The following is a 144,179-nucleotide window of genomic DNA, read 5'->3' as shown; positions in this document are numbered from 1 at the left end:
CCATCTTTCAGATGTAGAAAGACGCCCAACAACCTTCATTTGCGCCGCACAAGTCCTTTTTAGTGCTGTGATTTTTTTCCGTCAGCGTATACTGAAAGCAGGGGAGAGATAGCTGGTCCATGCCGTAACTCTGCGTTTGTCATTCTTGGCGCCGCATACCATTTTGCCGCTCTCAGTGCCAGGGAACTATGGGGAAATAAGTGGTTAAATTTACTTACGAACCTAATGGGATTCTTCTGCCTCCGCATTTTGGCATCCAGCTTCGATAAGATGACGCTACCACACGCGTTGTTTATGTCACTAAAAACAGTTGTGATACACTACTGGCCATTAAAATTGCTACACCACGAAGATTACGTGCTACGGAAGCCAAATTTAACCGACAGGAAGAAGAAGCCGTGATATGCAAATGATTAGCTTTTCAGAGCATTCACACAAGGTTGGCGCCGGTGGCGACACCTACAATGTGCTGACATGATGAAAGTTTCCAACCGATTTCTCATACACACACAGCAGTTCACCGGCGTTGCCTGGTGAAACGTTGTTGTGATGGCTCGTGCGAGGAGAAATGCGTACCATCACGTTTCCGACTTTGATCAAGGTCGGATTGCAGCCTATCGCGATTGCGGTTTATCGTATCGCGACATTGCTGCTTGCGTTGGTCGAGATCCAATGACTGTTAGCAGAATATGGAATCGGTGTGTTCAGGAGGGTAATACAGAACGGCGTGCTGGATCCCAACTGCCTCGTATCACTAGCAGTCGAGATGACAGGCATCTTATCCGCATGGCTGTAACGGATCGTGCAGCAACGTCTCGATCCTTGAGTCAACACATGGGGACGTTTGCAAGACGACAACCATCTGCACGAACAGTTCGACGACGTTTGGAGCACCATGGACTATCAACTAGGAGACCATGGCTGCGGTTACCCTTGACGCTGCATCACAGACAGGAGTACTCAACGACGAACCTGGGCGCACGAATGGCAAAACGTCATTTTTTCGGATGAATCCAGGTTCTGTTTACAGCATCATGATGGTTGCATCCCTGTTTGGCGACATCGCTGTGAACGCACATTGGAAGCGTGTATTCGTCATCGCTATACTGGCATATCACCGTGCGTGATGGTATGGGGTGCCATTGGTTACACGTCTCGGTCACCTCTTGTTCACATTGACGGCACTTTGAAGAGTGGACGTTACATTTCAGATGTGTTACGACCCGTGGCTCTACCCTTCATTCGATCCCTGCGAAACCCTACACTTCAGCAGGATAATGAACGACCGCATGTTGTAGGTCCTGTAAGGGCCTGTCTGGATACAGAAAATGTTCGACTGCTGCCCTGACCAGCACATTCTTCAGATCTCTCACCAATTGGAAACATCTGGTCAATGGTGGCCGAGCAACTGGCTCGTGACAATACGCCAGTCACTACTCTTGATGAACTGTGGTATCGTGTTGAAGCTGCAAGGGCAGCTGTACCTGTACACGCCATCCAAGCTCTGTTTGACTCAATGCTCAGTCGTATCAAGGCAGTTATTACGGCCAGAGGTGGTTGTTCAGGGTACTGATTTCTCAGGATCTCTGCACCCAAACTGCGTGAAAATATAATCACATGTCAGTTCTAGTATAATATATTTGTCCAAAGAATACCCGTTTATCACATGCATTTCTTCCTGGTGTAGCAATTTTAATGGCCAGTAGTGTATACAGGGTGTTACAAAAAGGTACGGCCAAACTTTCAGGAAACATTCCTCAAACACAAAGAAAGAAAAGATGTTCTGTGGACATGTGTCCGGAAACGCTTAATTTCCATGTTAGAGCTCATTTTAGTTTCGTCAGTGGAGCACGTTATAATGATTTCATACGAGATACTCCATCTGTGCTGCTAGAACATGTGCCTTTACAAGCACGACACAACACGTGGTTCATGCACGATGTAGCTCCTGGACATATCAGTCGAAGTGTTCGTACGCTTCTCAACAACAGATTCGGTGACCGATGGATTGGTAGAGGCGGACCAATTCCATGGCCTCCACGCTCTCCTGACCTCAACGCTCTTGACTTTCATTTATGGCGGCATTTGAAAGCTCTTGTCTACGCAACCCCGGTACCAAATGTAGAGACTCTTCGTGCTCGTATTGTGGACGGCTGTGATACAGTACGCCATTCTCCAGGGCGGCATCAGCACTTCAGGGATTCCATGCGATGGAGGGTGGATGCATGTATCCCCGCTAACGGAGGACATTTTGAACATTTCCTGTAACAAAGTGTTTGAAGTCACGATGGTACGTTCTGTTGCTGTGTGTTTCCATTCAGTGATTAATGTGATTTGAAGAGAAGTAATAAAATGAGCTCTAACATGGAAAGTAAGCGTTTCGGGACACATGTCCACATAACATATTTTCTTTCTTTGCGTGTGAGGAATGTTTCCTGAAAGTTTGGCCGTACCTTTTTGTAACATCTTGTATAGTGCTTGCTGAGTGATCAAGGAAAGTCATCGACATTCTGAGATGAAGAATGGGGAGAGGGAGGGAGCGAGGTGCCAAATGATTTGTCGCTTGTGTGGAAGAAAGCCCTGGAACCGGCCGTGGTTGTTTACTTGCAGCACTGGTGGCGGCTGGGCTGGTGCGGTCCCACAATCCACTCCGGCGCTCCGGCCGGCTGATGTGATGCCGCGTCCCGGGCGCGCGAGCACGTCGCAGGCTCGGATAGCGGGGCCGCGACGCACCGCCCACCCTCCATCCAATTACCAGGCTCTGGCCTCTGGCCTCTGCCAGGGTGGCTGCCCCTCCTAACCTCACGCAGAAATTTAATTTCGCCCCTGCGAACGACGAGTCGTGAAATGTCGCTGAGGGCAGGAGACTTATTCCACAGTGCTATATCGCGCCAGGCGTCAAATAAATCAGCAGAAGGAGCTATTACTTAAGTACGATTGTGACACGTAGGCGTGAATGCAGGATGATATTAATGACTTATGTCTAATTAATTTTAACGTCAAAAAGTGAGATCTTAAGTGCCGTGTAATATTCACTCAATAGATTTTCCGCTTCAGTTATGGAAGCAAATATCTCTCGCACGGGAATCATACAAAGAATCTGGTAAGAAAGTGATTGGAGCTGCACCCTTTTGAGCACTTGTATGAATCACAGTGCACTACTGATAATACTAGTTCCTCTACAGAGTTCGTTGGTTGGGTTGCTTCAAACGACCGCACTTTTCATGCAGCCTGTTCTACCGTTGTGGTCTAGAGGAAAAAAAAATCCACCCACCGCGAAGGAATTATCCGATTAGGACGATGATTGGGAAATGTGGCGTACATTCACAGACAAACAAAATGATTAAAATTTAAGAAAAAACTCAATGATTTACTCAAGACAAAGAGATTCACACACTGAGCAGTTCAATAACACGTCAGTCCACCACTGCTCCTTATGCGGTCAGTTATTCGACTTGACATTGGTTGATAGATGTGTTGGATGTCCTCCTGAGGGATTCCGCGTCATGAAGGGCAACAAAAGAAGACGTAGAATATCGTCGACGTAACGCTGTGCTGCAAGTGTGCGTCAGATGATAACTATGCGGGTCCTGCTATGAAATTGTAAGGTGGCTCCAATTTCGCACCTTACAAGAACTCATCCACATACTTTACCGTGATCTACAAACACAATTAGGTATCATGTGAAAGGTTGTACATTTTATATATGAATATATAAAGGAGACTGACATTGTCACGTACGTCTTGTAAATAATTGCTAACGCTTATTGCATGAAAGGTGACGGAGTGTCTTTATTATAAAAACGGCGTAATGAATGATTGCCTATACTGGTAGAGTTTGGAACGCCAGTGGAGATGAAACGGCGGGCAGAACTCAAGCTCTGGGTGGAAGGCCCGCACAGGTGTTGGTCCTGCTTAAACACAGGAAGTAGCTAGACAGACGTCGTGGCACCTGAAGTCTTGAGCACAGTAAGGTGACGGCCGGCCGCTTTTGTAGTAGGGGCCAGAAGAATAACCGGATAAAACTTCTGAACGCTGAAAATCTTGCACGCAGGTGAGAGGAACGAAGAAGCGGCACCTCGGAAACCACGCAGGCTGGGTTATTTCCAAGGATTTTTACTCAGAAGCGTACCATTATACGAGTATGGGTTTTTCCTCGCAAGCTTTACGCGCCGGACGACAAAAGACTAAAATATGGTTGGTCGGCGATCGGAAGAATCTGCAGAGAGGGCGAATATTCCGTGGTTTCGGGAACTGGACTGGGCGGTTTTTTAGGTTAGATAGCCTCGGGCAAGTGCAGAAAGGGCAACAGCCTCAAAGGGTGCGGGGCAAAGTCAGGACATACGGGGACCAAGCAGTAATCGGTATTGTAATAGTAAACTGTCGAAGCTGCATTGGTAAAGTACCGGAACTTCAAGCGCTGATAGAAAGCACCGAAGCTGAAATCGTTATAGGTACAGAAAGCTGGCTGAAGCCAGAGATAAATTCTGCCGAAATTTTTACAAAGGCGCAGACGGTGTTTAGAAAGGATAGATTGCATGCAACTGGTGGTGGCGTGTTTGTCGCTGTTAGTAGTAGTTTATCCTGTAGTGAAGTAGAAGTGGATGGTTCCTGTGAATTATTATGGGTGGAGGTTACACTCAACAACCGAGCTAGGTTAATAATTGGCTCCTTTTACCGACCTCCCGACTCAGCAGCATTAGTGGCAGAACAACTGAGAGAAAATTTGGAATACATTTCACATAAATTGTATCAGTATCTTATAGTCTTAGGTGGAGATTTCAATTTACCAGATATAGACTGGGACACTCAGATGTTTAGGACGGGTGGTAGGGACAGAGCATCGAGTGACATTATACTGAGTGCACTATCCGAAAATTACCTCGAGCAATTAAACAGAGAAAATATAAATGACCTAGTAGATAGTGTCGGAAGTTCCATGCGGCTTTTCGCGGATGATGCTGTAGTATACAGAGAAGTTGCAGCATTAGAAAATTGTAGCGAAATGCAGGAAGATCTGCAGCGGATAGGCACTTGGTGCAGGGAGTGGCAACTAACCCTTAACATAGACAAATGTAATGTATTGCTAATACATAGAAAGAAGGATCCTTTATTGTATGATTATATGATAGCGGAACAAACACTGGTAGCAGTTACTTCTGTAAAATATGTGGGAGTATGCGTGCGGAACGATTTGAAGTGGAATGATCATATAAAATTAATTGTTGGTAAGGCGGGTACCAGGTTGAGATTCATTGGGAGAGTCCTTAGAAAATGTAGGCCATCAACAAAGGAGGTGGCTTACAAAACACTCGTTCGACCTATACTTGAGTATTGCTTATCAGTATGGGATCCGTACCAGATCGGGTTGACGGAGGAGATAGAGAAGATCCAAAGAAGAGCGGCGTGTTTCGTCACAGGGTTATTTGGTAAGCGTGATAGCGTAACGGAGATGTTTAGCAAACTCAAGTGGCAGACTCTGCAAGAGAGGCGCTCTGCATCGCGGTGTAGCTTGCTCGCCAGGTTTCGAGAGGGTGCGTTTCTGGATGAGGTATCGAATATATTGCTTCCCCGCACTTATACCTCCCTAGGAGATCACGAATGTAAAATTAGAGAGATTCGAGCGCGCACGGAGGCTTTCAGTCAGTCGCTCTTCCCGCGAACCATACGCGACTGGAACAGAAAAGGGAGGTAATGACAGTGGCACGTAAAGTGCCCTCTGCCACACACCGTTGGGTGGCTTGCGGAGTATAAATGTAGATGTAGATGTAGAACATGACTCGTTTTCGGAATTACGTGGGTGGGGAGCCGAGCGTTGCTGGGAAACCAGCGATGGAGAGACGAGGTCTTCCGTTGTGAGCGCCCGTGTGTGACGGTCGCTCGATATCAGTTTTTTTGGTATTGACGGACTTGCTGTGTTTTCTCTCAGGAAAGTTTATAGTTAGAACAGTTAGGCACTGTACTGTAGTGAACCTATACGATTGTGGACTTCACCTCTGCGTTGGAAGTCGTTGTTGAGTACGCAGCGTTTAGTGATTGAGAGCACCTCCTCTGCCCACACATACGTTGAGGCGTTATCTGGACTCCATTCTTGTGGCTGAGAGTTCTCGTTTCTCGTCTGTAGAACACAGAGAGGAGAAGACAGTACTAGATCATACTAGTCATAGGACCGCCTTCTGCCGTCCTAGTGTTTGAAAGAGTTTATTTGTGCTTGGAGTTCTTCCATCGTCGCAGACGTGTACGAGAACCATAATTTCGACGGCCCGGACGCAGTACACACGGTGATATCGCAAATTGCTTCAGCTTATTAGGGCTATAAAAGCTAAACAGCTGTTGACCACGTTAATTCATTTCCACTGAGGTTCCACACCACCGTAGATCATCTTTGAAAGTAGTGTCTTCTGGTGTTTGGTACGTAGATGATTTCAGTCGTTTCGCGTTATTGATAGTGGACCGCGCACTCATAATAAGGGGCAGAGTGGGGCAGTTGGCTAGATATTTTACTTAGGAAATGTAAACTTTGTAATATAGAGGTTTCTTTAAATCTACAATAAATATATAAGCAGGAACAACGTTTATCATTTAGTAGGATTAGTTGCCTTCATTATTCATTTATGTTTAGATTGTAATTTATACAATTAAGTGGTACAAATGGCTCTGAGCGCTATGGGACTTAACATCTATGGTCATCAGTCCCCTAGAACATAGAACTACTTAAACCTAACTAACCTAAGGACGTCACACAACACCCAGTCATCACGAGGCAGAGAAAATCCCTGACCCCGCCGGGAATCGAACCCGGGAACGCGGGCGTGGGAAGCAAGAACGCTACCGCACGACCACGAGCTGCGGACTATACAATTAAGAGATCCTAAGGTCTGCTTCAGGGGATAGTCAGACAGGGACAAATCTTCATTTTAGTGTTTATCATTTTCCGTTGCGCACATTCGTTTTACACACGCCTGGAGTAGCATCTTGGAAAAAAATGGCTATCTAGACCATCGCTCCTCGCTTTTTGGAGCATATCGCGGAACTCAGTCACGTTCGCCCCACCGCTGTCATAAGGGTCTACAGACACGTTATCGTTGCTCATCAGGACTCAGCTCGAAGCGTGTTTCATCACGGAAAGCAGTTCTACTCCAGTCAACGAGATGTCTGGAAACGTACCAGTCAGCGGTGGGATATTAACCTGACTGTCAGCCACCATAAGGCGAGACAACCAGCAGTGATGGTCTGAAGTACCATTACATTTCATAGCAGGACCCCTTTGAGGTACTCTTATGCCAAAGTGGTACGTCGACGACGTTCTTCGCTCCATTTTGTTACCCTTCATCGCAATCCACTTTGGGCTTGTATTTTACCAAGATATTGCTCGCCCGCACACCTTTGTTGCCCTTCATGACAAGCCATCCTGGGTTCGCATTTCAGCAAGATATGCTCGCCCGCACACGGCAAGAGTTCCTACTGCTTGTGTTCGTGCTTTCCAAAACCTACCTTGATCAGCAAGATCTCCGGATCTCTCCCCCATTTGAGAATGTATGTAGCCTTATGGGCAAGGCCCTACAACAAGCCGGAGATTCTGACGATCTAACGCACCAGTTGGACAGAATTTGGCACGATATGAATCAGGAAGGCGTTCAACAACACTGTCAATCAATGCCAAGGCGAACCACTGCTTGCATGAGGGCGAGAAGTGGACCAAAGTGTTACTGAATTGCTCAATTCAATTTGTGAAGTTCTTTCTCTTGAGTAAGTCATCCATTTTTTTTTTTTTTGTAGCTCTAGTGGTTTTTTTGTCTGCATATGTACATCACATATACCATCCCATTCGGATAATTCCTTCATGGAGCGTAGTCTTTATGTTTGTTTTTCTCGGAGTGTATTGAACATGTCAGGATGGTATCGGCCGCTCAGGTGGGCATCAGGGCGTTTTTCCTGCTCGTAAAACGATAAGTGCCAGGATTCAGGGAAAAATGGGTTTTATACCCAAGAACTGCCACTAAGGGGTATAATATTCACGAGAACTGGCTACAACCGAGTAGTGAACGGCACATGGTACTGGAAGAGCATTCCGCCATCAACAGGAAAGACTGGTGGACACGTCCAGACTGTAAGGAAGGTGACAGGCAAGAGAGCGACCCGCTGTTGTGGCTGCTATCTCGCTGACCCTCTTGTGTACCTCTCCTGACGGTATCCGGTGCTCCCATTGGCGTGTTTGTGGCATGGCGTCTCTCATTCACCAATACCGTGGTGCCGTCCCTAGCTCAGCGTAATAGAGTGGGAGCCGGCCACAAGTAGTGCGGAGTAGGTTACGCAACAGTTCACTCCACTGCCTGAGGCTAAATTAAAATGATGGAAGCAGAATACAATAAAAACTTTTGCCATTATTAGCCGTTTCCATATACAGTATTTAAACGATTGTTAGCTACATTTATTAACAACAGCGAGTGGTACAGAATCGATGATCAATGCAGTAAAGATGATCTTTGGGAACAAATGCTATATGTTTCTTGTCTTTATTGAAAAAACTGGCGTGTTTTTCTTTCTCTTGAAAATCGATCATCTGCTGTCTAGACTGCAGAGGCCAATGTAGACTAACTATCTGGCTCTAGACCGATGATTGCCGGTTTGTTGTCGTATTCCTGTTGAAAATCTGTGTTAGTATCTGTCACGTTGCTCGTCGTCCATAGACGAGCGCCGCCTTAGTCCGTGATGCAGTAGTGCCTCTGACAGCCACCGTTTTCGGCCGCTTTGCTGCGTTACTTCGCTCCACCAGCTGTCTTCGTCCTGCGAGACGTCGTTCCCTCATTGACGGTCATGATCGCCACAATGATGATGATTTTGGTTTGTGGGGCGCTGAACGGCATGCTTATCAGTGCCCATTCCTCCACTTTCCAGTCTCGCCATTTTCTGAGCGATGATGAAATGATAAGAACAACAAAAACACCCAGCCCCTGCACGGACAAAACCCCAAAACCCAGCCGGAAATCGAACCCGGGGTCCCGTGATCCAAGGGCAGCAACACTAAACACTATACGATGAACTGCGGACTATTGCCACGAGAGCCCACTGTTACTGTTCATCATAATTTGCCTGTCTCTCCATATGTCCGTCAATAGTCGTACTGGTCGGCACTACCATCTCGACATACGACCTCCAACCGTTCTCCCACTATCCATTACGTAATTCAAATTCCTCTCTCCGCCAAAACCACAACACCAACTGCCGTAACATGCAGTTCCTCCAGAGTCCATAATGAATAGCAACTTTTTCAAGTGTTCCTTCCACCCGTGTCAGATTGTCTGATGCATGAGCATCACACTCAACATCGAGAGCATTAGGAGTAAACATCCAGCATGTACACTGTAATCGCCATCATACGTCGAAACTGAATCACGTTTCTATCTACTGCAACAACTTTAGCATGATTTTTTTTTTCGAGTCATCATTTTTCTGACTGTTTGATGCATACGGCCCACCACGAATTCCTCTCCTGTGTCAACTTCTTCATCTGAGAGTAGCATTTGTAACCAACGTCCTGAATAATTTACTGGATCTACACTCCTGAAAATGGAAAAAAGAACACATTGACACCGGTGTGTCAGACCCACCGTACTTGCTCCGGACACTGCGAGAGGGCTGTACAAGCAATGATCACACGCACGGCACAGTGGACACACCAGGAACCGCGGTGTTGGCCGTCGAATGGCGCTAGCTGCGCAGCATTTGTGCACCGCCGCCGTCAGTGTCAGCTAGTTTGCCGTGGCATACGGAGCTTCATCGCAGTCTTTAACACTGGTAGCATGCCGCGACAGCGTGGACGCGAACCGTATGTGCAGTTGACGGACTTTGAGCGAGGGCGTATAGTGGGCATGCGGGAGGCCGGGTGGACGTACCGCCGAATTGCTCAACACGTGGGGCGTGAGGTCTACACAGTACATCGATGTTGTCGCCAGTGGTCGGCGGAAGGTGCACGTGCCCGTCGACCTGGGACCGGACCGCAGCGACGCACGGATGCACGCCAAGACCGTAGGATCCTACGCAGTGCCGTAGGGGACCGCACCGCCACTTCCCAGCAAATTAGGGACACTGTTGCTCCTGGGGTATCGGCGAGGACCATTCGCAACCGTCTCCATGAAGCTGGGCTACGGTCCCGCACACCGTTAGGCCGTCTTCCGCTCACGCCCCAACATCGTGCAGACCGCCTCCAGTGGTGTCGCGACAGGCGTGAATGGAGGGACGAATGGAGACGTGTCGTCTTCAGCGATGAGAGTCGCTTCTGCCTTCGTGCCAATGATGGTCGTATGCGTGTTTGGCACCGTGCAGGTGAGCGCCACAATCAGGACTGCATACGACCGAGGCACACAGGGCCAACACCCGGCATCATGGTGTGGGGAGCGATCTCCTACACTGGCCGTACACCACTGGTGATCGTCGAGGGGACACTGAATAGTGCACGGTACATCCAAACCGTCATCGAACCCATCGTTCTACCATTCCTAGACCGGCAAGGGAACTTGCTGTTCCAACAGGACAATGCACGTCCGCATGTATCCCGTGCCACCCAACGTGCTCTAGAAGGTCTAAGTCAACTACCCTGGCCAGCAAGATCTCCGGATCTGTCCCCCATTGAGCATGTTTGGGACTGGATGGAGCGTCGTCTCACGCAGTCTGCACGTCCAGCACGAACGCTGGTCCAACTGAGGCGCCAGGTGGAAATGGCATGGCAAGCCGTTCCACAGGACTACATCCAGCATCTCTACGATCGTCTCCATGGGAGAATAGCAGCCTGCATTGCTGCGAAAGGTGGATATACACTGTACTAGTGCCGACATTGTGCATGCTCTGTTGCCTGTGTCTATGTGCCTGTGGTTCTGTCAGTGTGATCATGTGATGTATCTCACCCCAGGAATGTGTCAATAAAGTTTCTCCTTCCTGGGACAATGAATTCACGGTGTTCTTATTTCAGTTTCCAGGAGTGTATTCCAATCCCTCGGCCGCGCGGTTAGAGGCGCCGCGTCGTGGACTAAGCGGCTCCTAGCGTCGGAGGTTCGAGTCCTCCCTCGGGCATGAGTGTGTGCTGTTCTTAGCATAAGCTAGTTTAACTCAGTTTAAGTAGTGTGTAAGTCTAGAGACCGATGACCTGTGCAGTTTGGTCCCTTAGGAATTCACACACATTTGGACATTTGAACCTCTCACCACGGACAACACAGTGGCCGACGGCCTTCATTTAATGACCGAGAGCAGCGGCGTTTGCGTGGAGTTGTCAAGCAACGCTGCGTGACATGAACTCAGGAACCAGTGTGGAACCTACGACGAGTGTAACTGTTAGGACAGTGCGGCGGAACAAGGCCTCAATGGGCTATGGCAGAGCTGACCGACGCGAGTGCCTTTGCTAACAGCACGACAGTGCCTGCCGAGCCTCTTCTGGGCTCATGAACACATCGGTTGGACACTTCACGACTGGTAAAGCATGACCTGATCAGATGAGTCCAAATTTCAGATGGTGAGAGGTGATGGCGTGGTTCGAGAGCGGTGCAAACCCCCTGGACCCAGGTTGTGAACAAGGCACTGTGCAAGCTGATGGTGGCTTCTTACTGATGTGGGCTGTGCTTACATGAAATGGGCTCGCTCCTCTGGTCCAAATGAACCGATCATTGACTGGAATCGGTTATGATCGGCTACTTGGAGACCATCTGCAGCCATTCAGCGACTTCACATTCTCAAGCAATAATGAACGGGGCGCCATGTCACCGGTCCACAGTTGTTTGCGGTTGGTCTGAAGAACATTCTGGACAATTTGAGCGAATTTTCTGACCAACAAGATAGCTCGTCATAAATCACATCGAAAATTTGTGGGACACAATCGAGAGGGAAAGTTAGTATGTTCATTCTGATCTGTATTCATACACCCTTCATCATCTAAACTATCACTGATTTCATTTTCGTCATCAGATTCGAGCAGGAAAGCAACTTTTAGACAGTGGAGCAGATTATCACTAGACGTTTCAGCCACTTCGTTTTTCGACTAATTTCCTACACAATGCACATCGTGTGGACACTCAGGCACTTTAGCTGTATCACTTTGAACGATTTCAGCGTTAACTTCATACTTAGTATAATCGTCATATACTTCGATAACCTTCAATTCATTTTCTTCCTTGCTATCATTCTCAGACAATCGTGCGAAATTCCTACCTAACCTTTCTTCATCAGAACCACAAAACACCTTTCCATCAACAATAATTTCACCTCCACTGCTTATAATGTCATGTTTACTAACATCCTCCTTTACATCACTTTCACCTATTATTGATTGTGCACACTGTAGGGAAGCAGCATACTCACGCCTTATAAAATTCACATCAGTCTTTCCATTGTGTGCCAGCCTAGTCCGCTGTAACTAGCGCTGACGTCATAAATGTTGTGCAATACTTTAAAAATCAAGTAAATAACCTGAAACGTTTCTATCATGTCAGTAATAATACTAAATCAATGTTGTTGTTGTTGTTGTGGTCTTCAGTCCTGAGACTGGTTTGATGCAGCTCTCCATGCTACTCTATCCTGTGCAAGCTTTTTCATCTCCCAGTACCTACTGCAACCTACATCCTTCTGAATCTGCTTAGTGTATTCATCTCTTGGTCTCCCTCTACGATTTTTACCCTCCATGCTGCCCTCCAATACTAAATTGGTGATCCCTTGATGCCTCAGAACATGTCCTACCAACCGATCCCTTCTTCTGGTCAAGTTGTGCCACAAACTTCTCTTCTCCCCAATCCTATTCAATACTTCCTCATTAGTTATGTGATCTACCCATCTAATCTTCAGCATTCTTCTGTAGCACCACATTTCGAAAGCTTCTATTCTCTTCTTGTCCAAACTATTTATCGTCCATGTTTCACTTCCACACATGGCTACACTCCATACGAATACTTTCAGAAATGACTTCCTGACACTTAAATCTATACTGGATGTTAACAAATTTCTCTTCTTCAGAAACGCTTTCCTTGCCATTGCCAGCCTACATTTTATATCCTCTCTACTTCGACCATCATCAGTTATTTTGCTCCCCAAATAGCAAAACTCCTTTACTACTTTAAGTGCCTCATTTGCTAATCTAATTCCCTCAGCATCACCCGACTTAATTAGACTACATTCCATTATCCTTGTTTTGCTTTTGTTGATGTTCATCTTATATCCTCGTTTCAAGACACTGTCCATTCCATTCAACTGCTCTTCCAAGTCCTTTGCTGTCTCTGACAGAATTACAATGTCATCGGCGAACCTCAACCTTATAAAATTCACATCAGTCTTTCCATTGTGTGCCAGCCTAGTCCGCTGTAACTAGCGCTGACGTCATAAATGTTGTGCAATACTTTAAAAATCAAGTAAATAACCTGAAACGTTTCTATCATGTCAGGAATAATACTAAATCAATATGTGTTGGATATTAGTTCAATAAATATTACCATTTTCGAAATTTGGACGTTTTTCTGTAAAAAGTCATTGGCGCAACAGAAAAGAGCTAGAAACTTAAAAATTTATATTTAGATTACTTTTTCACAATAATTTAGTAGAAACAGTATTCTGGATGTCACAAATTAAAATTTTAGTTGAAATTCATGATTTTCTGGTTTTTGTCTTAAAAATTAAGGAAGCAAGATAGATTAAGTAGGCGAATAAATAAAGCTAGGATGTTTAAATTTAAGTAGAAGGGAGATCCGCTATAATCATAAAGATGTGAGAAGTTTCAACAGAACAACTATAAAACTATAGCTATAGCGTATCTCCAAAGAGCAAGTTCAGAGCTTGTCTACTGCGTGTAGTGTAATTAAATTAATTCCCTCGCCCAAAATATTTAACTTGGCCACGTCAGACGTTTATTATGATTACTTACCTGTGTGCTGATTGCACATTTAAATTGAGAGCTTCATCGGCCATCAGCAAGAGAAGCGATGATTTATTCAGTAACTTAAAGTGGTGCATTACTAGCCAGTGGCTAGTCGGGAGAACGGATTTGATCAGGCGTTCCCTTAGCCGGCCGCTCCGCGGCTTTATATATAAGAACGCTGCGCGAGGAAGAAAGGCCCCAGTTGCCGGCCGCGGTGGTCTCGCGGTTCTACGCGCGCAGTCCGGAACCGCGCGACTGCTACGGTCGCAGGTTCGAATCCTGCCTCGGGCATGGATGTGTGTGATGTCCTTAGGTTAGTTAGGTTTAAGTAGTTCTAAGTTCTAGGGGACTGATGACCACAGCTGTTAAGTCCCATAGTGCTCAAAGCCATTTGAACCATTTGAAGGCCCCAGTTCTCTCCAGACGCTGATTAGCACACTACGTGTGCCGGAAGTCGCGTCGCGTCGGTATCATAGCTATAAACAGCCTCGGATGCCGTAATAAGTTACTCGGGATACGCGTAACCATGAAATCGTTTTCGAGTGAAGTGTTAATTCTGGGATGACTTTAATGATCCATCTTCAGTTTGCGTATGTCGTATTTTCACGTGGCGCCGCGGGACAGACATTCTACCATTATTTAGCGTAGTGTTTGATGAACATTATCATCAAATTATGGCGAGCATTCACTTAAACATTTAATTTGAACAGTTATAGTTGCATCAGCGCATTAGACTCTGAACTGCTCTGGTAGTTGGATTGTGTGGATTCTTTTTGGTCTGTGACTTTCAGAATATAGTGAACATTTTAGAGAGAATGGTTTTTGATTATGAATCCCAGACAATCTCCTAATTCGTCAGAGCTATAAGCTGTAGCTATAAATGTATTTCTCAGATGAAGTGGGCACTAGGAATTCTAATTACAGGCTTCACGTTTTGCTAATCACTTTCTGGTTGCCAATATTGTAGTTAGAGAGCCAGTGTTGAGAACGGCAAACAGCATTAAATAAATAATAGGAACATTTTGATAACAATAATTCCATCCGCCGCCCCACAACACGTCTTCTGCGTGGCATATTCTACCTTCCTCTCCTCTTTACTCATCATAACCTCCCCCACATCTACGTCTTTTATCTCATATACATCAATAACAGTATAAATATTCTCCTTTTCATTCGCCTTTTCTGGCTCTCTTTCATGCTTTAATTATGCCTTTTCGCACGATACCGATATTGAATTATCCTTATCATATGACATATTAATTTTATTTTCTGTTTTACATTCGTCTATTACAAAATCTTGCACCGGCGACACTTTCGCGTAATGGACAGCTAAAGATGCAGCATGTAGGAGACTTCCGACCACTTGTTGAAATCGAGGTGCTGCACAGCACCGGCCAAAAAGAGCTCCAACACTATGTTAGGGGGAATCCCATGAATTTTCTCACTTCGGAGTTGTTTACCACATTAATGGGCTTGAGAACTGTAGGCTTGATGTTCTGTTCATTACTACACAGCCAAGCCATTTACTAAAGCGTTCGCAATGAGACCTCGTGGCAAATAAGACAAAGATAAACGAATGTGAACAAGTACGCGTTGTGTGTGGTCTAGATATTAGGACAGAATGAAGGATTTACTATTCTTCCTTTACTCTGCGTAACTGATGCTTTCCAAATATAAGTTGTTGTAACGATAAAGAGTAGCAGACTAACAGACATTACATTTACAACAGCGAAAAAAAAATTTTTTCAATAAAGATTCATATTTAACAGGTTCGACATTAACAGGCACAACAATGAAGAACATAATAGTAAGAGAACTGGCTCATGTACCTACATGTATAAGTTGTCTGACGTTGACAGTTGCATCAGAATATTCTTGATGATTTGATGATGGCAGTAAACCGAAACCGATAATAGTGAATTGTGTTGCAGTGTGCGATCAAGACTCATTTATAGACTTCAGAGCTCTGATGAAGACTGGGCCTGTAGCCTTAGTGAAATCGTTGAATGATGTCATTCCACTTAAAGTCGTAACCATATTGTTTAATGCGACTGCAAATTCGGCATACGGTCATTGTCAACTGCTCTGAAATGAGCCGGTCACCAAATAAAATACAAGCTGGTTAAAAATTAACAAACCGCTAAAAACTGAAAATTCGAAGCTACGTACGTCGGGTATTGGACTGGTAGTACATAATATTTTAACACTAAAGCGGAATGGCGTCATTAAAAAATTGTTGCCTTCCATTAATATTAAGGGTCTGGCGATTGCATTATAGTAAAAGGCTACATTTTAATTAATAATGTATTACTAAAAGCACGTTAAAACGTTTACTACATCACGAATATTCATTACTGATAAATTTCAGTCTCAGAGACAAATTTAGTCAGAAAAAATGCAAGCGAAAATATGCATCTGTACTTTTTTCAGACGTAACCAAATCTGGCGGAAAGTATTTATTTCTGTTTACGAAGTCACCCATATTTTATCCTCCTTACAAACTCAATTCAGTCAAGTAATTATAATTAGTGCTTCCATACCAAAGGTACTAGCTGTTTTGGAGATACTCCATCTGTAACTATAATGCAGTTATCTGTATTTGGGTCTGGGCAGGCAACAATAACGTTACTAAAAAGCTTGTTTCGCTCATAATTGATGACATAGACGTTTGTAATTTTTACTGCATTACTTCAGATCCGTCACACTCCATTCAAACACCGGTCGTACGTAAAGTATAAGTAAAATTCAGTTGAATATGAATTTGCCAAATAAGTGTAATTTACGGTAACGGAATTATGGATACGACAACTTTGATAAGTAAAATCTACACACACACAAAAGAAGAACAATTAAGAAATAAGATAAAGAAAGGAGAAGAAAAGAGGAGAAACGTCCGACTTTTATATAGTGGGTGCCTTGATAAACATATTGAATATTGCTCTTCCCAATGACAGATTACACGTTTCAGTCTAGTTTCTAATTTGGCGACTGCCAGTCTTCCATCGTCCCCAGCTTTCTGTGGTTCGAGTTGACTGATCAGGTAGGTTCCATCACTTCCCACAACTTAGAGTGATACGCGAAAACATTATGACCGTCTGCTTAACGGTATACTGATGTGCCTGTGGAACACCATACAACAGTGATTTTGCCGGCCACGGGTTCAAAAAGTACGTAGTAGTTTTGGGGAGGTATGTGACACCATATGGCTGTGCACAGGTCACTGTGCGTAGGATTCAAAGATTTTCGTGTAGTTTGAAAGTTTTCTCTTGTGACAAACTTTCCTTCATAACTGCTATATTTAAAATCATATATAGTGTAAGTGAAATGTATTACAGTACGGGTTGACAATGCTGACATACAAAAGCAGTAGTTATTGTTATTGGCCACCTCTGTCTTTCTCCTTTACTTTCTTGTAGCTGGTAATACACGTGTTTTTAGGTATTTTTTGGAGGGTTGTGCGTTTTCAAATGTGGGCAGCGTTTTACCAGGTGAAGTTACGTATTTTAATGCGATTGCTGCTGCTGCTCTCATCTATTACTTTCCCCTCCTTGGGGAAGTGTGAGGGGGAGTTTGTAGCCTTTCGGCTTTTACTCCCCTGTGTGCATGCGTGTGTGATTATTTCTGTACTTTTTGGTGTCTGTGAAATGTGATGATTGTTCTGTGTGTGTCTGGTACTTGCCTGAGGTTTGGCGAGATAATTGTAGTAATTTGGGTAGGAGCAGGATTTGGGAATGGATATTGGGATTTTCTCTTCGACTTAGTCGTCGAAGATTGTCATGGGGCGATTGTGTTTATCGCGGGACATGTCACACCGACCTAGGGAGTGGATGAGGGCGTTTCCCGACCTGCAAGAACCTTCATAGGAGGCCCTTGCCAGGTCTTGAAAACGCTGTCTCAGGAGTGGGATTTCAGCAGCGGTGTGCAAATCGTCAATGGGTAATCCAAGGGGTAGGTGCAGTACCCTCCTGAGGGCGCGGTTCTGCAGCCTCTGGAGTTTGTCCAGGTGCTGCTTCACCGCGTATTTAATGTGGTATGTGCCAGCCAGTGTATATTGTGGCGTCCGCCATTAGATTCCGAGCGCCGACCAATCATATGCAAGGTGTTGGTGCAACGCAAACTGTGGAGTTTATTTTTCATAAGCTATTGGCTTCTCGTTCCATCAGCTGCTGTTTCATGATTCTGCCGCAATTTCAACTGAATTAGAATCTCAGTGAGATGGATATTTATGAAGTCTGCTGTATTTTGACGAATGAAATGGTTGGTTCAAATGGCTCTGAGCACTATGCGACTTAACGTCTGAGGTCATCAGTCGCCTAGAACTTAGAACTACTTAAACCTAACTAACCTAAGGACATCACACACATCCATGCCCGAGGCAGGATTCGAACCTGCGACCGTAGCGGCCGCTCGGGTCCAGACTGTAGCGCCTAGAACCGCACGGCCACTCCGGCCGGCGCCGAATGAAATAGATTTTAAAGAAGCAATTAGGGAATTTACATGTTACTTAAAACTCGTCACTGATACCGGTTTTGTGAAGAAAAATCAAGGTGATGATAAGTCTGGAAAAAATAAATTGCTACTTCTCTTAGGATTTCAGTGTGTTTTTAAAAACGAATGGTACGCATTGGAACTGGGCAACATATTTTATTTTTGTATCTTAATAATAACTTGTGAAATATGAAAACAACTAACAGTACATTGAATGCCATCTTTTCTTTCCTGTCCCTATACAGAATGGAACCTTGTTCATTTACACCACAAAAATCTTCTCGTTCGTGAAGGATATTGGTAACCTGTTTACACCTTGATGGGATGTTGTCACAGTTTTGCAAATTTCAGTTTTTCATATTTCTCAGATCACTGAAATACAGAAACAAACCTCTTTGGCCAGTTTTAATCCACACTATTCGCTATTAAAAAAAAACTGGGGTATAGAATTCCATTAAAAATTCAACAGAATTAGCGATTGTTTCCAAACTTCTTATTCGCTTTATGTTTATTCACGTTGCCACGTTCAAAGCTGCTTCTTTCGCCAAAACACAGCGAAATTTATAAATATTCATCTCACTAACACTATAAAGCAGTTGAAATTACGAAGGATCATAAAATAGCAACTGATAGAAAACAAGTCAATATTTAATGAAAATGACTATTCTAGGTATAAAAATAGACTGTACTTCCTTCGCATCTATCGTGCCAAACCTACATCAATTCTCGTTCCACCACCTGTCGATGGCGCTTGAATATATTATTCTATTGAAAAAGTCTGTAGCCTCTTGAATGTGGCGCTAGATATAGACGTTTCGCATCTTAATTACATGGCTAAATACATCTGCAGCCAAACGCTTACTCTGCAATTCACAATTAAGTGCCTGACAGAGAGTTCATAGAACCACCTCCAAGCTATTCCTCTAATGTTCCACTCTCTAACAGTGCCCGGGGAAAAATGGATACTTAAATCTTTCTATGCGAGCTGTGAATTTCTTATTTTATTTTGATGACCATTCCTCCCTATGTAGGTGGGCACCAAGAAAATATTTTCAGAATCCAAGGAGAAAATGATTGAAATTTCATGAGCAGATCCTGCCGCAACGAAAAATACATTTGTTTTGATGATTGCCATCCCAATTGACGTATCATATCTGTGGCGCTCTTCTCCTTGCCTGCTATCGTTTCCCAAAATATTGTTTCGTTATCTGAAGCCACTTACCAAGTACGAGGAATTTTTTTAATATTTCATTCTAGCATTTTCGGTGGGGCGCGACATCGGGACGAAGGGCGTTGCACTCGATCATTTTCTCGACAGTGGTGGGAGACAGCAATATTTTTCAAAGTTAAAAAAAAATTCAGTGTGTTAACTACATTACGTACTCATTTCATTTCTCATAGATTCATTTATCTGCTTTGTGACACACTGCCTATAATTTCGTAAATCGTCATATTTATTGTGATATTTCAGAATTTCTGAAAGTTTTATGCGAAAAATACAGGACACTATGAATCTGCGTTTGGTCCATGTTAGGTCATATCTAAAACGCGCTGTATGTATATGGCCTTGGCTCGTTGCTGTTTTGCTACCGCTTAAGCCATTACGGAGGCGCGGCTTGACGGTGAAGCAATCAGGTCAGCGTAGCCAGACAGGTCTCTGGTCTTCTGCTGTATCATTAACATTATAGCTCTGACTTTCCAGTTGGGGCCTGCATGGGGCCTAACTCTTTGGCCATTACCCCGAGGCCTGGACGGCTATACCTGTGCATCGCCATATTATGCTTGTGTAAGACCTCTTTGCTCGCCAGGGCTTCTTGTATTTGCCCGTAGGTGACGCATTTACCTTAATTTAGACGTGCCAAGTAAATCAGTTGCAGGGCAACGGTCGTCAATCGGCCGCGAGCCCTGATTTACAGAGTGGGAAGCGTCCGACCTACGCAATGTGTGATGAAGCGTGTACGTGCAACACCATCTCACTTACTCAAGGTTTCATCGCCCTTCAACCATTTTCGACACATGCTGCATAAGTACTTTATGAGATTCAGCGGTTATTTTGATGCGCTGTATTAACACTTTAACCTAGACAACAATTCCTTATTAGCAACACAACCTTCGCATTTCGGTGTTCTGCTCTTTTCAAAGGATGAGATGTAGTATACATGAGAAACTAATAGACAAAATATAACAAGTACATTGTGAACAAGCAAACGACGTACTATGTGGACATAGGAGAACTAATACCTACCGGACAAAGTTAGACAGAATCTCGTCAACGTTACTCTCGCGAAGCATAAGTGCAAAATGACTGAAATACACAACAGACTGCAATAAGAAAGCAGTTCCGCCAGTTGACTATTCTCGTATAACACAAATATAGGACACATTTTTGCGCTATAATAATAATAATTTATTTTTAAAAATCTAAACACATTATCTTATAAATTACATTCCATGTCTTTAAAGAAGAGAAGGGTGCTTGAGACTTTACGCTACCTGTACTATTTTTGTGTGCATTAAATAATGTTGGCGCTGACGTCCAATGATCTCTGTGCTTGTGATGAATACTCAAAATTTCAAAAGCTACAAGCATGAATATTATTTTTTTGAAACTTTTGTAGCAGGAATGCACAAAATTACACATGTAATGTATTGTCTGATCCACTATTATATCCTTATTTTTATTTTACTATTATTCACTCAGTAACAGTATTACATGGTTGCTTTCAGTTCTGTTGTGTACTGTGGTCCTTACCATTACATACTAGGATTAGTAACACACTGAGCAGTCGGAGCGCTATGTTCCTGACAGACAGCTACAACCTATCGTTTGGTTGGTTCAAATGGCTCTGAGCACTATGGGACTCAACATCTGTGGTCATCAGTCCCCTAGAACTTAGAACTACTTAAACCTAACTAACCTAAGGACATCACAAACATCCATGCCGCAGGCAGGATTCCAACCTGCAACCGTAGCGGTCACGCGCTTCCAGACTGAAGCGCCCAGAACCGCACGGCCACACCTGCCGGCTATCGTTTGGTACCCGCGCACACTATTACCTAATGACTGCTTCTAAACTGTGCAAATCACGCGATTTTCTGGCATAAACTTTCTCTTTCAAATATCACCAGAGGAAAAACTCCAGTGGCATCAAGTGTGGAATTTTCGGTGACTACTGGAAAGCCACTGTCCGGCCATTCTCGCGAAATCAACGCAAAATGGGGAGAACTTCCCAGGTTAAAACACAGCAATGAACAAAAGTTTGTAGCATAAGCACATACGTCTGCGCATTCATTGTTTCACGAAGAATGTGAGGACGAAAAAGAGCTGAAACTTCTTTATTTAAGTGTGTGAAACTGCACTTAAATTGCAGAATGACTGAAAGGATAAAACTTCTACGTTATTTGATTCTGAAACAGCTGAGTAAAACTGTACGCACAGATCCTACTTTCTCTTTATTTTTTCTTATCATGTCAACACTGACCGACAATATTCTAGCGCAACGCAATCTGACATCTCAAAAAAGTTACAACCTGACTTCAAATGATTAATTTAAATGAATGGGCCTAAATAAGAAGCAATCCTGACAAGAACCTATATATGTCATTAAGCACTTACCTGACACAAAAATTCATTAAGCGAATGTGACATCCAGTACAGCGATATATAATCATGAATAATTTTCAATCTCCAAGTCGTATACTTCCAGATCGTTAGCCTACGCTAACACTTCAGACCTCTACCGTCCATCCACTTCTCACATTTAACATCCATCACTGCTGGCTGTTCACTTCCAACTGCCCAACAGTTCTTCCATCACTGCTGGCGACTAACTTCCAGCTGCCCAACACTACTGCCGATTAACTTCCAACAACCAGTCCAACCAGCCACAGAGTCTCTTACAAAGAAAGTGCAGTCAGGGATCCAACACAAAGCGCAACACAGCGCTGTCAACACAGAAGCAGCCCACTTACAGAGTATCATCATGAATATCACACCACACAAGAAGGACGTCACTACAATTCTTCAATTCTTCAATCATCTTTATGAAAGAACACACATGGAATACGGCTTACTCAGGATATCTGGTTCTTCTTCTACCCATTGTAATGTGGATTCAGTAAACTTCATCCAAGTGTCACAGTCTTCTGGTGACAATGTTTAGACAAAGTGTCTTAGACGATCTCCTTCATTATCCGTTTGACCGAACCATATGATAAACCAGTTTCCCTCTGATATTGTCTCAGAGACGTCGTGGGGTTTCGCGCAAACGACGCAGTAGCCCTGGCTTTAGCCTCTTCAGAATCAACTGTCTTTGGGTTCCATGCACCCCTTTGGTGAATAACCGAACCTACACGCAACAAATTCGCATGCAGTCTGTTTATTGTTTTCACGACCTGAGTCGCAAGTCTTCCTCTTTCCAGTCTCCACCATCGTTGCACAATTGCAAAAGTGGTTCAAATGCTCTGAGCACTATGGGACTTAACATCTGAGGTCAGTCCCCTAGAACTTAGAACTACTTAAACCTAGCTAACCTAAGGACACCACACACATCCATGCCCGAGGCAGGATTCGAAACTGCGACCGCAGCGGTCGCCGGTTCCAGACTGAAGCGCCTAGAACCGTTCGCCCACACCGGCCGGCCGAACAATTGCAGGCGACTGTCATACTTTCATCCTAATTGAATTCTGAGCTCGGTCAGAAGTGTGTAGCCTCTGCGCCATCTTCATTATGCTCGATCTTCGTTGAATTCGTAGTTAGAGCTGCGAAAAACAACGAATATGTAACAATTACATGAAGGCACAGAAAAGAGCATAATATAATGGTAGAATGATTTATCTTACATAGTTTGTGTCAGAATAACAGCAAAATAAATAGTAGTATATTATATGGGTTTATAATAATGGATAATCCTCTATAATACATACAGCTGTATGTATGGTTGGAAATAATGGATGTTGTGTAACAAAAAGGAACATAATGCACTTTTATTCTGATACATTGCACGTCGGTACATCACAAAAGTGGCTTACTATCCAGAGCCCAACTTCAGCACAATCTGAGTATGAGAAACGTGAATATACGACAAATGTGAAAACCAAAAACGTAAACATACTTCTTAATTAAATAGTGTTTTACACACTAAAAAAACAGCAGTCAGCCGAGATTAGGCTACGTTTCAAGTAAAACGATACTACTACTCGTAAAACCAACTAAAACAACTGATAAATTTAAAAATAAGAGTAAGAGAATTATACATGAAATGTTGAAGGAGCATTACAGAATCTTTATTGTTGACATAAAAGGCATAAAAATTGAAAATATAAACATAAAGATGAAAGACAACTAACCAGTAATAAGTGGAGACAGCGAGACGAGTGGTGACAATATTGTACCAACTAATGCAAGTAAGTAGTGATGAAGCACAAGCTTTCTATGTTTTCAAATATGCATAAACATAGGGATGCATATATCTTGCCTACAAAGAGCGACTAGTGGCTTAAGTTAGCACCCAGTCATCGAACTCATGGCTAGCTGCAGTAGTTATGAAGCACAAGCTTTCTATGTTTTCAAATATGTATAAACATAGGGATGCATATATCTTGCCTACAAAGAGCGACCAGTGGCTTAAGTTAGCACCCAGTCATCGAACTCATGGCTAGCTGCAGTTGTTATCGTTACGCAGGCAAAACGTTACAAAGTTAATTTCTACAGATTTTAATCATTTACAACTATAATTTGTTCTCTGTCTTTGACAAGCGAAGCAATATATGGAAATGCCATGTGGCTTGGGCCTCCCGTCGGGTAGACCGTTCGCCTGGTGCAACTCTTTCAAGTTGACGCCACTTCGGCGACTTGCGAGTCGATGGGGATGAAGTGATTATGATAAGGACAACACATTACCCAGTCCCTGAGCGGAGAAAATCTCCGACCCAGCCGGGAATCGAACCCGGGCCGTGAGGTATGACATTCGGTCGCGCTGACCACTCAGCTACCAGGGGCGGACGATGCAACGTAGACTTTGGTTTAGGAGCAGCCTTAAAACTGTGGACTAAGGTAGCTGTTATGCACAGAAAGTGTCACATTGAAGCTCTCTAACACTAGAAAGCTGAAACGCCTCAGATTTTTATGTTGATAAAGAATTGTGGTCAAGACCAAAGCGTTATCATAGTTCTACCCTTTTCCATAGACTCCAACGACAGTAGCACGCGAACAGACGACCAACGTCGCCGTTTCCGCGGTGCTCGTTCCCAAGCGGCACTAGCTAACAACCTGCCATTACTCAAAGTCATTTTTTTCAGTGGATATCCCCGTTTGCAGCCTATATCACCGTCAGGATGACTCCCCGTTTCTCTCTGATCCGCTCATATACCTTCCTTACCGCATCACGCGTCTCGAAGGCCATCAGTTTGCTTCGAATCTCGCGGTGATCAGTGGTCATAACACAACGACAAAAAAGTGAAGCACCCAGAAGACATGATCAGAGGTCAATGTAACTTCCTACACGTACACACCATCGATAGATATGTAAATGATTAGAATTGCAATTTTCTGTAACAAGGTGAACAGCCACTACAGTGGATTATGTATTCGTGTTTGGTTAGCTAAGATATACGTGGCGTGCGTGCAGCATCAGACGTGAATGATAACTTGAAGGACACGGAGATGCCACATACTCGTGTGAGACAGCATTATTAGCATCTGAAAGAGTTAGAAAGGGTCTCATTATGGGTCTCTTGGCTAGGTGGTCGAATTATGCAATGTCAGGAATTTCTGGACATTTGGATGTGTTAGTGGTCTGGTGTTGGATTGAATTGGAATGTAAGACTAGGCTTACTCGTCGTCAAGGTTCTGTTCGAACACGCCTGATTACCATAATCGCTGTATTGTGCACCAAGCACATAGCAACACCTACATACCTGCACCTGCCGTCCGAGAACAGCTAATGCACTTCTTGGATGATGTTTGACTGATGGGGCACTCAACTGCGCGGTCAACAGCTCTTGTACAAAGTCCCAATTTTTTCACAGTACAATTTTTAACACAGTCTAATCTAGCCACTGTCACAAATGATGATGACGATGATGAAATAATGATGACAACTTAAACACCCAGTCCCTGGGCAGAGAAAATCCCCAAACCGGATGGGAATCGAACCAGGGACTCCATGATCCAGAGGTATAATGGACTCTTCGGAATATCTTGTCATCCTGCACTAGACAGTACAATTGATTGCGTTTGGAGAGATGCCATTGCGGGAAAGCATGGTCTGCTGACAAGTGGCGTCGCATTCTGTTCATCAATGAATTGCGATTCTGCACCACCCCAGACGACAGTCATGAGCGACTATGGTGAAGACCTAGGGCGATTTCCCATTCTTCCAGAGCTTTGAAGAGGTTACTCTGGGTGACATTGTGTGGGGACCCATGAAAAGCCTGGTAAATGAGGGAACTTCGATGGCACAGCAGTACATCACATCTCATGTGTTATCTCTCATGGAACAGTAAGTAGGCTGTTTAGGTTTTTATATTCGTAACGACATGTAGCGCTCTATATGAAAATCACTGACTGTGCTGTGTGCAGTCTGAGGCTGGTCGGCATTGTTGCGATATTCGCCATTGTAGTGTTGGGCAGTTTGCTGTTAACAGCGCGTAGCGTTGCGCAGTTGTAGGTGAGCCGCCAGCAGTGGTGGATGTGGGGAGATAAATGGCGGAGTTTTGAGAGCTGATGATCTGGACGTGTGTCCATCAGATTCAGTAAATTTTTAAGACTGGATGCCATGAACTGCTATATATATTAGGACTTTTGAACACTATTAAGGTAAATACATTGTTTGTTCTTTATCAAAATCTTTCATTTGGTAACTATGCCTATCAGTAGTTAGTGCCTTCAGTAGTTTGAATCTTTTATTTAGCTGGCAGTAGTGGCGCTCGCTGTATTGCAGTAGTTCGAGTAACGAAGATTTTTGTGAGGTAAGTGATTTGTGAAAGGTATAGGTTAATGTTAGCCAGGGCCAATCTTTTGTAGGGATTATTGAAAGTCAGATTGTGTTGCGCTAAAAATATTGTGTGTCGGTTTAAGCACAGTCATGAATAATTTTCCTAAGGGGACGTTTCACGTGGCATAATTTTTCAACAGGACAACGCTTATCCACGCTTGACACGTGACTCTATGAACTATCTGCAATGCTGAGGTACTCCCGTTTCCAGAGAAATCTCCAGATCTGTCCCCATTAGAATGAGTGTGGACCAGCGTGGACATCAACTCTGTTCCAGTGTCAGTATCCACCTTATCAAAGACCGGTTACACAGATGTGAGCCAGCTTGTCTCAACCAAGGATTCAACCGCTTTATGACTCCCTTACCAGCAGAATCACAGCATGCATCAGGACCATAGGTATGCAACATCATACTGATACGTGGGCTCATACTGCCAGGATCTTCGTAAATTTGACATCATTTTGTAGCCATGAAATAACATAATATACCCTCTCAAGTTGATATGTTTTATTTAGTTTCCTCCTCCACTTCTGGGTACTTCTCATTTTGGATAGGCAGTGTATTTTCGCTCATCGTTGTATATTAGTTAGATATATTTGTTGTGCTCCAGTATAATGTTGTCGTGGTCCAGTTTGTGTTCCAGACGTCCATCATTACTGGAAATGTCAGTCTTACAACACTGTGTCACCATTACCTCAAATTGGAATACTCCCTCGCCTAAGAAATGGCTTACAGCCCTTAATGTTGTAATTAGTGGATGAGTTCTCTTACCCTCAAGGTCTTTGCTATAGCCGGCCAGTGTGGCCGAGCGGTTCTAGGTGCTTCTGTTCGAATCCTGCCTCGGGCATGGATGTGTGTGATGACCTTAGTATAGTTAAGGTTTAAGTAGTTCTAAGTTCTAGGGGACTGATGACCTCAGATGTTAAGTCTCATAGTTCTCAGAGCCATTTGAACCATTTGGAATGAAGTGTGGCATTCAGCCGTAATCGTTCCTGTATCGGGTGGAGCGCAAGGGAAAGAAGGATACCACCGAGCTGGCCTTGGCTGCAAGTTCCTGGTGCATATTTCACTGTTGGTTTGCCGGAATTTCAGCTACACAACTGGATTATGCTAAATCAGATGAGACCTGATTCATTAAACCAAAGCCAATGGTTTTGATTCGTTGAAGATCTATTCCAATGTAATGTACTTGACCCTGTTTTGGCGAACTAAAACGGAAGCAACAGTGTTAGAGGCCATCACAGGGTGATGAAGCTGCCCCTACCTATGGGTTTTATGCAAACTTCAACGCCTTCAAATACCACGTGCAAGATTTTCATATTCTCTCCCTCGTTACGTGCAGACTGTTAGTCCTACACAAAAAATAACAGAAACTTTTTGTAGGAAATTTTGTGTAGTTAAATTTTATGCTGGGAAACGGCTTTCGGTAGAGGTCGTGGTTTTCGAATTATTCAAGAAAAATGTACAAAAATAGCCTTCAGAAGAGTCTTTCTTAAATAACTTGAAAACCGTGGCCTCCAACCTAAACGTATCCAACACAAAATTTAACTACATTAAATTTTGCACAAAAAGGTCTTGTTCATTTTCTCTGTGGGCAGCTAGCGAGAAAATATGAAAATTTCATATGTGGTTTTGCAGACGATGCGAGATGTTTACATGCCATAGGCAGAGGTAGAAGAATCATCCTTTGTGAGCGGATTTTCATCTGGTGAGGACAAATTGTAATCGGTTACGTCTCCAGAAGCTTGTCAGTTTGAAGGCCTGTCATCAAATCTTGGTTTTGCCATCACACGAACTTCTCGTTGTGTACACGAATTGGTAATATATGCCCCATTGTGTGCAGAGTATTACGTTGCCTGTAATTATATTCGGCACGAATTTCATTTCCATGGGCCACTGACTGGCTGTGTTCTCCGTTTCTATAATTACATATGTGGCACGTCTATAACTCTGCTCTCTTTGGTTATAGTAAAGTGGACGATTAGCGCGTATTTCTTTCGAAGTTTCTAAGCCAAATGGGCACCTATAAGAGGCTGACCTTGACTGACGTGTTGAAACAGCGGACTTACTACACAGAAGATCACTGTAATTGTTTTGTTCCTTTTAGTCACTGATGTTTTCATTCTATCTGATAATCCCACAGATTGTGAAAAATAAGGTGGTTGTACCTCTAATTTCTAATTTGAAGGGTTTTTTAAACTATATTAAATATTCTTGAAGACTACCTTCGTAACTGTGGTAACTTTTATTGAAGTTTGTGTATCTTGAGTGTGGTAAATATTCGGTAAAGTTTGCCTCTCTCAAGTGCGTTAACTTTACTTCAAGAATGTTTATTTTAACCTGTGTTAAATATACAGAAACACTATTTCTTCTAAACTGTCCCAAATACTCTTTGTTAATATGTCTGGGAATAAAAGAACAATTGATTGAATTTGATATTTCGTGGCCTGTCCCTGCCGCTCGCTGCTCCATCCATTGCTAACACTTTAATTTTCATCTAACCATGCAGTGATTTTAAACAGTGAACCTATCGAATAGCCGCCCTTGACTTTGCAACTGAGTTAAGATCTTGAATACCTTTAACTACTGAGAGGAATCTGTAGTGTTTGCCAGCTACACTTTACGAGCATGTGCATAGATACGTGGCGGAACTGGTCTTTCATATTCCTACATAGTTGTTACTGTGAGCCTTAGAAGCGGAAATCCTGCTGTTGAAACAGAAACTGCAGTAATAATAACACTAATAATAACGTCTTCTGACGAGGCCCTCCCGTCGGTTAGACCGCTCACCTGCTCAAGTCTTTCGATTTGACGCCACTTCGGCGACTTGCGCGTCGATGGGGATGAAATGGTGACGATTAGGACAACACAACAACCAGTCCCGGAGCGCAGAAAATCTCCGACCCAGCCGGGAATCGAACCCAGGCCCTTAGGATTGACAGTTTGTCGCGTAGACCACTCAGCTACCCGGGGCGGACAGGAACTGCAGTGCTAAAAGTAGAGTACTCAAGTCCCAGCACGTGATACCGTCTGTAAATTACTACATCCATAGGACCATCAGAAGTACGGTCGGTGCAAGGGTAACTGGAGTGTGGACCACCGTACTCGCAAGATTCGACAAACCTCCCATTGTACACGGCTTCCTGGTGAAAATGTGTGCCATATTTTACAGCAGCGATGACCCGCTTGCGCTCGTTGGCGAGCAGCGGGGTCAGGCAGAAAAGAAGGGGATGGACAGCTTCAGTCGCCACACAGAAATTTTTTTTCTCACAAGCATGCCCTGCCATGCACGGGCGCCCCGGCCGTGTTACCAGCAGCACAGACTGGAGACGCAACCGAGAGCTGCTTTGAAGTCTCTCATTATCCCAGCAATGCCGACGGGCCTCAACACGAGGACTCGTCTCTCTCGAGCCGACAGCTCCTCCTGAAAGAGGTTTCTCTTCAAAAAGATGAAGCAAAACAGGGACACGGAAGCGGTGGCTTCGTAGCAGCTCTCGTTGATTTTAGTCGACAACCATGTTTTGTGCGTGAAAATAGGACAGTTTCAAGATTTCGTCCTTCTTGTTCGTTTGTTTATAATTTGCCAGCCGTAGTGGACTAACTTAAATTGAATTCGGGAAAGAAATTGGAGCAATGTTGCGTTTAATCAGGTAATTAGAGCTCATACAGAGGTTAACTGAAAATCATTTCTTCTACACGCCATTCGCAAACGAAACAGACAGGGGGGAAAAATACAGTGACACGAGATGTGCGCTCAACTACTCCCTAAGTTCGAGTGCGGATTATTAGATGTGGATATAGATTTAAGAAAAGTAACTATCCGGAAAAATCTGACGAATTCTAAACGAACACCGCAATATAATCGTTTGCTGCCCACCTAAACAAATAGAAGAACAGGAGTTACTTGGTGGTGGTGGTGGTGGTGGTGGTGAAGGACGACACGGACTACCGAAATGTGTTGTGTATCGGATCACGTGTCAGTGTGTTATCGCGTGTATTAGGGCAGAGAGTGTGCACTGTTGAAGATCGCTACCGCGAACATCAAAAGCAGCTTCGACTACTACAGCCAAACAAATCCCAGCGTTGTCTGTCATAGGCACTACACGGTGAGGACTCCAGCCATCGAGTGTCTTTGGTACGGGCTTAAAAATACTGGCACTGTGCGCTGAAAGAATCGTCCGAGATCCGATAGAAGCTTAACGTCACCACTCACGACAGGTGATACAACTTTAGTAAGACCAACAACAACAACAGCGGAATGTGTTACCCAATGAAGCAAGAGTGGTTATTTACTAATGCAGGTTGAATAAAACAAAAAGTAACTGTGTCAATGATTGGAACCATGATCTTGAATTCCTGGAGCAATTGGTGTTGTCAGTCAGAACCTATACTGAGTTATGGAAGCGAAGCAACACAATCGACTGGAAGTCTTTGCCCTTCCGATGGGCGTGAGGTTTCTACTCCCTCACTCGGAAAGTTTCACTAATATCTCATCGGTGACCTTGCAACTTCACAGTAGCGCTGTGCCGTTATCACTTACCTCTTCGCTGCCGGACTCATCAGGAGCCATTCAGCCTCAAATTTCGAGGGTGAACACGGCAATGCACGAGTACCAAACCCGCCTCTATGCAAACGTTTATTCTGTTATGTCACTGATCTTCTGCAGGCGCTTGAGTACACACATCGATGGAAACGCCTCGTCTTGATCTTCATCTTGTCATAGCTCATAGTAATGTTGATTCACCTGATGGTATGGTGAAAACTTGCTAATCTGCTATTCTTACTGAATTGTTTTGACTGCTACTGACTCTTTGCTCGAATCATCTTGTATTCTGATATTCGCTTGAGTAGTCTATTTGCTGCTGCCACTTTCCCTCAGTGGGGACTGTGCCACATACAGCCTCGGATGTCATGTCCATTCTCCCTTATAATTCAATATATTAATCACATTCGAACATACCTGTCAATCCACAGCAGCATGTCTGTGTCAAATATTGTTAATTCCTCACGACTAGACAGGATATGGCCACTGTCCTATCAAAAAATGTGTCATACCTTTGGTGTCGTTTATATAATTTACTTGGAGTCTTTCCCATTTTCTCTGTAAAAATTCCGTGCACCTGTGTTTCTCGCATCCTAGTAAAATTGCCGTTTGAGAAACATCCTTTCATTTAACTGTTTGTTATCAATGTTGCTCTGGCCAGTAAAGTCTTGTACCTTTGCTAGATATTAATAATCTGACTTGGCTGCTCCTGGTATGGTCTGCATTGGTGCCAAGTCTACCCAAGGTCAAATTGAAGGTCACTTCCACCTTCACCCCACTCCCTCTCCGTTCTAGGCTAATTGGGTAATTCAAAAAGATGGGAAATTCAACGGGACGTTGTCCTACGACGCTGATACAGCCTGCCAAATTGATCTAAAATGGCGGATGTAGTTTATAATCATTATTAATGACAGTCACTTCCAACCATACCTTTCCTATGTTATTACTATAATTTATCACACAATTATTAAGATTTATGACCCATAAATAAGTGTTTTCCCGTCAGAATTGATGTTCCTGTTGCGAAGTTAAAAAAAATGGAAAAATTCAAATGCTTACCTTTAAAATGGCATTAAATTAAGAAAATATCCACTGGTTTTAAAAACAGTGTTTTACACTCACCACAATCAGACATGAAGCAGGGACTTTTAAATTTTGTGAGTCACATACCCTATCAGCACTCATGGTCTATACACGCATTTGATATTTTTCTCAATCTTTTATACTTCTACATGCAGTAGAACTGTGATTCTACATTTATGTACAATCAAAATGCCAATGTGATAAGGTTTAAGGATTCACATTTCGATCTACACTCATGTCCTATATACACACAACCGATAATACGATCAGAAGTACTAAATCTAAGAAGTATAGCCGCTGTAAGACACCTGTGCCATCTACATGGTGGATCTGAAAAGTTCAGTGAATGGTCTCAGAAAACAAACGAAACAAGATACTTTTACTGGCCTTCAAAGCAATCACAATTAGCAACGACACACTTCTGATATCGGTTGTAATGCTGTTGCAAACTGTCAGTGAATGCTTCTCGAGGAATGTCTTGCAACATTGTGGTCATGTGCAGCATGTGCAAAGTGGAAGCTTTTCAGGGCTAATTTAAGGAAGGAAACCAAACAAAGCCATTTATCATTAAATATGGAGAATAAGAAAGGTGTTGAAGAAAAGTCACTTTGTATTGACTAAGAAAGTCGAGCACTCAGACATTGCGGATATGCTGAAAAGAGTCAAAGCAGTAGACCTCATCTCTTTTCATTCTGTGGTACATCATTAAGCAAACTAGGCACATATTTGTATAGAAATTATAGTCTGTCTGATATATAAATTAATTACATTTCAAATTAAATTCAATCGAAATGAGGATACTGTCGAAAAGCACGATTATTACCAGTCGCAGTATAACAGCAGTGATTGGGTGCATAATTTCGTTTTTGTTCTATCTCAACACATGTAGACATTCGATTGCATGTACTAGGTATGGGCTAAGGCAATTTTTGACAACCGCACAGCAACCAGGGTAGTTCCACAGCCCGCTGGTTTAAGAGATAAGGAAAGCGTCGGCCTCTGGGGAGGGGGGGGGGGGGGTGACGTCGACACCCGGGTAGGGGAGGACGGATGCTGGAGATCGCCCGTCATTGTGCTCTACCCGCTTCTTGGAGAGACATTATCAGCCAGGTGCACTCAGTAAAATTTTTGTGCTAAGGACGTCTGTGAATCGTTTCCCTGGTGGAAGGAGGATTTTGTAAATAATACAGAGAGTTTTCTGAGCCATTCATAAGAGAAAACTTTGTAGGGGACATACTCGCTTCTGAAGAGACAGGGGGATTCCTGTAAATGACAGCCACAAAATTCAGCTGCCTTCTTGGAATCTAGCCCAACGTTTCTTTTTCTTTTCTATTTTTATGTTTACACACTACAAAACAGAGCGTTAAAGACACCAAAAGCAAGACATTTGGATTTGCTGGAGTATCACGACTTAAAATATTTAGACGTATGTCTCTGTAAGAGAAGTCTCAATGTACTTGATTGAGAGGATAGAATTTTTCCCATGGTGGTGGGAATAGAGCTGAGACGCCCTGCTTAACCCGCAGGACTGGACCGGTAGTTTTAAGTTGTGGAAAGGGGCCAAAATAAGCAGCTGTCAGTTACACTCTCACATACAACCTTTTATTTAATCAAATATTACAAAAGCGGAGAAAAATTAAAAAAAGAACAGCTTTACTTTTGGAACTTAATTAGCAGCTGAAAGCGCGGTACAATCTGATGCCTTAAGGGCAAGACCACTTAAAGTTAAAAACGGCTGAAGGCCAATAACTTAAAGCTCAAATAAAATCAGAAATTGGAAAGGCAAAGCCTTATCTTAAAACAGTTCCTTAATTAAGCAGCTGGCCGTGGTGGCCGTGCGGTTCTAGGCACTTCAATCCAGAACCGCGGGACTGCTACGGTCGCAGGATCGAATCCTGCCTTGGGCATGGATGTGTGTGATGCCCTTGGGTTAGTTAGGTTTAAGTAGTTCTAAGTTCTAGGGGACTGATGACCTAATATGTTAAGTCCCATAGTGCTCAGAGCCATTTGAACCATTTTCTTAATTAGGCTGAAGGCCCAAAGAATCTGACACTGTAAGAGGAAACAACTTAAATTCAAAATTGGCTGAAGGCCCAACACTTAAGGCTCAATAACATTAATTTTAAAAATGAAAAAGGTTTTACATAAAACAGTTCTTAAATCAGGCTGAAGGCCTAAACCATCTAACAGCTTCAGAGCAGAACAACTTTAATTCAAAATCGGTTGAAGGCCCCAAGAATCTGACACTTTAACTGCAAAACAACTTAATTCAAAATCGGCTGAGGGTCCAACACTGAAGACTCAATAACATTAATTTTTAAAATGCCAAACGCCTTACGTAAAACTGTTCTTAAATTAGGCTGAAGGGCAAAACAGCCTTAATCTAAAACTCGGCTAGAAGTCATACAAGTACAAACAACAGGAACAAACAAGGAAAGGCAGTACACCCAAGGGCGCTCAGAAGTTTCCGACGGTTGACTTGGAATTCAAACACTAACGCTCGCTTAGGTGAGACAGGCAGTCGGCCCAACTGTTGTCGATCCGACGACAACCCAACCGACAGACAGTCAATGGATCCACCGACAAGATAACTGCCAGCGGGGTCGAGCAAAGTACGCGCCGCAGAGATTTCCTCGCTGCTCCACGCCAACCGACCAACTGCCCAGACCCGGAATCGCTGAAAGGACGAAGTATACGTCGGCCGATGAGACTACCAGTCGAACGACCAACCAACGATCGTCCCGCTCCTATCTCCCTCCGTCGAACAGTTCATGTGTGTCGCCAGCGGTCGGCGAGTACTGGCTGTGCCGGCGCCCCACCGGCGCTCCCTCCCCCGACTTCACTCCTGCTGCGTCCCGACTGCACTCCTGGCCTCTCCCGACTGAATCAAACACACGACGACCCATAAATACTGTCCGTCACTCCGGCGATGGTACGGCAGTAAACTTATCGATATGCGCTGCTGCTGTCGGGAAAGTAAGGCACGAAGCTAGTGACGCCAGTAAATGGAATAAGAAAACGAGGCAGCAGTAATTGACGATGACAAACAGTAAATGGCCTGAACACGAGCCGCGCACGGCTCAACAGCAGCGTCTTCTTAATTTTGACGGTGTTGGGACACACATGTTAATTGCTTTATCGGCGATTGCGGCTTGAAATGCGGGGAACGTCCACGAACTGATCCACGCAGTTCCTTTTCGACACTTCGGATTCTACTACGAGTAGGATGACTTCAGGATCAGCTTGCACTGTTACTTCATGGATTTGTTGTCGGTAGAGACAATTTGTTTCCCGCACACAGTCGGAACGATCTTCGGTCATAATGCTCCAGGCCGAGACTTTTTCCAGCAGACTACTCGACAGTTCAGCGACGGCTTGCACGCAGGCACATGTAGCGAGCCATCGGCAGCTCCCGCAGCCAGTACACTCATACTTCACCGATGGACGGAACCGGTGGTATAGGTCGGGGTGAATTTAACAACACTGAATAAGTTCGAGTTATGCTCCATCTAGCCACTGGGGCTGGCACAGTTGCACATCTTCATTTATGCTTCATTGTTTCACGGGCGTCACGTCGGATAATGTCGTGGAAGCCGCACAGTGTTTCGACGAGACAGCTGCCCGTAATCTACAGGTGCTTACTGACGCTTTACTGAAATAGCTCGCCCGTACATGAGTTGATTCGCTAGAAAAGCGCAGGCGCTTTTTTTCCTTTATTGTTATTTTAATAGCTGAACAATCAGGTAGACTGCCAGCGGCATGCTACGCCGCTCTTCAGCCATAGTGTTGACAATAACAGAACATAGAATGGAGAATCAGAATGAACATAGTAACGGGCAAAAAAATAGTGGTCAGATACACAAAAAACACGGAGCCGTTCACACTCGACGATAACGACACTGAAAACACGTTGACACGGCGCACATAACACTGATGAATCCGACGGCACAAGTGAATGTAGAAGCGTGATGGCGGACATTAAAAACAAAAAACGACGTCACACACACGAGACACTGATGGCGATGACCTCCGGTGCGTGAATGTCCACGTTGCGTGTGCGAGTCCGGGGACCTGCCAAGAGGGGAAGAAGGGGGGGGAGAACAAAGATGCCAATGGCTGAGGAGACAGGGGAGGGGAGGCCCGGGGGAGGAGCGGAGAGAAAGGGAGGAGGGAGGGAGGTGCCCAAAGGAACAGACACAGGAAGAGGGAGGGAGGATCAAAGTTGGTAGGAGGGATATATGGAGGGGAGGAGGACATCATCAGGGAGGGGGAGCTGTCGGAAGCCACCTTGGGAGAGGGTAAGGAGGGTGGAGAGATGGATACCGTGTGGGACGTGGGAATACAGGCGCGGCAGTGGGCGGGGGCGGGAGAGGATGGGCGAGACAAGCGGGTGAGGAGGATCGAGTTTGCGGGAGGTGTACGGGATCCGTATCCTTTCAAGGAAAAGGAGGAGGTGCGCAGGCGCCAAAGGGTGAGGCTATAACATCATCATAGACGAATCATAGAGCACGGCGACAGCCAGTGCCCCCTGCCAGTCAAACAGGCCATAGGCTTCTCATTCGCGACGCGGGGAAAGCGCGGCGGCAAATAGCAGCCCAGCATGCGTCCAGGGAGAGTGTTGGTGCTCAGTGTATGATCCTTTCGTCCGCTTTCACATATTATCACTGCATCATTAAAGAAACAGGCGAAATTCGTATAATTAACGACCTGCTTAATAGAGACACGGGATTTCAACTCAGCAAGTCATGGGAATCAGCACTGGCGATACGAGGCATCGTCGGAAGCGGACGAATCTGAGTCACCACAGACGAAGAATCAAAGTCTGGACACTTAAACTGGGCGCCAACACTCTGCCCGCGCGCTCACTGGGCCGCTATTTGCGCCCATGCTTTTCCCGCGTCGCGAATGAGAAGACCGTGGCCCGTTTGTCCTACAGGAGGAACTGGATGTCGACGTGCTCTATGATTCGTCCATGATGACGTTGTAGCCTCAACCCTTGGTACCTGCGCTCTTCTAGGGAGTCAGCTAATAAATTGGCAAGGCATTGTAGCAACACGTCAGGAAGCACCTGTAGGTGACCAGCACTGTCTCGTAGAAATACCGTGCAGCTCCCACATCATCCGACACGACACCAGTGAACCAATGAAGCAGTTACTCCGTCGGATACATCTCAAAAAGCACATCTTCACTTATATCCCAAGCGTGAATCCAATCAGTGCTGTTGTGTGATGGATTTGAGTCCGTTAAAATTGAGTAAGTTAATGAGCATCATGTGCTTCCCTGAACTTTGTCAAACATAAGTCACATTAATTTTATCCTTATTCTGACTTCATTATTATTTTTGTTACATATGGAGTAACTTTTACTGATATAACTGACAATCCTTTTAACGAAATCAAATTGTGATAGCAAACTCAGGAATTTATCGTGATTTTGAATTTCATTTCATAGTTAGTCATCCCTGTCCTCAATTAAGGAAACTGCATGGTTACTCCCACCGGTTTATCCACTGCTGGGCCGAAAATTTGCGCTTATTACATTTAATTAGCGTGGTTCCTTGACTGACAGATCTGGACAGATCACTACCTAGCATCATTTTTCCATCTCTTTAATAGTGCGGGATATTTCGCAATCTCACAATGTGGGGCATTGTGCTTCGATCATTCCACAATTTTTTGACAGTTTCTAAAGGTTTTGCACCAACATCATATGTGTGTGGTCTAGCTACTGGTGACTACTATGAAGGCCTGTAAAGGTATTTTGCTAGTAACTCCTGCTTCCTTTTTTCCTAGACCATTCACCAAACTTTACAGACGCACCTTGTATATGCCAGTATTACGTTAAAAACGTGGTATTCGTTGCACAAAAGACATTGGTTAGTAATGTATGGCCCAAAAAATTTAAAAAAATGCTGGGATATCCAAAAATACATGATAGTTTCACTGTTAAAACAACCACTGCTGCATAATCGTCATAGTGGACACAATCTGGTGTAAGAATGTTTGGAATTCCAGTACCACTCTGCCTACACACACACACACACACACACACAAACATACACACACACACACACACACACGCACAAAACCCTACAACATATATAAAGTGCGCTAATGTCACAGATCATATGGACTATAGATCACTTGCAAGTCATAGCTAAGTTACACTGATAGCCGAAGTTCCTTCTTTAGGGGGGGAAGTTGATGAAACTGACCAAAAATATCAACTCTCGATTTATTTTTTATTTGTTAGTACAACTCATGGACAATAATTTCCCGAAATTTCAATGTTGAAATCGCATCCGAAGTACCTGAAAATTAATTTAAAGTGTGACACGGCCTCACTGCCACGCCCACGTTTTGAAGCAGCAGTTCAATACCAGCGCAGTGAACAACGATTCTGTGTATTACTTTCAACTAAACGTGTGTGGGATACATCTAGAAGGACGTGACATATACCCTTTAGTTTTATAGATCGTCTTTGGCCGATCCTGCATTTCTCAAAAAGTGTGTTCAGGCCAAAACACAAAATCCAAAGGAGTCTCTAAATTCACTCATATGGAAACGATGCCCTAAAAATACATTTGCATCTGCTACAGTTGTCAGAACTGCAACTTATGATGCAGTTATTATATTTAATTATGGGAACGTCGGGAGGATGAAGGCATTAGAAAGAATGGGCTTCAAGACAGAAAATTTTACTCACGACATACTGAGAAAAATAGATTTACAGCGCGTCTCTGCAGCTGAAAAGTCAGTTGAAGACCTGGTAAAGGAAAGAAGACAGACAAGAAGACACCAGAAGAGAAGCCTTGAAGGAAAAGACGACCCAGAGTACAAATGGGGTGCCTTCGGAAGAAGTGACGTAAAGAAAAAAGTCAGGTTGAACTTTAAATTGCGTTTTCTGAAAAGTTCGTTTTTTATAGTTTATGTACCTTTTCCTCAGATTCTATCAATGCTAGAATTATCAGATTTTGTACACATATTTCTGTAAACCTAATAAACGTAGTCTCAAGAGCAAATTTTGAAATTGTGATTTCAGGTGAGATATGGGGCAAAGTGTTTGGAATTTTGCATGAATTTAAAATTGTAATTGTGGAATTATAATTTAAAAAATATGAAAATTCTCCTACTTGACCTATTCCAAAAACTTCAAGAGAGAAGCTTACAACATATAAAGAGATAAACAGAGAAATTTTTGTAGAAATCCCTTGAATACTTTCTGAGAAAAAGGATCATACATTACTTTTTGAAATTAAAACTTCAAATTTCATTCAAAAAAAAGTTGAATATATATAATCAAAGGATTTTATATGTAAATGTGTTACTTTCATGTAAAGTTGGGTACAAAGTCGGTGGATTTGGCGCATTTTTGAAATAGTGTGTGTTTTTTGTCAACATCATCCCTTAACAATAACCACTGATGTATTTTATCCAGTTACAGCTAACTGCCAGGTGTGGTAGGAAGGAATGGACCAACGACAATGTCTTTGTTCATAACGATCGCTGCAGCCAGCAAGCACAAATCCTGCACGCTACAGCCGCTACCGCTGACAATATTTTAACTGGTGCCAGGCTGCTGGCCTTGAGTAACAAGGGCCCTAAGTGCATTCGCAGACACATGACGCCGTGCCATGCTTCTCCGCTCCAGGACGGGCAGCTGTGAATCGTCACTGAGCTTCACCCTCTGCAGAGAGCTTCCACCCTCACGTGCGTCCAGATGTGTATACAGAGAGCTCCGTCCAGCATACCCCTAGCAGATGGCAATGCAGTGCAGAGAGATAATTCAGGAAGACTGTCAAACCACAAAACTTATTGTAACAGTGTGCATGTACTGTGAAAAGTGATGAACTCTATACTAAACACACTTTATTAAAGTGTAGAAATGTGCTGTCATCTTCCTCTTATACACTGTAGCACAATCTTATTTGGCCGCATGTCCTACACAATCTATCTGACCCAGAGAGTATTTAAGTTAATGTGTAATTCATCTGTCATCGCCATGTAGTCTATATTTAAGGAGAATGGTTGATTGCAGAAGAAAGTTATTTTATGAACAAGTCCATTACATTTATCTCGCTCTGAAGATGGACAAAATCTCGTCATTTAAGGATTTGTAGGCTAGAGCCCCAGGCAGCTTGCACACAGGATTTGTGATGGTATTCCTGCTACACACAGAGATCGACCTGCGAGTTGTTTTGATATCAAATGTTTGCAGTTTCTGGGCTGGTTCCTCATCTCTGCGTTATAAATGGTGTTCTACGCATTTTAAGTGTTTTGCCATTGATTAGATGACTCCCATAACTATGCAACATCGTGATACTGTTAGCTAAACAGCCATCTCAACCTCCAACGCATCCCTCCCTATGTAGACTGACATCACAGCAAGGGGAATAAACCAATCAATACTACGCTGATTCCTTAGGGAAATACACAACCAATTTACCTCGCCACCCATAGCTAATTAATACCTACATTTCCCATACTGTTTACAACAGACAGCATTGCACATCCCAGTTATTCCCAGTCAGCGCAAGGACTGTAACACCCACGTACCTCATTAGATTTGTGGTGCTGAGTACAACAATTATTTAACCTCTGCCCATGCTTCTTCTGTGTAGAAAGTAATTTATAAACATTGCTTTCACATCGTCACTAGCTGTCTGTATATATTGTTTCTTCATGACAGTTGTTTTCTCTATACACTTCAATGTACGTCGGTGAACGTGCTCCCCTATTAGCTGCTGGTAGTGTACTGTGATATAGACATTATACACAAATTATATTCTCAAGACGTTCCAAAGATCTACTAGCGAATATTAATATTGGGTGTGTTCTATGCTTGAAACACAGACTGTACCCTGCTCCAACGCAGCTGCACCATATGCAATTATTCTACATCCACATTCAAACACCTACGCTGCGAACGGCTGTATAGTACATGGTGGAACGTATATCATAAAAATACTGCACATTTTATCTTTGCTATTCTGTTCTCAAGTACTGAAGGAGGTAAAGTTGATTGTATATGTGCCACTGTACGTGTCCTAATCGCCCTGATCTTATCATTGTTCTCTCCTGGACTTGCGCTTTGGCATATCATTTTGTTAAATATGTATATTCTACAACTGGAGCATATTAACATTAACCATTCTACTCTAACAGTCCAATGAGTGTTCACAATCTCATTGTTGTTTCCTTGGAAACAGAAGTCGTTGTTTGAAGTAGGTGGTCACTCCTATCGATCTTGTTCAAAATCCCAATAAAATCTTGCATTACATCCAGGTCCATAACATAATAGTAGCCTACATGGAGTTACCACACTATCCCAGGTAGCTCATCTAATAGCACATAAATTTTAACATCAGCCATTTCCACTTTACATAGTACATGAAAAGGATTTTTGTATTTCCTCAAAGTGATTTCTAAAGCTTCTTTGACAATTTTTTTCCGAGTAAACCTCTAGCTCACATCATCTACATCTACATCTATACTCCGCGAGCCACCTTACGGTGTGTGGCGGAGGGTACTTATTGTACCACTATCTGATCCCCCCTTCCCTGCTCCATTCACGAATTGTGCGTGGGAAGAACGACTGCTTGTAAGTCTCCGTATTTGCTCTAATTTCTCGGATCTTTTCGTTGTGATCATTACGCGAGATATATGTGGGCGGTAGTAATATGTTGCCCATCTCTTCCCGGAATGTGCTCTCTCGTAATTTCGATAATAAACCTCTCCGTATTGCGTAACGCCTTTCATGAAGTGTCCGCCACTGGAGCTTGTTCAGCATCTCCGTAACGCTCTCGCGCTGACTAAATGTCCCCATGACGAATCGCGCTGCTTTTCGCTGGATCATGTCTATCTCTTCTATTAATCCAACCTGGTAAGGGTCCCATACTGATGAGCAATACTCAAGAATCGGACGAACAAGCGTTTTGTAAGCTACTTCTTTCGTCGATGAGTCACATTTTCTTAGAATTCTTCCTATGAATCTCAACCTGGCGCCTGCTTTTCCCACTATTTGTTTTATGTGATCATTCCACTTCAGATCGCTCCGGATAGTAACTCCTAAGTATTTTACGGTCGTTACCGCTCCCAATGATTCACCACCTATGGCATAATCGTACTGGAATGGATTTCTGCCCCTATGTATGCGCATTATATTACATTTATCTACGTTTAGGGAAAGCTGCCAGCTGTCGCACCATGCATTAATCCTCTGCAGGTCCTCCTGGAGTACGTACGAGTCTTCTGATGTTGCTACTTTCTTGTAGACAACCGTGTCATCTGCAAATAGCCTCACGGAGCTACCGATGTTGTCAACTAAGTCATTTATGTATATTGTAAACAATAAAGGTCCTATCACGCTTCCCTGCGGTACTCCCGAAATTACCTCTACATCTGCAGATTTTGAACCGTTAAGAATGACATGTTGTGTTCTTTCTTCTAGGAAATCCTGAATCCAATCACAAACCTGGTCCGATATTCCGTAAGCTCGTATTTTTTTCACTAAACGTAAGTGCGGAACCGTATCAAATGCCTTCCTGAAGTCCAGGAATACGGCATCAATCTGCTCGCCAGTGTCTACGGCACTGTGAATTTCTTGGGCAAATAGGGCGAGCTGAGTTTCACATGATCTCTGTTTGCGGAATCCATGTTGGTTATGATGAAGGAGATTTGTATTATCTAAGAACGTCATAATACGAGAACACAAAACATGTTCCATTATTCTACAACAGATTGACGTAAGCGAAATAGGCCTATAATTATTCGCATCTGATTTATGACCCTTCTTGAAAATGGAAACGACCTGCGCTTTCTTCCAGTCGCTAGGTACTTTACGTTCTTCCAGCGAACTACGATAAATTGCTGATAGAAAGGGGGCAAGTTCTTTAGCATAATCACTGTAGAATCTTAAGGGTATCTCGTCTGGTCCGGATGCTTTTCCGCTACTAAGTGATAGCAGTTGTTTTTCAATTCCGATATCGTTTATTTCAATATTTTCCATTTTGGCGTCCGTGCGACGGCTGAAGTCAGGGACCGTGTTACGATTTTCCGCAGTGAAACAGTTTCGGAACACTGAATTCAGTATTTCTGCCTTTCTTCGGTCGTCCTCTGTTTCGGTGCCATCGTGGTCAACGAGTGACTGAATAGGGGATTTAGATCCGCTTACCGATTTTACATATGACCAAAACTTTTTAGGGTTCTTGTTTAGATTGTTTGCCAATGTTTTATGTTCGAATTCGTTGACTGCTTCTCTCATTGCTCTCTTTACGCTCTTTTTCGCTTCGTTCAGCTTTTCCTTATCAGCTATGATTCGACTACTCTTAAACCTATGATGAAGCTTTCTTTGTTTCCGTAGTACCTTTCGTACATGATTGTTATACCACGGTGGATCTTTCCCCTCGCTTTGGACCTTAGTCGGTACGAACTTATCTAAGGCGTACTGGACGATGTTTCTGAATTTTTTCCATTTTTGTTCCACATCCTCTTCCTCAGAAATGAACGTTTGATGGTGGTCACTCAGATATTCTGCGATTTGTGCCCTATCACTCTTGTTAAGCAAATATATTTTCCTTCCTTTCTTGGAATTTCTTATTACACTTGTAGTCATTGATGCAACCACTGACTTATGATCACTGATACCCTCTTCTACATTCACGGAGTCGAAAAGTTCCGGTCTATTTGTTGCTATGAGGTCTAAAACGTTAGCTTCACGAGTTGGTTCTCTAACTATCTGCTCGAAGTAATTCTCGGACAAGGCAGTCAGGATAATGTCACAAGAGTCTCTGTCCCTGGCTCCAGTTCTGATTGTGTGACTATCCCATTCTATACCTGGTAGATTGAAGTCTCCCCCTATTACAATAGTATGATCACGAAACTTCTTCACGACGTTCTGCAAGTTCTCTCTGAGGCGCTCAACTACTACGGTTGCTGATGCAGGTGGTCTATAGAAGCATCCGACTATCATATCTGACCCACCTTTGATACTTAACTTAACCCAGATTATTTCACATTCGCATTCGCTAATAACTTCACTGGATATTATTGAATTCTTTACTGCTATAAATACTCCTCCACCATTGGCGTTTATCCTATCCTTGCGGTATACATTCCATTCTGTGTCTAGGATTTCGTTACTGTTCACTTCCGGTTTTAACCAACTTTCCGTTCCTAATACTATATGCGCACTATTTCCTTCAATAAGAGATACTAATTCAGGAACCTTGCCCTGGATACTCCTGCAGTTTACCAATATTACGTTAACTTTTCCTGTTTTTGGTCTCTGAGGACGGACGTTCTTTATCAACGATGATAATGTCCTCTCTGGTAAGCCGTCAGGTATTTTATCGTTTCGCCCAAGGGCGGGTCCCTCTAACCGAAAAAACCCCCGTGTGCACGCCACACGTACTCTGCTACCCTAGTAGCTGCTTCCGGTGTGTAGTGCACGCCTGACCTGTCTAGGGGGGCCCTACAGTTCTCCACCCAATAACGGAGGTCGATGAATTTGCAACTATTATAGTCGCAGAGTCGTCTGAGCCTCTGGTTTAGACCCTCCACACGGCTCCAAACCAGAGGACCGCGATCGACTCTGGGCACTATGCTGCAGATATTAAGCTCAGCTTGCACTCCGCGTGCGATGCTGGTTGTCTTGTTGTAAACATTTAGGAGCCATTGTAGTTTCGCCTTGAAGCCATGTCTCATACAGAATTTAACCTCAAGATAATTCTTATATGCGCCACACATTTTCTTCTTTAACACTGCAGACAATTTTCTCTAATTATTCATGGCAGTCAACTTGATTATTGACTTTAACAACTAGAGTGTAGTCACAAAATAGCTCTGTATTGTGCATCAGGGCGTTTCAGCTCTTCAGTCTAAGGAGCGTAACATTTTCGGTGTAATTTATGTTAACAATGTCAATAGCAGCGCTGTTTAGATTCTCCAATGATAACCACAAACCAAACCGTTTGTTAGTTGGACCTCTCTTTCTCCCTAATAGATTGGGGATGTTGAGGTATTTATAGGAGGCCTTGTTGAAACCTTCCACTACCACAGAATACCGACCAGTTGCGGCTATCAAGGCTTCTTTTATAATCTAAAAATACAAGATGGCAGCAGATTTCACTCATGAGGCAGAATTTTTGCTAACAAGTCAGAATTTTTGCTGATCATTTGGAATTTTTGCTGAGGAGTAAGATTTTTTTCTAATGAAACAGTGTTTTTCTAATGAGGCTGAATTTTTGCTGAGTAGGCAGAATTTTTTCTACTTATTGGAGAAGTCACTGTCTCGTGTCAGCTGCTGGGGTGTGGGGCTGTCAGCTACTGGTGGTAGAGCTTTCCCACAGTAACTGACACCCACAGTTGCTGGCACCGCTAGTAGCTAGAAAAGTTCTAGATGTGATAGTGTTACAGTGTAGGGGTGTTTTTCATGGTTAGGACATGATCCTCTTATTTCACTTAAGGAAACGCTAAATATTAAACAATTTTACAGTAGTGTGTACTGTTTACAGCAGAGGAGCAGTCTGGAGAAGATTACTGTATCAATAAGACAATACAGCCTGTCATAAAGCAGCATCTGTGAGATAATGGTTTGTGAACAGTAACATCCTTGAAATGTACTGTCCTGACCAAAGTCCTGACCTGAACCTGATGGAACATCTTTGAGATGTGTTAGAACTTAGACCTCACTCTAGACTTCAGAATTCAATACCATTACTTTCTCTAATTGTAGTTGTTCAGGAAGAATGGGCTGCCATTCCTCAACAGACGTTCAGACACCTCACTGACAGTCTTCCTAGCACAGTTCAAGCCATCAAAATGCAAAAGAGTGGATGCACCTAGTATTAATTTTACAGTGTTCATGTTTTTGCTATGGCAATTTGTTGCAGCTTTTGCTGTAACGTTGGGACAATGATGAACGTATGAAACAATGCTTATCTGTAATCATGAGGGGCTTGATAAAGAAACCAAATCACATGAAGGGAGGCTTTGATCGTTGCTGCAGTTTTACGATGATACTCAAAAGACTCAATTAACGTTGACTGTGAGAACGTTCCACTGAAGGTCCTCAAAATGTGTGTTTTGGAAATTGTTCATATAATTGCAGTACCTGGAAGCATAACAGAGTGTAGTGTCCAAGGCAGCACCCAGCTAGATAACTGTCTTATCACAGAGGAGACTGGCAACATCTGACGAGTGTTGAGACATGCCTGTTTGCATTATCTTGTGACCCTTAAGGAGCGGTAGTTAAATAAATTTTTACTGCAGATTTGTTGCCAGACACAGAACAGAGATGCAGAGAGAAGTATTTGAATGTTTGGAATACACATGTCTGTTTCCTGTTGGTTTGAAATGCAAAGATAAAATACGTACATCTAAAACTAAGTTTTCTTCACTAAGCGTGTCTCAGACCTTCACTCCTCCAAGCTCACGTTCCTTGTGAGAGCGGGAATCCCAAATATGATACTGTGTCAACAAGATGGGATGTGCCAATTAGAGCTTACTACCTTCTGTCTTTGCCTGTCAAAACTTCTGAGTCAGCAAAGTAGTGTGTTATGAAAGCTAGAAGACTCACTACAACTAGCTTTGTCACAGTTTCTGCACTGTTAGATATGACACTTTTGTCGTAGACGCCCGCATCGTTCATCACCTCCTTCTTCTTGCATGCAAAATGTAAGTTCAACGTATCGTGTATAATACTGTTACTAACAGAATCTGTATGTTTTTTCTTATTAATTATTTCTTTAGTAAACAGGGACATAAAGAGAGTTCTGGGACAGTTTTAATTTATACAAGATTGCGGAACCTCCCCACACCTCCCACTCACTCTCTATGAAAGCCAGCCCATAGTGGATTCCCTTCTCCCTTCCTCTCTGGGAAATCGCCAGCCCTCCTAAACTCTGTCCTCTGGAGGATCAAACCTGCGTGCCGGGTCCGGCCTCGAACCGAGAGCTATGTTTTTGAAATTTGGAAGGTAAAAAAAGATGTTCTGGCGGAATTTTTATATCAAATTAATTGAGTAATTAATTAAATTGATCAATGAATTACACCTCCCCATTCTTCCACACCTGGAAAAATGGCGGAAAATTCCAAATCGGTAGGCAATTCAAGTTTTCAAGGTAAATTTAAATGCTAATTACATTGCATCGCAAAAGACAATAATAATAATAATAATAATAATTAGTAATATATTCATTACTTATAAAAGTTCAATTTGCATATTACTCCTATGGAAGTATGTATGGAACGTTCTTTATTTTATCAAAATTGGAATATTGTTGCAGTCCAACTATGACATCACAATCCAAGATAGGCGACGCAAAATACTGCCACAGTCTAATTCCGCTTCTCCTTTGGCAGTAAATTCAAAAATTATCATAAAATTTCTAAATCAGTGGGGAAAAAGGAAATATTTTCCTGTTCCTGTTGAAATTGACAGTCGGGGAGAGGTACTTGCCATTGATCGACCGCTAGACAGTGGTTCTAGCCAGTCTCATTTTTTTGGGGAAGTCAGTCTTGTGACTGGTTTCATGCGCCTGCCACAAGTTCCTCTCCTGTGCCAGTCTCTACATCTCGGAGTAGCACTTCCAATCTACGTCCTGAATTATTTGCTGAATGTATTAGATTCTCTGTCTTTCTCGACTGTTTTTCCCTCTACAACTCCCTCTAGTAACTTGAAAGTTATTCCCTGACGTCTTAATAAATGTTATATCATCCTGACGCTTCTTCTCGTCTGTCTCTTCCATATATTCCTTTCCTCTCCGATTCGGATCAGAATCTCCTCATGCCTTACCTTATCAGTCCAGATAAGTTTCAACCTTCATCTGTAAAACCACATTTCAAATGCTTCGATTCTCTTCTGTTCCTGTTTTCCCACAGTCGATGTTTCACTGCCATACAATTCTGTGCTCCAGACGTAAATTCTCAGAAATTTCTTCTTTAAATTGAGGCCTGTGTTTGATACTAGTAGACTTCTCTTGGCCAGGAATGCATTTTTGTCAGTACTATTCTGCTTCTTTTTGTTCTTATTGCTCCGTCTGTTATGATTTATTTTGCTGCCTAGTCAGCACAGTTCCACAATTTCATCTACTTCGTGATCACCAATCCTGACGTTAAGTTTCTCTGTTCTCATTTCCGCTGCATCTGGTCAGTTTCGTCTTTCTTAGATTTACTCTCAGCACATTTTCAGTACTGATTAGACTCTTTATTTCATTCAGCTAATCCTGTAATTCTTCTTCATGTTCACCGAGCTTAGCAATGTTTTCAGCAAATCTTATCATTGATATCCTTTTACCTTGAATTTTAATTCCACTCTTGAACCTTTCTTTTATTTCCATCATTCATTCTTCGGTCACTACATTGAACACTAGAGGCGAGAGACTATACTCCTGCCTTACACTCTTTTTAATCCTAGAACTTCATTCTTTTTCGTCCAGTCTTATTATTCCCACTTGGCTATTGTAGATGTTGTTTATTAGCCGTCTCTCCCTGTAGATCACCCATATTTTCCTTAAAATTTCTAACATCTTGCAAAATTGACACTGTCTAACGATCTCTCCTGATCGACAAATCCTAAGAAAATGCCTTGATTTTTCTTTAGTCTTACTTCGATTATCAACCGCCAAGTCAGAATTGCCTCTCTGGTGTTTTTACCTTTCCTAAAGCCATAGTGATCGTCATCTAATTTCACCGAAAGTTGTTTCGACTTTCCTACACGCTGAGTCAGTCCTTTCGACAATCATTTCTCTTTCGATTCCTTCACATTTTTCATGCACCCATTTCACCCATTTCTCCTTAGCTCCCCTGCACTTCTTTTATTTCAATCCTGAACGACTTGTACTTTGTATTCCTGAATTCCCCCGAACAATTTTTGTAAAAAAATGGTTCAAATGGCTCTGAGCTCTATGGGACTCAACTGCTGTGGTCATAAGTCCCCTAGAACTTAGAACTACCTAAACCTAACTAACCTAAGGACATCACACACATCCATGCCCGAGGCAGGATTAGAACCTGCGACCGTAGCGGTCGTGCGGTTCCAGACTGTAGCGCCTTTAACCGCTGGGCCACAATTTTTGTAGTTCCTTCTTTCATCGATCAATTGAAGTATTTCTTCGATTACCCATGTTTACTTCGCAGTTACCTTCTTTGTAGCCATATTTTCCTTTCGAACTTCTATGATTGTCTTTTTCAGGGACGTCCGTTCATCTTCAATTGTATTGCGTACTGAGCTATTCCTTAACGCAGTATCTACATCCTTAGAGAACTTTAAGCGTATCTCCTCATTCCATAGTACTTCCGTACCCCACTTCTTTGTGTACTGATTCTTCGCGTCTTATCTCTCGTACTTCAGCCCACTCTTCACCACCAATAAATTGTGATCTGAGTCTATATCTACTCCTGGGCACACTTTTAAAATCCAGTATCTTATTTCGGAATCTTTGTCTGACCATATGTAATCTAATGAAATCATCCTGTATCTCGTGGCCTTTTCCAAATATACCTCCTCCTCTTGTGATTCTCGAACTGAGTATTCGCTATTACTAGCTGGAATTTATTGCAAAACGCAACCATTTTTTCTGTTTTATTTTAGTACTAAACCCACATTCCCCCGTAATGCTTTCTTCTATCCTTCCTGTAAACCAGATTCCAGTACTTTATGAATATTAAATTTGCATCTCCCTTTACAAACTGAATCACCCGTTCAATACATACTAACCCACCACTTACACATTTGGGTAATTAACCTGCATCGGTATGTAGATGCCCAATGAAGACTGCAATTATCATTTGTTATGCAATGATTTTTTTATTAACGCTAAATTATGACCGTACAAATTTCAAAACTGTGGTGGAGTATTGACACAGTAACTTAATTTTGTGAACGTGGGAGATACATACGTAGTGAAAGTCCAGGTTAGGATAAGTTCTATTGTTTATTATAAATCCTCACGCAAAACGAGTGCAGTTGTTGCATTGAAGTATGACACGGACATGTTTAGTAAAATCCTACCCTCAAACAAATTATGAAACAGTTACACGTTACCGAGGTCGGCGGAGATTGAAGACAAGGAACCAATAGGTACTTTACTACTTTACTAGCACAGTGATCCGTTTCCGCGATCTGATGAGAATGATTGCCAAAATTTGAGTTCTGAAAAATTATATTTCATAGACGGGCGTTTTCCTTCTGTTCATTGCCAGTCTAAAGATTACTGAGTACACTGCGGCCTATACACGCCAAAGCTGACTGCGGATCTTACCATTTTTTTAACAGCGTCATTGCGTTGTCCGCCAGTGCAGTTGTCGGCGACCAATGCGCCAGACCACGGCTGTGAATCCCGGAAAGCTACCTAACGCAAACCTTACATCATGCTTCAGTTGGAACTGCAGAGTGAACTGATTACTTCTCACACGGAATTCTGCGAGCAGAAGCCGAAGTGATTCTCTCCCTAGCAGCAGACGAAGTGGCTCGTTAGTTCCTCCTGTCTTTCGTCGTAACCTTCGCCCTTTCTTCGTGAGACAGTCCTGGCGTCTCACGAGCAGTTATCAAATCACGTGACTCAATTCTCGTGGAACGTCCTCCCACTTCTCAATAATTTTCCAAGACTACTTCGTCAGACTAAGATGATCAAATTTCCGCACTATCGCTCCCAGGAGCCTACAGTTAAAGAAAAGGATCTGTCTTGGGTCTGTCTTGTTGGTCCCTCAAAGGGGCGTGTTAACATGCTGTTTCGTACGACCCTCTAAAAATTCGTATCTGCTTTGTATATACGACGGTCCAGCTACAGCTCACACCTTACCTCTCTTGACCTGCCGAGAGCATAGAGTCATGAATACCGGTAACTTTCACAGAGCCTGCGTAGTGCCCATCGTTACATCGACATCCTATCAGGAGACTGGTGCCGTCTTCTCAGCATTCTCCTCACAACACTCGATGTTGCCCGATTTCTGGGACCTTTACTGTGCTTTACAACGCCCTCGCCGCAAAAAAGTGCGGATTTCCAACGACGTCGTTACCTGCTACCAGCATGCTGTGGACTGGAGAGGGGCGTCAGCTCACCCTGTCCAATGCACACAACAGCATTCTCCGAACGCTGTCCTACTGGGTGTCGGCGTACCCCTCTACGATCTGCCGTAAGTTAATGGTGCCCGTCGGTTGGCTTCTGTCTGATTGCTGCCTGTGAATCTGCCAGCCCAGCCACTCGTATTTCTCAAGAAATAAAAGGCCCACAGGTACTTAATGAATTGGCAATCACTATCGCACAACCTTAAATAGAAATAAAGGAATACGGTATTTCCAAATAAAGTTAATACGATCTACATATCACTCTACGTTATGTAGATCTCAAATATCGATAATGTGAAAGTCGACTAAACTGTCAGTTCGTTGTCTTTCAAATATCCTCATATACTTTCTCCATCACTTCATCTTCACCTTATGACATTTACGTCTGCATCTTCCTCCATACTTCGCAAGCCACCTGACGGTGTGTGGCGGAGGGTACCTTGAGTACCTCTATCGGTTCTCCCTTCTGTTCCAGTCTCGTATTGTTCGTGGAAAGAAGGATTGTCGGTATGCCTCTGTGTGGGCTCTCTCTGATTTTATCCTCATGGTCTCTTCGGCAGATATACATAGGAGGAAGGAATATACTGCTTGACTCCTCGGTGAAGGTATGTTCTCGAAACTTCAACAAAAGCCCGTACCGAACTACTGAGCGTCTCTCCTGCAGAGCCGGCCGAAGTGGCCGTGCGGTTAAAGGCGCTGCAGTCTGGAACCGCAAGATCGCTACGGTCGCAGGTTCGAATCCTGCCTCGGGCACGGATGTTTGTGATGTCCTTGGGTTAGTTAGGTTTAACTAGTTCTACGTTCTAGGGGACTAATGACCTCAGCAGTTGAGTCCCATAGTGCTCAGAGCCATTTGAACCATTTTTCTCTCCTGCAGAGTCTTCCACTGGAGTTTATCTATCATCTCCGTAACGCTTCGCGATTACTAAATGATCCTGTAACGAAGCGCGCTGCACTACATTGGATCTTCTGTATCTTTTCTATCAACCCTACCTGGTACGGATCCCACACTGCTGAGCAGTATTCAAGCAGTGGGCGAACAAGCGTACTGTAACCTACTTCCTTTGTTTTCGGGTTGCATTTCCTTAGGAATCTTCCAATTAATCTCAGTCTGGCATCTGCTTTACCGACGATCAACTTTATATGATCATTCCATTTTAAATCACTCCTAATGCCTACGCCCAGATAATGTATGGAATTAACTGCTTCCAGTTGCTGACCTGCTGTATTGTAGCTAAATGATATGGGATCTTTGTATTCGCAGCACATTACACTTGTCTACACTGAGATTCAATTGCCATTCCCTGCACCATGCGTCAATTCGCTGCAGATCTTCCTGCATTTCAGTGCAATTTTCCATTGTTACAACCTCTCGATATACCACAGCATCATCCGCAAAAAGCCTCAGTGAACTTCCGATGTCATCCACAAGGCCATTTATGTATATTGTGAATAGCAACGGTCCTACGACACTCCCCTGCGGCACACCTGAAATCACTCTTACTTCGGAAGACCTCTATCGATTGAGAATGACATGCTGCGTTCTGTTATCTAGGAACTCTTCAATCCAATCACACAATTGGTCTTATATTCCATATGCTCTTAGTTTTTTCATTAAACGACTGTGGGGAACTGTATCGAACGCCTTGCGGAAGTCAAGAAACACGGCATCTACCTGGGAACCCGTGTCTATGGCCCTCTGAGTCTCGTGGACAAATAGCGCGAGCTGGGTTTCACACGATCGTCTTTTTCGAAACCCTTGCTGATTCCTAAAGAGTAGATTTCTAGTCTCCAGAAAGGTCATTATACTCGAACATAATACGTGTTCCAAAATTCTACAACTGATCGACGTTAGAGATATAGGTCTATAGTTCTGCACATCCGTTCGACGTCCCTTCTTGAAAACGTGGATGACCTGTGCCCTTTTCCAATCCTTTGGAACGCTACGCTCTTCTAGAGACCTACGGTACACCGCTGCAGGAAGGGGGGCAAGTTCCTTCGCGTACTCTGTGTAAAATCGAACTGGTATCCCATCAGGTCCAGCGGTCTTTCCTCTTTTGAGCGTTTTTAATTGTTTCTCTATCACTCTGTCGTCTATTTCGATATCTACCATTTTGTCATCTGTGCGACAATCTAGAGAAGGAACTACAGCGCAGTCTTCCTCTGTGAAACAGCTTTGGAAAAACACATTTAGTATTTCGGTCTTTAGTCTGTCATCCTCTATTTCAGTACCATTTTGGTCACAGAGTGTCTGGACATCTTGTTTTGATCCACCTACCGCTTTGACAGAAGACCACAATTTCTTAGGATCGGCATGTGTACCTGAAGTATCGTTACCGGTGTTAGTGTGTTGTCGGTTCTTATGAGAACAACGCTATCACTCAACTGTTCATAGTAAATAATTCTCTGCCCTACCGTTCCATTCATAGCGAGTCCTACGTCCATTACATTTTCTGCTGCTATCGATATTATCCTGTACTCATCTGACCGTAAATCCTTGTCTTTTCCCCATTTACCTCCTTGACCCCCAATGCATCTAGATTGAGCCTTTGCATTTCCCTTCTTATATTTTCTAGCTTCCATACCACATTCAGCCTTGTGATATTTCATGCCCCGACTTGCAGAGAGTTATCCTTGCGTTGGTTATTCAATGCTTTTCTCGTGGTCACCTCCTCCTTAGCAGTTGTAGTGTAACGACGTACAGTTTTGTATAAATGATTTTTCTTTTGACATATGACCATGTGCAGACTTCGGCACCTACGTCAGTTACAACACACTTCAAAATTATTTAAATTCTTTTTAAAATGTCTCTGAATGGTTCTTGAACGAAACTGTAATTAAAACATCATCATTTGAGTCGTATGTGCAGAATTACGTCACTCAGGCCAATTGGTTTGCGCAAACTTTTTCAATTTATATGTTGTTTGTTTCTCCTCAGAAATTATATTAATGCAAGTTATCTGCTTTAATAGATATTAGAACCACATTGAATAAACTTTCGAGATTCAAACTCGCGATGGACGTTGTCAAAAATTAATAATCTTGTCAAATAAATTACGTAACATAATTCTTCATAAATAAATTCTCGGAACACGTATTTAAACTTTAGTAGCATCCACTAGTTTATTATCTTCCTACATATAGACGTGAACCTGAGCCTTGACAAGACAGAACTGAACATTTACAACATGATTAAACTTTCTATGACGTCATTGTTGTAGAAACATTACAAATTCTTAATTTTCATTTTTTAGAAGCACGACGCAACAACTCGGTTTCAGGATCTTCTGTTGCTCTTTAGCTGTCGACCCGCGACGTATAGTGGCCAGCAATTTTCTCTCTGGTCCCGGCAGTGAAGATGCTGTCTCCGTTCGTTGCGCCGCCCTCTCCGTACATGAAACATAAAAAATAAATACAAACTTTAGACTATTCACAACTATTACAAATATTACAAAAATACATAAACAAAACTAAATTAAACTTATATTCACCTACAAACTGGGCTGACACTGGTGGATGGGTGACGCTTCAATTTCACGTCCCACTACACAGTCCCTTCCCTTAGATCCAGGTCACATGTCCTGTGGAAACATTTTATGTGCTTTTATTGCAGTGGTCACCATTGCCCTCTGCGTCCTCGTGCCTTTCATCATTGTTCATTCCTCCTCCTTTAGCGGCAGTTTCCAATGAAAGGGGAAGAGAGTGCCCTGAACCCGTTGTTGGTCCTCTGCCCCGTTTGACAAGACCGTTGGCAAAATGAGAGTGACTTGTAATGTGGAAGTCTTCAGCTGCCAACGCTGATTTTTATTCACTATTTAAATGGTGACAGTGTTTGAACCCAGGAACAAGGAAATTTTGATTGTATGTGTGGAATGCTGGGAGTCCACTGTTATACTTGCAAACTTGTACACTCACTCTCCTGATGCCAGACTTGAGTAAAGTGTTTTCGGTGACGTGGGCACCATCAGTGACGGGGGAGTCAAGTTTCCGAGCACACAGACACAGCGAGTTTGGAGGTGGCATCACATGACTCGATGCACCAAGAATACGGAACTCATTTTTTATTTCGACACTCCAGACGAGATATTTTAGCTGGAGTGGTTGCGGAGACTGTAGCTCTCTTCCTCTAGGTGAGTATTTTGTATGATGCGTTTGCTGGCTGACCACATGCATGCAACTTCAAGTCAATATTGTCATTTAGCAGTCAGCCTGTTGAGCCGTAGCGCCATATAACGATCCTGCCTTGGAGGCGGTTAAGTGGGAGATGTGTCTCAGAGCTGGATAGTGACAGATGGCGACGCGAGACTGGACGCACACGTAGTTTATGTGTCATCCGATAGAGGACAGTATTGGATAGGGAACTGATTTAGTTTCGATTGTGCCCGGTAGAGTGCGCTGAAGTAATAGAATGTTTTTCATAATCTGTTTTAGTATTTTCATAAAGTATTATTATCTCTTTTTGTGTATGTAAAATGTTATAAATGTGTTTTAGCAGTATGAATGACGCATGAGTGTGGATTAATGTTAATATGATGATAATTGTTTAACGAGTTATGTAGTAGGATTTACTGTGGGAACATTTCGAAGAAGTATGGATATGACCAAAGGGGATTTTTGTAGAATTAATTTGTAAAGTAAGTTTATGGCAAAGGGAAAGTTAATTCAGGTATAAATAACAACAGTAAATATCTTTATGCATAAGCAAAACTTCAGCATATTAGATAATTACGTCGGTAAAAAGTGCAGTCGCGAGGTTTACTATTTTGCGATTGGTTATGGATGAAAAGCGCGGACTGACGCGGGAGAGTGTTGTTTTGCTATTGGCTGTTGAGTAAACTGACCAATGGTAAAGCAATATTCTTCGCGCGCCTTTCTCTGCTGGTAGAGAAGATTTGGAGTGTTCTAGGGAAGAGTCGGAGCCTAGCCATGAAACAGTTCGGACGTGTGCCGTAGTAGTTCCGATGGAAACGATAAGTTGCCGGATCTAACAGTCTTTTATACATCAAAAGTGTTGGAAAGTGACTGCATAATTATTCCGATGTGTGTGTAGAAATTTCATACGCGAGTATGGAAAAGTGCTGAACAACGAGAAACTGCCAATCCATAAGGATGTTCCTGCCCTGGAGATGAACAGATTGCGCTCAAGACACCCCTCTTTAAAAAAGACAAAAAATACGCATCCTCTCAACCCGGATTATGGCAACCTCTGGAAAATGCGGTGGAGAGAATCTGTGCCCCAAAACCTGCAGAATATGCCATGCATCAATGTCCAACCACCAGGATTCAATTTGGCAAGGAAAACTTGGACGACCCTGAATCGAATTCGGGCAGATAACGGCAGATGTGCAGACAGCCTCCATAGGTGGGGTAAAATCACCACCCCGAGATGTGACTGCGGTGCGGACCGGCAGACGATTCGTCACATCGTGGAAGATTGCCCTCTGAGACGTTTTGCAGGAGACCCCAATGAGTTTCTGACCGCGACTGAAAGTGCAATAGACTATGTCACAAATCTGCATGTTTTTTTGTGAACTTTTGTTTGTTATATACACTTTTTTTAAACACTTTTATATCTACAACTATATGTTACACACTGTGACTACTCTTTATTTCTCTGTCTTATGATTTTTATGTCTTTTCTATATGATGTGTTATATGCCATAAGCTAAATAAATAAATAAATAAATCGGAATTTTTAAACGAATTTTGTGACGAGAAAACACACATATTCCACGTGGCGTATTGAGCAGGTCGGTGGCTAAAAATTGTGACTGCTTTTGGTACCGACAGACTTAATATTTGGCGGGCACTATCAATCAAAAACAATCAGTATTTTGTAGCTATTACGTTTACGGGAAATGCAACACCATAAACTTGCTAACTTGAGTGAAAGAGATTGTGAGTGACTGTGTTAAGACTAGCACGGGCTTGGCAGTGATACTTGTTCACCTAAGCTTCAGAATATGTTAATTGAGGACAAAATTTCCAAACTTTCATTTCGTGTTTCTCCCGAAACGTAGATTAGTGACTTAAATTGCAGCCTGGTTCACGTACAGTAGGTTTCTCTCGGCTTTCCTACTGATGATCTGCTGAGACAATGTTCACAGGTAGGTGCAGGTACGTCGTAAAGGGACGGAAAGAACCGCGCCGCCGCAATGTCTTTCCTCAACAAGTAATACATTCAAGTCTATAGTGTTACACACAAGTGAAACTATAAACGGTACACAGTACGTGATCACCTTAGCGAAGACATAAATAATGCAAGTCACGTATGAAGGTAGTGTCCAGAGAAATTATTCATGACGAATAAAAGGAAGCATTGTCGACGCGTAGGGTGGTACGAATGCCTCACGTCCCACGTCGGCCATGCTTTGTCCGCGCTACTAATTTTCATTTCTCTGGGGGATGGAATGAAAAACGCAATCCCTCCGTCCACATTCCGAGGCCGCACTGGCTATATTATTCATCACACGGCGCTCTGTTAATCAGTGTAATGGGGATTTATTCGCACTACGCTCGCTGATCCATACTCGTTTATTCAGTAAGGTCCCGCTACGTCAGCAGTAGCTGCTCCTTTTTCCACATATCCACTGCAAGAGTTATGCAAATAAGAATACGTGTACGCCTCCCTGTCGTAATTCCGTTTTTCCGAGGCACGATGGTTCCTCCGAAATTTCAAATTTACATTTGAATGGGACTTTACTTCCCACATTTTTCCAGGCGCGGTTGAAACGAAATTTTAGCTTATATACACTGCCTGACAGGAAAGAAAGTGAAGACATTGTTGGATGTCAATGAAGCTTCGTACTATCGGTGGATAGGCAAATAAGTAGAGCTCCAGTTCTCCGTGACAACTAGGTTGATCATTAGACTGCGTAAGTATTGTTCATGTTTAGTGTTGTGACCAGGCCTGGCAGGGTATATAAAGAGTGCGGAAAACGTCAGATGTTGAGCGGTCATTGTGAAGGACAAAGAGATCTCGTGTATCTCTGTGATACAGCGCTATCAGCATCTGGAGTAATTTGAAAGGGGTTTCACCGTGTGACGTCAATCGGACAGTTCATCGAATCATTCAATATCCAGATCGTGGGCCATTCAGATGTGACAGGACAGTGACCCTACCCTGAGGTGACAAAACTCATGGTGTACCTCCTAATATTGCGTCAGATCTCCTTTCGTCTGTCGTAGTACAGCAACTCGACGTGACATGGACTAAACAAGTTGTTGGAAGCACCCTGCAGAAATATTGAGCCATGTTGCGGAAGTATTGCTGGTGCAGGAATCTGTGCACGAACTGACCTGTCGATTATGTCCCATAAGTATTCCATGGGACTCGTGTCGGGTAATCTGGATGGGCAAATCATTCGCTCGAACTTTCTGGAATGTTCTTCAGACCAATTGCGAACAGTTCTGGCCCGCTACCATGACGCATGGGTTTTGCGAACATGAACTAAATGAAATGGTCTGCAGTACTCGAACATAACCGTTTCCAGTCAACGATCGGTTCAGTTGGACCAGGGGACCGAGTAGCGTGCGAGTGAAACAGACGAGAACCTGCGTCATAGGGAAACACACTAGAAGTCGTTCTTGACTAAGGAGACGTAGCAGTGTTAAATATGGCGGACCTAAGATCGGCCACAAAGTGAAACATTTATGAAAACTATTAAATTCAATACTAATGTAGGGAATCAAGCCACAGTAATTTTAATCTGCCATCCTCCATAAATTTTCATAGTGATCCCAATAAAACTTGAATACCGATCATATCTATAATAGTTTATGATTTACTGTTATTGTTAAATTAACAAGTTTTGTAACAAAGACTTGAATGTTAAAATCTGAACGCTTTGGGCGATCGACATTTCATATAGAAACGCACATTAAAATGACAAACGTTGTAAATGTAAACTGTGTAACTTTATTTGTTTGAAAGATATACTAAATTTAAATTATCAGTATTTACAGTTAAGCATCATTTGCTCAACACAAAACACAGAACGATGACAACATGACACCTTATTGAATAATTAGGTAATAGAATATTTGTTTTAAAGTTAAGTGCATAATAGTTACTTTTGATTTTTCTTTATTTATGAGAAAGCACAATGGTGTAAGGGTACTGGCTGTGGCATTCAAAGCTAAGAATGAAATTGTGTTGGTTTTATGTAAAAGAATTTAGCGTTTATTATGTAATGGATATTATTGTTACTTTATTTAGAACGTGAAATGGTCAAGCTTTGATTATTTAAATATGTTGAAATAGACAATAATGTAGAATAAGCTGTAGATAATCAGATGGACGGCTACAGGAAAAGGAACTGCCCTAGTCAGTTGAGCGAAGATGTTCTGTGCCTGGGAAACACAGCTGGGGACGGGCAGGGAAGTGCTGGTGCAGACGCTAAAGCAGACAGTTAGGCTGGAGACACCAAAGGGGACAGTTCGGATGCACACGTGAAAGCGGACAGTTGGTCCTTAGGCAGCTAGGAAGCGAAACGACTTGGAAACTTGCGCGTTGTGTGGTATCGCGGGACTTAGTATCTGAGCGGTGAGCAGCCGCGCGCCTGGTGTGAGTTCGAACTTTTCGTGTAGTTAAGGAGGTGGAGTAATGGAGGGGTAATTGGCGATGAGATTCTGAATTTCGATCTGTGTCAAATGGATATGCACTCGAGTGTAACAGTAACTCTAAATACTTTCGCTGTTAGTCTGCTTTCTGAATAAACATTATTCTAACCAAATCGCAACTGTGTGGCCTACATTTATGGGTCGTTAATTTAATTCACGATATTTTTACTAGTGTTTTATGTTATATTAACTTTGTACTTCGCAAACTTGCCATCAGCCAGACAATTTAACCAAAGGGTCACAAGTGCCTAATTTATGGCGTGTAATGCGACACGTGCGGTTCAACCCCTGGACGAGTTTGAGCCAAGACGTTTCTAAGAAGAGGAACCGCATGTGAGCCCCAACATCTTGGGGATGTTAGCTCGCAACAGTCCACGCCATTGTGGAGCTACCACAGCTTGCCCATAGTTTCATGGGGTCTGCGTTACACTCTAACCCTATCATCAGTTGTCACCAACTGAAATCAAGACTCATCTAACTATGATACGGTTTTACTGTCGTCTAAGTCCAGGAGAGATGCTCAAAGCGATATCGTGCTGTTAGCAAAAGGCACTCGCGTCGGTCATTTGTTGCCATAGCCTATAAACGCCAAATTTAGCCACATTGTCCTAAGAGATACGTTAGTCTTACGTCTCACACTGATTTCTGTGGTTATTCCCCCACTGTTGCTTGTATGTGAGCACTGACAACTTCACACAGTCGCCGCTGCTCTCGGTTGTTAAGTGATGGCCGTTGGCCACTGCCTTTTCCGGGATGAGAGGTAATGCCTGAAATCTGGTAGTCTTGGCACACTCTTGACACTGTAGATTTCAGAATACTGAAATTCCTAACGATTTCCGAAACATAATATCGCATGCGTCTAGCTCCAACTCCTAGTCCGCTCTGAATGTTAATTACCGTCGTGTGGCCATAATCAAGTCGTAAACCTTTTCACATGAATCACATGAGTACGATTGACAGCTACGCTAGTGCACGGTTCTTTTATACTTTGTGTACATGATAGTGCTGCCATCTGCATGTGTGCATATCGCTATCCCGTGACTTTTGCCACTTCATTTTATATCGGACTGCGTGAGAGTGAGAGAGCAAGCACATCCATTGTTGAGGATCTGATCGACTATGTTTGAACACCAACAGTGAGGACCACCCTATTGTTCACTAGGGACATTATAACCCGCTCACATCTGCGTAAGCCGCCAAGGAAGAAGTAATAGATACCCTGGAATATTCTGTGGCATCTCACATTTATCAGAGGCTAGCAGTAGCTGGACTACCGAATTGCTTGTAACGCTGGAAATGCATATCCTCTTATTTCCATCTATTGTACTATAAATTTGCTTTTCCTTGTCTTGTTGCCTCAAGATATGACATTTCTGTGTCTTTATATATTGTAATTGTTTTACTATTTGTATATATATATATTTATGCATTTATGTCGATGTATAATTGGTTTGTTTTGTAAATATTATTTGTATTTTACGCTGGGTCTTACCTAGGGAAATACACTCCTGGAAATGGAAAAAAGAACACATTGACACCGGTGTGTCAGACCCACCATACTTGCTCCGGACACTGCGAGAGGGCTGTACAAGCAATGATCACACGCACGGCACAGCGGACACACCAGGAACCGCGGTGTTGGCCGTCGAATGGCGCTAGCTGCGCAGCATTTGTGCACCGCCGCCGTCAGTGTCAGCCAGTTTGCCGTGGCATACGGAGCTCCATCGCAGTCTTTAACACTGGTAGCATGCCGCGACAGCGTGGACGTGAACCGTATGTGCAGTTGACGGACTTTGAGCGAGGGCGTATAGTGGGCATGCGGGAGGCCGGGTGGACGTACCGCCGAATTGCTCAACACGTGGGGCGTGAGGTCTCCACAGTACATCGATGTTGTCGCCAGTGGTCAGCGGAAGGTGCACGTGCCCGTCGACCAGGGACCGGACCGCAGCGACGCACGGATGCACGCCAAGACCGTAGGATCCTACGCAGTGCCGTAGGGGACCGCACCGCCACTTCCCAGCAAATTAGGGACACTGTTGCTCCTGGGGTATCGGCGAGGACCATTCGCAACCGTCTCCATGAAGCTGGGCTACGGTCCCGCACACCGTTAGGCCGTCTTCCGCTCGCGCCCCAACATCGTGCAGCCCGCCTCCAGTGGTGTCGCGACAGGCGTGAATGGAGGGACGAATGGAAGCGCGTCGTCTTCAGCGATGAGAGTCGCTTCTGCCTTAGTGCCAATGATGGTCGTATGCGTGTTTGGCGCCGTGCAGGTGAGCACCACAATCAGGACTGCATACGACCGAGGCACACAGGGCCAACACCCGGCATCATGGTGTGGGGAGCGATCTCCTACACTGGCCGTACACCACTGGTGATCGTCGAGGGGACACTGAATAGTGCACGGTACATCCAAACCGTCATCGAACCCATCATTCTACCATTCCTAGACCGGCAAGGGAACTTGCTGTTCCAACAGGACAATGCACGTCCGCATGTATCCCTTGCCACCCTGGCCAGCAAGATCTCCGGATCTGTCCCCCATTGAGCATGTTTGGGACTGGATGAAGCGTCGTCTCACGCGGTCTGCACGTCCAGCACGAACGCTGGTCCAACTGAGGCGCCAGGTGGAAATGGCATGGCAAGCCGTTCCACAGGACTACATCCAGCATCTCTACGATCGTCTCCATGGGAGAATAGCAGCCTGCATTGCTGCGAAAGGTGGATATACACTGTACTAGTGCCGACATTGTGCATGCTCTGTTGCCCGTGTCTATGTGCATGTGGTTCTGTCAGTGTGATCATGTGATGTATCTGACCCCAGGAATGTGTCAATAAAGTTTCCCCTTCCTGGGGCAATGAATTCACGGTGTTCTTATTTCAATTTCCAGGAGTGTATATGCTATCGAACGAATACATCGATAGGTCGTGTGGAGAACGAAAGTGTTTAGAATATTTGGTAGTGTTAACTCCGTCGCGTGGAGCGCAGGCAGAGGAGAGTCTAGCTGGGGTGGTGCAGTGGAGCAGGTGTGTTGTGTGACGCTCCCGCGAGTTGCCACGCTTTCGGGGCTTGGCAGCATGTAACTGCGCTCGACTTGCGATGATAGTTTCTGACATGGTGTCGCGGACGGGAAGCATTAGCTGGCGCACATCAAGAGCCCGTTTCGTCTGGTGACCGTGTCGAGAAGAAGGCGCGCCAACATCCAGCTTCGCCGGCCGCGGTGGTCTAGCGGTTCTGGCGCTGCAGTCCGGAACCGCGGGACTGCTACGGTCGCAGGTTCGAATCCTGCCTCGGGCATGGGTGTGTGTGATGTCCTTAGGTTAGTTAGGTTTAAGTAGTTCTAAGTTCTAGGGGACTTATGACCTAAGATGTTGAGTCCCATAGTGCTCAGAGTCATTTGAACCATCCAGCTTCAGCAACAGCGACGGCCGACAATGAGTGACTGTCGCCACCTCCTCGATCGACGGCTTCAAACCTTCAATCAGCCAACAAGGAAGAGTGGAAGCACGTAAAGTTTTAGAACTGGATGGCAGACCTCAGCTTCTCAAACTTTTAAAATTGTTGCATCACAAAATTACAGCAACTTAGCATGAACGTTTGTTGCTCATTGTCCCAATTGCATTACCAAGCAGGGTCCCTTCCTTTTCCGGAATGAACCCGAGTGTCGTTGAAATTCAATCGCCAGCATCATTCGATTTCACTGCTTTAATTTCAAAGTTCAGTTAAGGTATTCATAGCTGGTTACAATATTCAGATTACACAAGCACAAATTAAGAGTGCGAGTTTTGTTACCGTATTTTAGCTTACCTGTGGCTGCAGCTCAGCTTGGTACGTACTAAATTTTACTACTGTTAATTGTTCAGAATCATTTAATTCAAGTTCAAAATTAAATCCCTTATTTCTAAATTGCGTAGATTCAAGTAGGTTTTGAAATGATTGTTGAGGTAGTCCAAGACTAACAGTCTTTTACTGAATTTCGATGTGCTTCGGAAAGAAAGCTCACTATTAACTTCAGTCACTAAATTAACTTTCGATTTTCCTGTTTTATTAATTATTTTGCTAAATTAAGTCAGAGTGTAGTGAAATTTATTACTTCTGACAAACTTTCAGTTTTCACACTACACGTGTCAACCTTCAGTTGCCACGCTTCTAGTGCTAATTATATGTGTAATAACCTTTCTTTTTCAGTTACTATAGTAATTGTCCTTAGGACTGGCGACCGTAATTTCCCCCAAATCTCAAATATCTAATTGCATCTAGTTAACTGTTAACGTAACGGCCGCACATTTACTTCTTTATTAACTTTACCCCTTTTCAAAATTAATTTCCACCTGTTCCATTAGCAATTTTCCTTTCATTTAGATGTAACCCTTTCCTCCCTCTTTACCGACAGATTAACCTCGGTGACGATTGCTTTTCCCAAATTTCCATTAGGTACACGTGGTTTAATTTTTCACTGTCATTAAGGTCGATAAGTGAGGGGGAGGTTACACGTGGCGACCTGGTGACAGGACAATCTTCAAATTTGGGGTTGTTGTGGACACGAATTTTGCATTGTGCAAATCTCATAACAAAGTACTGGTTACGAAATGGTCGATACGTCAGCGAGAATATTAGTGTGAGGAATCCTAATTAGATTTGAGATTTTGCATTTATATTTAAAAATTATTAAAATGAGTGAAGGCAACAATTGCCAAAATTTGGTAGACTTGGATAAGGAACAATCGGTCGAACAATGGGAAACGCGCACCGCGGTACCCATTGTTCAGGGGCAGGCGGCTAGCATGAAAGACGCGACCGCCGAAACGCAACAAAGAGCGGAAATGGAATTCCAAACTTTAGATAATGTTCGGAATCGGAAGTGAAAATCAAATCTGAATCCCTTGATGACGAATATGGGGGGACAATTAAAGAGGAAGCCGCTACGGAAGTAAAACCGGTAGTTTCCGGGAATTTAACTGATTTATTGAATGTTTTAATTAATGAAATCTAGAGTCAATTGGCAGAAATTAAAGCTCAGGCTGCCAAGCAAGAAGCTCAGACTGAAAAAATTGAACGGAAGCTAGACAATCAGAACAAAGCTGTTAATATTGTTAACAACAATGTTGGAGTTGTTAACACAAAAGTTGATAAAATGAAAGAAGACATTGTTGTAATTAATACCGAAATCGGTAATCTTAAACAGGAAATGTTAAGCGTTCAGGTGGAAATTGCGAGCATAAATACTCGTTTTGATTCCGAAATTAGCAGAATCGAGAAAAGTGTAGGAGAAGCAGTTGCTCCGATCATCGAGAATAAGGTGACGGAACAAATTCAATTTTGAAAAAAGAGGATCAAAAGAAGGTGGAAACTTTAAGGGCTTTACTATCCGAAGTAGATACCAAAGTGACGAAGCAGGCTAATACCCGCGAAGAGAAAAAAAGGGAAGTGGAAACGCTTGCGACAACCACTTGCCAAGTAATTACGAGAGTGTCGGAATTAGAAAAGAAACTTGGCGAAAAGCAGAGCTATGTGCCAATCTCTGCACATAGTTCGGAATTGTTGGCGAAAGAGGAGCGGTTCGACCCCTTGAAAAAAGGCGGTATACACCCGACGGATTTCATTAAAAATTGTGAAATAGTTTTACCCAGATCATGGACTAATGAGAGAAAAATTAATGCGGTTATTGATGTGTTGGCTGGTGATGCCAAGCGTTGGGGCTTAAACGTCAACATTACGAACCTGACTTTTGACGACTTTAAAAATTTGTTTCTTGCTGAATACTGGTCAGAGCAAAAATAGAAAAGTGTCTGGCGCGAATTTGTCGTATTGAGGCCTTTCGATGCGAATTCGCACTGTTCGATGAAGGAGTTTTGTGAGGGCTGGATCCGCAAGTTGGAATATTTGCGTGATCGCCGCACGGAATCCGAAATAGTCTGGGAACTCTACAAGGAGCTTCCAGATGATACAAAACGCTACGTAGGAAGCAATTACAGGACAATCAATGATTTCCTGGAAAGAGTGGAGGACGAGGACAGTTGGCGCAATAATCGCAACAGTGGTAGAGGCCGTGGTAACAACAACGGGTACCACAGCAACAACAACAACGATAACCATGGGAATAATGCATACTGCAACCATGGCAGCAATAACAATAATGGTTCGGACCGTAATAACAATCGGTACAATGCAAATAATAACAGGAATGACGGAAACCAGTATCATACTAACGTGATACTGGCTTCACAGAATAGTAATAACGCCAGAGGGTGTGATCAGCCGCCTCAGCAGCATCCGGAGAGCGTATCTGCTGGGACGAGACAGGGAAACCATTAGCTGCGCCGGTGAGGGGCCGACCGGGCGTGGAGAAATTTTGGCGGCCCAATAACAGTAGAAAACCCAGGTGTCGTCGTTACGAAAATTCCGTATGGAATAATCAACGGTGGGAGAGTGTGCCATCTTAAGAGAAGGGAGTGCGCCCACAAGTAGTAGATCAGCTGTAGACACGGCAGTAGAAAATACATTCACTGTCAGTGAGAACAATTTAAGTAGTGTTCCGGAAAACGATTATAAAGTGGCAGCTGTAACATCCACAGCGGAAATGGAGATTGAGTTTAAGAATGATTCGCAATTGTTGAGAGAAGATCAGATGTCGGATAACATGTCCGTCGTCGAGCGAGGGGATGCAGAGAGGGATGAGGTCTGGTTAAGGCAATTCGGGCGCTTATACGACGAACTAAGAGATTATAAGGGGCATGTATGGGAGAAGTGTTTATGGGGAGCGCATGCAGTATTTGCCGCGTCTCGTCCCGCAGGAAGATAGTGTTTGTGAAGTGATAGAAAGTTCTGGCCCTAACCGGCAGACTTTATCAGAAATAGTTGGTGCTAATGGGGAACACGAGCAAGATTCGTCGTGTTTCGTCCCGCAGGAGTTAGATGTTGAAGTAGTAACGGCAAGTTCTGGCCCTAACCGGCAGACTTTACCGAAAGTTATAGTGGTAAAAGTAGCCGACCCATCCGACGCAAAACTCCAGTTTTAACATTACGAGAGTATTAAGGAGAAAGATTACGAAAATTTTAGTGATAGCCGGACACGACTGGCAGAAAAGCGCATAGATTACAGCGTGTATGAGGTTAGAGCTGACATTATACGGTCAGACGATAGCAGTGTGGGTTGCGCAGATCTAGAGGAAGTAATTGCAGATACTACTGGGCACATTTCTCCAGGTAGATAGGCAGATGAGATCAATCTGACCAAAGAGGAATCAACGAAGGTGACAATTAGTGAATTGATAGCAAAGCAACACTCACTAGTTGACGAGTTACAGGAAAAGGTTTCGGTATTGGAGGCGAAGCTACAGACTAAGCCTCAGGACAAACGTGTTGAAATTAAAACTGTATGTGAACAGAGGCTGAAAAAGCCGCCAGATAAACCGGATTTAGGATCAAAGCCGGATGGTTTTTTCTGGAATGACCTGGATATAGACGAGCATTTACTGTGGGAAAATAAAGAAACAGTCGAGGACAATTGTAGACAGATAGTAGTGTCTGTTAATATGCACAGCCTACAACTAAATGTGTTGATTGACACCGGTGCAGAATTGAGTGCTGTATCTGGAAAAATATTTGAGTTACTGAAAGACAGACCTGGCATCGTAGTTATGCCAGTAACAGGAGTGAAAATTATCGGTGCTACTGGGAAGGCCAGTAAACCGGTCACAAAACAGATTTTTGTCCACTTCGAGATATGTGGGGCACGATTTGAACAAGAGTTTGTCGTCGTGCCAGACTTGACTACGGAAGTAATTATCGGGTTAGATTGACTATTAAAGTACCGTGCACTGATTAATTGCAAAAGCAAAACTTTGACATGTACGTCACAAGATAAAACAATAGTAGTTAATTTTGACGAGGCAGGAACGGTGTGCATAGGCAATACCAGCCTATACACACTGTTAACTGGCCGCAGAAGTAAAAGTGAATTGGAAGAAATAATCAAATTCCCTCCACGGATTGACATTAGTATTGGTGTGAAAAAAGATCGTTTGCGAGAAGTAATGAAGCTAAAAGCCGTTGCTCGCATACGTCGTCATGACGCTAAAGAGCGTTTTGCTAAGTTTGCAATCGGAGACTTAATACTTGTAAAAGCTCATGAGAAATCGTGCGAGATAGACAATGAAATCTCTAAATTTAAGTTTGTTTATAACGGACCATATAAAGTCATTGGTATACCTCACACAAATGCTTATTGCTTAGAGTATCTAAGCTCTGGAAAACGATTAGGTATACGGAATATTGTAGACTTGAAATTATACCAACCTAGGATCGATTAATACCACACAATGCCGGCCGGAGTGGCCAAGCGGTTAAAGGCGCTACAGTCTGGAACCGCCCGACCGCTACGGTCGCAGGTACGAATCCTGCCTCGGGCATGGATGTGTGTGATGTCCTTAGGTCAGTTAGGTTTAAGTAGTTCTAAGTTCTAGGGGACTTATGACCACAGCAGTTGAGTCCCATAGTGCTCAGAGCCATTTTTTTTAAACCACACAATGGGTAATTTGTACAGTATGTAAATATAGAGTGTAAGATTAAACGATTTGCTAGATTTCCATCCTTTTGCCTGACCAAGAGGACATTAAAGAAGTTGTAATTAATAAGTAATTAATTTTTACTAAATGATTTAAGAGAAACTGATTATTAATCTACTGAAAAATCCAAGCTGCTAGTTTAAGTTTTCAGCTGAGTCACAGTAGATTAAGGAATGGAAATATGATTTTGTAACAAGCTGTAAGATTTCATGAATATGTGTTTTACTAGTCATTGCCGATGTACTTAGACGATGTTTTAAGTTTCAGGCTAGTACATGCGTATGATGATGGACAGTGTTGAGTTATCCACTGTGATAGTGTTAATGGACTCCTTGAGATTACTCGGGAGTGAGTTTTTCCGAAACAATTCAGTGAAACGCAGGTTCTGGAAATGTCGTTAGACAGGCGAGTGAGATCAAGCGTGCCGCACAGGCGGGCGCAACAATACTGGCGAGGCGGAGTCGCTGTCGGCTCTTGTGCCGCTGTCGGCATTCTTTGTACTTGCGAGTACGGAAGGCGGAGTTGTTTTTCTTCCCGGACAGCTGATGTGAAAGAATTCTGCTGAAAAGGTTATATAAAATGTGTATTCTTAGTAATTAATTATTAATTTGCGTATTTTGATATACCTGTCTTTTATGACCATGTACTCTGATTAATTTTGTAAATAGTATTCCATTTCTTGATACTGGTAGGAATTTTGATTTTTAGAATAGCTAAACCATTTTCTATGTTTTCTATGAATTTTAATATGTTGTCAACCTGTTTTATTTTGTGCAAGATGACAGAGTGAAATAAGATCAGGAGTGTCTCCACTCAATTATTATCGTCTAAAATTTGGTTTATGGTTAATTAGACGAATGCTAAATTTTGTTGATGTTTTGAGCATATGCATTTCCGCTGTTTCTTTTTTGGGACATTTTCTGAGTCTGTTTAGGTTACACGAACATCCTCAGACAATGTGGGGCACGTGTAAAGCCGGAAATGCATGTCCTCCTATTTCCATCTATTGTACTATAAATTTGTTTTCCTTGTTTTGTTACCTCAAGATATGACATTTCTGTGTCTTTATATATTGTAATTGTTTTACTATTTGTGTATATATGTTTATGCATTTATGTCGATATATAAATGGTTTGTTTTGTAAATATTATTTGTATTTTACGCTGGGTCTTGGTTCAAATGGCTCTGAGCACTACGCGACTTAACGTCTGAGGTCATCAGTCGCCTAATTAAACCTAACTAACCTAACGACATCACACACATCCATGCCCGAGGCAGGATTCGAACCTGCGACCGTAGTGGTCGCTCGGTTCCAGACTGTAGCGCCTAGAACCGCACGGCCACTCTGGCCGGCACGCTGGGTCTTGCCTAGGGAAAACTATGCTATCGAACGAATAGATCGATAGGTCGTGTGGAGAACCAAAGTGTTTAGGATCTTTGGTAGTGTTAACTCTGCCGCGTGGAGCGCGGGCAGAGCAGAGTCTGGCTGGGGTGGTGCAGTGGAGCAGGTGTGTTGTGTGAGGCTCCCGCGAGTTGCCGCGCTTTCGGGGTTTGGCACCATGTAATTGCGCTCGACTTGCGATGATAGTTTCTGACACGGTGTCGCGGACGGGAACCATTAGCTGGCGCACATCAAGAGCCCGTTTCGTCTGATGACCGTGTCGAGAAGAAGGCGCGCCAACATCCAGCTTCAGCAACAGCGACGGCCGACAATGAGTGACTGTCGGTCGCCACCTCCTCGATCGACGGCTTCAAACCTTCAATCAGCCAACAAGGAAGAGTGGAAGCACGTAAAGTTTTAGAACTGGATGGCAGACCTCAGCTTCTCAAACTTTTAAAATTGTTGCATCACAAAATTACAGCAACTTAGCATGAACGTTTGTTGCTCATTGTCCCTTCCTTTTCCGGAATGAACCCGAGTGTCGTTGAAATTCAAACGCCAGCATCTTTCGATTTCACTGCTTTAATTTCAAAGTTCAGTTAAGGTATTCATAGCTGGTTACAATATTCATATTACACAAGCACAAATTAAGAGTGCGAGTTTTGTTACCGTATTTTAGCTTACCTGTGACTGCAGCTCAGCTTGGTACGTACTAAATTTTACTACTGTTAATTGTTCAGAATCATTTAATTCAAGTTCAAAATTAAATCCCTTATTTCTAAATTGCGTAGATTCAAGTAGCTTTTGAAATGATTGTTGAGGTAGTCCAAGACTAACCGTCTTTTACTGAATTTCGATGTGCTTCAGAAAGAAAGCTCACTATTAACTTCAGTCACTAAATTAACTTTCGATTTTCCTGTTTTATTAATTCTTTTGCTGAATTAAGTCAGAGAGTAGCGAAATTTATTACTTCTGACAAACTTTCCGTTTTCACACTGCACGTGTCAACCTTCAGTTGCCACGCTTCTAGTGCTAATTATATGTGTAATAACCTTTCTTTTTCAGTTACTATAGTAAATGTTCTTAGGACTGGCGACCGTAATTTCCCCCAAATCTCAAATATCTAATTACCGCTAGTTAACTGTTAACGTAACGGCCCCACATTTACTTTCTTTATTAACTTTACCCCTTTTCAAAATTAAATTTCACCTGTTTCATTAGCATTTTTCCTTTCATTTAGATGTAACCCTTTCCTCCCTCTTTACCGACAGATTAACCTCGGTGACGATTGCTTTTCCCAAATTTCCATTAGGTACACGCGGTTTAATTTTTCACTGTCACTAAGGTTACATGCTGTCTCATGTGTAGGCTGCCGTTAACACCACAACCAAGACGACTGCGTTTGGAGTAGTGCAGTAACCAGGAAGATGGAATGCTGATGAATGGTGTTCCACTGTGTTCAGCGCAGATTTGCTGCTCTGGATTATCCCAGATGATCATCATCAACGAGTAGAGTGGTGAACTGGAGATAGGTCCCATCCTTCCAGAGTTTTGGAGCGGAACGGCGGTGTTATTCCTGGGGTCATGGTGTGGGGAGTCAACGTGTATCATTTCAGCTCACGGCTTTAGGACCTCTTCTCAACTACATCAGTGCACAATCCAGCTTGGAGATGGTGCAGCGTCATACTGACTAGCTGGCTCATACAGCCAAGTCCTTTATTAATTTGTTCTGATTTTGCAATCGCTGAAATAACATCGCATACCGTTTCAATCAGTGAACATTCATTTAGTTTCTCCTCATCTTCTGGATATTTCACTCTCTTTGTCAGGCAGTGTATTTTCTTCGTTATGAAGTGTATCACCTGGTACATTTGTAATGGCAGTATTTTGTTTCCGAAAAATCCTTTCACTAGTTGCTTATGTAATTTTTGAGCTGTTCACTCTTAACCACATATAAATCTCTCATAGTTCTTCTCGATCTGCCTGTTTCAGGTTTCCTTGAGGTATCTGTGAAAGACACAACAATTGCAAATGTCAAGAGAAATTATTTACACGAATTACTGTTATTGCGTTATGTAGTGAGTTCGTAGTACTCTGATCATGAAATGTACAGATGAGGTAACAATTTTTGTTGTAGTACGCGGATCTAGTCACCGAGCGAGTTAACACATTCTTGGGACATCGAGACTCCCAGCTGAAAGGGCGTGGATTCTAATCTCCGTTCGGCCATCCATACTTAGGATTTAGTTTGTTTCCCTAATTCGGTTGTTGCAAATGCTGAGATCATTCATCTGCAAAAGCTGCGGAAAATTTCCTTGTGTTCCGTCTCTAACGACATCATCGGCCTTAAAGCATAATACGCTATCTCTCTCCGCTTCTAAGCACCGCACGAAAAACTCTGGAATTAGTCCTTTCACTGTGGTCAAACAATTGCCTTACGCGACAATTCATCTCTACATAACGTTTAGCTCTGTTGATGTAAGACTGAAAGATGCTGGTAGGTGGTACCTAGTATAGCATTCACTTCAAATAGCATATTTTTCAAAATTTTATTCGGTAAACGACTGGAACTACCACCAGTACTAACGGATATATGTCACTTGCAGTGTGTTCCTTTTGTCAACGTTGGGTATAATTGCATTGGTATTCTTTTTATTTTAATTCCATACGAATTAAGTCGGGTGATGCTGAGGGAATTATATTAGGAAACTTAAAGTAGTAAAGGAGTTTTGCTATTTGGGGAGCAAAATAACAGATTATGGTCGAAGTGGATAGGATATGAAATGTAGACTGGCAATGGCAAGGAAAGCGTTTCTGAAGAAGAGAAATTTGTTAACATCGAGTATAGATTCAAGTGTCAGGAAGTCGTTTTTGAAAGTATGGACGATAAATAGTTTGGACAAGAAGAGACCTAGAGATGAATACACTAAACAGATTCAGAAGGATGTAGGCTGCAGTAGGTACTGGAGAATGAAGAAGCTTGCACAGGATAGATTAGCATGGAGAGCTGCATCAAACCAGTCTCAGGACTAAAGACCACAACAACAACACTGATGTTATTCCTCTACTTTACTGAGGTGATAAAATTGAATTCCAGACACACTTGTAAACACTGAAATACACAACAACATCTGTCAAATTTTTGAATTTTTCTAACTATTGCCGTTAGTAGAATAGCTATGTAACTCCTCGTAAATAAGTTAGCTACTGGCTAAAAAGGGTTTATCATTAACGGCAACCAGTGACCAGGACACTCGTAGTATTTAGAGGCTATGAATCATCACTTTTTAAACCATTTCTGAAGCTGTACCCTCTTTTTTCCGTGTAACCTAATCCGCCTTTAAAATTATTGATGAAGCATAATGACTGATGGATCGTTGTAACTTAGTATTTGCTGGATATGAGGTACACGTAGAAACATTTATGATGGGGTGTTCAGAAGGAATGGGGCTGAAATGCTTAGACACCGGTTTCACTGGCATAGGATCGAAAATTCCGTTTATATTCAAGCAAATAGACGATAGATTATTAATTACGACTTAGCTGTATTATGTTCTTGCACTGCCATTATCAACATGTTCTCCGTTCCACAGTACTATTTATATAATGGGCTTCCAAATTCTAAAATTCCTTTCTCTGAATAAGTGGTCCACATCATGAACACGCTCTGCAGGCGTTATTTTCAAACATTACAACTCAACATCCAACAGTCTGTGTTGACTTTCCACCATTTTACACACCGATGATGTACCATGATATTGATCAGTTTGGCTGTGGGAAAGGTAAAGGAACCACAGAGGCAGTCGTGACCTGACGCTTGATAATGGAAGTGCGAGTGAAGAAAAAAGAAGGGACATTCATAGAATTTCACGGCCTGGTAATACTTTAGACAACGTAAAATGTTGGAAGTTCTGAGATCCATTGGAGTAAGCTCTAGGAAACGACCTATAATATCGAATATATTCAAGAACTAAGAGAGGAGAGTATGACTGTAAAACGAAGAACGAAGAACGAAGCATACAGATTAAAAAGGGTATAACTCTACACATATGCAATAGTGGAAATAAACGAAGGGATCAAAAATGTGACTTAAATTCAGGGAGAAAGGATTCAGTTAATAGATTCACTGATGGCAGTGCTTACCTCAGCAAAGGTGAAAAAGAATTACAGAATCTGTTAAACGGAATGAACAGTTTAATGAGTACGGAATATGCATTGAGAGTAAACTGAAGAATGACGAAAGTAATGAGGGTAGCAAAATGAGGACAGTGAGTCGCTTTAAATCAAAATTGGTGATCACAAGACAAAGTTAAAAAAATTGTGGTACCTGGGCTGCAAAAGCCCAGGACTGCCACTGTTAGTCCACTTTTTATGTCCTCCTTGCTTCGTCAAAGAGGGAATTCCTAGTCAAAAGGAGACTACTAGTATCAGACACAGGCTTCATTTGAGGATGAAATTTCTGAGAACGTACGTTTGGAGCACAGCATGTATTGTAGTGAAACAAGGACTATAGAAAAACCAGAAAAGAAGAGAATCCAAGCATGTGAGATGTGATGCAACAGAGGACATTGAAATTAGTTGAACTAATAAGAGAAGGAATGCAGAGGTACTCCGCCGAATCGGCGAAGAAAGGAACAAAAGGAACATATGGAAAACACTGACAAGAGGATAGGACGTGGGTTAAGACAACAGGGAATAACATCCATGGTACTAGGGGGAGCTGCAGAGGGTTAAAACTGTAGAGGAAGACAAATAATTGAGGGCGTAACGAGAAAGTGCTATCAAGAGATTAAGAAGATGACATAGTGGAGGAATTCGTAGCGGGCGGCATCAAACGCGTCGGAAGACTGATGATTCAACAACAACAACAAAATCCTTTATTGGAACGTTTGGTGCATGTCCCAAGAATCGAAACGCTATACAGTACAACAAACTCAATTACACGACCCACCCCCTCCTCCTATACACACACAAACACACACACACACACACCCACCCACACACACACACACACACACACACACTCATAGCGCAACTGTCTGCGCCCACTTAACATAACACTATAAAGCGATAATTAGTGTTTTTTATTGCAACTTTTTGCATCTCTAGCACATCCTGCCATCAATCATGGCAACACACACTATTAGTTGTCTCTCTTCTCAGATGCTCTTCAACTGTTTCCCTCCACCGCTGCCTTTGATTTCACATGCATTTTAATTTGTCTGGCCATTGTATTTATGCAATAGAAAGCATATATATAAAGTAATTTATGTACATAAATTTACCTTTGTAATATAACATCGATGACAAAAATAACGCTAAATTACCAACCAGAGAAAATTCTGTCGCACGGTGACTATGAAAACGAACATTTTGACTTTGTGCTGAAACCAGGTTGTTATGTAGACACAGTAGTAGCTTCTGAGGAGCATATGGAAGCAGTGATAATCTTAGTCTGATAAGCTAAAATGAAATCTGATACAGAAGCATTCAAAACAAGATTAGTCCGTAGGACAAGTCTCAAAACCAGAATACCGAGTACACGCTGAACAGCAGACCAATAGAAAACTTATCTGTAGCTACGGGATGATAATTGGCTTCTGTAGGAGTTTTGGATGGCATTCGTAACTAATACAGCAGCACTTATGAACAGGACACACAGCCTTAAGAATAACCCACGAGACGTGACGAGACGAAGGAAGGAAGCAAGGGAGAGAGGAAGGAAGGAGGGAAGGAAGAAGCTCATTGTAGACGGCGTACATGCTGAGAATGATTCAAGGATGAAGAAGGAAATCGGCTGTGCCCTTTCAAGGGAACCATCCCTGAATTTGCCTGGAGCGATGCAGAGAAATCGTGAGAAAACTAAATCAGGATCGCCAGATGTGCATTTGAAACGATTGTTGCACCACAGAGGAGAAAAGCGGAAGAAATTAAGCTTTTGCGAAGTTCACGCTAGAACAGCCACAGGTGATACCAGGCAGAGGTGGTGACATAGCTGTGGCAGCAGAAAGGAACAATCAACAGTGGAAGTCGGTCATGTACACGAGCACACGTTGCTGCCGGCACCAGTCGCCAAACGTAGATTACACATTCAGCTAAATTCTCACACAGAGAGAGAGATATGTTCATTAACTCTTTTTACTTGAATCAACAAGCTTTACCTCGCACTCCGTAACATTCTCCAGAGACTTGCTAGTGTCGTTAAAGTCCTGTAACAAAATTATGAGCAGACACAACGGAAGAAAGACTGCTGACAACTTGTACAGAAGCAGGCCATATTCGGTCTCAATGAATAGAGCCTCAAGCGACAACCTCCTACCCGTCTCGATAAATACCGTCGTTCTGCAATTCTGAATTCAGTTGGTTATTGGGCTTAAGGGGGGTAGGACGTCAAACTTGGAGCAGCAGAGGCACCACAGAGCAATTTAATTTCCTGTGCCTATACTTTTACAAATAAGTTCATAAAACTTTGTCAGCATGACCAGGAAGGATTCAGGATTCAGACTTATAGCAGTGGAAGTTCAAAATCATAGCAAAATAATTTCACCATTTTTTGACTTACTGTTGGCTGCATTTGTTGCTATAGGTACATTTTTCTTCACAAGTAACAGAGATTCTTTGATGAATTTTGCACAGCATACAAACCATACTTACAGATGTATGAATATCTAGAATTTTCGAAATATATTAAAAACTGTGGTAAAAATTGAGATAATTAACTACCAAATTTTATTTTTTCTGAACATAAAGTTGAAAACGTAACAACTCATTCACTTTTTCATAAATTAAATAGATTCTGGAGTTTCAGACACCTGTAAGTATGGTTTGTATGCTGTGCAAAATTCATCGAAGAATCTCTCTTAATTATGAAGAAAAGTGTAGCTACAGCAACAAATGCAGCCAATATTAAGTTAAAGAAAAGGTGAAATTTCACGTGTAAAAGAACTTATTTTTTATGTTTATGAACTTCCGCTCCTATGAATGTGAATCCTGAATCTTTCCTGGTCATGCTAACAAAGTTTTATGAATTTACTTGTAGAAGTATAGACAGTGGAAATTAAAATGTCCAATGATGCCACTCCTCCTCCAATCGGCCCGTTTGGCGTTCTACCACCCTTAATGGCTTACGTACCGAAGCAGTGTCTTTTATGGCCTAGTGACATCCATACATTAGATATTGCAGCACTTCTCGTGAAGACGCTACTTGCCATTCATGAGGTGACAGAATCCAAGTAACCACCAATAATCCAAGGGACTTCGCCAGTGGAGGCGACTGGAGCTGGTGCGCTGAGACAGTTACCGACATGCGCCACGGGCGGCACTTAGAAGTTCGCCGACAACCACAAAGTCGGCCCAATCGGCAACTTCTGTGCTGACGCCAATGAGATGCACTTCCGTGTTGTGGCAAGCGGCGGCCACAGGAAGCAACGGGGCTTCATGTTCAGCATTGGCGTACGACAGTTCTAGAACGGAGTTTCAGGGTTACTGTTTGTAGCTACAGTTTCTAATGCAGATCAGCCTGCGAGACTTAGTCTACAAGTAGAGTCGGCTATGGCCTTAGCATAAGGACAAGGGTTACTACACCGAGCGAGGTGGCGCAGTGGTTAGACACTGGACTCGCATTCGGGAGGACGACGGTTCAGTCCCGCGTCCGGCCATCCTGATTTGGGTTTTCCGTGATTTCCCTAAATCATTCCAGGCAAATGCCGGGATGGTTCCTCTGAACGGGCACGGCCGACTTCCTTCCTCATCCTTCCCTAATCCGATGAGACCGATGACCACGCTGTCTGGTTTCCTTCCCCAAACAACCAACCAACCAACCAACCAACCAAGGGTTACTACAGCATTGATGATGAGGCGCCCAGGACAGACACTAGTCTGGCTGACGTTGTATTCACCAATGTACGCCTTGGCAGGCCACTGCTTAGTTGTCTGTCCACAAGCAGATCCAGTGAGTTGCTGTACAACTTTAGTTAAGTTTACCAGAGGAATAAAGTGTACGCCTTGGCAGGCCACTGCTTAGTTGTCTGTCCACAAGCAGATCCAGTGAGTTGCTGTACAACTTTAGTTAAGTTTACCAGAGGAATAAAGTGTATATTTGTGTGTCACTAATTTTTTTGCGCTGTCACAGTTCCTCCGTCCATCTAGAAGTACCTAAACCCAATACGACGTGTGTGTAAGCCGTTCTACCCAGACGACGTGTACACTTCAGCATTGGCCGCCACCTACCACATGGCTTATAAGGGGACGAAGGGTATTTGAATACCATTACATCTTGGAGTGCTTATCACACTAATATCATCGTCGCTGGCGGGCGACAGAGCCATCCAGTGCCTTTGTTCCTGATCACTGCTGCAGGCAGTACCGGATGTTAAGGGACTACTTGTGTGGTGGAACCAGGATCAACCAACTGCCTGACTACTGGTAGTGAAGTACGTCCCGATGAGTCACCGAGGGCATCATGATCTTATGGAGTGGAGTCGAAGATGCTCTAATACAGTGTTGGGTGCACACACATGTTACGGCTTTGCCTGTAGAGTGTGACGCCTCAGTCTGTAAGACTTCAACCGAATTGCTCTGGCAGTCGCCTTGGCAGCTTGTTCAACTGAGAAAAGTACTTTCTGGAATTTGACTACCCACACTGGCACTGGCATGAGACACCAGCTGAGGCTGACGAGAAGACACAGAACTGTAAATCTGAACGAAGAAATGTTAACTCGCTAATCGTTTTTTTCTTTGCGCTGAAAAAAGCTCTACATGTTCCATCACCATCTTGAGAAGATGATCATCCTAGAGACACCTACAGAATGCTGACAATAGGAATACTTGGCAATAGTGCTTAAAGTCGCATACTGATAGCGCCTTTGGTTGTGTGCTAACTTTTGTGAGCTACGTAATACTGTATGGTGTGGATACCAAATATAATGAGCAAGAACATAAAATTCGTTAGGTATTTAAGTGAAAAAAAGACATAAAAGCGCTAGGCGATGTAATACACTGGTGGACACTGAAACAGTAATACCAGGAAGGATTTAAAGTAAAGAAATTTTAATTATTGTGGGAATCCAGTACAGCAGGAGGAATATGTGATAAAATCTGAATCTGAGTTGGGCGTACACAGAATGCGACACTTTGTACACACAGCCACCACCTGCGGCAGCAACTGCATCTCTAACCTGAATTCGCACAAATCGAACTGAGCTTGGATGTCAGATTTGCGTACGCCATTGCGTACTGCTTCAACTTTAGGCCGCAGTTCATCAATCACACTGGCTGGTGAGTCGTAGTTTGCCAGTCTATCGACAATGTGTCAGCAGCTATTTTTAATACGTGAGAGACACTAATTACATGCTGTTCAGGGCACACAGATGCTTGAATAAAACGGCAAAGGGTCCCTTTCGGACCATCTCATTCGGCATCACTCATCTTGTTACTCGGACTCCTTTGTTGAGCACTTCAAGGATCTAACTGTACAGAGACAAGCCACAATCGAGTCCTAGGTACCTGCAGATAGGCAACACCCTGCTACTACTCCAATTCCACCAGCCTGCTAGCAGGAGCTTGAGCATCACTGAGCAACAAAACGACGTTCTTGGCAAACTTTGACTCTTTTCACTCCCATTGGACGATTAAATTATCCTCCTCTAAGTACACCATTGTCCAGCAAACCCATGATCGTGATTAAACCTCTTTGGAGTGCAGTGCAACCGCAATTTTCGCTCTGGTGTACAGGGTGGCACCGCTAGGATCCTCCAAAATCGTTCAACGTAATTTCAAAGGGTTCTTGGGCAGGCAGATTTTTAAGTGCTCAGATAAGGAGTTTGGGTGGCACCGAGAGCGTTGCCGAATTGGGTAGTCTTTGAGGGACATTTTTCCATTTTATTCAAGCATGTGTCGATGTACCACTCCCTCGAGATAAAGCTACTGGAGAACACTAAACAGGAGGGCAGAAAAGCGTAAGTATCCTTTGCTGTTCCACATCAAGTTCAGATGTCATTGAATGGTTTTAAAAGGTTCCTAGTGGTTCCGTCCTGCACACCAGAGAAAAAATTACGGCCGCACTGCCATTCATAATGGTGTGATCACGTTTAGTGGGTTTGCTTCCTTGAGAAGTTGAATCATGCGGTTGAAGTAAGCAGTGTCAAACACAGTCAAAAATGTCGTCCTGTTGCACTTCACAACGCGAACGTTCGTTTTCAACCGCGATATCTGTAGCAATTAACACTCAGAGGAAAGGGTTGGTTTCATTGATCTCCTGTAAGTAACCCCCTGAGGCTGTTTCGTACAGATTCTGAGCAGCGTTGTGTCTCAAACGGTTTCCTCGGCTACCCGTAAGAAAAATGCGTGATTTCAGCCCCCAGCCATCGTGGTTCTGAACTCCATCGCAGATGGATCTCAAGGAGGAGTGAAATGTTGGTAAGAGAACTGTAGTGAAATTTCGTGCCAATGTGAGTTCATTACCCACCTTACACCTCACATGAACTTCTGAGGTCCGGTATTTTTTCGCATGAAGCTTCACCAAGCGCGATGGTGGCGTTGCATGGTGCCACGCTTTTGCATCATTCGAGAGAAAGGTTGTAGGCACCTTTGATCCAAATTTCAAACTTAGGCGTCGCAATGGAAGACAATTACGGGGTTGCGAAAATGTTCCATTTAACACTGTTGCGCAGTGTAGATGGAGTTACTACTACCTTGTACGGTTGCGCTCAAATGTTTATCATTTCCGTATCCTAGCATGTACTATACTTCGTGGTAATATGGCGTTTGTTGCATGCTGTCTTCAGTGCTTTGAAATTTCAATTATCGGAAGCATAATACAAGTTTTCGTGCTCAAGACTAACATAGCGATTTTTCTGCGTAACTTATAACGTACCTATGCACTACAGTGTATGTAAGGTTTTATGTGACACGTGTAGCTAATGTTCCACGGTTAGTAGAAACAGGGCATCGATTACGATGATCAATGCTTACCTGTATGAGGTAGGAGACGAGGTATTGGCAGAAGAAAAGCTGTGAGTACCGGGCGTGAGTCGTGCTTCGGTAGCTCAGTGGTAGAGCACTTGCCCGCGAGAGGCGAAGGTCCCGAGTTCGAGTCTCGGTCGGGCACACAGTTTTAATCTGCCAGGAAGTTTCATATCAATGCTTACCTGTAGTATACAAATAATTACTCTGTTGGCTATCGCACGAGTGTTCTTTACTACGTACAACGATTGAAATATAATAAATGATAATAAATTAAAGTTCGCTTTCGCTGTACTTAACAGCAATTTTGAATGCCGAAATTTGGTTTTGATGAATTTATATTGCAGGATAAGACTGTGGTAACCTCCAAAAGAGCAGAAGTTAAATTTAAGTTAACGTCTACAGGGAATTTAAGATCACGCAAATATCGTCTTGAAAAGGCAAAACAGCAACTTAGCAAAAACGTACACGCTATAACTTACGAGTACATGTAAAAGATACGCGTGACATGAACATATAATACGTTAGTCTGGATGCAATGAAGTTTGTTACCAGAATGACCAGGAGTAATAATGAGAATAGCAATACTTCATGGAAATTGTACCGTGTTACGTAAGTCACGAGAATTCTGTCTAGTTGAAAAATGCTTAATTGTGAGAAGGAGTGACTGTTATTCGTTACTGGGTATTCTGCAGATGATTGTTTTCCACGTTAATAAAGTAAAATCTTCCATCCATGGCAATGACAGTTCCCGATTCGAATATTACATAGACGTAAGCACATAGTATCATTTAGAAATTACAACATAAATTTCTAAAACTAGTTTGAGTACACGAAAGCCAGCATGCTTTTGTCATAGAATTTGAGCTTAAACTAGTAGTCTGAAGCAGTAGTGCAATACTGTTGGAACCACTATATTTACTACTGCTTTTGGGCACAATGAGTACTTGATTGAAAATCAACTGTAAATTTAACTAGATTTGGCTTCCTTTGAATTGTTCTTTCGTTTGTAACTTTCTCGGAATTTCTGCCGAAAGGACAGGACCCTGATAATGGTTAACGACTCGGGTCAATGAGAATCTCGTCGACAAATTTGTTCCTTGACTTATCACACTATAATGTTCCAAAGCGTTACTAAGATCCTGACATGGATACAGCTACAAGAATACTGGCTGGATTTTATTTTGCGATACATTGATCGTGGTGAGAAGAAGTACTTATAACATTATTGGCAACAGGTTTTTCTTAATTAACCAACACATACATTTATTCCACGCCACACATGCTTCGCAACCCCTTCTCTGCCTTCATCTCCACGACTGCTCGTACTCATGTCAACGATTTTATTGTTGTAGATATTCTCTGGGCTTTCTACAATAAAAACTTCCCTGACACTGCCAACACATTAAATACAACTATTTGACGTAAGTAATTGTTACGTATCCTCTCAACGTACTTTCATTACGACTAACTGCGATCGTTACTTTATGCTCTGGTGTATAGACATGCCGGAATGGTGAAGGATCAGCAGCTTGTGATACACAGCCAAAGTTGCAAAATAGCTCTTTTTATTACTTGATGATGAGTACTTCCGGGTTTTTATTTATGACCCATTCTCAAATCATACTGCGAAACAGTAGTCAAATATTACAATTTGTTGCATTAATTATTAAACAGCTAATGCATGTCACGAAACGCAATCTATGCCACATCAAAAGACGTATCATCCAGCCAGAAAAAAAAAAATTACTCCGCACAGCAAATAATAGTGGCAGTCGTTGTCTTGAGGAGTACAATGCGAATGATCATGACACCGGATGCAGCGACTGACAGCCTAACCTCAGTCAACATGAGGAAATTTCCTGCAGACGCTCTTGTCGGGCGGTTAGTGAAGCTTTTCTGACATACCACAACCAGCATCAATACAACAAAATATTGAATACAGGTGTATGTAAGTTAAACAGCTAAGAAATTATACATCGGTTTTTTCATACAGATTTTTATAAAAGTGGAAACAGCAAGTCAGTTTATGAATAAGATATCTCACATAGCGCCACCTTATAATGAAACAAACTTTATTCTTTTTTAGCGAAAAGATGACAAATTTTAAAATGAAAATCACAAATAGTCTAAAAATACGTAATAATAAACCCAACCTCCCCCCCATGAACCATGGACCTTGCCGTTGGTGGGAAGGCTTGCGTGTCTCAGCGATACAGATAGCCGTACCGTAGGTGCAACCACAATGGAGGGATATCTGTTGAGAGGTCAGACAAACGTGTGGTTCCTGAAGAGAGGCAGCACACTTTTCAGTAGTTGCAAGGACAACAGTCTGGATGATTGACTGATCTGGCCTTGTAACAATAACCAAAACGGCCCTGCTGTGCTGGTACTACGAACGGCTGAAAGCAAGGGGAAACTACAGCCGTAATTTTTCCAGAGGGCATGCAGCTTTACTGCATGGTTAAATGATGATGGCGTCCTCTTGGGTAAAATATTCCGGAGGTAAAATAGTCCCCCATTCGGATCTCCGGGGTGGGGGCGGACTACTCAAGAGGATGTCATAATCAGGAGAAAGAAAACTGGCGTTCTACGGATCGGAGCGTGGGATGTCAGATCCCTTAATCGGGCAGGTAGGTTAGAAAATTTAAAACGGGAAATGGATAGGTTAAAGTTAGATATAGAGGAAATTAATGAAGTTCGGTGGCAGGAGGAACACGACTTCTGGTCAGGTGAGTACAGGCTTATAAACACAAAATCAAATAGGGGTAAACCAGGAGTAGGTTTAATAATGAATAAGAAAATAGGAATGCGGGTAAACTACTACAAACAGCATAGTGAACGCATTATTGTGGCCAAGATAGATACGAAGCCCACGCCTATGACAGTAGTACAAGTTTATATGCCAACTAGCTCTGCAGATGACGAAGAAATTAAAGAAATGTATGATGAAATAAAATAAATTATTCAGATAGTGAAGGGAGACGAAAATTTAATAGTCATGGGTGACTGGAATTCGTCAGTAGGAAAAGGGAGAGAAGGAAACGTAGTAGGTGAAAATGTACTGGGGCTAAGAAATGAAACACGAAGCCACTTGGCAGAATTTTCCACAGAGCATAATTTAATCATAGCTAACACTTGGTTCAAGAATCATTGAAGAAGGTTGTATACATGGAAGAAGCCTGGAGATACTGACAGGTTTCAGATAGATTATATAATGGTAAGACAGAGATTTAGAAACCAGGTTTTAAATTGTAAGACATTTCCAGGGGCAGATGTGGACTCTGGCCACAATCTGTTGGTTATGAACTGTAGATTAAAACTGGAGAAACTACAAAAAGGTAGCAATTTAAGGAGATGGGACATGGATAAACTGACTAAACCAGAGGTTGTACAGAGTTTCTGGGAGAGCATAAGGGAACAATCGACAAGAATGGGGGAAAGAAATACAGTAGAAGAAGAATGGGTAGCTTTGAGGGATGAAGTAGTGAAGGCAGCAGAGGATCAAGTAGGTAAAAAGACGAGGGCTAGTAGAAATCCTTGGGTAACAGAAGAAATATTGAATTTAATTGATGAAAGGAGAAAAAATGCAGTAAACGAAGTTGGCAAAAAGGAATACAAACGTCTGAAAAACGAGATCGACAGGAAGTGAAAAATGGCTAAGCAGGGATGGCTAGAGGACAAACAGGCTTATCTCACTAGGGGTAAGATAGAGACTGCCTACAGGAAAATTAAAGAGACCTTTCGAGAAAAGAGAACCGCTTGTATGAATATCAAGAGCTCAGATGGAAACCCAGTTCTAAGCAAAGAAGGGAAAGCAGAAAGGTGGAAGGAGTATATAGAGGGTCTATACAAGTGCGATGTACTTGAGGACAATATTATGGAAATGGAAGAGGATGTAGATGAAGATGAAATGGGAGATATGATACTGCATGATGGGTTTGACAGAGCACTGAAAGACCTGAGTCGAAACAAGGCCCCGGGAGTAGACAACATTCCATTAGAACTACTGACAGCCTTGGGAGAGCCAGTCCTGACAAAACTCTACCATATGGTGAGCAAGATGTATGAGACAGGCAAAATATCCTCAGGCTTCAAGAAGAATATAATAATTCCGATCCCAAAGAAAGCAGGTGTTGACAGATGTGAAAAATTACCGAAATATCAGTTTAATAAGTCACGGCTGCAAAATACTAACGCGAATTCTTTACAGACGAATGGAAAAACTATTATAAGCCGACCTCGGGGAAGATCAGTTTGGATTCCGTAGAAATATCGGAACACGTGAGGCAATACTGACCCTACGATTTATCTTAGAAGCTAGATTAAGGAAAGGCAAACCTACATTCATAGCATTCGTAGACTTAGAGAAAGCTTTTGACGATGTTGACTGGAATACTATCTTTCAAATACTGACGGTGGCAGTGGTAAAATACAGGGAGCGAAAAGCCATTTACAATTTGTACAGAAAGCAGATGGCAGTTATAAGAGTAGAGGGACATGAAAGGGAAGCAGTGGTTGGGAAGGGAGTGAGACAGGGTTGAAGCGTCTCCCCGATGTTATTCAATCTCTATATTGAGCAATCAGTGAAGGAATCAAAAGAAAAATTCGAAGTAGGAATTAAAATCCATGGAGAAGAAATAAAAACTTTGAGGTTCGCCGATGAGATTGTAATTCTCTCAGAGACAGCAAAGGACTTGGAAGAGCAGCTGATCGGAATGGACAGTGTCTTGAAAGGAGGGTATAAGATGATCATCAACAAAAGCAAAACGAGGATAATGGAATGTAGTCGAATGAAGTCGGGTGATGTTGAGGGAATTAAATAAGGAAATGAACACTTAAAGTAGTAAAGGAGTTTTGCTATTTGGGGAGCAAAATAACTCACGATGGTCGAAGTAGACATGATATAAAATGTAGACTGTCAATGGCAAGGAAAGCGTTTCTCAAGAAGAGAAATTTATTAACATCGAGTATAGATTTAAGTGTCAGGAAGTTGTTTCTGAAAGTATTTGTATGGAGTGTAGCCATGCATGGAAGTGAAACTTGGACGTTAAATAGTTTAGACAAGAAGAGAACAGAAGATTTCGAAATGTGGTGCTACAGAAGAATGCTGAAGATTAGATGGGTAGATCACATAACTAATGAGGAGGTATTGAATAGTATTGAGGAGGAGTTTGTGGCACAACTTAACAAGAAGAAAGGATCGGTTGGTAGGGCATACTCTGAGGCATCAAGGGATCACCAATTTAGTATTGGAGGACAGCGTGAGGGCTAAAAATCGTAGAGGGAGAGGAAGAGATGAATACACTAAACAGATTTGGGAGGATGTAGGTTGCAGTAGGTACTGGGAGATGAAGAAGCTTGCACAGGATAGAGTAGCATGGAGAGCTGCATCAAACCAGTCTGAGGACTGAAGACCACAACAACAACAACAATAAACCCAAACTTTATCTTTTCGCAATGAAAAAAATAAAATTGGTTTTATTATAAGATTTTAATTTAGACCATTTGTTTGGTTTTGTTTGGCCTGTGCTTGTTTAACGATGGCTCATATAATCCTTCAGTGTGCCGAGTGTGGCGATATGTTTGTTGTCTTATACGTAAGTTGTCTTCCTGTTTCGATTTAAGAAACACTGAATGGAAAGAAAGTGAAGTCTGATTTCCTAGCTGTGTGACTTACACACTCCTGTATTCATTATTTTCTTGTATTGATGTTGGTAACGGTATGCCAAAAAAGTTTAACGTCCGACAGGGGTTCCACCTACAGGAAATTTTCTCATGCTGACTGAGGTTAGGCTGTCAGTCTCTGCAAGCGGTGCAATGATCATTTGCATTGTACTCGTTTGGACGACGACTGCCACCATGTTTTGCAATGCGGAATAATATTTATTCTGACTGGATGGTATGTGTTTTGATCCGGTGTACATTGCGTTTCGTGACATGCATTGGTTGTTTGGTACTTAATGAAACAAAATGCAATTTTTGTCTGTTGTTTCACTGGATGATCTGAGAATGAACTATGAATAAAAATCCGAAATAGTCATCATAAAGTAATAAGAACTCTTTTGCAGCTTTAGTTATTTGTCAGAGTGAAATTAATGACTAACAAAATTGGTTTATATGTGCATATACAAAACATGGTTGTTACATCGCGAAATCAAGTAGCTGAAAAATACGAGAGGTACTAGACTGTAGTGTTACAAATTGGCTATAAAAGTACTACAAATGCCTGTAAAGTACACAAGAGCAGGAAAACCCACAACAAGAAAACCACGTAGTGCAGTAAAACTAACAATTGTTCTAACGGTACCAACAAAATCCGCCAAATTTCTCACACGACCACATATTATATGCTGATATCATATACCTGAGAATGAATCCACGATCCACGTAGCCCAGCTCGATATGAGGGAATGAAGGAAACTAAAAATCCTTATGAATGTTATACCCTTTCCCAGGAAGACGAAGGCTTAGTTGCTTCGCCTAGGTATAAGCCTAAACAGAAGTGAAATAGAGAACCTTTTTATGATTAGATACAATAAAGAATTAATGGGTTATTAATTCACGTCACACCGCTGTGGTAAATGAGCATAGCAAATGCGAATATAGCTGCACATTTACAAACGTAATGTTCGTAACAGAGGGAGACTCAAATGAAGCCATAGGTAGGGGAACAGCTGACTCTTTTATCTACACAGCATTGTACACACAATTGGATAAATAATTAAATAAATCTGAAAAATAATTGTGTAATACGAAACAAGGTGTTACATAAAAATTAGGGTCATCGTAATTTAGCTGAGCAGCATAGCGAGTGCTCCATCTGCTGAGCAGAGTGGAATGCAAGGGCGCAACGTGGTCACCAGCTTCCAATTAAGTTGAAAGCCAGCGCTGCGATCAGAGGCGGAGCTCGTGCTGATATCGCAAGGCCATCGATGACACAGTCCAGGGGAGGAAACGGGGCGCGGTGCAGGGTTCACAGCGGATACTGTGAAACACACACATACATACATACACACACGAAACATATGTACACACAAAAACTTTTGTTCTTGCTGGAATTTACTTCCGATGAGACCCTTGGCAATTGTTTCTAAGTGCAGATGAAGCATATAGCCAGAAATATTAACTGGAGAGTTATGAACATAGGAAAAATATATATACTACATTAATTAGTGCCAAATACCTTCATATTAAATTATAATTTCTGTTTCCCACAGAGCACCGCGGGCTACCTTCCCAGCTCGTGCAGTGAAATGTAGTGTGCCAGACCTATTCCGTTTGAAATGCGTTTCAGGCAAACTTCTATGGATGAAATACATGATGAATTCTACGTTTCCTCCTGGTTACACGATAAATCAGTCTAACTTAAAAGCCGTAAATTCAACTAAATACGTAGGTATTGCAATTACGAACAACTTAAACTGGAAATAAGGCATAGAAAATGTTGTGGGGAAGGCTAACCAAAGGCTGCGTTTTTATTGGCAGGACACTTAGAAAATGTAACAGACCTATTAAGAAGACTGCCTACGCTACGCTAGTCCGTGCTCTTTTAGAATACTGCTGCACGGTGTGGGATCATTATTAGATAGGACTGACGCAGTACATCGAAAAAGTTCAAAGAAAGGCAGCACGTTTTATATTATCGCGATATATGGGAGAGAGTGTCACAGAAATGATACAGGATTTGGGCTGGAAATCGTTAAAAGATAGGCGCAGTCCGCCCCTCGAGGTCTCGCGGTAGCGTTCTCGCTTCTCGCTTCCCGAGCACGGGGTCCCGAGTTCGATTCCCGGCGGGGTCAGGAATTTTTCCTGCCTCGAGATGACTGGGTGTTATTGTGTCGTCTTCATCATTATCATTCATCCCCATTACGGTCGGAGGAAGGCAATGGCAGACCACCTCCACTAGGACCTTGCCTAGTAAGGCGGCGCGGTTCTCCCGCGTCGCTCCCCTACGCTCTGTAAAGAAGTATGGGACTCATCATCATCATCATCATCAAATTCAAATCACCAACTTTCTCCTCCGAATGCGAAAATATTTTGTTGACACCGACCTACACAGGGAGGAACGATGATCACGATAAAATAAGGGAAATCGCAGCTTGTACGGAAAGATACAGGTGTACATTCTTTCCGCGAGCTACACGAGTTTGGAATAATAGAGAATTGTGGAGGTGGTTCGATGAACCCTCTGCCAGACACTTAAATGCGACTTGCAGGGTATTGATGTAGATGTAGATGTAGATGGATAAGGTGCAGACGAAGTCAACATAAACTTCTAAAACGAGGAGTTGGAAGAAAATTAAAATCAGTTGTTAATGAAGTACAGCAACCAACCTCAAACTCGCTAAGAGTTACTTTATTCAAAAAGCATCGTCACAGGTTTCGAAGTCATACGTCAACAACAAACTGCTTTCAAGCTTACCTCAAAACAAAGGACGATTTACTTACTGGAAAAATAATTCATTATTACAAACGTGTGATAAGGCTTGTTGCGCTACAGACTTGTGTAAGAATGCAGCTTACGAGAAACGTCCGTCTGGAGCCTTTGTTTTCACACTTTCCTATCCAAACAATTATATTCGCACTGTTGCTTGCATTTGCACCATCACATACGTCGGTTTGCGTTACCAAATACTTTCGTTTTGTCAGCAAACGAATTTTCAAAAAACACTGTAACACCTATCGTTGTAATTATGAAACAGGTAGACAAAATTTGCAACAATGTAACGACAACTGTCTTCATACAGAAATGTACATAAAAAACGGCCCTGGAACTAGGTCGACAGTACAGCGCTACAAATTTCGCAAAGGGGTGTGAGGAGAAGGAGAGATTAGGGTTACATAGCTGACAAGAAAAGAGCAATGAATTTAATAATGTGGTACAAGTTCACCTGTGGTGCCATCAAACCTTTTCTCGTTGGAATGTTGAGATTTTTATGGTCACAGGTAGTAATTTGAAAATAATAATTTTGGATGACGTTTCAGCGTGTAATTGTTATCATTAATGCAAAGAGTCAGTTTTGGCATAAAAAGGAATGATAATCGGACTTCGTTAAAAAATATAGATTACAGGCTCGAATGATGTACGTAATAATTTGAATACGATAGCGTGGTAACGGCCACTGCACCACTATACCACTACTAACTAAGTCACAATACATGTTAAGGAGCTCATTGTTATTTCAAAATAAGACAACGCTAACAGAATAAACAAGAATTTGTCATACGGATGTTCGAAGAAGAGAGTGTGTCTAGATACAAGACAAAATTTGGAATACGATATACAATTCTCTTGTTTTTGAGACAGTAGAGAAACTACATTCCCATTGATAGTAGAATGTCCATCAGAGGTGAACGTTTGACACTACAATTCAATCTTTGAGACTGTGTCCTAATGACGCATTACAAATGATTCTCTTCGCCTTACAACATATGAAATCAAATACAGAGTTAACAAAGTACATGAGTGCCAAAGATGTCATGATACAACAGTACAATGATATGAAGTACGCCTTTTTCGGAAAGGAAGTGTAACTTACTGTCGAAAAAGTATTTTATATTAAGTTAGAGCATTAAATAGAGATAGGTAAAAGGGATTTTGTGAATTGCAGCGTTAGAAACTTGTTTTACAAAAACTTTAGAGAAACGAATCTGGTTGAGAAAATATGTGAAGTCCTTGTGTGCTATCTGAACAGTGATGATAACAGCACATTAAAATTTATTCATAATTAGTGACATGAATAATATTGACAATTGTACATACAATAGTATCAGATTTGTTACTTGTTCTGCAGATAGGTGTAGAACCATTATTTGTTTTGGAGCATGGAAAGTACTTTCCGATAGTTTTTCAGGAAGAGAGTATTAGCCAACTTAGTCTGTTTGCTGAGGATATCATCGGGAGAACTGTTTTCTGTTTGTGTATTACTATTTCTGCTAACACATTCGTAGTGGCTTCTTTTTCTACTAAATGTAATATTTTTATGTTGCTCTCAGTATTTCTCACTGAATTGTGTTCGTCAGCAATGTGAGCTGCAAATGCAGATTTGTTGAAATTGCTGGGCCTCAGAGCAACAAGGTGTTATTTGTACCTAATCTCGAAACTTATGCTTGTCTGACCAATGTAGAATATTCGGCACGAATCACATTGGTGCTCGTATGTTGCTGATTTACTGTGGAAAACCATGGAAAAATTTACATCATGGGTCATTTTTGTTGTAATTTGCTGTTAGTACAGAAGTTGATTTCAATATTCTTCTTTCTGAATAAGTGGGGCTATGCATAGGCCTATGTATAGGATAACAGTTGTGACGTATGGTGTAACTGTGCATATGTTGTGTTGTAAAAGGTCATCTATATTACAATACAATTAGTTACTTATTATTAATGTAATATGAGGTTTTATTTAATCACTCCTTTTCCCGGCTAATGAACGTTATTTTGTTAAAGAAATCTCCTTCTGGGAACGTGTAGCAATGTCGTCTGTCAAACAGTGTGTCACTAAGTTCATTCTCAAAAAGATCATTTATAATCAACAGCTGCGCGGGATTAGCAGAGAGGTCTACGGCGCTACAGTCATGGACTGTGCGGCTGATCCCGGCGCAGGTTCGAGTCCTCCCTCGGGCATGGATGTGTGTGTGTTTGTCCTTAGGATAATTTAGGTTAAGTAGTGTGTAAGCTTAGGAACTCATGACCTTAGCAGATAAGTCCCATAAGATTTCACACACACTTGAACATTTTTTATAACCAACGAACTAGCTAAATGTATGATAAGTAATTTGAACTAAAAAAGTTTCATGATTTTTACTAATTTCAGTTCTGTTATTTAAAAGACTCTTTCCAAGTTGCAGATCGTTTATCAAAATTGACGCTACTGTTATCTCGAGATGGCAAAACTTTTTTTTAAGCAAAATGAACAGTTTTGTCACACAGCATGACACGTACACAACTCTAATGTATTTTCCTGTCAAAATATTTCATAAAAGTGGTTTCGAAATTACCAGGCTCCATACATCAACAGATAAGAATTTATATCACGTAAAATGAACCATGGACCTTGCTGCTGGTGGGCAGGCTTGCGTGCCTCAGCGATACAGATAGCCGTACTGTAGGTGCAACCACAACGGAGGGGTATCTGTTGAGAGGCCAAACAAACGTGTGGTTAATGAAGAGGGGCAGCAGCCTTTTCAGTAGTTGCAGGGGCAACAGTCTGGATGATTGACTTATCTGGCCCTGTAACACTAACCAAAACGGCCTTGGTGTTGTGGTACTGCGAAGGGCTGAAAGCAAGGGGAAACTACAGCCGTAATTTTTCCCGAGGGCCTGCAGCTTTACTGTATGATGAAATGATGATGGTGTCCTCTAGGGTAAAATATTCCGGAGGTAAAATAGTCCCCCATTCGGATCTCCGGGCGGGGACTACTCAAGAGGACGTCGTTATCAAGAGAAAGAAAACTGGCGTTCTACAGATCGGAGTGTGAAATGTCAGATCCCTTAATCAGGCAGGTAGGTTAGAAAATTTAAAAAGGGAAATGGATAGGTTAAAGTTAGATATAATGGGAATTAGTGAAGTTCAGTGGCAGGAGGAACAAGACTTTTGGTCAGGTGAATACAGGGTTGTAAATACAAAATCAAATAGGGGTAATGCAGCAGTAGGTTTAATAATGAATAAAAAAATAGGAGTGTGGGTAAGCTACTACAAACAGCATAGTGAACGCATTATTATGGCAAAGATAGACACGAAGGCCACTCCTACCGCAGTAGTACAAGTTTATACGCCAACTAGCTCTCCAAATGATGAAAAAATTGGTGAAATGTATGATGAGATAAAAGAAATTATTCAGGTAGTGAAGGGAGACGAAAATTTTATAGTCATGGGTGACTGGAATTCGACAGTAGGAAAAGCATGACTAGGAAACGTAGTAGGTGAATATGGATTGGGGCTAAGAAATGAAAGCGGAAGCCGCCTGGTAGAATTTTGCACAGAGAATAGTTTAATCATAGCTAACACTTGGTTCAAGAATCATGAAAGAAGGTTGTATACATGGAAGAACCCTCGAGATACTAAAAGGTTTCAGATAGATTATATAATGGTAAGACAGAGATTTAGGAACCAGATTTTAAATTGTAAGACATTTCCAGGGGCAGATGTGGATTCTAACCACAATCTATTGGTTATGAACAGTACATTAAAATTGAAGAAACTGCAAAAAGGTTGGAATTAAAGGAGATGGGACCTGGATAAACTAAAAGAAGCAGAGGTTGTACAGAGTTTCAAGGAGAGCACAAGGGAACAATTGAGAGGAATGGGGGAAAGAAATACAGTAGAAGAAGAATGGGTAGTTTTGAGGAATGAAATAGTGAAGGCAGCATAGGATCTAATAGGTAAAAAGACGAGGGCTAGAGGAAATCCTTGGGTAACAGAAGAGATACTGAATTTAATCGATGAAAGGAGGAAATACAAAAGTGCAATAAATGAAGCAGGCAAAGAGGAATACAAACATCTCAAAAATAAGATCGAAGGGGAGTGCAAAATGGCTAAGCAGGGATGGCTAGAGGACAAACGTAAGGATGTAGAGCCTTATCTCACGAGGGCTTAGATAGATACTGCCTACAGGAAAATTAAACAGACCTTTGGAGAAAAAAGAACCACTTGCATGAATATCAAGAGCTCAGATGGAAGCCCAGTTCTAAACATAGAAGGGAAACCAGAAAGGTGGAAGGAGTATATATGGGGTCTGTACAGGGGCGATGTGCTTGAGGACAATATTATAGAAATAGAAAAGGAGGTAGATGAAGATGAAATGGGAGATATGATACTGCGTGAAGAGTTTGACAGAGCGCTGAAATATCTAAGTCGAAACAAGGCCCTGGGAGTAGGCAACATTCCATTAGAACTACTGACAGCCTTGGGACAGCCAGTCCTAACAAAACTCTGCCATCTGGTGATTAAGATGTATGAGACAGGCGAAATTCCCTCAGACTTCAAGAATATAGTAATTTCAATTCCAAAGAAAGCAGGTGTTGATAGATGTGAAAATTACCGAAATATCAGTTTAATAAGTCACAGCTGCAAAATACTAACGCGAATTCTTTACAGACGAATGGAAAAACTGGTAGAAGCTGACCTCGGGAAAGATCAGTTTGGATTCCGTAGAATTGTTGGAACACGTGAGGCAATACTGATTCTACGACTTATCTCAGAAGAAAGATTAAGGAAAGGCAAATCTACGTTTCTAGCATTTGTAGGCTTAGAGAAAGCTTTTGACAATGTTGACTGGAAACTCTCTTTCAAATTCTGAAAGTGGCAGGGGTGAAATACAGAGAGCGAAAGGCTATTTACGAGTACAATTTGTACAGAAAGCAGATGGCAGTTATAAGAGTCGAGAGACATGAAATGGAAGCAGTGGTTGGTAAGGGAGTGAGACAGGATTGTAGCACTAAAGGAAACAAAAGAAAAATTTGGAGTAGGTATTAAAATCCATGGAGAAGAAATAAAAACTTTGAGGTTCGCCGATGACATTGTAATTCTGTCAGAGACAGCAAAGGAGTTGGAAGAGCAGTTGAACGTGTAACCTCCCCACAAAAATTTTGTATGACAATATTTAACAGAAATGGGAGCCAAACGTAACCTCCTTAGCGATTAAATTTAATGACAATAAAAGTGAGAATCGCAATCTGACTCAAGTATAAGTTCTTCATAAAAAAATTAAAGTCCATTCAGTGATAAGGAAATCTCAGTGATAATGATAATTCAATTAAACCGAAATATCGGTCTTTGGCCCTGTGCAAAAATCAAAATTAAATTCTTACCTCATTGCAACACCTAGTCAAATTTCTGCTCTTGTTGTTGCACACCACTTGGAGGAACTGCATTGCAAATAATAATATTCCCTTTTTTTTTCTTTTGTAATCTAATTGAAAACTGAAACTTTTGTTTAGGGGAAGTGGAACGAAATAGTTACTTCAATTAAATAAAAATTTTATATAAAATTGCTTTTGAAATCAAAGTTATTATTGGGGGCACTTGTTGAAAATTAGTTACAATAGTTAAACCTTACATTATCCGATGAGTATTTACGACTACTGACAGACTGAGAACCGCTCGCAACACTCGCGCGGTCAAGCGCATACTCTCTGGTCACAGATGATACAATGCCTCGCCATCGCTGCTATGTTACATACGTGTTTCATAACCCTCCACTGGGGGGGCAAAAATTTGGCAGCGATGGTGAGTCATTTGGACTTGCCAAGTGCGGCAAAATTTTTCTTTAATTAACAAAATTCTACAACTTACAGAATATTTAAATGTTGTGCACACGCACTAAGTACAAAATATATCAGACAAAGACAAAATGTGAGTACAAAACATAGTAGCAAATCAGAAAAATGTATATACAAATTATTTGACAGATAACAAAGTGCACAGGCACTGAAAAAAATTCTTTAGCATATTCAGAACAAATAAACAGACTGGCAAAATATTATGTTGACAAGTGACATGAGTGCACATGCACTGCAGTTGAGAACATATCAGTAATTGATGAAATGTATGTACAATAAGCGCATACGCATTAAAGTATTGAATATACAGAATAGTAGAAATCATATTGAAAAATGAGAAAAGTGTACAGGCACTGAAGTTCAGTAGAAAACATATTAACACCTAACAGAAGTGCACATGCACTGTAGTTCAGAAAATAAAAAGTATATACAATATAAAAGACAAAAGTGCACATATACTGTACTTCAGAACGAATAAAAAAAATGTCTTTAGCATTTTGGCAATAAATAAACATAATAGCAAAAAAATCATGTCGACCAGTGACATAAGTGTACTCGCACTGGAGTTTAGCGAATTGAAAAAAATGTATAACCCATGAACATAAATAATGTTAGCAAAAAAATGATTTTCGCTATGTGACAAGAATTAGGATAGGAAAGGGAAGGATTGCATCATGGTTGTAGCACTTTAGATTGCACACAGCTGTTTTGAAAGTCCATATCTTTCCACAGAAGTACAACACCAAGTGACACAACTTGAAGTTCTTTTCCCCTCAGAATTTATCAGCGTAGCCAAGACACTGAACTGTCGTAGTAATCTTCCATGTTCTCATTTTGGCAGTACATTAGGTACACCAAACAGTGGGACCATAATAACGTCTTCATCGCTCACAGTGGTGGACAGCATGTCGTGTCAACACCACGCTCTTACACGGCACATCAACGTAGAATTAGTGCAAAACCAAATATAGTGCTCCATGATCACTAGGATAAACAGGACAAATGGACATTGCAGTAATTCAGGGTAGTTAGTTCATGAGGTGAAGGACATTAAGTCACATAATATTGTCAATTACAGTAGTAGTTTGCGGCATTCATAGCCCAGTTATTGAACATTTCTGTACCATGTATGTAGTATTACAGAAAAATGTTCATTAATTGTTTTACATAGAATCAGTAATCTTCTTTTCCTAGTTACAAAGCATTATTAAATAATCACATTCTTTTCCAGTTACAAAGTATAGCATAGTTAATTAATCATTTGTCATTCCAATATAGTATTAATCATTAACCTTCTCCTAATTACAAAGCATCATGAAACAATCGCATTCATTTCCAATTATAAAGCATAATTAATTAATCATTTGTCATTTCAATATAGTATTAATCATTAGCTTTTTCCTAATTACAAAGCATTATTAAACAGTCACATTCATTTAGTATTAATCATTAACCTTCTCCTAATTACAAAGCATCATGAAACAATCGCATTCTTAATTCAGTTGCAAAGTATGGCATAGTTAATTAATCATTTGTCATTCCAATATAGTATTAATCATTAACCTTCTCCTAATTACAAAGCATCATGAAACAATCGCATTCTTATCCAGTTACAAAGTATGGCATAGTTAATTAATCATTTGTCATTCCAATATAGTATTAATCATTAACCTTCTCCTAATTACAAAGCATCATGAAACAATCGCATTCTTTTCCAGTTACAAAGTATGGCATAGTTAATTAATCATTTGTCATTTCAATAGTAATAATCATTAGCTTTTTCCTAATTACAAAGCATTATTAAACAGTCACATTCATTTCCAATTATAAAGCATAGTTAATTAATCATTTGTCATTTCAATATAGTAAGAATCATTAGCCTTCTTCTAATTACAAAGCATTATTAAACAGTCACATTCATTTCCAATTACAAAGTATGAACATTGAAAACAAGAGCTAATTAATGGCATAATTAATAACTATTCATTAAGTGACACTAATTATTGGCACTCAGTGGCCATCAGGTATCGAATAGTATAAAGCAGTGTTCCTCATTCAGTATTATTCAGATCATTACGAAGTCATTATTAAAAATCAGTTAATTATAGTCATAGCATTAATAATCATGGGGATTATAAGTAGTCTCATTACAATAACAGTGGCAATTACTAGCCAGTTACTAAGCATTATTTTATATATATGTGTATTTTTGTTGTCTCATTAAGAAGTCATTACTCAAGTGACATACTATTCAGAGCTAATCAGTATTATTCAGAATTATCATAAACTAGTGACATTATTTGGGACTGGTAATACCTCTTTTAGCAATGCATTGCGTTGGGATCGATAATTAATTGCTGAGGCATAACACTATTTGCTTTTGACCTATTGCTGCAAATGAGGATAGGTAACGTCATTCGTCATGAGTCAGCTGTAGCAAGGTTATGTAACAAGGCAGTATATGTGATCACATTTATAAATGATAGACACAAATGGGTAAAAAAATAAAAATGGAAGTACTAGAACAGGTATAATAAGTAACAGGTTTAGTAAGTATCATGAAAAGCTTCTCCTGGAAAAAATACAAAATGGATTATTGACCTGAAAGAAGAAACGCACACTATGCTGAAAAGTAGTGAACTTCGAATTAACAAGTAGTGAAATGTGTATAAAATGTGTTCCATAGCTGTCCTTTCCAAAACTTTCCGTCATCCTACTATGCAATATAACACCTGCTGTCAAAACAAACTGCAACAAATACTTAAATAACTACATAGCATAAATATAAAACTCCAATATTATCCTCATCTGTAAAGAAAAAACTTCATTATCAATCACTTCATTATCCATATTATCATAACTTCATTATTATCATCACCTGTAAATAAAAACCTCATTATTCATAATACCATATCCTTCATCATTATTCATCAGTATTCATTATCATCTGCAAAAAATCACTTCATTACTCATTATACAACTATTCCTTATCTCTAGCATATTTCGTCACTAAAACTAAGATGTGTAGTTCAGTCTGACAGCCTGCATCAATCACCTTGTATTCTGAAAGAAATTATTAGTTAAGACTGCTATTCTACGATGAGTATAGTATATTCTTGTTAATGCTTGTTAATCCTGATCCATTTACTCTTCCTCATAAAGTTATTGCATCTTCTTTCGTTTATTCCGTAGGTGAAATTCCCATTTCTGTTGAATTTATTTCTTACACGCACCATTTCTTACTGAAATTGATGAACAGAGATTAATGTCTTGCATTTAAATCATATACCCACTAAATAATGACTGGTTTATGGTAACATAATTAACCATACAGCATAACATGACAGAAAACGTAATACGTCAAAGGCATTGACAGTGTTCAGAGGCAAAATGTACAGATAATATCACAATGCAGCAGCAAAACGTAAAACAGTCACGATGTTGAGATGTCATAAGGCAAAAAAAATGTCAAAGTCACAGGTGTGTTATATCTTAACTATTTCACAGTGCATACAAACAAAACTGGAGTACAATCATATACACAAAAAAAGTGGAAAATGTGCACGGTCTGATGTGTAAAGACAAGAAAAGCGACCTGCTAACCTTACCTGGCCGGGCACTTGCCAAGAAAAAATACGATAATCATCAGTAATTAGTCAAGTGAAATAATTGCATTAACAAATGACATCATAGTGTGTTGAATCATAAAGTGTCTTCATTCAATAAACGGTTTAATGTTTGAGATATGGTGGTTGCCTTTCGATTTTCTGGTTCTCAAAGTTTCGACGTGTACAACATTGGGGTGAGGGATGCTGCGAATCCGATATGGACCTGCGTATAGAAGTTCAAATTTACTGCACTTACCTTTTAATTTACTGGATAAATAATGTGTACGTACTAATATTTTCTGTCCAATGTGAAAGTCTCGGCGTGTACAAACCTGTTTTTGCTGTCTTCTCCGGCGCTCTGCGGCACGTTTGATGTTGTTCAGCGCAATGTCAATTATTTCGTGGTGTCTTAGTCGACGACATTTAGGGAAGTTTACTAATTCTTTAATTTTGTTTGGTGGTTCAACGTTTTTTAGTATAATAGACGGAGATAGCATAGTGGATTCATTTGCAATGGAATTAATTACATCTTGGAATGAGAGTATGTGTGTATCCCAATCAATATGTCTTCTGTGGCAGTATATTCGGCACAGCTTACCAATTTCTTTCATTAATCTTTCACAGGGGTTCGAAGAAGCGTGGTACTTGGATATATAAATCGGAGAAATGTTTCTAGCTCGTAACATGCGTGTCCATACGCTACTACGAAATTGAGATCCATTGTTTAAAATGGCTCTGAGCACTATGGGACTCAACTGCTGAGGTCATTAGTCCCCTAGAACTTAGAACTAGTTAAACCTAACTAACCTAAGGACATCACAAACATCCATGCCCGAGGCAGGATTCGAACCTGCGACCGTAGCGGAGATCCATTGTCAGAAATTACTTTCATCACATGCCCTACATGAAATAGAAAATGTTTTACAAATGCTTTCGAAACAGTTTTAGCAGTAGCTTTACGTAACGGAGTGAAAGTAACAAATTTTGAAGTGAGTTCAACAGCGACAAAGATGTAGCAAAAACCTCTGTTAGTTCTCGGAATCGGACCAAAAATATCTACTGCGGCCATGTGTCTTAATTTAACAGGTATAATGGGATATAATGGAGGAATATGTGAAGTGGTGTCTGATTTAGCTTTCTGGCAAATTTTACAAGACGCTAAAACTCGTCGTATACGTTTCTCCATGTTAGTAAAATAAGAGTTCTGTCTCAGTATAAGAAAACATTTTCGTGCTCCGTAATGTGCGTAACTTAAATGAATGTACCAGATTAATTTGTTAACCAGTTCGTCAGGAATGCATAATAACCAATTGTTGCTGTCAGGATGAGAGCGGCGAAACAGAATGTCATTGCGCACAGTGTAGTGGTTCCTAATCGTAACATTTTTCCTATCTTCCCAAAGGTGTTTAATTTCTTTCCACACATTGTCCTTATTTTGCTCCTTTGCTATGTCCTGTAATGATGATGAAATAAAGTTTTCAAATGCAACTTGCTGAATGTACATGACACTGAAATTTGTTTTGCAGAAGTTGGTTGCTACGTCTTGCTGATTGTTGCCGAGAGAACGCGATAGTGCGTCTGCTATAACATTTTGTGTACCGGGAATGTGGACAATCGTAAAATTAAATTCTTGTAAATATAGTTTCCATCTACTTAACCTGTCGTGAGTAAATTTAGCTGAAAGCAAAAATTGTATTGCTCTGTGGTCTGTGTAGACGGTGGTATGTCTGCCATAAAGAAAGTGCCTAAATCTCGTAAAAGCCCATACAACACATAATGTTTCCAATTCTGTAACAGAATAATTTCGTTCAGCAGGTGACAAAATGCGACTTGCAAATGCGATGTTTTTAATTACTGTAGAGCCATCTTCTTCAATTTCCTGGAAAATGTGTACGCCTAAAGCGGTATTGGAACTGTCAGTGGCAATGGAAAAATTTCTGGTAAGATCTGGGTGCGATAAAAGTGGAGCATTCAACAAAGCATGTTTCAGGTTCACAAATTCAGAATGTGCTTGCTTATCCCAAGACCAAATAGTGTTTTTACCTGTTAATTGGCATAGTCTAGGCGTGTCTAAAGCGAAATAATGAATAAATTTACGAAAAAAGTTAATTAAGCCCAAAAAACTGCGTAGTTGTTTCTTTGTCGTAGGAACAGTAATGTCACGTAGAGCCTGAAGTTTTTCCGGATCAGGTGCAATGCCTTCTGCTGAAATCACGTGTCCAAGAAATTTTATAGAAGTTTTGCCAAAGTGCGATTTACTAAGATTAACTGTAAGTCATTGTGCATGAAAAGTTTGTAACAGTTGTTCAAGAATCAGATTGTGTTCAGACCAGTTAGCTTCTGCGATAAGAATGTCGTCTACATACGTCGTAATTCTGTCTCTAAGTTCTGTCGGAAGTATTGTGTTCAAAATTAATAACATTTTCGTGAACAAAATTCTGCGTGTCAAAAGTAATGTTTGCGTTACTGTAATATGCAATCTGTGCTGTATCTGGTTAAAATTTATCGTACGTGTTATTATTTACGGGAGAATGTTGTGGCATATCCACTATATGAACTGTTCTGTTATTTCTTACTGACGTGTTATGCTATGGATGACACCTATTGTCTGTTTCATTCATGATTATTTGTTGTTGCTGATGTTGTTGCTGCTCATAAGATCGACTGTTATTAAATGTACGCCGAGAATTGTGCTCATTATTTTTGCGTCTGTCGTGAAAGTCATTCCTATACGGTGCATTACGATAGCAATTGAAATACTGTCTTCTTTGTACGTAGTTGTTTCCTTGCTGACGTACGTTACTATTTGTTGTATCAGGGACTATACGTGCACGCGACGGAACATTAAAGCCTGGTTGACCTTGTAGACTGCATTGTTGGTTAGGTATGCTAAGCGGTTGACTTTCATGCTATTGTGGTGGAAAACGTCTATTGTTACCAAAAAATGCGTTTGCTGTTAATTTTACACATACTGATGATTACGATTTTATCTGTTATTAAAATTACGGCGGTAGTTGTCATTACTGGAGTGCCTACTGAAAATTGTCACATTCGGTAAAGATTTGTCATATCGGGTTTTCATTACAATGTTTCTTAATTCTACATAGAGCAATAGTTGAAGAGCAGTTTTGATAGATATAAAGGATAGTAGAAGAGAAGGCAGCAGTGCAGAAAACTAAAGATGAAACAGCACTACTACAGCTCGGGGCCCTATGCTCGCTACGGCACATATTCATTAAAGCGTAATGAATCCCCTGAGGTCTTTTACGCACTGCAAATAAATTTTAGCTTTTGTGTTACAGGCAATAGCGGTAAAATTTCAAAGGCAAATTGTTGTATCCGTGCTAATTCAAATTTCTTCATTACAGGCAATGCTGTTGTAAATACAAAAATAAATTGTCGCATCTGGTTCAAAGCTAGCTTCTGCATTACAGGCAATAGCGGTGAATGTACAAAGATAAATTGTCGTATACATTGTAAAGCGTGTACCTGTACGCTGTCATTATTAAATTCCTTACATTTTCTTACAAATGCAAACTGCTTATTATCAACGTTCTCGTCACTGAATTTGAGAACACGTTCGGGTTTGTGTGAGAATTTGTTTGTCTGTGTCATTTCGTACTTCAAGTTACGTAGCTTTTCAGATTTTAAGTCGCATGGCTTTTCGGATTTTAAGTCGCGTAGTTGCTGTAAATTGCTCACATTATACACGCTGCGTGAGTCAGACAAATGTTCGCTAAGTGGCGGATTCTGTGACGTATTGGTGACTGAAATAATTGTTAATTCTGTTACTTTACTACTTTCGTCAATTTGGTTGTTCTGACGTTCAAATTTCTCGTCAGCTTCCGTATTTGGAGTGTGTGAAACTTCTACTGACTCTAAATTAGTTTCGTCGCGAATCTGTACTTCGTTTTTAGGGCATTCTTCAGCGACTGCATTAATTTCGTGTATCAGTGTTGCGTTTGCTGAACATTGTTCAGTGACTACATTAACTTCGTCTTTATGTGATTCTGTTGTGCCTACACGTGTGCTACTTAATTCTTGTGCAACAGTGCCAACTTTTTCATTACTGTTATTAGCACAAGTCTTAGTATTCACACGTAATTGTACTTTAGTGTCCTGACATTGTATGGTAACAGCTGTAATCTGTTCGCTAGCTTGTTTGTTCTGTTCATTAAGGTTATCGTGTTTTTCCCTCGGCTGTTTAATACATTCAGAAAATTGTTTGTTCCGTTCTCTAAATTGTTTGTTCTCTTCTTCCAGTCGTTTGTTCTGCTTATCAAGTATTTCATTAATTTTATTAAATTTTTCGTCCTGTTCACTAAGTTGTTTGCTCATTTGTCGCAACAAAGCCATAATTGGATTCGACTCAAGGTCAGCATTTCTATTCTCTGTGCTGTTCAATAGTGGATCTGGAATTGTTTCACTTTCTGTAACCATGTGGTCATTTTGAAATTTACAAAAAGGTTTGTCAGTCAAATGTATACTATCAGTCATTGTTTCGGAATTAAATAAATCTGTCCTACTTTGTGTGATCTGTTCATTTTCATTAGACAAATTTGTCTGTACATTACTTGAGTTTTCCGAATCGGGTGTGTTAAGCTGGGCAGCGCTCATTACAATAGAGCGTTCTGCGTCATCAATTGTCGTCAAATTAACAGACGGGACAATTGAGTTTGTTTGTTCATTATCAGGGTAAAAGTCATCACTAGTGGTTGGAATGCATTGATTGTCAGTGAACGCAGGATTGTCATCATTACACTGCGTGTCACAATTACTATTGGTCACGTTGTTTAAGTCGGTAATTTCGTTCATAATACCTCGCGATACACTATTCACAGTCTTTCGCGGCATTTTTACAATAGTCATAATTATTCAAAAACAAATAAGCACAATGCAAAAACAACACACAAATACAACAGAGCAACGAGTTGCCGTTGACCTGTAGAAAGAAAGTCACAAGTTAATAAAAGCGTTGCGCCAAATCCTAATTATATCTAAACAAATAAGAGCAGATATCTGACTGTTGCTCAAAAGACTCTCAACGAAATTCGATCCTGGACTGGGTGTCGCCAAGTGTAACCTCCCCACAAAAATTTTGTATGACAATATTTAACAGAAATGGGAGCCAAACATAACCTCCCTAGCGATTAAATTTAATGACAATAAAAGTGAGAATCGCAATCTGACTCAAGTATAAGTTCTTCATAAAAAAATTAAAGTCCATTCAGTGATAAGGAAATCTCAGTGATAATGATAATTCAATGAAATCGATATATCGGTCTTTGGTTCTTACCTCATTGCAACACCTAGTCAAATTTCTGCTCTTGTTGTTGCGCACCGCTTGGAGGAACTGCATTGCAAATAATAATATTCCCTTTTTTTTTCTTTTGTAATCTAATTGAAAACTGAAACTTTTGTTTAGGGGAAGTGGAACGAAATAGTTACTTCAATTAAATAAAAATTTTATATAAAATTGCTTTTGAAATCAAAGTTATTATTGGGGGCACTTGTTGAAAATTAGTTACAATAGTTAAACTTTACATTATCCGATGATTATCTTAATTAACAGTATACCTCATTCAGCATCTTGACCAGTGTTGTCGCCAGACCACATCACGCAACCCCACTGGGCTGCTACCACTGACCGACTGCTCTGCATGACGACTACTAGCGTACTGCACGCGACGACTACTGACAGAGTACTCTACCCAACTAGACAGAGCTACAGACTCGCAACGACTACTGACAGACTGAGAACCGCTCGCAACACTCGCGCGGTCAAGCGCATACTCTCTGGTCACAGATGCTACAATGCCTCGCCATCGCTGCTATGTTACATACGTGTTTCAAACGGAATGGACAGTGTGTGGGAAGGAGGGTATAAGATGAACATCAACAAAAGCAAAACGAGGATAATGGAATGTAGTCGAATTAAATCGGTTGATGCTGAGGGAATTAGATTAGGAAATGAGACACTTACAGTAGTAAAGGGGTTTTGCTATTTGGGGAGCAAAATAACTGATGATGGTCGAAGTAGAGAGGATATAAAATTGAGACTGGGAATGGCAAGGACAGCGTTTCTGAAGAAGAGAAATTTGTTTACATCGAGTATAGATTTAAGTGTCAGAAAGTCGTTTCTGAAAGTATTTGTATGGATTTTAGCCATGTATGGAAGTGAATGGACGATAAATAGTTTAGACTGTAAGAGAATAGAAGCTTTCGAAATGTGGTGCTACAGAAGAATGCTGAAGATTAGATGGGTAGATCACATAATTAATGAGGAGGTACGGAATAGAATTGGGGAGAAGAGGACTATGTGGCACAACTTGACTAGAAGAAGGGATCGGACGGTAGGGCATGTTCTAAGGCATCAAGGGATCACCAATTTAGTACTGGAGGGCAGCGTGGACGGTAAAAATCGTAGAGAGAGACCAAGAGATGAGTACACTAAGCAGATTCAGAAGGATGTAGGCTGCAGTAGGTACTGGGAGATGAAGAAGCTTGCACAGGATAGAGTAGCATGGGGAGCTGCATCAAACCAGTCTCAGGACTGGAGACCACAACAACATCATGCAGTTTGCATTCATAGAAGTTCGATGTATTCACAGTGTAACTGGAATTTATTACCTAAAAGTGGGTCCTCAGCAACTAGTATACAATTACTATTGCAGTCATAACCAACAACATTTAAGTGTGTCTAGAAAATCAATTTAAAGCTGCCGCTGCTATATTGACTAAGATGGCGTCTAACATAAGACAATCGCTTATCGATTCTGCTACAGGTTGTGATTTACTCGTAATAAATAATATATATTAAATCTTTTCTCACCTTCACTCTATGCATTAATATTCGAAAATATTTCTCAATGTTACTAGTCACATTAATATTCACCATTTACCAATAAATTGCGCTGTGGATCAATAGCGCTTATGGTTGCGCTCTTTGGTAGCTGACAGAAAATGTAATCATAACATTTATGTGGAACGAGAATCACAATGAAATGAAACTCCAAATGAAGAAAATTCATTTCAGTAATACATAAACTCTATTTTTAAACATTGGTTACGGCGTAACAATATTTCAGTACAGTTTTTTACCGACCTCTGTATTACGAGACATCAATCACATGAGTACAATAGTTCGAACAAGAAGAAGGATTTTTCTACAAAATCGTAGAGAACAAAAGATTAAGATTTTCATTATCTTTTTACATGGGTATTGTCTGAGACACAATTTCTTACAGAATAATAAATTATGTCGTTCACAATAATTATTTTATTACGATGTAGACCTTTTTATTAGTATCATGAGAATAGGATCAAAGTTCAGTCACATTCCACATACAATGATGTCCTGAATATTATTTTGAATAAAATATAGGCGTGGATATTACACAGTATCTTTATGTTTAGCTTCTGTGGGAGACATTTGTTTTGCCATGAATGCTTGATAGACTGCTGCTTTCGGAATCTGTGGTTTTATTTTTACTTTTGTGGGGTTTGCTATTGTTACAGGATCACAATCAGTATTGTGAGCAGCTGTTCTAATTACAATGATTCCGTTTTGTTGATCTGTGTACCTCTCGTAAGTACTTTTGCATTCTGTGTACGACGTCTCTGAATCATCTTTTTGTATTGGCTTGATTAAATCTCTAGCTCTGAACGAGTAGATTTCTGAGCAATGAAATTGGTTATACATGTGAACACTGACAGATTGTTTGTTTTACATAACTTTAGAGAATATATTCATGATGAATAATTTCTCTCTTACGATTAATGTTGTATTTAGGAACTCATAGGAAAACGCTATTAAAATATGTATTGTTCTAGTGCAAATGAATTACAGCTTCCCACGATAATTTAGGGAAGAAAGTCTATTTTAATAAATGTAAAGTATCTGACACATGAATGTGCCTAAATCAGGACAAATTACTAAGATTTTATGGCTTAGCACTTGGAGACGGTCTGTGTTATTTGCTATTCTGTGACATACTAAAGTGTAGTATGGAGATTTGGTAGCTTCAGTATATGCATAAAGAAGCGCATGTAAGAAATTATTCTGTTCTGCGATTGCGGAAATAATATAGTGTTTTCATAAAATCCAAACTTTTTATCAGAAAAATGTATGTCGAAGATGCAGCATCATAAGCGTTGCGCCCTTACATGTGCTATACTAGAGGTATGAAAAGGACTTATGGAGTTATTTTCGTAAGATTCCGTTACTGATTTTCGATCTGGCTGCTTGCAGCTCTGTCATAGAATAGTCAAAAACTGACCGGGAACCGAAACCTAATGCGACCTTCACTTCACAGCACGATCAAATTACTAAATAGCTAGAGAAGAGCTGGGGCGTTCGTCTTTCCCTTCTGGCCCCACACAAATCGTTACATAAAGCAGGAAATTACAAACAACTTTGTTCGGTGCACAGCCACAGCTCAGAGACGTTGTGAATAACAGTAACAGCACTCTGCACTCAATAGCTATTCACATTACCATAAAAATCACAGTAATTAAAAAGGCAAGGATGATAAACTGTTTCCAAAAGCTACATGGCTGTATGAAGGTGCTTTATTTGTAACTACCAGATTCACGTCAGTATAGATGCATCACCAGGTTTGTAATGGTTACATTACCTTACCATGATGGCCAATTACTGAGTCCCAGCTTTGGGGAGATTGTCCACGTTGACAGTAAAACCACATTGGTGGGTTGTCATAATAAAATGGAGTGCGCCCAAAAGATGCTTGTCTACATGTACAAAGCATGAGTGTTGAATGAGCCAGAACAGATAACACGAGAGGATATATTATAAGAACTGGAAGACACCTGTTGTATAAGACCAATATAAATAAAACTTAAAATCTTATGTGATATCTGCACTTCCGCCCTCTTGCTAACAGGCTGATGTGGTTTAAGCAGCCGGTGGAGTGTGATGCTAGCCTCCACTCACTTTGCAGGTAAATCATGCACCAATGCTTGAAAATGACACTTCCAAATCTACTTGAAAGAGATGGCTCTTGTACTTGAATAATATGACTTAACGAACATAGTACTCAAATCATGATCTGCTACTGATACAAAAATGACAACAGAGTACGTTGTCATAACTACATTAATTCTACAGATACCTGCATAACAAATATTACCATCTGCTATGCAACTGAATGACATTAACTACACACGTTCTGTATATTATAGCTTGGTAAATAATCACCTCAATGCATTCCTACTTCCATTGCTCTGAACTATATGACTTTTAATTATTTTAATTGATTCACTTGTGTTTGCGATATCTTGGCGTCATCACAATATAATGTCTACGGAAAGGACACCGTTGAAGTACTGTTACACAAATAGCCAGGCAACTGTTCCTAAATCGCTTGTATTGTCTCAAAACACACACACAAACACACACACACACATACACACACACACATCTATATATAATATATATAATGCGCGGCATGCGGCATCTGAAACATGTTGGGCAATTTAATGATAGTCGACGAACTTCCAGGACTTGAGCTCAATTATTGTGTCAAATTCTCTAGACATTTGCTTGTAATTTGGATGAAATGTTGGCAGTGACAGTGTGTTGGAAACGTGAATTCTTCGACTGCAAGAAGTTCTTTTGCAAGTAAATCATTAGTTCTCTCATCTTTTACTTTGTAGGAAATCTACTTCTTTTTGCCTTAGCCACTGCTTCTGCAATTAAAGAATGTTCACGTTATCGTTGCCCCACTAGCTACGTGCTACTCCCAATTTAGCCATAGATTCAAATCTCGCTGGAAAAGTATATGGAAAGTCAGATGCCTTTCCTCCTTCTCTGTTTCCGCCGTCTTGCTAACAGACCGATGTGGTGTAAGCAGCCCTTGGAGTGTACTGCTAGCTTCCATTCACTTTCCAGTTAAATCATTAACCCATGTTTGCTAACGACACTGCAGAATCTACTTGAAAGAGGCGGATCTTGTATTTGAATAATCGGGAAAAGTATATGAAAAGTCAGATGCTTTTCCTCCTTCTCTACTGTAATTTAAAACACTTTCTCAACAAAATTAAGTAACGGAATATTAAGAAACCTTTCAGTTCTTACTGCAGTGCTGTGTAGATAACACATCTGCTTTTCACAATCACCAGATGACTGAGAGAGTTTGCTACACTTCTCTGATTATTACTACATGCTCTTTATTAGTTTGAACAAGGACAATATTCCAGCAGCGTGTATTTAAAATATTTTGTATGGACTTCCAGTTTCAAACGCTTCCTGTTCCCAAGTGCATCTATATTAATAGATGCAGATGCATCATTGTTATATCGTTATAAAAATTGTCTACCGTACTACATCATTAAAGTGTAGTATCTGGAAAGAAGCTCCAACAAAACAAACTTTTATTCTTTCACAGGCATTTTATTGCCGCTTATTTTCCTTATTTTTGAATGGTGGGGGTGAAAGCCTTAAAACATTTTATGTTTGCTGTATTTATCTTCAGTATTCATCTTCAGAGCAACAGAACATTAGCAGTCGCAAAAGCTAACAACAAGAAACCAATAAAGTAGGTATCAACCTGCGTACAGTGTCGTTATTTAGGAGACATCCCAACTGGATACGGGGTTTGGGAAGGGAGTGTGTGTGGTAGACTGTAACACTTCACAATAAGGCTACGGTAGGCTGCGGATAACAAGTCGTGAAAACAAATATGCAGGATTAGGGCATTTTGCGACGATTAATTGGCATATAAAGGGTCTGTGTTGTGTGTGAGGTGCTGGGGTGTTGATGTTATTAACGCACGCTAAGCAATTCCTCTGCAGGCGGAAATTACGTCTGGGCTATAACCCGAAGTAGCTAGCTGTTGTTTGACATCATAAATCAGCAGGGACATGGATAGTCTCTGCAAATAATAGAATCATCTGCTCATCTGGGCGGTGAAATTATTCCCCGATAAATGCCATATAAATGTAGCAGCAGGCTAGATGTGTCCTTCGTACGATACAGTCAGGAAGTAATAAATAACACTCAGGCCGACTGAGAAGCACTACAGAGAAAATTTACGCCACAGATACCGTAGTGAACCTAGTAATTTTAGATTACTCCTGTCGCAAGTGTACTGTAAGTTGTACAGCTCTTCAGCACATATGCTCTGCACCTTTATTGACAATGCATCAGCCGGCCACAGTGGCCGAGCGGTTCTAAGTGCTACAGTCCGGAACAGCGCGACCGCTACGGTCGCAGGTTCGAATTCGGCCTCGGGCATGGATGTGTGTGATATCCATAGGCTACATAGGTTTAAGTAGTTCTAAGTTCTAGGGGACTGATGACCTCAGAAGTTAAGTCCCATAGTGCTCAGAGCCATTTTTTGAACCATTTGACAATGCATCAGAAGTAGTTATGTTCATTACGAGCTGACGAAACTTGTAATTCCTTCAGTATTTATACACTGAATAACAGGTTTCCTTAAGCATGACTTATTCTAGACATGACTGAAAATTTTGTCTTCCTCATTTCATGTTAAACGTCCCCTTAGAAAAATTATACATGATTGTGCTTAAACTGACACACAATATTTTTAGCGCAACGCAATCTGACTTTCAGAAATCCCTACAAAAGAATGGCCCTGACTAACATAAACCTATGCGTTTCACAAATCGCTTACCTAACAAAAATCTTGGTTACTCGAACTACTGCAACACAGCTAGCGCCACTACTGCCAGCTAAATAAAAGATTCAAACTACGGAAGGCACTAACTACTGATAGGCATAGTTAGCAAATGAAAGATTTTGATAGAGAACAAACAATGTATTTTCCTTAATAATGTTGAAAAATCATAATATACATAGCAGTTTGTAATATCCAGTATTACAAATTTCAAAACTCCGCCATCTCTCTCCCCACATCCACCACTGCTGGCGGCTCACCTCCAACTGCGCAACGCTATGCGCTGTTCACGTCCAGCTGCCCAACACTATAATGGCAGACAACAATGCAAACTAGCCACAGACTGCACACAGCACAGCCAGTGATTTTCATACAGAGAGCGCTACGTGGCGGCGGCGTTACCAGTATAAGAACCTAAACAGCCTACATATAAGAACCTAAACAGCATACTTACATAGCCCCCATGCTCCCCACAAAAAATTTTAGAAATTGTTTTGGGCACTGGGCAATACATATTTGTTAAAATTTTTCATAATCGTAATTACAATAACAAAGAAATCAAATGCGCACACTTATTGATACAATGTTGGTCAAAAGCTAAAATTTTCTCACAGTCCATAAAGATAGTCCTGATCATTCATCATAATAGTAATTACTGTTTTTTTTCACAAAGTCTCATTAGTAAGAGAAATTGCACACAGAAGTAGTGGATTTCCATGCAGTCGTGAAGAAGTAGTGTTGTCCTTCCAACGGAAAGACTGTGCTGACTCTTGACATGCAGACAGGTAATGGGCCACAACAGAGCAAACCCACCGCAGAGTCAGTCAAAGTTGATGAATATTGGTAGGTAGGTCATCACAGAGCAGACCACTGTAGTCCTGGTAGAGATTACGGTATTGGTGGGCCACCAGAGGTGCAGACCCACTGCAGTTCTTGTAGAAATATTGGTACTGGTGAGTCATCAAAGGAGTAGACCCACTGTAGTCCTTGTAGAAATAATGCTATTGTTGGGTCATAAAAGATGCAGACCCACTGTAGTCCTTGTAGAGATGGCAAGCAGCCATCTGTTGTGACTGTGCAGGTGCACAAACACCATTGAAGAGTCTTGCGGAGAATATAGCGTCCATAACCACTACTTGTGCACTCACAAAGTTTTTGGAATTGTCCTTAGAACCAGCTATGCTGTTATCCAGTCCCTTGCTGAATTATTAACACAAGTGCAAACACTAACAGTCCCTACTTCTCACATATTGTCCATATACTATGACCAACACAAACGTGTGCAGTGAAATGAATGCTTACAAGTTACTTAATTTGATGAACTGGTGTCAATTACATTTGAAATTTATTACATGAGAATACAATTACAAAGGTACAGAAAACATCATTAAAAACATAACAATACAGATAACATTTGTAGTAATACAGGCTTTACAAAAGAATAGAAATAACATACACATCAGTGTTACAGGAATTATAAGTACCTACATAAAAGATCAGAATAACTTTTGGAACATCAACTTCACACATGAGCAACAAGACAGAACAGATAAATAATGTCTAAACATCTTTACAAAGTAAATAACATATTATTAATGCAAATTATATTTGAGGATAACAGTATTCCTCATCATAGTAAATGTAGCTTAGTACTGGAAAAATTCTACAACATAAATCTTATTAACTAAACATATAAAGACAGGAAGAACACAAATACACAAGGATACACGAACACATAGAGGGATAACACAAAAGGAAAGGACAGGGTTTGTTTTACTGCAGTATTTTGCAAACAAAACTTTCTTTGCTTCTTGGAGATCTCCCTTCGTTCTTCATTATTTCCAAAAAGTCCTATCTATACCTCCTTTCTGTATTCGATTCATATATATTTCAAAATAATTATTTCTCATTGTACAATACTCATTTTGGCCCAAATCTTTTTCATATAACTTCGCAATGCACAAAGCATTCTTTACCTATTCTCCACCGAGCGAGGTGGCGCGGTGGTTAGCACACTGGACTCGCATTCGGGAAGACGACGGTTCAATCCCGTCTCCGGCCATCCTGATTTAGGTTTTCCGTGATTTCCCTAAAATCGCTTCAGGCAAATGCCGGGATGGTTCCTTTGAAAGGGCACGGCCGATTTCCTTCCCCATCCTCCCCTCACCCGAGCTAGCGCTCCGTATCTAATGACCTCGTTGTCGACGGGACGTTAAACACTAATCTCCTCCTCCCTCCTCCTATTCTCCATAGTCAGTTTCTCATATAGTCTACCCCTCTTAAGCTAACTTAAATCTACTGAGCTCAGATGCTAAACTAAGGGACGAGGCAATGCAGCAGCACAAAACAATTAACGCAAACAGCAATGAAAAAAATGCAGATTTGCAAAGCAAGCAGCATTATAGAAATTAGCAAAGCAATTGCAATACTACAACTAATATAAGGCAATGTGCAGCAAACAAGAAAAATAAATCAGTAGTAAACTGGCTTAGAAGAGTAACACAAAGTCAAATTCAGTAACACTATGCCTGGCAAACAGCAGCAGCAAATGAAATAACTTATATCTAAACATTAAATAGCTCAAGCAGAAAAAACATTACACTAAAGACAATAATGCAGACAAGGGAAATGTATATTCACATCTTAATGTCTATGTAATTAAAGTGGTGCACCACAAAAACTAATTCTACAAAAAATTACCAAGTACTTGAAAAGATAATTATACATGCAGTTATTGTTATCAGTCCCTTCTTATTGTTCTTTCCATTCCAAGAGCTCCTTTTTCGAAGAATGTGAATCACAAAATAATTATTTAATAGATCTGTTGACAGAAAGTGTTCACATTAGCAAATGCATCTAAGTTTATTTTATAAAACTAATGCTGCAACACAGCTGGAAACCAGATATTAAGCAAAATGAGCAATCTCTCAACTACAAACACAATAGATTTAAAATGTTTCTCATCATTTCATTAGGCATTTTAGTAAATATCATAAATTACGAGCTCCACAGTATGCTTTCAACAAGGAAATGTCAATAGTGAGGATAATGGCCTCTCCTTTCTTTTTTCAACCTGTGCCTCTGAAAAGGCACACACTAATGGCTTGTTCTCCAGGTGTCTGACACAGCTTGGTGCCCACGACGCATTATGTGCAGGTGGTCACTTAACTTCCTTACGGAAATATTTACAACAGCAGTTTCCGCTACAGTGACAGTCTCATATAAAAATATTTCGCAGGTCAAGAATTTGCGTTGCAAATGTGTAGAAACAAAATCCTATGAATATTTCATCGGTATTGTAATACATTCACGCATTTACATACATTTCATGACTCTTAAAGTACGATTCTTGGTTTCCAACATCCTTTTCATAAATCAGAGTCCCTAACCACTACTCCTTATTCCTTACCTTACTACACATATACATATTCGTCGACACTTCTTCAATATTTCATCTTAATAAATATGTAGCATAATCAAATTCCTCATATAACATCGGCTTATTGATCATAAACATACCTCAACAGCATAATACACATTGTCGTCGTAAAAATAACATCATAACACCTCAGTCAAATCTCAAAAACGTCGTAGCTTTCTGCAATAATTTCAAAACCTAAAGAACATTCTCTGCTCATTTCAGTAGTGACATCTACCTCAAACGTACTTTAAAAATCATGATCTCATACCAAATACATCATTCAAAGCTCTCTCAGTATCACAATGGTTCCGAAAAAATATGAACAATTCACACAGTACAGACAAAATACAGTTTCATAAGTGTGAAGTTATCCAACTGTGTAATTGTGTAAACATGTATCACTGATGTAAAAAAAAGTTTATCTCTCAGTTAAATGATCAGATAGCTGTGTAATTTATGTGTTAGAGGAATATGGTACCGGTGTGTAAAGTTGTATAGGCAAATACCATATTAGCTAGGGCTCCTTGTGCTTGCCAAACACGTGGTACGAAAAGTAGGCGTGTACCCCCCTGAGGATTAATGTGATTATACCCTGAGGTGTTACAGATTACAACAATGGAATGAAATGTATTACGGAAAACCTTTGTATCATTGTACTTCAAATATCTTTATAAATAAATGATTTAAGTACAAAATTAATCACTCAAATACGTGTGCTGTAGCGCTAAATGTGCGTCTTGTTGTAAGATAATCTCTGTGGGAGTGTCGTAGTTATCGTCCTACGAAAGCTAAGTTCTGCAGAAGCCAATGTACTTACCTCATGATACACAAAAGTGAAATGCTTTGTGTATATATATCTTAGTTATTACGCTTATTGCCGTGATGAGGAAAGTACTGTGCTGTAACGTATTGTTGTCCTACGGCAAAGGCTGTCTCCTTGTAGCCATAGCACAAAAGTCACCACTAAAACATGTCTCACTTTACAGAAGAATTCAGAAAAAACTGTGCAGATATAAAACAGATACACCGCAAAAGCAACATTGTAAATTGTCACTCATTAGCAGCGTCGTGATAAAATCGTGTAGCTGTCACACAAACCAACCACTGTGTCATCTGGCATTTCACAGAAAGCACCTCAAATCCAGAATCCACTCTCAAGCAAACCAAAATGTTGCATGAAAATCTCATTAGCAGTGCCGGTAAATGTTCTACGTATGTGAGCCTTATAGTCGTTACGTAATCCTGCAACTAACAAGCAAGAATGGACACACACAATAACACTGTGTCGTCTGTTCACAATAACAATGCATTCGTAATTTCTGTTGAAATAAGTTCTCTTGGTTCTTGACTGGATATTTAAATTTAAAACACAGTTGCATGTTAACAATTTCTAAGATTGAAAAAGGTACTAGTAACGTGAAGTGAAAAATTTTATAGCAAAGACTATGTTAAAAAGCAGATTATCTCTCAATAAATGGTTTTACATGTGAAATGTGGTGTAACCCTTTGCTCTTCCTAGTACGCAGAGTTTCAACTTTAACGCAATTATCATGTGGTATACGTCGGTAAAGAATACTGGAATTTTTCTCAAGGTTAGCGTCTATGTTATTTTTCCCTGAGCCAGCGGGCGCATGTGGCTGCCTGCGGTGCGAGTCATTGTCTGTTTCTTTGTTGCCATGCGTCGTTACTTGGATTAGGAAACCTAACTTCTACAAATTCGCCTTGCCGTGAGGGCCCAGCCTTGTTAGAATCCCGCCAGTTCTGATGAAATTCACGTCTGTCGTTATGATTATATCGTCTGTCGTCATGTCGGTAGTTCCTTTCTTGTCAGTTAAGTGGTGGAGAATTTCTCCCTGAATTATCACTGCATGGTGGACCGTTGCGTCTGAAGTTATTCTGTCTCCCGTGATAATAATAGTTCTGGTTGCCAAATTGTCTGTTTCTATGATTGTCTCTGTCATATTCATTACTACGGAAATGCGATCTTTCTCTGTAATTATTACTACTCTGCCAATGGTTGTCATACGGGTGGTGTCTGTTTTGGTAACGATTTGTGTTGTGAGAATAGTCTTGTCGTGTCCAGTTATTATTTCTTTCATCGCGGTATTGCGACGTATGTGACCTGTAATTGTTGTGTTCCTGTTATAGCGTTCCGCGATTGTCAGTGTCAATTTCTAATTCTTGTAAGAGTCCATGAAAAGCTTTAATGTCGACTTTGCAACGTCCTGCCAAAATGATATGTCGTAAATGTTCAGGTAATTTGATTAAGCAAACGCGAATGAGTTCCGAGGGGCTGTATGGGTTTGACAGGTACTGATTCTTGTGCAAAATGTCTTCAAAATATTTCACAAGATTGGAAAATTCAGATTGTTCAAAGTGTTTCATCATCATGATGCTATGTTTTACTCGGTCTTGTGTAGCTTGAGACCAATATGCTGAGAGGATGGCATGATAAAAATCTCCTTCACTGTGACAATCGTGAATGACCGATCGCATTCTTACAGCTGGTTCATTCTCCAAGTAGCCACACATAAATTCTAATCTGTGCTCTAATGACCAGTTGGGAGGAAAACAATGAGAGAATTGATGGAGCCACGCTTGTGGATGACTGTCGTTGCCAGAATTCTTAAACGTTTTGAATTTACGTATAGTAATGAACAGCTTATAGTCAAAATCATCATGTCGGCGAGTCGCATGTCGGTCATTGTTACGTCGTTTCGGCGGTTCCATCTCAAAATTCGGTGTACCTTGCCAATTTCTTTCATAATTTCCGAAATGCGCTGTGTTATTATTTTGTGGCTGTTCCGTATTTCTATGTCCCTCTTCCCGTAATGGGGCGCGAGTGTCCTCTGAAATACGTAATTCTTGTATTACCTGCGTCAGCTGATCTTGTACTTCCCGGATTTCTCTTTGGTGTTGCGTATTAATTTGATTCAGATTTTGTTTCAGTTTCCTAGTTTGTTCGCACTCTTCTGTGTCATTAAACACTACCGGTTTTGTGTCATTAAGATTATCATCTACCTTCGTAGATAAATTATTTAGCTGATCCGAAAGTTCAACTACTTTCTCTGATAGTGTACTTATTTCCTCAGTGTGTTTTTCTGAACCAAGTTTCAGAGTGTCCATTTGTGTTGAAATCGTATCTACTGTGTCCTTTAAGTTTTCTTGAGTTTTTGCAAGTTGCGTAACCGAATCGGTACATGCAACTGAGTCAATTTTAGCTTGCAAGGTGTCGTGATTTTCATGAACAATAGTTTGCAGTTATTTTATGGCTGCTTCGTGATTCTGTAATGCATTTTCATGACGTGAAAAAATAGGTTGGAAATGCTCACAAATTTGTGTTTTTACACCATTACAGACTTTTTGACATTTCGATTCGATGTTATGTAACTCAGTAGTTAAATCTTCACGTGTTTGTTCAAGCGTGGTGTCTAACTTTTGAAGCTTTTGCTGTGTTTGTCTCTGATTTTGTTCCATTGTGTCTAACTTTTGAAGATTTTGTTCCATTGTGTCTAACTTTTGAAGCTTTTGTCCCATTTGTTGCATTAATTGCAGTAACAATGCACTGGTGTCTGAAACATGTTCCTCAGTGCTATTCGGCAATGCATTTGAACCGGCAATATTCGCAGTTTGAAAAGCAGAAAATGTGTCTTGACTTATTTGAGAAAAGGGTGACGACGCAAAACCTGAATCTACAGTATTTGCAAGATTGTGTCCTGTCATTTCGGAATCCTGAGGCGAGCTGTTGCCGACCGATCGATCGATAATGCTTCCCCGTTCACTAATTGTTTCACTGCCTACACCATTATTTGCAGTCCGCTCCATTTCCCTATGCACAATTACCAAATTACTACTTTGAACATTAGTTAATTCATTACTCGGTGGCGCTAACACTCTGCTTTCGTCTCCACTGTCATTTCTCAGTTTACTTTGGAACCTAGTATTACGTTTTTCCCACGCCATTATTGTCACAATATTTCACACGATAACACAGAAAAACACAATTTGAAGAGCAACAATAAGAGAACACATTAACATAGCACTGAAAATTATATCTCGTTAATTGCAAGCGCAGCTGCGAAATACTTGGTGCAAAACTACATGCATGCCACAACTGTTTTACTGTACAACAATGAAAGGCTGTAACTACAAAGGAGATTCTCTCTACAATTATGCGCTAGCAATAAACAAAATCTACAGTAATTACACAAACTACAAGAAAAAATCAGAAGATTACAGTGAGGTATCCTCTGCTAAGGGTCGACATATGAAACGTCCCCATAGAACAATTATACATGACTGTGCTTAAACTGACACACAATATTTTTAGGGTAACGCAATCTGATTTTCAGAAATCCCTACAAAAGAATGGCCCTGACTAACATTAACCTATGCGTTTCACAAATCGGTTACCTCACAAAAATCTTGATTACTCTAACTACTGCAATACAGCGAGCGCCACTACTGCCAGCTAAATAAAAGATTCAAACTACAGAAGGCACTAACTACTGATAGGCATAGTTAGCAAATGAAAGATTTTGATAGAGAACAAACAATGTACTTACCTTAATAGTGTTGAAAAATCATAATATACATAGCAGTTCATAATATCCAGTATCACAAATTACAAAACTCCGCCATCTCTCTCCCCACATCCACCACTGCTGGCGGCTCACCTCCAACTGCGCAACGCTATGCGCTGTTCACGTCCGGCTGCCCAACACTACAATGGCAGACAACAATGCAAACTAGCCACAGACTGCACACAGCACAGCCAGTGATTTTCATGCAGAGAGCGCTACGTGGTGGCGGCGTTACCAATATAAGAACCTAAACAGCCTACTTACACATGTTCAGATTACAACTGCTCCTCCTTTCATGTTAACATAAGATGAAATTGAGCTTTAAGTGCACACATTTGCCGGTTTAATTTCCTCCACAGCTTTTGAATCCCCTTTTTCGGTCATTCTTGATTCGGACCATATGTTATTCATCGATTATGAACTCTCCCTATGGACGTTTTGGAATCAGCGCTGAGTTGTTGTTTTTCTATTTGTGTTCCTCTGGTGTGGGGAAAGAACCAAAGACAGTGTCCATAAGAAAAAAACATCATCTAAGTCAATAACGATCAAACGTCATGTTACCTACTCAGAATGTTTACAGAATAACCAAACGAGACTCTCCAAAACTTTGATCGAGTCTGCTGAATTAGCCTTTCAGTTATCTGTACACTAAACACAGAAAAAAACAGTAACTCTTAACAGTTGTTGCTTTATTACGTTTAGATTGTTGTCACCGGAACTATGTTTTATTGCTAATATAATACAGACACTAAACGTGGTTACAGAAACGGGAATAGAACAGGAATTGGAAAAAAATATTACCATATGCTTTTGGTATTCCGGCCCTCAGTGGACGCATCTTTCAGACTGACGCTGTAATCAGTCACTTTCGTGCCTGGTTAATGAATAACAGCTGGTAAAACGAGTTCTAACTGCTGGCAGTACATGTGAAACTTGGCAACAAGGCAGAATATGTTTGCTACTGTGCGACTGTCGGTTTACTTCCTGGATGGCACAGATATCTTGTCAGATTCATTGAGTAATCTGAGTCAATCTCGTTTAAGGTGTGACATCAAGTTATCAGTTTATGAAAATGCCGCACCTCTTCGCTAGCTATGAGGTAAATGGGTCCTGTTGTGGAGACTATGTTGGGTCCCGGTTCCAGTCTCAATAGAGTCCGGTATTTAACTACAGTTTTTTTAGCCTATTCTGTGAGAGATAAAACTAACCAGATCGAAAATCAATAACGAAATGTTGAGGAGTCTTTTGCACCATTAGTCCTTTAGCTACTTACAGTATCCCACAGGACAAGGGTGAAAATATTATGACACTTCAAACTTCATAATGTCTATTTCTGCCTTTGCTGAATTTTTTTTTTAATTCACAGTTTTATTTATAAAACTGTGGCACTGAACGATTTTTTAAAGGGCTTCTTTATGCATTTTCTCCAACTTCCCAGTTTCCATTCTACTTGAGTATGATGCAGGACAAACCACTGACACTGTTTCGCACTTCGAAGAGCGTAATATCTTACTAACTCGTCCTGGTTTGTGCGTGCTCATGTTCCAGATAGTTTGCTTTATTAATACAGGCTTTCGTCTTTAAGCTGCTGTGCTAATATGTAATTCATTTGTATTGATGCAATTCATATTTTAATATCGCTTTTCTGTCAGTTTACTGAATGCAACAGTAAACTTAAGAGAAAAATTAACCATCAACTTCCTCTAACTTAACTTGAAACAGTCTGATAATGCTTTACGTTTGAGGAAAACCTACACGTTCGAAGTTAATGACGTCATAAATCCAGGTATGAATTGGATTTTCGTCTGGAAAGGAAGTTTCTTGACGGTTGTTCGACGAGGGACGAGAAAAGTAAATATGAGATACGATCTGGCGAATAAGTGCACGAGGTATACTTTCCAAAACAAACTCATGGATAGTTTTTTTTTATCAGTAGAGTGCGTTATCGTGTACTAGCGACACTTAATACTGTTTTGTTGTAATTTTTCTCATACTGCGACCGAAATGTGTCTCGGTTGTTGGTAAAGATGCCATCGGCCATACAATCACCGCTGGGGAACATTTCGAGCACCCAACACCTGTGTGTGCCTCTAGATGAAAAAAAAAACTATTACACTCCCATTTACACGAGGAGATGCCTTTTGTCAAGTCTAAGTGATTGATTTCTTCCTAATAAAGTAACGTAAAGGCATCGAAACTTTTCACAAGTAGCAAAAGTGCTTATGTATGCTCAATGAGCGAAATGATGACGTTCAAGGAAAGAGGTAGTAACATTTATCCTTTGGTTTTTGTTGCTTTGATTTAGCGTGTGCATCTGCTGAATGCAAACGTCGCAGTTCATGTCATGTCAGTTATCAAGACACCCTGAATATAAAAATTCATTCACGATCTTTCTTAAAACAAGAAAGTCCCTCTCCAAAGTGGTTTCTCTGACGACACTCTTCTCATACGTGATACAAATGTTTCGGGCTGCTTCCACTGCCTGCACCCCTCCATTAAAGTGGAGGTGAACAACATGTCGCAAGTGTTAGTTTTCCACTTGCGACTCTAAATATTCGAACTTCAAACAAGTAAATGACATTTGGTAAGTGTTGTGGGTTGGCAGGAGAGCCAACACCGGATACTAGAGGAAGCCGAAAGGCACGCGTTTTAGCTCACGCAGGCTGGCGTGAGGTCTGGAACACGACAAGGAAATTAGACTTTAGAGAAACGGACGTAGCTGGTGGAATACTTAACTTTAATCCATAAATGGTGAACGTCGCTCTTGACGTACATGATTACAGTATCAATAGTAACTGGTACTGGCGCCTTGTTAGGTCGTAGCAAATGACGTAGCTGAAGGCTATGCTAACTATCGTCTCGGCAAATGAGCGCGTGTTTTGTCAGTGAACCATCGCTAGCAAAGTCGGTTGTACAACTGGGGCGAGTGCTAGGAAGTCTCTCTAGACCTGCCGTGTGGCGGCGCTCGGTTTGCAATCACTGATAATGGCGACACGCGGGTCCGACGTATACCAACGGACCGCTGCCGATTTAAAGGCTACCACCTAGCAAGTGTGGTGTCTGGCGGCGACACCACAGTAAGTTGGCTCAGATCAGACTGCTTATCTTGTGTAACTGAATGGTGTTGACTCGGTCTATGTAAGTTACGCCGCGCGAAAATTCAAACTACAATAAGAAACAAGTTAATGCTTAGCAATGTTAGAAGAGAAATCTGTACCGCGCTGCGCTCACCTGGTCGTGCGGCGGCTGGTGCCAAACGGTTGGTGACTCGTGACGGTGGCCGGTGGCCACTGCAGGGTGAGGAAACTTGAACTCTTCTGACCTTGAAGTAGCTACAGGCAGACAAGATTTCGCTATTACTAGTGTGTTGTAAAGTGATGCAAATTGTCTCTGAGGTGCCAGCAGAGGGATGCCTTTAACAGACAGCTAAAATGAGCTTTAAATGACAAGGGAAGGCGTGTACTCGAAATCGCTACTTTGCGTCTACATTGTGCGATGTTTACCTCTAGACCACCAGCAAATACAACGTTGTACAGCTCGATTGGAAGAAAACAGTCCTAGACACCTCCACATCATACAGTATTGCCGGACTGCTCAGATGGGCAGACCTAATATTGTGAGGGGCAGCCCATTTTATTGGTGACATAAGTGAACGAGTGGGGCATAGTTCCTATGGCGGCCACCCGGCGGTCAGGTTTTATCCCTAAAACTGCACATCACGTAGCACTACTGCCTGTTCTGTTTCCTGTAACAGACTGACTTAAAAAACAACTTTCACAGACCCTTGGGAAGCCCTGCCTGTAAGACACTCACAGCGCAAGTTGCCCCCTCAGTCCATGCTCTCCAGGATCAGCAAGGAAAGTACTTCCGAATGCCAATGGAACACCAGCCATGCTCTACTTCTGTTCTATGGTACTGCACACTTGTATTGTCAGTCACCAGCAACCATGAAGGTCCTCATGTTCCGCATCAAGTTGGGGATGTTCTGTTTCGCCACAGCTGACGCCAGTGTATTGGATAGGTACCAGGAGGTACCGTATTAAAACTCGGCGAGAACTTTCCAAATGATTTATTCGTTCCCTTTACAGAGCTCCGTTCACCTCGGTCTGCATCACAGGCCCCACATTGCTGAGGAAGTACCCCCGGTGGCCTGTGCAAAGCAACGCTGTGTCGTGCTAGCCTTGTTCGCCAGCTGTAGAGTTCCAGTTACGTCAGCATACCTGCGCCAGCAGCCGACTCAGCGGCCACCGATCCCGCTGACTCCGCGCTGCTCCACCAGGAGCCGTAGGCCGGCCCCACTGCCGCTTCTTCCTCGGCTGGCACAGCTGGGAACGTGGCGGCAACGACCGCCCCCGTTACGGCGTCCGAACCTGCGGCCCTCGCCTTGTAAGTGTCCGGTGTGTGTCGGGAGGCCGCACGGGATTAGCCGAGCGGTCTTGGGCGCTGCAGTCATGGACTGTGCGGCTGGTCCCGGCGGAGGTTCGAGTCCTCCCTCGGGCATGTGTGTGTGTGTTTGTCCTTAGGATAATGTAGGTTAAGTAGTGTGTAAGCTTAGGGACTGATGACCTTAGCAGTTAAGTCCCATAAGATTTCACACACATTTGAACATTTTTTTGTGTCGGGAGACGAGACGACTGCCCACAGACCCTGCGTCAGCCTCAGAGGGTCGAACCAACGACCCGCCGTGGACTGGGACGCTGTCGCCCCATCTGTTGCTGTGTGTAGCCCGGCAGTGTGACATGCACCGCCGTCCAGGAGAGCTGCCAAACTTGAATGCATCTCGTTAGAAAACAACACCTCTTTATACTTGGCTGCGCGCCTCTGTTTCGCTAACGCATCCCTCCGAGTCACATACGCCCGCACCCTGGCTGCGCCAGTGAGCCCCTTCTGCCTATAGCTTGTGACATGCGAACCGCTGCGTTTACGCTGTTCAGCGCTTCCATGGCCCCTGCGGCCTCGATTCCACTTCGCAACCGCTGGTCACTATAGTTTACTGCAATGCGGCCCGTATCTGGCTGTAACTCGTGCTCCGAATATCGCTCCACTTAAACTGTGGTGCCGCTACACCAGATACCGAGATAACAGCACTTTCCCACCCGTATGTGCATAGTGTCAACTGCCAACCTCCACTCGTCTCCCAAGGCGCTCGCTCCACAGTTCCACAGCTGCCCAACACTCTGATAGACAGCAAGACAATACAGACCTGCCCATCCTCCTAGCATGTGGCGCCATTCACTTGTGTTGGCAGCCACTATCTCCGATTCGTCTGCCCAAGCTCACACCTCAAGATCAGACGGTCTGCTGCTCACCACCACTATTGAACTATCCACTGCAAGACGAAGACACACGAGGCCGAGCCCCCTCCATGCGTCCTACGCCCCCAATGATGTGTTGTCCATCAGCTACCCCACATGGGCCCTGCGCTGACTTCAACTTGTCGCTTCACCACTGTCACACAAAAAACTTTTTTCTGCTGTCGTTTACACGTGCTCCTCAGCTTGCGGTGGCACTGCACTCAGCTGCTTTGATGCTTCGCGTGCTCTCCGCCACTACAAGACACATTACCAGCTTGGATGACAACTGCCTAATGGGGTGGGATCTTAACTTGGAGTCAGTACAGAGGCCGTGGGTGGTAGCCAATGGGCAACACGTCGTGGGGGGCATCAGGTGCATGGAGGGGCCGCCGTCCGCTACGGTCTTCGTTCCGAAGTGGGTGGTTGCACAGTGGTGATGAGCAGCGGACCATCTGATCTTCAGGTGTGAGCCTGAGGAGACGAGTTACACATAGTGACTGCTAACACAAGTAAATGGCCCCCCATGCTAGGAGGTTGGGCTGGTCTGTTTTGCCTTGCTGTCTGACAGAATGTTGGACAGGTGTGCAACTGTGTACACTTGGAGCAAGCGCCTTGGGAGACGAGTGGTGGTCGGCATTTGGCACTGTGCAATTCTGTTATCTTGGTATCTGAACCAGTAAATCAAGGTGAATGAATAAAGCCACAGTCGCACTCAAAAGAACTAACCTCATCACTGCTATGTATCGCAATAATCCAATTTTGCGCGGCATACGTGACAACAGAATCATGCATCATACACCGACTGAAGTCATATATTCACCGTTCAGTGATAATTCCAGGAGGCATTTGTTGTAGCTCTTAGACGTGTGCTCATGTGTAGAAAGTAGGCTTAATTCTGGTTTATGGAATAACTTTGAATGGTTTATGTGCTAGATTTAATCCTGCTATTGTGCTACTGACTACTCAGTGTTTTATTGTGTTTAGTTCGGCATATTAATGAGTCCAGAAGAAAGGTTAGAACTTTGCCTCATTGCATTTTCTATCCTAGCGCTCATCCAATGTACACCCAAACACCATCAGTTTCCAATCTTCTTCCCCATTGCATGCGGGCCCCAGACTCTCTGCACGCTGTAGAACGAACCACGTAAAGAGTCCACTCACCATCAGTTCTCTCCAGTTACCTAGAAATTTAAAATACCTCGAACTAGTCCTCAAATGTAATCTATCATCACCATCTACTAGTCAGGCAACAAAAAATCGTTAGTGGACTAAGCTAACAGCCCACCGAATATCCCCCCAGGCTCTATGGTTACTAAACTTTAACTGGGCACTTTAGTCCGACCACCCCTGTTGAACCAGTGTTGCCTAGATTTCCACTCCATAAAAAGTTTCTAACTTATTGATATCCTTAAGTGCCATGTCCTACACGTCACCTTCTGTATCCATCTATCCTTCTCCACACTACAATCCTATCCTTTTGCGCTTGAGTGTGAACACTCGTACGCTGCCACACTTGTGCCAATATGTCCCCCAACCTTACAACTCCATACTCTATGCATTCTATCCCAGCGAAACTTTAACCCCCACCCCTGCTTCACCACGAAGTCATTATCAAGGCTAAGGGGGATGCTGCATGATATTAACGTGAAGTAATGTGCTGGGTGACTCACATTGCGATCAGTATGTTTACAAGACAGTGCCAAATGAACCGCAAGGAGAAAACTTAATTAAATGGGTGAGAAAAAAGAAGCCTCCTACAGCACCAACAGTGGTCTTACTTCACTAACGTTGTCATCAGTCACTATTGTTTGCTGGAAGAACCATTCACAGAGAGTCAAATGAAAACGTAACAATTACTTGAATTTTTTCTTGATTGTGTTGCGAACTCTTATTACTGCCCTAATTCCTAAACTAGTTCGCTGGTCGTACATATAAGTGAAATATCACAGATCTGATTTGAATATTCGAGTGGTTACACTGTCAGTTACTGCACATTACTTTGTGACAGATCTTACAGCATTGAAAAGCATGTCAGTGCTAAATACATCATCGTAGTGTCAGTGTTCTGTGGACTCTAATTTTTCTCATGTGCGAATTGTCATGTATGTTTAATGACGGTGTGTTGATGTATTAACGTATTCAAATTCTAGAGGGGGTTTGTCTCTATGTAAAGCTCTGATCAAGTGGTTTTAAATTCACAGTCCGTTAATTTACCTCGGCCAAATTGCTTTACCGCAGCCTGTAACGAAATAAATGATCTACAAAATGGCGACGTTAAAATAGTAATAAGACAAGTTTTACGGTACAGATGCCTTCATAACGGCGGTACGCCACATTTTGCTGATGTTGAGATTTGCAACAATATGTACATACTTACCGAATTCTAATGGGGAATTCCCAATCCGTAACGCTTATATACTCGTAGATGCAAAGGGTTTTTTACATTACATATTTCGGTTTCCGTAATTGTATAAATGGCGTGTGATGTCACGGCGATTACTTTTAATATGATGAAGAAAATCAGAATCCGTCTGTCTCTCCTTTCATGTTTATTTGGACTACCGATTTCGATTCTTTGTTACAGGTCATGCTGAGTTTCGTATCTGGGCTAATGGCATCCCCGTGACAATGTTCACCTAATTAACTGTACTCACAGCTTTCATAATTATGTAGATATGATACAAAACAACTGAAAATATGTTTACCACATTCTGCGTCTGCCTGTGCCTGTGTCACATATTTTCTTTAGTTACTTCTTTGCCACGCATGGCCGGCCGCGGTGGTCTAGCGGTTCTAGGCGCTCAGTCTGGAACCGCGCGACTGCTACGGTCGCAGGTTCGAATCCTGCCTCGGGCATGGATGTGTGTGATGTCCTTAGGTTAGTTAGGTTTAAGTAGTTCTAAGTTCTAGGGGACTGATGACCACAGATGTTAAGTCCCATAGTGCTCAGAGCCATTTGAACCATTTTGCCACGCATCTACTTTGCTTAAATACTTTTCCTATACTCGTCCACGCTTCCAGTTCGTCTATCATTTAACATTTTTCTCCTTTCCCACTTGTATGCTCTTTGTTTCCTTTTCTTCTCGTTTGTTATGCTATTAGTGTCTTCCAGCGTCTGTATTCAATTTGTGGCACGTCTCTCTCTCGTCACCTTTTCGGATCATATCTTGTGTGATTCATTCCCTCTTAGTTTTCTAGCCCCCATGTTTCTCAAAATTCATTACTAGAGTTTTCAGCATCCTCTCTCTCACGTTTATCAGTTCCTTTCCTTACCTCGGAGATGAATTTTTCGTTTTTCCATTCATACATTGTTCCTTCTTTGCAAGGAAGAATATTCGGTCTTGTGTTCATCAAATACTAGTGAATTACGGTCCTGATAAGATATAAGTTATCGTCCTTTAAATCTCTGTGTGGTAAAGACATTACGTAATTGCTATCTGCTTTTCCCCTCTGGGTCGTCTGTATCGTCGTCTCAAGGACTGTTGAAAGCTAGTACAGTATTCACTATCCATAGGTATTTTGCTGTTTTGTAGAAAACTGACATTCTGAGCTCGCGGCTGTGTACAAACTATAGATATTTTTCTCTCATTTCTCTTACCAAGACACACTACCATTATTTCTCTCTCTCTTCGTAACCGAAACTGTTGAAGTCAATCATTATACATCAACTCTTCCTTAGTGTGTTTTCCGAAATCCTACCAGTACTTTTAGCGAGGTCCAGTGTTAAAGCGTGATAGCCATACTGGGTACTTACTCGAAGGGCGTCTTGTTGGATATGCAATGCGTATCACAAAAATGTGTATATTGTTGAATAAAAGTACAAGTACTTGTTTTACAAATCAAACTGCCTTTTCCTGCTGCTAGTTACTTTATTTATATCATACGCGTTTCGCCTTCTCCTGTTCTAAGGCATCATCAGTGAAATTTATAACGATACTGTTTTCTTAGTTATAGATTATCAAACAGTTCACTTCGTGATTTTTTGAAAAAAAAAGTAATTACTTACGATTTGCTGATCTGCGTTTCCTCACATCTGGTCTGTAGGTCGCACTACCACTTTTATCACTGCCATATAGTCACATGTTTGTGTTCTCGCCATCCACACACTGTTCACCATGTTTCTCACTCGTTTTTGTAGTGGACTATTGTTCTCTTGTCACCCGATACAACTGTTCTGTCGTACACTTCTTTTCACTGCGTAAATATTGCGACTCCATTACGTGTTTGATCTTCTTTGGTATGTTTACCCATTTGTTGCCAACCTAACGAAGGATATGTTGTTTACTAAGTTCTATTTAGAATGTTTATACCGTGTGTGTGTATATGAGTGAGAGAGAGAGGGGTATAGAGCCGACTCTTTTTTTGTTGGGGGAGGGGGCGTATACTAGCTGTTAGCGAGTGGCTGAAAACTTTGATGATAGCTGTTTTTAATTTTCGTTTCGGTATTCTGTGGACGGGTCATGGATGAAATAGTGTAAAGATGTTGGGTTCTATTATTATTACATTGGACAGTATTATTATATTAATACTTTTGAGAACATTATTCTATTATTTTATCTATTAGTGTAAATAATGAATTGCATGGCATGTGTACAACAGGATTTTCCCCTCTGCTTTGGTTTTATGTATGTGGTAATATTCTTGCATGGGCAGAAGGGGTTTTTTATTGTTGATTCTAATTATTGTCATGTCATCTTCTCTAGTGGTTAGTTTGTGATCATTTTCTCTTAGGTGTTCTGCAGATGTGGAGTGGTTTGTCCCATATTTCCAGGTTCTCATGTGTTCTTTGTATCTGACATCAAATGTTCTCCCTGTTTGCCCTTTTATGTGTCTTCACAAGTGTTACACTGTAACTGATATATACCTGCTTTCTTGTGTATGTCTCTGTTTCTTGTCAGTTTTGGGGTGTATTTTTGTATAGAATTGTCTGTTGTGTATGCTATGTTTATTCCCTATCTTTTGAAAGTGTTGGTGACTTTATGGGTGAGTTTGTGTTTGTATGTCATTGTGTACCATCTTGTGTTTTCTTTCATCATTTTCTGATTATCCTGTGTAGTGGATTTGGGACTGCGTGTTTGTGTTTGGTCCTGTTGTGTTGTTGTCTGTGGTTTGGAACTTTCTGCTTTTATTTTACTTTTAATTTTGTTGTTTAGCTTTGTGACTGTGTTATTATTGTAACCATTATTTTGTGCTGTCTGCATTATTATGTCCAGTTCTTTTTGGTAGCTTTCTTTGGTGAGTGGTACTGTGTTGAGGCTATGGAGCATGTGTCGAAGTGCTGCTTGCTTTTGTGTGTGGAGGTGGTTCGAGGACTGGGGAATGATAATATCCGTTGCTGTGGGTTTACGGTAAACTTCAAACATATGCCTATAGTTTTCTTTTTTGATTGTTATATCCATAAAGTTAATTTGGTTGTTCTCATGTCTTTCAATCGTGAATTTTATATTTTTATGTATCTTGTTGATGTCAGTATGCCGTCTTTCTATTGTTGCTTGTGGTTCATCTATTAAGCAAAGGATGGCATCCATATACCTTCTAACAACCCTACCACAATAAAGGTCAAAATTTAATAATGATTGTGGTGTTGCTCAAGCTGCTAAATACTGCATTTTCGGGCAACAACAAAGTTATTATGTGGCAGGTGTCATTAGAGCACAGTTAATAAAGTCATTTGATGTAATAATGAATAAACTAGGCACTCATCTTTTCGTGTTTCCCACGCTGGTCTCGTTGTAAAGTCATGGTTCAGTCGTCGAAAATCTAGGTGGTGGTGATTACAAGCTCGGATGGAAAGAGGCCTAGGTTTTATTCTGCTACATTCAAAAGTTTCGTTGATGCGCTTCACAAACCATTCTTGAAGATTAAACCTTTCAAAGTTAGCAAAATGGTGATGTAAAAAAAAAATCAGCACTCCGAATTTAAGTTACACTTCCTTTTCATTGCTTTTGTTGCAATATCACGTAACACACAAAATATCACTTCACAATACAAAACATACTAGAAAACATCTTCCTCAATGTTAACGTTCACATTTTATAAGCTGACTACAATAAGTGTCTTTCCAACATTACGTCCAAGACTTGACCTTCTCAAGGTCCGACTCTCTAACGACTGCTTATCGCTTACGCGCCAAAAAAATCAAGAGTTACAGGTACGTCAAAGATCAAAGTGACAAAAGGAAGAATACACATAAGAATAATATCATTGCAACATAAACATATCGATGTATCAAAGTATCTCTACATTAATGAAATCAAATCTGAATGTTGTCACAGAAATCTGTTAACTACTTTACAGAAACACAGTAAAATATTGCTGGTATCCAGAGGTTCAGGTGAGGTACCGTAATGGTTACGTAAATCAAGTACCATTACAACCCGAACCAATATAATATGTTGTAATCTTCCTTCTTTAACTGACCCTCAATTGAGTAGTGAATAACAGCCATTTACACATTCCGACAGATAGCATCTCGTACGCGTTTCAAACCCCTGTCTAACATAGTAATATGATGCATTGAGACGAATAACGTCAGTAGCCGAAAGCGGATAAATTGTATATTGGAGGTTGTTGTTGTTGTGGTCTTCAGTCCTGAGACTGGTTTGATGCAGCTCTCCATGCTACTCTATCCTGAGCAAGCTTCTTCATCTCCCAGTACCTACTGCAACCTACATCCTTCTGAATCTGCTTAGTGTATTCATCTCTTGGTCTCCCCCTAAGATTTTTACCCTCCACGCTGCCCTCTAATACTAAATTGGTGATCCCTTGATGCCTCAGAACATGTCCTACCAACCGATCCCTTCTTCTGGTCAAGTTGTGCCACAAATTTCTCTTCTCCCCAATCCTATTCAATACTTTCTGATTAGTTATGTGATCTACCCATCTAATCTTCAGCATTCTTCTGTAGCACCACATTTCGACAGCTTCTATTCTCTTCTTGTCCAAACTATTTACCGTCCATGTTTCACTTCCATACATGGCTACACTCCATACAAATACTTTCAAAAATGACTTCCTGACACTTAAATCTATACTCGATGTTAACAAATTTCTCTTCTTCAGAAACGCTTTCCTTGCCATTGCCAGTCTACATTTTATATCCTCTCTACTTCGACCATTTTCAGTTATTTTGCTCCCCAAATAGCAAAACTCCTTTACTACTTTAAGTGACTCATTTCCTAATCTAATACCCTCAACATCACCCGACTTAATTCGACTACATTCCATTATCCTCCATTTGCTTTTGTTGATGTTCATCTTATATCCTCCCTTCAAGACACCATCCATTCCGTTCAACTGCTCTTCCAAGTCCTTTACTGTCTCTGACACAATTACAATGTCATTGGCGAACCTCAAAGTTTCTATCTCTTCTCCATGGATTTTAATACCTACTCCGAATTTTTCTTTCGTTTCCTTTACTGCTTGCTCAATATACAGATTGAATAGCATCGGGGATAGGATACAACCCTGTCTCACTCCCTTCCCAACCACTGCTTCCCTTTCATGTTCCTCGACTCTTATAGCTGCCATCTGGTTTCTGTACTAAATGTAAATAGTCTTTCGCTCCCTGTATTTGACCCCTACCAGCTTCAGCATTTGAAAGAGAGTTTTAAAAGCTTTCTCTAAGTGTACAAATACGTAGGTTTGCCTTTCCCTTATGTATCTTCTAAGGTAACTCGTAGGGTCAGTATTGCCTCACGTGTTCCAACATTTCTACGGAATCCAAACTGATCTTCCCCGAGGTCGGCTTCTACCAGTTTTTGCATTCGTCTGTAATGAATTCGCGTTAGTATTTTGCAGCTGTCACTTATTAAACTGATAGTTCGGTAATTTTCACATCTGTCAACACCTGCTTTCTTTGGGACTGGAATTATTATATTCTTCTTGAAGTCTGAGGGTATTTCTCCTGTCTCATACATTTTGCTCACCAGATGGTATAATTTGTCAGGACTGGCTCTCCCAAGGCTGTCGTTAGTTCTAATTGAATGTTGTCTATTCCCGGGGCCTTGTTTCGACTTAGATCTTTCAGTGCTCTGTCAAACTCTTCAAGCAGTATCAAATCTCCCATTTCATCTTCATCTACATCCTCTTCCATTTCCATAAAATTGTCCTCAAGTACATCACCCTTGTATAGACCTTCTATATACTCCTTCCACCTTTCTGCTTTCTCTTCTTTGCTTAGAACTGGGTTTCCATCTGAGCTCTTGATGTTCATACAAGTTGTTCTCTTATCTCCAAAGGTCTCTTTAATTTTCCTGTAGGCAGTATCTATCTTACCCCTAGTGAGATAAGCCTCTGCATCCTTACGTTTGTCTCGAGCCATCCCTGCTTAGCCATTTTGCACTTCCTGTCGATCTCATTTTTAAGACGTTTGTATTCCTTTTTGCCTGCTTCATTTACTGCATTTTTATATTTTCTCCTTTCATCAATTAAATTCAATATTTCTTCTGTTACCCAAGGATTTCTACTAGTCCGCATCTTTTTACCTACTTGATTCTCTGCTGCCTTCACTACTTCATCCCACAAAGCTACCCATTCTTCTTCTACTGTATTTCTTTCCCCCATTCCTGTCAATTGTTCCCCTATGCTCTACCTGAAACTCTGTACAACCTATGGTTCTTTCAGTTTATCCAGGTCCCATCTCCTTAAATTCCCACCTTTTTGCAGTTTCTTCAGTTTTAATCTACAGATCATAACCAATAGATTGTGGTCAGAGTCCACATCTGCCCCTGGAAATGTCTTACAGTTTAAAACCTGGTTCCTAAATCTCTGTCTTACCATTATATAATCTATCTGATACCTTTTAGTATCTCCAGGTTTCTTCCATGTATACAACCTTCTATCATGATTCTTGAACCAAGTGTTCGCTATGATTAAGTTGTGCTCTGTGCAAAATTCTACCAGGCAGCTTCCTCTTTCATTTCTTAGCCCCAATCCATATTCACCTACTACGTTTCCTTCTCTCCCTTTTCCTACAGTCGAATTCCAGTCACCCATGACTATTAAATTTTCGTCTCCCTTCACTACCTGAATAATTTATTTTATTTCATCATACATTTCGTCAATTTCTTCGTCATCTGCAGAGCTAGTTGGCATATGAACTTGTACTACTGTAGTAGGTGTTGGCTTCGTATCTATCTTGGCCACAATAATGCGTTCACTATGATGTTTGTAGTAGCTTACCCGCATTCCTATTTTCCTATTCATTGTTAAACCTACACCTGCATTACCCCTATTTGACTTTGTGTTTATAGCCCTGTAGTCACCTGACCAGATGTCTTGTTCATCCTGCCACCGAACTTCATTAATTCCCACTATATCTAACTTCAACCTATCCATTTCCCTTTTTAAATTTTCTAACCTACCTGCCCGATTAAGTTATCTGACATTCCACGCTCCGATCCGTAGAACGCCAGTTTTCTTTCTCCTGATAACATCCTCTTGAGTAGTCCCCGCCCGGAGATCCGGATGGGGGACTATTTTACCTCCGGAATATTTTACCCAAGAAGACGCCATGATCATTTAATCATAAAGTAAAGCTGCATGCCCTCGGGAAAAACTACGGCCGTAGTTTCACCTTGCTTTCAGCCGTTCGCAGTACCAGCACAGCAAGGCCGTTTTGGTTATTGGTACAAGGCCAGATCAGTCAATCATCCGGACTGTTGACCTTGCAACTACTGAAAAGGCTGCTGCCCCTCTTCAGGAACCACACGTTTGTCTGGCCTCTCAACAGATACCCCTCCGTTGTGGTTGTACCTACGGTACGGCTATCTGTATCACTGAGGCACGCAAGCCTCCCCACCAACGGCAGGGTCCATGGTTCATGGGGGTATTTACCAATACCAAATGAGGTAATTTTTCAGACCTATCAGCAATGCTTACTCAGTTTTACACTGTGGCACTTCTCACTTTTAAAATATAAAGTCTTACTTGGTAATAAGTTTTAAAAATGACCACTTTCAGCAACCTTAAAAATGTATTTTGAAGTATAAACTTAAAGATATTTTGCAGTTCTTTTTTTCTCCTGATTCACAGTTCCACTATCAACACTTACACTTGCACCACACAGCTTGCTGTAAACAATGTTATGAGGAGTTTTAAATCCATCGATCCTACCATTTGTTGCTGTGAAGTTGATGATCACAATTTTTGCAGAAAATTGAAGCACCTTCCCTCTCAGTATGTTCCCATCAAGTGGAATTTCCAGCACTCTTGGGCCAACAAACCACTCTGGAATGAGTTTATCCGAACAATCATATGCTGACTATCGTCAGATCATGATCATCACTAAGGCAGTGACTCAGCATACTTTCCCACCCTTTCAAGCACTGCAAACCTATAATATAGGCAGCCATGACCTAACATGTCGACAATGAAAATCTTGCTTACCACGCTAATGCTATGCTATGGAGGTACAGCGGATATTACATTACGCCTGCGACTGGCCTTCGCATCCCGAGGATGCCGGCCGCTGACACTGATGTGCCAAATTCGATCGGGGCGCGTGTTTACGTAATTACGGAGGCGGCGGCGGCGGCGGCGGGGGCGGCGGCGTCGGCGTCTGCTCACAGCTCGGACCACGTGCCCCGCGGCGTATATAAATTACTTCATTAATTACGAGCCGCGGCGGCGTCGCCCGGCGTGTCGGCTGTCGCCGCCTGCCATCTCAGCAGCGGCTTCTGTCGCCGGCTGACCACCATCCACCGTCCTCGTCCAGGCTCTAGACTCCGTAGCCCCATGTCGACAGATTCGCTAACTCCAACCGATGTGTAACCCTTGTTTTATACTGCTCAATGCGGCGAGTCACCAGGGTAAATACGGGATGGATATAATTGAAATGCAGCTATTTACAAAGGCCCAGTGTGGTTTGTAATTATCGTGCGGTAGGAAAACTTTGTAAATATTCGAATAAGTTAATGCCGAGCGGGATTAGCAGAGCGGTCTAGGCGCTGCAGTCATGGACTGTGCGGCTCGTCCCGGCCGAGGTTCGAGTCCTCCCTAGGGCATGGGTGTATGTGTTTGTCCTTAGAATAATTTAGGTTATGTAGCGTGTAAGCTTAGGGACTGATGACCTTAGCAGTTAAGTCCCATAAGATTTCACACATTTGAACAATAAGTTAATGCGAAACCGATTTGTGCTGAAAACAAATTAGTTCCAATATTTGTCACCAGGTGCAAACCTGGCGCTGTCAATGCGAGAAAGACATATAGATTTGTTTCCACATGTAATGGATTACGGATGAGACATGAGCAGATAAGGTCAAACTAGTGAGAATGGCATAATCTTCACTGCATTATTAACGGTCGCTTCCCCAATTTGTTTAGTATGAGCACCGGAGACGTCAATGGGATGCTGTACAACACCAGATTTGCGTTTGCAGAGTGGAAGGTACGTATATCTCAGTGGAAACCATCTTACAATTGCCCAATAGGACTGAGACAGCTCTATCGAGTGTTCCTAAAACCAAAGTGACTAATTAGGAAGTTGTGATGGATTATCATCTTGGATATTTAGGGCGTATTCGAAATGATACAGGCAAAGTACTGAATGACCATGATTAGACAAAAGAGTTATAATGTATGTATGTAGGGTATAGCTGTGTTGATGTTGTTTGGTCTTCATTCTTGAGACTGGTTCCATGCAGCTCTCCATGCTACTCGATCCTGTGCAAGCTTCTTCATCTCCCAGTACCTACTGCAACCTACATCCTTCTGAATCTGCTTAGTGTATTCATCTCTCGGTTTCCCTCTACGATTTGTACCCTCCACGCTGCCCTCCAATACTAAATTGGTGATCCTTTGATGCCTCAGAACATGTCCTATCAACCGATCCCTTCTTCTAGTCAAGTTGTGCCACAAACTCCTCTTCTCCCCAATTCTATTCAGTACCTCCTCATTAGTTATGTGAACTACCCATCTAATCTTCAGCATTCTTCTGTAGCTCCACATTTCAAAAGCTAATGTTCTCTTCTTGTCCAGACTACTTATCTTCCACGTTTCACTTCCATACATGGCTACATTCCATACAAATACTTTTCAGAAACGACTTCCTGACACTTAAATCTTCTTCAGCAACGCTTTCCTTGCCATTGACAGTCTGCAGTTTATATCCTCTCTACTTTCACCATCATCAGTTATTCTGATTCTATAGCGTCCCCAGTGCTATATTACGAAAAGACTTAAAAAACAGTATTTATAAATTGAATAATATATTTTTATCATGTAGCCGTTAAGTAATAATCTCTCTGTCCAAGTTTCAAATGCAAAGAAATAATTTATGACAAAATGATCTAAAGAGACGACAAGATACGCTCTTTTATTAATTTTTTTTAGTCGTCTGGACTTCCTCTTTTGTCTTGAATGTGTATAGAGGGACATCTTGCGAGTGCTGGCAAATGTAAGCATATTTGTATGAGTTAAGTATGTAATATACTGATTTAATATTATTGTGCACTTTTAATTTGTAAGAGGTGATCACGATTTCATGTCCGCCTTCCTTGAAATATCCTGCATTCAAGTAATTTACAGTTCAACAATCGCAGCGGCCGATGCAGCCAACGACGCCATTGCGTGGCGATATTAACTTATGAAAAATTAGCGGAAGCGGAAAACTCGCCCGCTATTAACATAATATTAATTTTTCTCCACAGCCGCCCGACGTTGCAGAAAATACTTAGCTTTAAGATTCTTATTTTCAGTACCATAGCCGAGACCCAGAGCCAGGACTCTGACTACAATACAATGGTTAGCGGAGGTAAGAAAAATACTCTCGCGCGTGTGTGGGCCGCAATTTTAATTAATAACTAAAGATCTTATGGTTTAAAGTGAACTGACTAGCCGAGGAAATTAATATGAAAAGTTTATTACATTGTACAACTTATAAGCTCATATTTTAAGATTCAGCGAGTCTAACATTCATTAACGTAACGAATAATTTGAAATTAATATTGTTAAAGAGGAGAACTTCAGGAAAGCATTTAATCATAGAATCAAAATTAAATGGAATATCACTTTTATTAAGGCCCACCACGTAAGTCGGCAACAATCAAAAAATAATAATAACCATAACAATATATTAAATTACGACGGGCGATGGACGCGAGATTGGCGCCGCAACTTTGGGGCCCGATTAAAGAAAATACGAAATTTACGAAATCTGACTCTATTGTAATGAATTTAATTATGTATGTGTCTAATAGTTGTAAAATATTAATGCTTGTATGAATTCTTTTACATGTACAACAACAAAACCACACCCTGAGGAGATCTGGAGAGGAAAAGGGTAGAAAAGAAAAAGGATTGCGAGAAAGAAAAATAAGTAAGGTAAGGCCTATTGTGCAAGCATCCTGTGTAGCTCTGTGCGGAATATCGAACCCATGCGCACATGAGATACCTTCGGTGTTTTGTGTATTTATGTGTTTATTTTTGGAGGGGATAATTATTCGTTTTGTTTATTTATATGTTTATTTTTGGAGGGGATAATTAATCGTGTGTGTATCAGTGTTAAAGATTCGTCAGTGGCTTAAAGTGAATGTAGTATGGGTAAGATAGGACAACCTAAAGCATCCGTACCAGAAGAACAAAATTCTGTTAATATGGAAAGTGAGGATCATTTGCAATACGTAAACGAATCCCAAGCCACCTCCTCGGATAACAAATTTCCGGAGCGGGGGGCGAGGATCTGTGGGCGGTGAATGACGCTCCACAGCAGAATGGGAATAGAGTAACAACTCCACTGCCTGGGCAGGGGGGCCAATCGAGTGCTAGATTAAGCGGGGCACCAGTATGCTCACCGATTGCAGACCCATTTGCAGAATTTCTGCGCGGGTTAGAAGAAAGAGATAGGGAAAGAGGTCAGAAACTGACTCAGATGCTCTATGAGCAAGAGCAACAAAGAGAACAGAAAGAAAGGGAAAAAGAAAGAATGTCAGAACAGAGGGAAAAACAAAGAGACGAAAAACTGGCTCAGATGCTACGTGAGCAAGAGCAGCGCAATGAAGCGAAACTAGATAGGATCCAAAGCGAACTTGCCGAGATGCGGGACGATTGCAAAGAAATCCCCGATCTTGCGCAAAGCTTAGCCGGCGAGATGCAGAAATTACAGATATCGCAGGCTAGGCTTGAAGACAATGTCCAGACTTTAACCAACCGCGCGGATAATGTGGAGATAGATGCACGGAAAAGTATTGACGCATATTTGGAAGTGCAAGCTCAAAAAGTAGAAAAAGAATTAAATGAATGGCTAGAAGTAAGGGATCGCGATACACCTGCAAAGATTGAAAGCGACGTAAAAACAGCTGTAGAACAAGCGACTGCGGCCGCGAGTGTAAATATTGACGCTAGCGCTGCTGCACTGCATGCCGAATTAACACAGATCAAATCCCGTGTGACAGCGGAGTTGCCAAATTGACAACAGGAGGTCGCGCGGAGACTGTCTGCGTTGGAAAGCAACGTAAACAGTAGCGGACAGATCATGAATCCGACTCCGCGTACTGATTACTGTAATAACGCTGACGGTATGCAGGGTGCGAGTGCGCAACCGCAACCTAATGCGAATTATGAGCACGAACAACATGCGATACCGTGCAGCGCACATCACGAAGTAATGAATGTCCCAGAATGTAGCAATCAGATAAGCAAAAAAGAGGACAATGTAATAAAACACAGGACATTCCAACCCTTCAATAGCGAAAAACGAAATGTCCACCCTGTTGTATTTATTAAGAGCTTCAGGAATGTGTTTCCCAGGACATGGACGGAAAGACAAAGAATACAGTTCGTGGTCTCCTTTATTCAAGGTGACGCGGCACTGTGGGCCACCGACGTGTCCGAAAAATGTCTAACGATGCAACAGTTTGAAGGTGCATTCTTGCAATAATTCTGGTCCGATAGCGTACAAGAAAGACTACGATAGGAGTTGTACAGTCCAGAAATGTACAATCCTAAGATGGGAACGTTACGCAAATATTTCGAAAAGTATATAAACAAAACCAGGTACTGGGACGAGCCAATGTCCGATCGTGACATAATCAGATTAATAAAAATGAAGTTGCCCAGTGAAATTAAAACATATTTCATCAATGTGCCGGAATACGATATAGAACAATTCATGGAAATAGTGGATTCTGTTGACTTATTGATCGTAGATATGAAAACCGAAAACTAGTGGAACCATGCAGGCTGTAATCAACAAAAAGCCGATTACAATAGCAGCCACAGTAACGGTAGTAACTTAGTACCAAATGGTAACGGGAATAGGCAAGAGCACCGGCAACAGAATCGAGGCACAAACAATGGCAATGGTTATAACGGCAACGGTTATAATCGTCAAAATCGAAAGAGACATCATGATGGACGCATGAGTAATGGATATAATGGTAACGGCAATCCGCAATGGCGGAACAACCGAAACCAGTGGCGTGGTAGTAATGAACCGACACCACAGTGGCAACAAAACACAGCGCCACAATGGAACGCCAACCCAGGTCCATCACAGAACATGTCAGGGAGTTGCAACCGACCACCGCAAAATCAGAACCATACACAGTATCAAAATACACCATCGGGGAGGCAGGGCGGCCAACCCAACAGTAGCAACAACAACAACCAGAACCACAATGTAAGGTTAGTGGAAGTGACAGACAACTGTCAACCCACTAATGCTCATCCGTTACTCTAAAGACAGCCACAATACGCTCTCCGTTGTTGGCTGCAGGATGGTGTAGTGAGGGCACATTCACGGATGACAGCCATAAACTTTGTATGCTGAGATACAATGAAGGAATAAAAATAGAAAAGGAACTTGTAGACATACCGCAGAAATGTAACCGAACCGACAAAAGTGTTGTGCAGGCTATATTGCAAGCAGATATGTATGGAGCACCAATACACATAATAGTCGATACCGGTGCGTCAACCAATGTCATGAGCGCAAATTTTTACAAGTACTTGAGTCAAAATAATAGAATACCAGTATTGCCAGTGAAGACTTGTCGTGTTACAGGTGCAATAGGTGCACAATCTCATATCATAAAGCACCAGGTGCAGGTCGAGTTTACGGTAGGAAATGAAGCAATGAAAAGCTCGTTCCTAGTAGTTAAGGGATTAGGTATTGCTTGCATCCTGGGGATAGAATTTTCACGCCAGAGGGACGCAAAAATCGACCTCTTGTGCGGGGAAGTAAGCCTTATGAATGAGGGTACACGTGTAGTTTTGCCGTTGTTGAGGACACGGGAAGTGTACGGTAAATATTGCTGGAGCTTTCAGTCGAGATTCGAAGGAATACAGGTAATGAATTTATATTCTGACTTAAGTACAAGACAAGTATATTTTAAAGATTTTATTGCTAAAGACAAAGAGGAAAAAAGGAAACTGATAGCCATGAAAGTTAGGGAGTCAGAACATTTGACTGAAGCACAACAAAACGAATTGACTCAGCTACTTACAGATTATGAGAATGTGTTTTCGGAAAAACCCGGTGTTATCGAGGGCTACACCTATAACATCGAAGTGGTACCTCACGATACTTTCTGCCACGCAAACTACACCATCCCGTGGTCAAAGAAGGAGGCAGCTACGAAGGAAATGAGAAAAATACTTACAAAGACGTTCGCTCAGTAGAGCAACTTTTACATATATATAAGCAGTAGGTTAAGTTTAGAGTGTATTTTTTTCTGTGTGTAAATGTTCAGATATTAGTGTAACATTTAAAGACAATGAGGCGCACAAGATCAGTGCGATTCAATTTTGTAGATGTTAAGGATTAATAGTATTTTTAAGCAATTGCATTTTGAAGAAAAAAAATGAACGTAGGTTTAAGAATATTTTATAAATTTCATTTTTAAAAAATGCTTAAAAAATATTTAAAAAAAATTCAACAGCATGTAACGATGAAAGAATTTTTCATTAGTGTGTCATGAATATTTTTGAACTGTAGTAGTAATGCAACTTATGAAATTCAATATTATAGTGTATATGTCGTTTCATGTATTTATGTCTATACCGATCTTTAAATATGCTCAATCATAATTTACTTAACAATATCAGTGCAGAGTGTACATCACCCAAGGTACCTCATGTGTTGTGGACAAGGTACAAAGCAAATCAGTAAATGCGACTACCGCTAAGCACTGTTAAAATATATTGCCATCTGCTAAGGCAGAGATCTGCACGCATTTGTAGTGTAAACAAAAGTCACAAATCTAACATTAATCTAGGAACTTGCACGCTAGGCCTAGATTATAAATTGTGTACAATAATGCGAGAGGCAAAGTTTTGTAAAGTCGAGCCTGGCTCTGGAGGGCAAGTACGCAATGAGTGGGCAGACATGACATGGGGACTTACCTCAGATGAGACGGAAATACAATTGTACAGTCAAAAAATCTGATGGCAAGTACGACTCTAAGTGGAAAATGAAAAGAGATAATTAGTGTGAGAGACTGGTAAAATCCAGCACGAGCAAAAATCCAGTTCAGACTGAATGAAATACATTAGTGTTTGTGAACTAATCGAAACAGTTACTTTAAGCAGTGTGAAAAACTGTGAAGGTGAAACTGTGATATGGACAGTGAAGTGCTAGTATTGAACGTTCAACAGCGGTAAGGACGCCAAACGCCAATATTACGCACGAAAAACTGTGAATTTGCTTATAAATGTTAACTGTTAACGTGAAGTGAACCCACAGTCAATATTTTTGGGACAGACTGTAATTTCAGTGAGTACAACAATGCGAGATTGGAATGCGATGCCTGGACTGTTGCAAAACAGCGACCGCAGAAACGGCGAATGTTTGTGCTAAGCTCGTATTGGGACACTCACCAGTGCCTGCGAGTGCGGCGAAAACAAATAATTTTGTCAAGACAAAAACTGACGTGTAATGGAAACAGTATTGCATCAAAACTGCATTCACGGGAGAAGGTCCATGTCATGTATTCTGCAAGACAGTGCTGGCTTGACACTCGGAAACTGGCGAAAGCTTAACAACAACTGCTACACTAATAAATGCTTCTTTCCCACTAGCGTAACCATCTGCAGCGGGAAACAAATATTACGTTGGTTGTGTGTATGTTTCATGTACTACGTCGGAGATGCGTAGCAGAGCTGACTCCTGCCAACAAGAGCGGGGGGCGAATATCATCCCACTTCGCCACGCCCGGGCGAGACAGAAGCGCATCGCCAACGGTGCAGCCGATCAGCTGATTCTGACGTTCCGCGACGGCGAGACACACGCTGGCGTCGAGCCTGCGTTGACCTCTCCGCAGCCGCCGCGACCGCCGAGCACCGAACACACCAACCGACGCCGTCGCGAGCTAAACGTCGCGGCGTAGATCATCAACGACACCGCAATCAATTGTTATAATGACCTCATTTCTTTGCGTAGTGCAATAAAACATTATTTGTAATGTATGAACATCCTGTACTCCAATGACATCCCAGAAACGTTTAAGTGAAAGTGACCCAAGCAGTTAGTCTGTCGCTCCGCCGAGGTTTCCCCGGGTTTCCCTACGGCCGCGCCAAATGGGGAGCGAACAGTTGACACCCATGGGACTTCAAATATTCCGGACTAACTCGTGATTGTATACCTTTGAACACTGCAAAAGTTGCAACCCTAAAAAGAGGCAGCCAAAATGAAAGTAATTGTATTGTATGTCCTTTTGTACATGACTGTATACGTAACCAATTGTATATTATACTGTTATGTAGATAACTTCATCTGTATTACACTTCGTGTGCAATACACCTCAGTAATTACAACATACGATGTGACATATGTAAACTGTGAAAGAAAAATCTGCGTGTGGACACTGTGGACATGAAAGAGGAAATATTTATGTCAAAAAATACGAACATTTTTATGACATAAACATTTTGGGGGCAATATAGCGTCCCCAGTGCTATATTACGAAAAGACTTAAAAAACAGTATTTATAAATTGAATAATATATTTTTATCATGTAGCCGTAAAGTAATAATCTCTCTGTCCAAGTTTCAAATGCAAAGAAATTATTTATGACAAAATGATCTAAAGAGACGACAAGATACGCTCTTTTGTTAATTTTTTTTAGTCGTCTGGACTTCCTCTTTTGTCTTGAATGTGTATAGAGGGACATCTTGCGATGCTGGCAAATGTAAGCATATTTGTATGAGTTAAGCATATAATATACTGATTTAATATTATTGTGCACTTTTAATTTGTAAGAGGTGATCCCGATTTCAAGTCCGCCTTCCTTGAATTAACCTGCATTCAAGTAATTTACAGTTCAACAATCGCAGCGGCCGATGCAACCAACGACGCCATTACGTGGCGATATTAACTTATGAAAAATTAGCGGAAGCGGAAAACTCGCCCGCTATTAACATAATATTAATTTTTCTCCACAGCCGCCCGACGTTGCAGAAAATACTTAGCTTTAATATTCTTATTTTCAGTACCATAGCCGAGACCCAGAGCCAGGACTCTGACTACAATACAATGGTTAGCGGAGGTAAGAAAAATACTCTCGCGCGTGTGTGGGCCGCAATTTTAATTAATAACTAAAGATCTTATGGTTTAAAGTGAACTGACTAGCCGAGGAAATTAATATGAAAAGTTTATTACATTGTACAACTTATATGCTCATGTTTTAAGATTCAGCGAGTCTAACATTCATTAATGTAAAGATTAATTTGAAATTAATATTGTTAAAAAGAACTTCAGGAAAGCATTTAATCATAGAATCAAAATTAAATGGAATACCATTTTTGTTAAGGCCCACCACGTAAGTCGGTAACAATCAAAAAATAATAATAACCATAACAATATATTAAATTACGACGGCCGACGGACACGAGACTTCCCAGATAGCAAAACTCCTTTATTACTTTAAGTGTCTCGTTTCCTAATCTAATTCCCTCACCATCACCCGACTTAATTCGCTTACATTCCATTCTCCTCGATTTGCTTTTGTTGGTGTCCTTCTTCTATCCTCCTTTCAAGATACTGCTCATTCCGTTCAATTGCTCTTCCAATTCCTTTGCTGTCTCTGACACAATTACAATGTCATTGGCGAATCTCAAAATTTTTATCTCTTCTCCATGGATTTTAATACCTACTCCGAATTTTTCTTTCGTTTCCTTTACTGCTTGCTCAATATGCAGATTGAATAGCATCGGGGATAGGATACAACCCCGTCTCACTCCTTTCCCAACCACTGCTTCCTTTTCATGTTCCTCGACTCTTATAGCTGCCATCTGGTTTCTGTACAAATTGTAAATAGTCTTTCGCTCCCTGTATTTGACCCCTACCACCTTCAGCATTTGAAAGAGAGTTTTCAAAGCTTTCTCTAAGTGTACAAATGCTAGATACGTAGGTTTGCCTTTCCCTTATGCATCTTCTAAGGTAACTCGTAGGGTCAGTATTGCCTCACGTGTTCCAACATTTCTACGGAATCCAAACTGATCTTCCCCGAGGTCGGCTTCTGCCAGTTTTTCCATTCGTCTATAAAGAATTCGCGTTAGTGTTTCGCAGCTGTGACTTATTAAACTGATTGTTCGGTAATTTTCACATCTGTCAACACCTGCTTTCTTTGCGATTGGGATTATTATATTCTTCTTGAAGTCTGAGGGTATTTCGCCTGTCTCATACATTTTGCTCACCAGATGGTAGAGTTAGGTCAGGACTGGCTCTCCCAAGGCTGTCGTTAGTTCTAATGGATTGTTGTCTACTCCCAGGGCCTTGTTTCGACTTTGAT

Source organism: Schistocerca americana, chromosome 2 (assembly GCF_021461395.2).
Source record: "Schistocerca americana isolate TAMUIC-IGC-003095 chromosome 2, iqSchAmer2.1, whole genome shotgun sequence".
Classification (NCBI taxonomy): domain Eukaryota; kingdom Metazoa; phylum Arthropoda; class Insecta; order Orthoptera; family Acrididae; genus Schistocerca; species Schistocerca americana.
This window is presented reverse-complemented; position numbering follows the sequence as displayed.